The sequence below is a fragment of the Gymnodraco acuticeps genome, unplaced genomic scaffold (assembly GCF_902827175.1).
Source record: "Gymnodraco acuticeps unplaced genomic scaffold, fGymAcu1.1, whole genome shotgun sequence".
Classification (NCBI taxonomy): domain Eukaryota; kingdom Metazoa; phylum Chordata; class Actinopteri; order Perciformes; family Bathydraconidae; genus Gymnodraco; species Gymnodraco acuticeps.
The window spans coordinates 1,183,109-1,327,287 of record NW_022992187.1 but is presented as its reverse complement, the minus strand read 5'-3'; the positions used below and the strand labels follow the sequence as shown (position 1 = coordinate 1,327,287).

General features: G+C 42.7%; 1 protein-coding gene across 1 annotated transcript; it reads left to right on the top strand.

Annotated features, from left to right (window-relative positions):
- Nucleotides 1–27,563: 27,563 nt before the first annotated feature.
- Nucleotides 27,564–78,918, top strand: si:ch211-191i18.2 (uncharacterized protein LOC564095 homolog). The gene is made up of 5 exons (XM_034205133.1): nt 27,564–27,684; nt 64,325–64,405; nt 64,537–64,844; nt 72,849–72,904; nt 78,750–78,918. The coding sequence occupies exons 1-5, from the start codon at nt 27,621–27,623 to the stop codon at nt 78,751–78,753; spliced, it is 513 nt and encodes a 170-aa protein (XP_034061024.1). The 5' UTR covers nt 27,564–27,620; the 3' UTR covers nt 78,754–78,918.
- Nucleotides 78,919–144,179: the final 65,261 nt, after the last annotated feature.

Here is a 144,179-nt window from a genome sequence, read left to right as displayed (position 1 = left end):
ATTAATTTATTTGCCTAATAGTTGCTTAAAACGCCTAATAGTTGCTTAAAACGGATAGGTTATTAATTTATTTGCCTAATAGTTGCTTAAAACGCCTAATAGTTGCTTAAAACGGATAGGTTATTAATTTATTTGCCTAATAGTGGCTTAAAACGCCTAATAGTTGCTTAAAACGGATAGGTTATTAATTTAGTTGCTTAAAATGCTACAATAACATGCCATGTACGGTCTCCACCGTAGGCGGCGTAGTTGTCGTCAATTCGCTTTTCATCTGCCATGCCTCTCAGCCACCGTAGTGTCAGGTGGGCGTGTCGTGTACCGCCGTGTACTGGCCGCTGTCACTACCCGATCTGCAGCTCTGCCCGATCTGCTGTGCGCATGTGCGAGATGGTCCGCCATATTGGACAACGCCGGACGGCAACCCAAGTAGGACAAAATTGACATCTAGACCGTCTGAACCATTCGCAAGTTTTTACATGTGACAAAATATGCATTGCGCATTCGCGAGTTTTTACATGTGACAAACGGTGATTTGCAGAGTTTTTACATGTGACAAACGGTGATTTGCATTGCATCTGACAGAATGAAGACTTTTGCATCTGACAGAATGAAGACTTTTGTGTTTTATTACAGAATGAAGACTTTTGCATCTGACAGAATGAAGACTTTTGTGTTTTATTATTTGGGGTTAAGACAGAGCCTATCATACTGAATACATATTAGAGCAAATCTCTGTTCTCAGTCCTTTTCTTCAGACTATTATTGCTAAATTTGAAAGAGTCCTTACCAGCTTTGGAATTTTTTGCAATTCCATATATATAGATATATATATAGCACCTTCTGCCATATCGTCACCCTTTGCAGTGATTGACTTGAACACTGAGAATGTTTTTATGAACTTCAGACATTTTCATATACAAATGTGATCATACACCAACACACATTTTAGAGATATACATTTTTCACACACAACCATTTACTAAATTAAACCATATCCCCTCATAATACGAGCAAATAAGAAGGCACAGCAATACATATATTGTGTGTGTGTGTGTGTGTGTGTGTGTGTGTGGGTGGGGGGGGGGGGTGTTAAGATCCAGGTCCAATGGGGGCAGAGGGGAGAGGTGGGAGAGAGTTCAGCAACCTACAGGAAATGTCATTTGCATGTAATATTATTTATTCATATGGAATTATATAACTGGAGTTTGTTATCCTTTAATGTTGCTTGATTAATTAAAAAAACACAAACACAAACATAAAAAAGGGGTCATTCAGGAATACAATTATTATATTATAAATAATAATAAAATAATAAATTATATTATAATATTGAATTAAATATGTTTTTGTATAGTATTATTTCATTTAGAAAGGCAATACAAATACAATAGAATAAAAATACAATACAAAACTTGGGACAGAGCTAAGTAACTGATCAGTTAGTCACAACACAAAATAACAGGAGAATGAGAATTAATTACCTTTTACTGTAAAGTTCGATGACGCACGGCGCATTTGATCTCGCTCATTTTTAGAGAGGTCTGTGTGAAATTCACCTTCAGACATGTATTCTCTCAAATTGTTGTAAAACACTAAAGTCTTCATTCTGTCAGATACAATGCAAATCACCGTTTGTCACATGTAAAAACTCTGCAAATCACCGTTTGTCACATGTAAAAACTCTGCAAATCACCGTTTGTCACATGTAAAAACTCGCGAATGCGCAATGCATATTTTGTCACATGTAAAAACTTGCGAATGGTTCAGACGGTCTAGATGTCAATTTTGTCCTGCTTGGGTTGCCGTCCGGCGTTGTCCAATATGGCGGACCATCTCGCACATGCGCACAGCAGATCGGGCAGAGCTGCAGATCGGGTAGTGACGACACCGGTCTCTACCTGACCGGAGTCACGCTGTGTGTGTCCGTCGGGAAACAAGCTGTTAAAAAGTAGTTCCAGCAAACATCCACTGATAAACTACGATGGTAACAACCTCATGATGACCTCATATGTTTTTAACTTAGGATCATACCTGTGTTTACTCTAGAAAAAGGTAAAATTGTGCAGTTTTATTATAAAGTTGTGTATATTTACAGACCGTTGCAAAAACTAAGAAGCTTATAAACATCAGGTTTAAAACTAAAAGAGCTTTGAAACACAATGAAAGATGTTTGGAGTTTTATTTGAGTTATTAATTTAAACTTTTTGTCTAAGAGATGCTGATTTGAAACCGTTCCTGTTTCTGCCGGAGAGAGGGGAGGCCGTCCCAAAGCTTGCTGCTGTATTTACTCCCTCCATCTGACAGGAGGCAGGAGGGAGCCTCGTTGAGCTGCGAGTGTGGCTACAGACAGAGTTCACTCCGTCACGGAGGGGTAGGGTCGAGGGAGTGGTTTGGGATTGGGCCTTTGTGTGGATGGCAGAGCGACAGTGAGAGAACGTATGTATGTTTCTGGAAGTGAAACGAGGAAGCAGAAAAACAGAGGTCTGTGATGTATTTTGTGAAACAGAAGAACAGCTAAATAAATGCAACGGCCTCCCAAGAAGAGCTCGCCTCTCTCCAGTCATTGAAGCTAAAGTGGGTTATTGAACCTGAAGCTTGTTGCTTCTGCCCTCCTCGACTACGGTCTGGGAGCCGACAGGAAAGTTCAACACACAGATGGCCAGTCCGCCCCTTTGTAGCATATTATTTCGATGAGAGATGAGCAGATCGCCACTGGGCTTTCAACTAAAGACACAGCCACGCAAAAACTGCGGCATGTGTACAGCTCCTTATGGGTACTGCAATTAGTGAAATGCTTTCCTCTGTGGTGAAACGATCAGCACTGCACCACGGAGGAAAGCGGCAGAAAGTCGCCTGGAGTTAAAGAGAGCGGAGCTGAGTTGCGTGCATGGCTTCCTTCTGCAGGTAACGGGAAGACGTTGTTGTGTTGGGAGTCTCGTTCAGGATTCGAAAATAGAATTTAAATATTTTTGCACCCTTATTCCACTTATTCCTAGTGTGCCACTGGTTACGGTGCCGCGTGCCAATGCTGGCCAGGGGTTGCCGACCCCTGATCTAGATCCTCTGTCTCGAGCCAGTTAACTAGGGGGCCTTCTAGAGTACCCTGTAACCGAGGGAAACTCTGAAAGAACACGCCCATTGGCTACAATATGATTGGTTGATCAAACTGTCAGTCCAAACGTACACTCTCATTCAATACAACGGCCAGGGCATTCGATCAAGGATGTAGAATACCTTGGTTGAAGGATATTCTACCCAGAGACCCAGAACAAGATCTGATTGGTTGCTTTATTTTCTAACACAAAACCACTGAAATGCGTAGAGCATGGTCCGAGAAGGACAAACAAATCAACGTAACACTGTAATATTACAGTTCAACAACACAGATACCATTCTCATTTATTCATTTTATATACATTTTATTACATTTTATTTATATAATTAAATCGATTTTTTGTTTGTTTTATCTGACTGTTCCAGGGTATTCTCTGAATACCTTGAAGGCCCTGACGGTTCGCCACTGCAGCACGGTCACATGACTTCACGTCACCGCTGCTAAGCTAAAGCCGGCTAATGTTGAGCAATAAAGGAACTACAGCACGGTCACATGACTTCACGTCACCACCGCTAAGCTAAAGGCGGCTAATGTTGAGCAATAAAGGAACTACAGCACGGTCACATGACTTCACGTCACCACCGCTAAGCTAAAGGCGGCTAATGTTGGCCTATAAAGGAACTACAGCACGGTAACATGACTTCACGTCACCACCGCTAAGCTAAAGGCGGCTAAGGTTGGGCAATAAAGGAACTACAGCACGGTCACATGACTTCATGTCACCACCGCTAAGCTAAAGGCGGCTAATGTTGGGCTATAAAGGAACTACAGCACGGTCACATGACTTCACGTCACCACCGCTAAGCTAAAGGCGGCTAAGGTTGGGCAATAAAGGAACTACAGCACGGTCACATGACTTCATGTCACCACTGCTAAGCTAAAGGCGGCTAATGTTGGGCTATAAAGGAACTACAGAACGGTCACATGACTTCACGTCTCCACCGCTAAGCTAAAGGCGGCTAATGTTGGGCTATAAAGGAACTACAGTCTGTTCACAAGACTTCACGTCAACACCGCTAAGCTAAAGGCGGCTAATGTTGGGCTATAAAGGAACTACAGCACGGTCACATGACTTCACGTCACCACCGCTAAGCTAAAGGCGGCTTATGTTGGGCTATAAAGGAACTACAGCACGGTCACATGACTTCATGTCATCACCGCTAAGCTAAAGGCGGCTAATGTTGGGCTATAAAGCAGGGGTGGGGAACCTTTTTCCTCTCAAGGGCCATTTCAGTTTTTCCAACATCCTCCGAGGGCCGTACAAATGATTGACCTCTGCTTAAAAATACTAAAATCACAGCCCATTCATTTGGCCTTTCTTTCATGCTGTGCAAAGAAAAAGCAACCTCTTAATCCAGATATCTTACCATGACTCGCACATGCATGCACGTGCACGGTTGTGGCATGACCACCCAAACAGAAATATATGGACACAAGATGTGTGCAAATGTATTTAGTTTCCTATCCATGTGAACATGTTTTAAGTGGGGGGGACCTAACCTCCTCTAGGGGGTGTTCTCCCCCGGGAAGATTTTTTTTTAAATGTTGAAGTTAAAAGCATCAATCTGGTGCACTTTGAGAGCAACATTAAGAGATCTATGGATACATCTCTCAACACCCATATGAAACAGAACTGTAAGCAGATTTTCTTTTTCTTTATGGATATTTTACAAATCACTCCCCTTTCAAACTGTATTCTTGTTTATTAATAACAACTTTTTTTACTGTCATATAGTATTTTATACCTGTTTACTTTATTCTCTTGTTTTTTTATAATTATAATGATCATATAAAGATGTGCCTTTACCTCACTGGTTGTATACAAAGCTTCTTATATTCGTTAGCATAGCTAGCTGCTAGCTAGATGCTAATAACAACACAGTTATTGACTGTATGATCAGTATGACAGATGAACAGACCACTGGGCTTTCAACTAAAGACACAGCCACGCAAAAACTGCGGCATGTGTACGGCTCCTTATGGGTACTGCAATTTGTGGAAGTGGCGGAGCGACGTTCTGGTGCTCTCCGTCAGAACCATGGTCAGAACTGCACCCCTGTCAGACGAGACATATACCACGTGATGACACCTTAGGCTCGTGATGTGTTCAAGGACTATGGGCATAGATATGTCTCATAATTATTTGTGTGAACATAAAAATAATTTGTGTGTAAATATGTGATTTGTAAATGTAAAACAACATCTATAAATGCATTTAAAAGATTAGCAAACTCACAAATACATTTGCAAGTGTAAAACGGATCTGCAAATACGTTAAATATGTTCACAAATAAAAAAAAGATCTGTGAATATCTCTTTAACATTTACACCTTTCGATCAGGCATTTGTGAATCCATTTTGTATTTGTGGACCAAAAATACGCTTGCGGATCTCAAATCTCTGTTCACGGATCTCAAATCTCTGTTCACGGATCGTCTTTTTACACACACGGAATTTTGAGACATATTTTCCGCCGGTCTCGGCTAAAATCTACTCGTGTCACTCGGTTATTTTCGGAAACCACGTGATGGCCTGCTGATGACGACATTTCCGCATGATTTCAAAGTAAGAGCATGATGGTTTGTTTAATGCTCTGTTTTTGTATTATAATGAACAGCGGAACGTTAGATGTATTCTTCATCACCATAACCCTGACCTAAATACGGTGCTTTTCTACAGATTACTTTATTACTGCACTGGTAAGGTAAAATTAGGCCGATTAATAAGATGTGAAGTGCTTTGTAACTTCGACCCGCTTGACTGAATACACAACAACCAATGAAGAAAGAGTTTTATCTGGGCTGTTTCACTGCCAGCTGCTCCCCCGGGACCCGAAAGTGGCGTATAGCCTGCACTTCAACATCAACTAAAGTGCTCGATATATGCTATATTGAACCAATAACACAAACTAACTGTATCACTATAACATGATGATGATGGTGATGGTGATGAAGAATGCATCTAACGTTCCGCTGTTCATTATAATACAAAAACAGAGCATTAAACAAACCATCATGCTCTTACTTTGAAATCATGCTGAAATGTCGTCATCAGCAGGCCATCACGTGGTTTCCGAAAATAACCGAGTGACACGAGTAGATTTTAGCCGAGACCGGCGGAAAATATGTCTCAAAATTCCGTGTGTAAAAAGACGATCCGCGAACAGAGATTTGAGATCCGCGAACAGAGATTTGAGATCCGCAAGCGCATTTTTGGTCCACAAATACAAAATGGATTCACAAATGCCTGATCGAAAGGTGTAAATGTTAAAGAGATATTCAGAGATCTTTTTTTATTTGTGAACATATTTAGCGTATTTGCAGATCCGTTTTACACTTGCAAATGTATTTGTGAGTTTGCTAATCTTTTAAATGCATTTGTGGATGTTGTTTTACATTTACAAATCACATATTTACACACAAATTATTTTTATGTTCACACAAATAATTATGAGACATATCTATGCCCATAAAGGACCCTCACCTTGGCCAGGAAAAACAGGCACTCGCTTGTTTAATTTGTTTGCGGTCTAGATTTCTTTCCTTTTTTGCGTATGTTTATAAATTACCTCGAGGGCCGTAGAGAAAGGTCTCGCGGGCCGGAGGTTCCCCACCCCTGCTATAAAGGAACTACAGCACGGTCACATGACTTCACGTCACCACTGCTAAGCTAAAGGCGGCTAAGGTTGGGCAATAAAGGAACTACAGCACGGTCACATGACTTCTAAGCTAAAGGAGGCTAATTTTGGGCGTGATGACGTTTAGTCGTCTAATTTTACACCAAGCAACGTTTTTTTTATATATGATTTATTTTTGCGATTTTCAATACACAAAGAGAGCAGCAATACAATGCATTACCCCTGCGATTTCTAACAAAACAACCCCAAGACACAATACATCAGTTACAATTAGACATTAATGTAATAATAAAAATAAAAATAAAAATAATAATAATAATAATAAAAACAAATACAATATATATATATATATATATATATATAAATAAATAAATAAAAACCTGCGAGACATTTTGTGAGCATTCCTGTGAGCTGTTGCGGTACAGGGGGGCGACTCAGCCAATGGGGACAGACTCCAACAAGAGGGACTTAACATGTTCTAAGAAGGGTAGCCATATTTTTGTGAACTTTAAGTCTGAGCCCCTAATACAGTGTTTAATTTTTTCCAATTTCACAAAGTATAGGGCATCCTTTATCCCATGTGTATGAGAGGACCCTTCCAATGCATCAAAATAATGCGCCTAGCCAGCAATGTGAGGAAAGCTACAAGTTCAGCGAAATAGGATGGCAGTAAATGGTCAACGGGTAAGACACCAAACAGGCCAATTGAGGGTGAGGGATGGATGGTAACAGATGTGATAGCTGAGAGTGAGTCAAAGACAGACTTCCAAAACTGAGATAGGGTGGGGCAAGTCCAAAACATGTGGACGAGATTAGCTGGTCCTAGGTGACATTTATCACAGTTAGGAGCAGTACCAGGATAGATGCGAGCTAGTTTGTGTTCTTGATAGCTATGGACTGACTCAGCATGTGACGGAGCCCACGCACAATAAGGGGCACACTCTGGACTTAATTATCTCAAAGGGTCTGAATATCTCTAAGGTTGTGGTGACTGATGTTGCACTCTCTGACTATTCCTGTGTTTTCTTTGAGAGCTCTATTTCTGTTCACAAAAATGTTCAAAAAGAGGTAACCACAAAGCGATATTTAACTGAAAATACTAGGGAAATGTTTACTCAGAACTTTTCTTCCACACTTGCCCCTGCTAACATCTCAGTAAATGAGCTGGTAGATCATTTTAATTCAAAAATTAAAAATGTTATAGATGCCATTGCTCCAACTAAGGTAAAGGAAGTGTCTGGCATTAAAAATATCTCCATGGAGAAAGGCCATGAGCGTGAGAACAGAATAAAGAGTGTCGAAAAGCTGAACGCAGGTGGCGAAAAACAAATCTCCAGGTTCACTTTGAAATCTATAAAGAGAGACTTGGCCTTTATAATTTGGAATTGAAAAACGCACGACAATCGTTCTTCTCTGACATCATTACCAAAAACAAAAACAACGCACGTGCCTTGTTTGCTACCGTCAACAGACTAACTAACCCCCCAGTGTCAGTAGCCTCTGAATTTCTATCCACCAGGGCGTGCAATGATTTTGCCTCCTTCACTGACAAAATTCAGAAAATCAGACAAGCAGTCAGTGCCTCTGCATCAGGAACAGTAAATGTGTTGTCTCTGTGTCCACTTAATATCAATTCAAACACCATGACAGAATTCCATCAGATTAATGATAAAAACCTAGAGGACATTATATAACTTCTGAAGTCCTCCTCCTGCTGCCTTGATGTTATTCCAACAGGATTTTTCAAAGATGTTTTGCCTTGCATGGCCTCAGATCTACTTCATATAGTAAACAAATCTCTTCACTGAGGTATTTTTCCACAGGCCCTGAAAACTGCAGTCATTAAACCGCTCTTTAAAAAGAATAATCTAGATGCTTCAGTAATGAACAATTACAGGCCCATATCAAACCTCCCATTTCTTGGTAAAATCATTGAAAAAGTTGTTTTTCAACAGTTGAGTAATTTCTTGCATTTAAATAACTGTTTCGATGTGTTCCAGTCAGGCTTTCGTCCAAACCACAGCACTGAGACTGCTCTTGTAAAGGTCTTTAATGACATCCACTTAAACACAGACAGTGGCAGAACTTCAGTGTTAGTATTATTAGATCTCAGTGCTGCGTTTGACACTGTTGACCACAACATATTACTAGACCGACTGAAAAACTGGGTGGGACTTTTGGAAACAGTTCTAAATTGGTTTGAATCCTACTTAAAGGACAGAAACAACTTTGTTTCTATAGGTAAATACACATCTGAGTTGACAAATATGACATGTGGGGTACCTCAAGGCTCCATCTTGGGGCCTCTTCTCTTTAACATCTACATGCTACCACTGGCTCAGATAATGAAGAACAACAAAATAAGTTACCATAGCTATGCAGATGACACACAAATGTACGTAACAATTTCACTAGTAGACTATGCTCCAATTCAAACACTGAGTAAGTGCATTGAACAAATCAATGACTGGATGTGTCAGAACTTTCTCCAATTAAACAAAGATAAAACTGAGGTAATGGTTTTTGGAGCCAAGGCAAAACGTATAAAAGTTAGCGCTGAGCTTCAGTCTGCAATGTTCAAAACAACAGATAAAGCCAGCAATCTAGGTGTAGTCATGGACTCTGAACTGAGTTTCAACAGTCACATTAAAACAGTTACTAAATCAGCCTACTATCACCTAAAGAATATATCTAGGATTAAAAGACTAATGTCACAGCAGGATCTGGAAAAACTTGTCCATGCTTTTATCTTCAGTAGACTGGACTACTGCAATGGTGTCTTCACAGGTCTCACTAAAAAATCTATTAGAAAGCTGCAGCTAATTCAGAACGACGCTGCGCGAGTCCTCACTAACACTAAGAAAGTGGATCACATCACTCCTGTTCTGAAGTCTTTACACTGGCTTCCTGTGTGTCAAAGAATATATTTCAAAAATACTGCTGCTGGTTTATAAAGCACTGAATGGTTTAGGCCCAAAATACATTTCTGACCTCCTGCTAAATTATGAACCATCCAGATCTCTCAGGTCTTCAGGGACTGGTCAGCTTTCTGTCCCCAGAGTCAGAACTAAACATGGTAAAGCAGCGTTCAGTTATTATGCTCCAAATATCTGGAACAAACTCCCAGAAACCTGCAGGTCCGCTGCAATTCTGACTACTTTTAAATCCAGGCTGAAGTCTTTTCTTTTTGTCGCTGCCTTTAATTGAACTATTCACATCTTAGACTGCACTGTAACTTTTATCCATGTATTTTTTATTTTAATGTTTATTTTATTAGCTTTTCTTTTTAATTACTGATTTTAAATGCCATTTTCTTAATGTCTTTCATTTTTTGTAAAGCACTTTGAATTGCCTTGTGTTAAAAAGTGCTATATAAATAAATAAAATAAACTTGCCTTGCCTAGTTTACTTTTGGACCAGTGCACTCTATGGACCACTTTACATTGTAAAACCCTGTGCCGGGCACAAATGAATGATGTGTGGACACGTTTCAAAATAGACTGCCAAACCTCAGTCCCTATCTCTATATTGAGGTCCTCTGACCAATTAGTTTGAAAGTTATCAGAGGGCAGAGGGTGGCATGTGAAAAGAGTATTGTGTAGCTTTGAAATGGTACCCTTGAGGTTAGGGTTAATACTGCCTGAACCTGTCTGATTGCTAGCTTGACCCATATTTAGCTAGTTATATTTTTAGCTTACAAAACAGTGATTCTAATAATACTAGTTTGGATTCCTAGACATTTGACCTCAAGACAGTATCCAAAAAATACATCATATCATTTTTTTTAAATGTTTACCTCAGAAACACACTTTTGCTGATATCTTTCGCGAGAGATTTAAACGTGGCTCCTTTTTTTCACAGCGTCCTTTTGATCTAACTGAGCATGTGCAGAGTGAGTTTCATCACTCTAGCTTGTTTGTGATTGGAGGCGTTACAACTGTTCCGTGTTACAACTGTCCCTGGTCTCCTACTTAGTTACGTCTTCCCACCTCTCTGACCCTAAGCATTAAAAACGCTGTAATCTTTTTTTATTATTATTGTAATTTTGCTCAACTGTGACATACTGTACCGTCTGCTTACAAGAATGCAACATATTAGTTTAATGATCTGAATAACACTAATGCATTTTTTCTTTGCATTAACAAAGTATGTAACAAAGTATTTGGACATTGTAGTACAGGTAACTTTAATTAAGTACCCTTTCCGCCAGTGTAAGTATTAAAGAGGGCTCCGGTGTGTTTGGTACAGTGTTTGACTGTAACATCTTGCATAACTTGTTCAGTACATGGTGAGTCTGCTGCTCCACTGATAGGAAAGAACAGGGCTGGAACTCCTGACGTCTGTCTATGACGCAATCACATACAGATACATCCGTCAGACTAACGTCGCCATACCGCTTTACATGGAGCCTTTCAAAGTAAATGATTTGCAAACTGTTTCAGTAATAACATAGAAATACAAATAATCCACACATAATGTTAACGTACAGGCACAGCAGGGTATTTTAGTAAAACAATATTTAAATCGCGTATTTTTCAATAAATATAATATATTTAATTTGAAGTTTAAATATGAAGTTATTTTAAAACGGCTTTAATTATACCGTATAATAAAGGTGGGGTAGGTATATTTCAGAAACCGGCTCGAGTGCACTAAAATTTGAAAGTACACAGCCGAAAAGAATCCGCCCCTTCCTTCAGACTTCCTTACAGAGCACCTCCTCCAACACACATGAACGCGCACATGACGTCAGCAGACTGGTGAAAGTGGCCGCCTGTTGCTGGCGAGTCATTGAAGTACTCCTACAATGCATGCCCAATGACGGCACGCCCAATGAGGGCATGAGATACATTTGTGCGTGCACGAGATAGAAGGCTGACAGACAGGGCGGCAATTGGTTGTAGTTTTTACAGTATTACGGCTTCCACAGATGACATTTTTTTATGGATTTTTTGTCAAAGCACTTAAGATATTCATTGCTATCGGGATGTTAAGAGCATTCCATGGAATATAACAAAAAGTGTATCTCGAGCCGGTTTCTCAAACTTACCTACCCCACCTTTAAAGGCATGTTGTTGTTTGTGAGGTGTTTTACAATAATCATTAAGATAGTGTCAACCCAGGTAGAAGGAGGAATAGCAGGGGAACTGGGAAAACGATTACGAATAACATCTCGGACTTGTAAATATCTGAAGAAGTGAGACTTAGGTAGATTGAATTTACGGGCCAGCTGATCAAAAGATGCACATGTTCCATCAATGTAAAGTTGTTTTACAGACACAATCCCATTGATCTCCCATATTGAAAAGGCAGCATCAGTGATGGAGGGAGTGAACAGCGGATTGGAATGCACAGGGGACAGTAGAGGTATTCCCTGGAACCCAAAGTGCCGTTTAAGTTGAGTCCAGATCTTGAGACAGTTTTTAACTACAATATTTTTGGAGTATTTTGAGGATGGTAACGTCAGGGGGAGGCATAAGAGGGACATCAGAGAAGAAGAGCCATATGAGGCATCCTCAATCTGCAGCCACGGTGGAGGTTGTTTGTTAATACAACGCCAGGACAATAAAGTTTGAATGTTAGCGGCCCAATAGTAAAATAAAAAGTTAGGCAATGCTAAGCCACCCATTTCCCTGTTTTTTTTAAGAATGTTTTTTCGAATTCTGGGTGTTTTCTTGTTCCATATAAACTGAGAAATTGAGCGATCGAGTAAATGGAAGAAATGTCTCGGAATGAAAACTGGTATACACTGAAAAATATATAGAAATTTGGGGAGCACATTCATTTTAATGCAATGTATTCTGCCAGCCAGAGATAGAGGTAGGAGAGACCAACGTTGGAGGTCTTGAGTCAGTCGAATCAACAGAGTGGAGAAATTGCACCTAAACAAATCTGGGAAGCTCTTGGTCACGCAAACGCCCAGATAATTAAAAATTGCCAGAGATGTCTTAAACGGTAACTTTGAAAGGGGGTAGGCTGTAGCTGCAGCGTTAATGGAAAGCAGTTCACTTTTGTTAAAATGTAACTTATAACCCGAAATCTGCCCAAACTCCCTCAGCACAGCCGATACTGGAGGAATAGATTTGTCTGGGTCCGAGATGAATAGCAGAAGGTCGTCAGCATACAAGGAGAGTTTATGCTCAACTCCTCCCCTTGAGATGCCCTGCATCTGACTGGACCTGAGGGCCACCGCCAGCAGCTCAATGGCAATGGCAAACAAAAGAGGAGAAAGTGGACAACCCTGCCGAGTTCCACGTTTGAGGGGAAAATAATCAGAATAATCATTATTTGTGCGGACGCAAGCTAGGGGGGATGTATATAGAAGCCTAATCCATGAAATAAATGTGTCGCCAAACCCAAATCTTCTCAATGTGTGAAATAAATAAGGCCATTCTACCAAAGCCATCAGGGCCCGGACATTTCCCACTCTGCATCGACATTAGAGCAGCTTTGATTTAATTAACTGTGAAGGGTTCATCTAACCCAGACGATATTTCAGGATCAATGGAGGGGATGTTTAGGGACCTAAAGAAGTTGTCAAATTGTGTCTCATCGGATGAGCTCTCAGAAGTATATAATGAACTATAAAAGTCCTTGAATTGGTCATTAATGGTTTGAGGATTAATAGATTTTCCATCAGCAGTATTCATTTGAGTGATGTGCTGAGAGGAAGAGGATTGTCGAATTTGGTGGGCGAGTATTTTGCTCGGTTTATCTCCGAATTCATAGTAATTGTGGCGTGTTTTTAAATGTGATTTTGTTGCCTCTTCTGAGGCCAAAATGTCAAATTCAACCTTTTTTGTCAGTAATTCTTTGAGAATATCTGCACTGGGGGAGTCTACACATCTTGTCTGCAGATCCGATAAAGCCCTGGAAAGGCAGATACTCTTCTCAGTGTTGATTTTTCTTTGGTAAGCGCAATAGGATATTATTTCTCCTCTTAGATAGGCCTTGCACGCTTCCTAAACTGTTGCTGCAGATACAGCTGGGTTAACATTAGTGGAAATAAAAAGGTCAATGCGATTCCTAATAGTTTTGATAAAATCCAGGTCAGAAAGTAGTAGTGAATTGAAGCGCCAGGGAGAACGTGACAAGGACCTGCCGGGAAGAGAGATGTCAACAATGACAGTTGCGTCCGATATACATATAGGGCTGTATGAGCACGAGCTAACAGAGGGGAGCAATTTGTTATCAATAAGAAATAAATCAATTCGGGAGAAAGTACCATGAACAGGAGAAAAGAAGGAGAACGGCTTGGCACTAGGATTAAAAAAGCGCCAGACATCTGAGACTGCGTATTGCTCCATGAACAGTTGGATAACTTTGGAAGATTTAGATTGGGCAAAGGGCTTGTTAGATGAACGGTCAAGTGAAGGATCAATACAACAGTTAAAATCCCCTCCCAGAATGAGTTGGCTGGAATTTATGTCAGGAATGGATTAAAGAACATTTCTGAAAAAGTCCTTGTTGTCAAAATTCACGTTCGCCAAAGTCAGATTGTTGCCACATATTTTGCCAGTTGGGATAATAAAACGGCCACTTGGGTCTGATCAGCGCCATATAGACTGAGAGTTACGTCATCTCCGTTCACTCCAATGGACCACTTTTTTACAGCAATGGCGGATCGTGGAGCCTCTCAATCGTTCCCCGGAAGTTAGCGCCAAGGCTAGCAGAGCTGTAGAGTTGCAGCATAATAGACCGTTCGTGACGGACTTTTAAAGGTAAGAAGAAGTTTAAAGATTTATATTGCGGATATTATCAGTACATCTGATTCAAATTAACATGTGTATTAAAGGATGTCAGTGGATTATCCCTAAATTAGTAGATTTAGGGAACGTTTACAGATAACAGATTAGGCTACATGTAGGATACCGAAGCAAGTTAGCAACAGACGTTGAACAGCCTTTTAATTGTAAATTCCGTTCTCTTAATGTCATTTCGTCCAACGTTGTTGAATTAGAGAAGAGGGGCTTCTAAACGGGATTGTATGCGGGGGTGGAGGGAGTTAAATAATAGATAAATATAACTTTGGTGCGTGTAAGAGTGAGTGTTTTTAGCAGAGCCATATTGTGTCCTTGTGATTATGTTGATTATTACCTGTCTGTATAATGTTGCAGCTCAGCTGATTTTGGATTGATGGCAAAGGTAGAGGGACTTAAGTGAGAGTGAACACACAAGGTAAGTTTAATACTACTGTTTTATATAAGTAAGCATACTAAACATGTATTCTATCACTGTATTATATAAGTAATCTTGTTAGTAACCTACTGTATGGCAGGTGGAGGGGCAAAACTGCAAGACTGCAAACTCACAAGACAGATAAATCAAAGTTTGTTCTCCAGAGAAGAGGTTGATTTCACTTTCATTTTTTGTTTCATATTTTCTAAAGATGTGGAAATGGCAAAAAAAGAAACTTCCAAATGGCCATCTTTTAATTATTATTTTTTTCTGTCATTTCTGATTTGTTTGGCCTCAATTCTCAGCCTCAGCCGTATGAATCTTTTTACGAGTTTTTGTTGTACTCCACAGCATGACGGAAGCCTGCTGGAGAGGGCCTGAGCTTCTTTCTCCAAGACATCCATTGCGTAGGGGAGCTGCATGAGGGAGGAACCAGTCTTGGTTCTAAATAGTAGAAGACATGGCACTGTACATTTTCGAACATTTAAAATATTATACCACTTAAAAATAGGAAATATTACTTTTGTTACTAAGAGTTCATACTTATTATACCTGTGTCACCTTTCACACTATAGCTGTGATCAGAGCTATGGGCTTTGTAGATACAGGTCCCGGGGTGAATCGTGGTGCAGGGGCCCTTCTCTTTTTGACCACAGGGTGATGCACGAAGATGGTGGGTATATTCCAATCTTTATTCCAGACTCAAGGTCCATATCACACAAAAAGACAAAACACACATCAATAAATAAGATAAAAAGCTAAACACAAAACAGATAAAAACAAACAGATAAATACATAAAATCAGTCCAATCACAGCGAGCCACACATGCTCACCGTCTGTAGAGGCTATTGCGCCAATGTCTCCAAATCATGGAAGAGAACCGGGTAGAACTCTTCACAGGGTTAATTAAAATCGAAATAACATAATTGTCCGAGTCTACTAGGCGACACATGAATTTGTACATTCATTTTCTTAAAAGGGCTTGACAGGTAGGTACCCCCAAGTTAACAAACAGCTGGCTGGCACTGTGCCATCTTGGTACCCTCAGCAGTAACCGTAAAGCATCATTGTATGCAACTTTTAGTTTTTGCATGCTTCTAGCCTTGTAGTTACTCCACAGGTGAGCCGTGTACAATGGTGTACAGAAAGCTTTGAAAAGTGATACCTTGACATCTACAGAGCACTTGTGAAACTTACGCATTGATATGTTTGCCTGGGCATACAGTTTGCAGCGTTGTCTATGGATGTCTTTGTCATCTGTGAGATCATCAGAAATATAATGACCAAGGTACTTGATCTCACTGCACACAAGAAGAATGTTGCTACTGAGAATAAAATGAGGAAATACAGCCTTTTTATCCTCTTTACTTCGTAAAATTATGATGTTACTCTTCTTGGCGTTATACTTAATATTAAAATCAATGCCATACTGGGAACAAGTCCTCAGAAGCTGTTGTAAGCCAGCACTGCACGGGGAAAATATGATTAAATCATCTGCGTACATAAGGTGGTTGACAACAGTAGCTCCGATGACACAGCCAGTTTTACACAAGTTCAGTTTCCTCGACAGATCATCCATGTACAGATTAAACAACAAAGGAGATAAAATCCCACCTTGCTTGACCCCATTACCAACATAAAAATGTTCAGACACAGTATTGCCCCACTTCACCTGCATAGTCTGATGTGCATACCAAAAGGCTAAGATCCTTATTATGTACTTGGGTACCCCTCTCTGGCACATTTTATCAAATAATTTGTAATGATTCAGTCTATCAAATGCCTTGGAAGCATCAATAAAACACAGAAACATGGTGGAATTATGGCTTCTATATTTTGCTATAATGTCTTTTAAAGCAAAAATACACATATCTGTGCCATGTTTTCTTTTAAAACCGAACTGGTTGTCAGCTGTGGTAATATACCTTTCCAGCCTATCCAACAGAATGTTCTCCAGCACTTTGGAGAGAATGCTAGCTAAAGCAATGGGTCTGTAATTATCAATGCCATTAATCTTCCCAGCTTTATCCTTGATGACTGGCACAAGTAGCACAGATAACATGGAATCTGGTAAGACACCATGATTAAGGAAACCAGTAAGACACAGAGCAAGAAGAGGAGCAAGCCTAAGACTGGCATGTTTTAAGTGTTCAGCTGAGATGAGATCCGGGCCACAAGCTTTGTTATTTTCTAGATTCATTATAGTGTTGTAGACTTCCTCTGATCTAACTGTAACATTTTCAGTGGAGTCAACCTTTTCAACCACAAATGCATCACTCTTAACACAGTTGAACAACTCATAATAGTGTTGTCGCCACAGTTCTGCGATGCTGCCTGACCCACACACTCCTTCAATGGAAGACGGTAAGGGAGTCTTACAGCTGTTTATGACTTTGACCTCTTTCCAGAAATCAGAGCAACTATTGTTGCGCAGCTTTCTGGCAAGTGAGTCAGCCCTCATTGTGTCCTCTTTTTTTTTAATGAAGCGGACAGCATACTTATATTTGGCATTAGTGGACTGTTTATGTTCAAACAAAGACCCCTGTCTCGGCCTTCCTGATTCGGCCCAGAATTTAAAAGCATCTCTAGCAGCAGAGTGTAGCTCAGACACATGTTCATTCCATCCAGGTTTTATACTATGCTCCTTTTTCTTACTGTTGTAAAAACCCTTACTTGAGGCATTTAACACATCAATAATAAGATCATATGTAGAACATAGATCACTACAATGCTGCGCATTTTTACAGTTGGTGTCACTGCACAGCATTGCTTCTCTAGGAATTACAACCAAGTCTAATGATTTGTCAGTGAGTGAGGTATAGTGATTAATATCCTTCTCACTTAACTTTGACCAATCCAGCCTCCCTGTGTATGTGTTATTGTCATCAACAGATAGCACCGGAATATTTTCAACATTTAGGGTCAATACAAAAGGAATGTGATCTGTAGTGGCCAACTCATAACAAATGTCAATGTTGTCCAGAGAAGCATGTACATCAGCTGTGCATATACAGTGATCTAGCATACACAGTATGCCATGCTTCACTAATATATGTAAAGCTTTTCTCAGGTAAAAGAGATTTACTTGACAGTATGAGATTATTATCGTTACAAAAATGCAGTAAACATTTGCCAAACAGAGATTTATCATCCGAAATGTCAGCATTCAAGTCCCCCACTACATACACACAGGTTGTGGCATTATCCTTAATGTATGCGTTAACAAATGCCATTCTATTGCGATATTCATCTTCATTTTCACATGATTCATAGGGTGTGTAAATATTTACGATAATAAATGACCTATTTTCATACTTGATCTCTATACCAATGGCCCAGTCGACGTCCAATCTTACCACTGTAACCAAAGGATCATATTTACTGTTCCAGAGAATCACCACTCCACCAGGTATCCTGCCATGGGCAATTTTATCACAGAGATCAGTCGTTGATTCTCCAACTCCATGAAAATTAGCATGTAGTGTATTCAGCCTTTCCAAATCTTGCTTAGGTAACCATGTCTCTTGTAAGCACAGAATATCACATTCCTCCAACAGTTTATCAACAACCAGCCGCCTCGCTTTATCGCCAGCACTGTGCCCCACACGTAGGCCACGTGTGTTATATGACACCACCCGCATCCTATTGTTTATGTACTATCGTCATTTACATCAGCAGATGCAGAATTCCCGTGTTGTACAGTAGCGGTATAGCCTCTGCTCTCAGCCTAGTCTTGCCCTTTTTTGTCTTGACAAACTGGTCTGCATCAAAATGTGCCTGCGGAGTGACTTGAGGTTACTTCACACACAGAACAACTCAGTTTTGTCTGCCCACATACATATTCCATAGTGGTTGAATACACAGTATTAGGAAACACTTTATACTTACTGGACGTTATACTCATTACATACTGTATATAAAATATGACCAAGAATGTGAGACAACTTTATAGAAATTCATATCACATCTGTTACTGATGCCATTTGTCATACTTTGTTAAACTCACAAATAATAAAGTTCCATAACTTCAGTTGGGAACAAAGACCACACCTTATCTCCCCAAGGCAATTTCCCATCCAATAGGTGTGCTATATAGGTGTGTATAACCCTTTCTCCTGTCTGTTACTCCCTCTTTCAGCACAAGAACCAGAGGGGGATTCAATGGAGCCTGAATACCTGCACTGAGACCCTCACTCTGCACCTTGAGTCTCAACTCTGTGTTTTTCAAGCCTTTCCCTGTTTTTTTGTATTAAACAAAACATTAAGCTTTCCCAATGGTGTGGTTTTCGTTTTGTGAAAAATTGCAAATGCAGTGTTTGTATATAATTACCTCACATATTTTGTTGCTGTTGGTCGTAAAATTGCTCCTGCTGACTTGAGCCAGCCATTTTTTCCTCGGCTCTGTGTCAGTGGGGAAGCCGTACATTCATACTCCTTTCTCTGAGCGATTTGAGCATCCCCAGGCAGCACAGCAAACCATGGTGGCGACTAGGAGGCAGCACAGCAAACCAGGACAACACGGAGGAAAAGGCACAGACAAACTGCATGATATGCTATTCAATGTTTATTGAATTCCATGTATTTGCAATGGATGTTCCTAAAACAACACATTTAACATCATCATCATCATCATCATGCTGCTGCTGCTAGTCCTTTGATAGTCACCTGTCGGTCTCCTGTCCTTTCTGAAAGCCATAAAGATGACATTAGTCATTTAGATAACTTGTGTCCTAAATTACCATGGGATTACTGAAACTATCATGAATTTAAGAATATGGTAGACATTAATCTAATCTGAATTTTAAAGCATTACTTTAGATCCCCTCCCTCTAAATATATCAATAAACATTAGAAAGTGATGCTCCTGACTACCATACAAGTTTAAGAAGATAATATTGGTTTTAAAGAATTCAAAGCTATAAATAAACAGCAACAGGCTCTTTAACCAAGGCACTGTTAGCCTAACATGTAAACTAGTTGTTCACACTAATCCTAATATTATCACTTAATATTAGCAAATTCTATTTTATTTTTTAAAACATATTGATGTAAATACATACACATATCGATTTGTTGTATAAATATTGCAAATCAAAACCTTTATTCACTAATAATGACCAGAAATCGTAGTTCTATCTCCTGTTATCAATGCATTCACATTGCCCGCCATGAACTTCCGGGGAACAATCCTCGTCTACATGAACCACGTGACAATAACCGTTTTTGGACTTCCGTTGTCGTAACTCTTCTATCTATATGGCGCTGGGTCTGATATAACATTGGACACAGAGAATGGGACAGATTTATGAACAAGAATTGCAAAGCCTCGGGCCTTGCTCGAAAAGGAAGAATGGTAAAGCTGGCCCACCCACCCTCTGCGAAGTTTAAGATGGTCTGATGGTTGGAGGTGGGTTTCTTGCAAAAAGGCAATTTTTGTGTTTAAATGTTTTAGACTGTTAATCACATTATTATGTTTCACAGAAGAATTCAGGCCCCTGACATTCCAACTAGTAAATCTTAAAGCACCACTTGTTGCTGTTAAGGAGTTAGAGCTTACCATAAAATGATACTGGGCAGGTGGTGTACCTGCATGTCCCTGTCCCCATACCTGGCACCCCCCTCCTGCTAAGCTAGGAGGAATAAGGGCAAGGGGTTAGTTGATTACTGACTTTCTGGCTGAAATGATGCCGCAATATGACTGTGTCCTTATTGTTGGGGATTTTAATATTCATGTGTGTTGTCCTGAGAAACCTATGGCAAAGGATATTTTAAACCTTGTTGATTATTTTAGTCTTGCTCAGTATGTGTCTGGCCCCACGCAGGAACGCGGACACACACTTGATATTGTTTTATCATATGGTTTGCCTATTCTTAACTTGGAGATATGTGACGCTGTTTTCTCAGATCATATGCCTGTTTTATATGATGTTACACTTGCCTGTACTACTGTCAAACCGCGCGCTGCTGCCCGGCTATCTTGTATCATTAACACTTCCACTGCTGGTCAGTTTTCGGCCGTGTTTAATCATGAAAACGGTGTTATCCATGAGCCTATGTCTAACACTACGGAGGAGCTTAGCTTATGGTTTCACTCCACATGTAAAGCTGCTATGGACACTGTGGCTCCATTAAAAACAAGGCAACCCAAAACTAAATCCGAGCCTTGGCTAAATGCCACGACTCGGGCTGCCCGACGTGAATGCCGTAGAGCTGAAAGAAGATGGAATAAGGACAAAGTACAAGTCTCTTTTCAAATGCTGAGGCAGTGTTGGCGTCTCTATCAGAAAACTGTAAAAGAGGCAAAAAGAAAACATTTCTCTGACATCATTCAGTCACAAACCTCGTGTACTATTTCAGACAATAGATTCAGCTCTTAATGCCCCTCAGACTACCTGTGTGGAGACCTCCCCTGCAGTCTGTGAACACAGTGACCATTGCATGTATAACAAATATGTGTAATGTGTATTTGTAAAGCGCTTTGAGCATCTGGAAAAGCGCTATAATAAATGTAAGGAATTATTATTATTATTATTATTTTCTTAATTTTTTTCTTAATAAAGTCACTTCAACTAGGACTCAAATCACTGCTCCATCAAACGACACCTCTGTCTCTGCCCCCCGCTTTGCTGTTTTTGACCGTTTTGAGCCTATGACTCTGTCCTCTGTGCAGGAGATTGTCTCCAAAATAAAGCCCTCTGGTTCTCCAATCGACCCTGTCCCTCCTCGATTTTTTAAAGAGGTATTCCCCACTATAGAACCTTTTGTTCTTGACGTTTTTAACAGCAGTCTGCTCACCGGGGTTGTTCCGGAAAATTGGAAACATGCCGTTGTACAACCACTTATTAAGAAACCTAGTCTGGATCCCACAGTTCTTGCAAACTTTAGGCCCATTTCCAAATTGCCTTTTATGTCCAAAATCATAGAGAAGATTGTATACAGTCAACTTCTTGCTTTTCTGGAAGAGCACAAGGTACTCGAGGTCTTCCCATCTGGTTTTAAAACCTTGCACAGCACGAAATCAGCTCTTTTAAGAGTTTTTAATGATATCCTTTTAGCAACAGACTCAGGTGAATGCATTATCCTTTTACTCCTTGATCTAACGGCCGCTTTTGATACAGTGGACCATGAGATCCTGATAGCTCGTTTGGATCAGTGGGTGGGCATTAGGGGCAAAGCCCTCGAATGGTTTAGGTCGTATCTGACTGGTAGGACTTTCTGCGTCAGCCTTGGGGACTCTGAGTCCTCGTCTGCTCCTCTCCTTTGTGGGGTTCTACAGGGCTCAGTGTTAGGCCCCCTGTTGTTCTCCCTGTATTTGCTCCCTCTTGGGTCCATTCTTAGGAAGCACGGTATCGCTTTCCATTGCTATGCAGACGATTGCCAAATATATGTGCCACTTAAAAAGAACGACTCATGTTCAATTAAACCACTGTTAAACTGCCTTGAAGACATTCAATCCTGGATGTCATGAAACTTTTTTAAATTAAATGATGACAAAACCGAAGTGATGGTTTTTGGTGCCCCTCGGACCACTCCTATAGACCTAGGATCCCTGGGCCACTCCACCAGGCCTACCATCACAAATCTTGGGATAAAGATGGACCCTGAACTTAAGCTGGACAGCCAGATCAAGGCAGTTGTTAAAAACAGCTTCTTCCACCTCAGGCAGCTAGCCAAAATAAAGCCTTTTTTAAATAGTGACCTCTTTGAAATGGTAATCCATGCCTTCGTCACCTCCCGCTTGGATTATTGTAATGCACTATATATGGGGATAAGTGCATCCTCCCTTGCTCGCCTGCAGATGGTACAAAATGCAGCAGCACGGCTAGTAACTGGCACACGCAAACACGAGCACATTTCCCCCTTGAGGATTCATTTTAAAACTCTTTTATTTACTTTTAAAGCCCTCAATGGCCTGGCCCCCGCCCTACCTCTCTGAGCTGTTACACAGCTACACACCCACTCGCACTCTCAGATCAGCTGATCAGTTGCTCCTGAGGGTGCCAAAAACAAAGTCTAAGCGCAGAGGGGACCGTGCTTTCTCTGCTGCCGCCCCTAAACTGTGGAACAACCTGCCCTTGCTCATCAGACAGGCTCCCACACTGTCTGCTTTTAAATCCCGTCTTAAAACCCACCTCTTCTCCTTAGCATTCAGAAACAAGTAGATTGTTGCTTTTATTTGCTTTCAGTGGTCTATTGTTTTTATTATACGGTTGCAGTGGCGGCTGGTGGAAAATATTTTTGGTTTTAGGGGAGAAATTACCCCTTAAATTAGGACTTCTGGTGATGTAATGGCGCGTTACGCGATGCGAATATTCGCTTCGCTCTAAACGCTCCTATCGCATCGCTCTAGTCGCTCGAGTTTCACCGCGGCTGCCAGCTGTGTTTACTCGCATCATTCAAACAAGACGTGCTGGCTCGGGAGCTACAACTACAACAAAATGAACATATTTTACCGTGATTAAATTGTAATACACGTTTCTAAATGATGCCGACGTAACAACATACTGATACCGGTTAGTAAAAACCATGAATTAATGCTTTGACAAGTCTGCAGACAGACGGCAGGCGAAAACCCTTTTAGAATGCTTGTTTTCTGAATGGAGCTTGGCTAAGCTAACGTTATATATGCTCCGACCATCCACACTCACAACAACGGCCTATACAGACATAAATAAACCAGCGACTGTATTCTCCATGATACAGACAGTCTGTGGTTTGTACTTGTTTAACTTTTGTCTAGTTTCTGAACAGATCGTATCTGTCCCCGGCTGTTTGAAGAGCAAGCATGGGAAACAAAAGACAGCATTTACCTGTTTGCATCCAGCTAGCCATGCCTTTCTGGTGTACCAGCTACGTGAGAAGCCTCGTTGATACGTTTTGTCTTTTTCACGAGCTTGCTGCGATATATACAAATCGGGTTGGTCCGGTCCAAGGTCTTTAAACAACAGTTTATCTCCCAAACTTCTCCTTTCGAAAGGATTGGAGATTAGCTCTTGAACGGAATTGGGCGGGGACCGAGGTCCGGTGACTCCACCTGCACACGAAGCCATTCTCATCCAACTCATCCAACACCTTGGTCACTCACGAGTCTAAAAAACAACTCACGTCAACGCACGTAAGCAACGTGGGCGCCAACGTGAGCGCCCTCGTGACCAAAATATTTGACGGCGCTGATTGGCTGAAATTATGTTTCGGCGGCACATTTACTATTGAGAGTTTTGCAACGTGCTGGTTGCTGCTGTTTGGCTCGGGGGCTCCGCCCGGTAATGATAAACTAATGCCATGGGCAAGGCCAGGCAGGAAACATGTGACTTATCAGTAACTTTAGACATCGTAACACAATTTTAAACGATATTTTATTGTAGATTATACATTTTACTGATACCAATTGTATGATATTTACCTTGATCATTAAAAATAAAAATATAAAATATATATATTTTTTAAATATATTTTTTTTAAATATTTTTTTTTAAATCTAATATATATATTTATTTTTTTTGTATGTGGGAAGAGGTGGGGCGGAGCCCCTATGGGCCGGCCGCCACTGTATGGCTGGTATTTATTTTTTAATTATTAAGTTTATACTGGTTTGTTTTGTGTTTGTATCTTGTATTTTAAATGTATTTATATTATGTTGTGGGAGCTTATCTCTCTGTACAGCACTTTGGTCTGAAGGTTTTAAAGTGCTATATAAACAAAGTTGGATTGGATTAGGAGTTGAAGGCAAGAGTGAAAAGGTGAGTTTTGAGGGATTGTTTTAATGATGTGAGAGTGTTGGCGGATCTGACGTGGCTGAGGAGGGAGTTCCAGAGTGTGGGGGAGGCTGCTGCGAAGGCCCTGTCACCCCAGGTTTGGAGCTTTGTCCTGATGGGCTGCAGTAGGTTAGCTTCAGTAGACCTGAGGCGACGGGTGGGGGTGTGTCGTTGGATGAGGTCACAGAGGTAGGGGGGGGCAAGGTTGTTGAGGGCTTTGAAAGTGAAAAGTAATATTTTAAAGTCAATGTGGTGTTTGATGGGGAGCCAGTGGAGGTTGTGGAGGATGGGGGTGATGTGGTCGGAGTGTCGGGTGGAGGTGAGCAAGCGGGCCGCTGAGTTTTGGACATATTGAAGTTGTTTTAGTGTGAATGCAGGTGATCCAAAAAGTATGCTGTTGCAGTAATCCAGTCGGGATGTTATAAAGGCATGGATCAGAGTTTCAGCAGCGGTCGATGAGAGGGAGGGTCTGATGCGGGCGATGTTCTTTAAATGGAAGAATGCGTTTTTTGTGACCTTGTTGACGTGAGGGAGGAAAGTGAGGGTCGGGTCGAGAATGATGCCAAGGTTACGGATGTGAGTGGAGGGGTTGACAATGGAGCCATCGATGGTAAGAGAAAAATATTGGGTTGAGCGGGTAAGTGAGTTTGGGCCAATGATTATAAGTTCCGATTTGTCACAGTTAAGTTTTAGAAAATAGTTTTGGATCCAAATGTTAATGTCAGTGAGGCAGGTGCTGAGCTGGGAGTGTGTGGTTGGAGAAATTGATTTTGTTCAGCGGTAGAGCTGTGTGTCATCAGCATAACAGTGGAACTGGAGTTGGTGTTGACGGAGGATTTGTCCAATTGGAAGGATGTAGATGAAGTACAGAACCCTGAGGGACGCCATGATTGACGGGGGCTGTGGGGGATTTGGAGTTGTTAATTGAGATGAATTGATGTCTGTCAGAGAGATAGGATTTAAACCAGGAGAGGGCAGTACCGGTAATGCCAATGGAAGACTGGAGGCGGTTGATGAGGATGGAATGGTTGATCGTGTCAAATGCGGCTGTTAGGTCAAGGAGAATGAGAATTGAGAGGGAACCAGAGTCATTAGAGAGGAGAATGTCGTTGGTCACCTTGAGTAGGGCAGATTCTGTGCTGTGGCGAGTACGGAAACCAGATTGAAAAGGACATGAGCCATGTCCGGTCTCCGTTAGGCAGGGTGATGCGCAGCTTGGCTGCGAAGAGGAGAGCCGGCTTGTACCCGCACTTGTACAGCTCAGCCATGGGGCTTCTGTACACGGCGCACTGCTTTAACACGTCGGGGCTGTAGTCATCATACAAGTGGATCTTATGGCCTTTGTAGTTCAGCTCACCCTGCCTGCGGGCCTCACGGATCACTAGGTCCTTAATTTGGAAGTGGTGGAAGCGCAGGATTACAGGTCTCGGTCTCCCTCCTGGGGCAGGCTTGGGCGCGAGGCTCTGGTGAGCTCGGTCAAGCTCGGGGGGTGAAGCAAGAATCTCCGTGCCGAGGGTATCAACGAGGAGTTGAGAGAAGAAGGCAGACGGACGGGGACCTTCGATAGATTCAGGTAGGCCAATAATCCGAAGATTTTGGCGTCTGCTGCGTCCCTCCAAATCTGCTACCTTAGTTTTGAGTGTCTCGTTGTCCCCCTTCAGAGCGGAGCATGCGTTCTCAAGTTGCTGGAGACGTTGGTCGACTTCATTAGCAATAGCTTCCAGAGAATGTATACGCTGCCTGTGATAGTGGAGTGTATGTTGTCCAGGGTAGATGTCAGAGACTCGAATGAGGATTTGAAATCAGCCGTGAGAGCTGCTCTATGTCCATCCAGTAGCAAGCTAATGTCTACCAAAGTTCGCCAAGTTTTTTTTTGTTAGTGCCTTCCTCAAGGACACCTCCGCAGTGACCAGGACTTACTCTCGTTCCCAAGCCCAGTCTCTTCAGTCTGAGCTACTTCACTTTATGTTTTTTACAGTTCACTCTAGTTTTTTGATATTTGTATTGATAATTCTAGATGCTAGATGTCTCTTGGATTATTCTGCACTTCTGGTTTCAGTTTAAACAACGTTTCATTGTCTGAGTGTTTGTCCTCTTATCTAAGGGAAGCCAAAGCCATGAGTATCTGGAGACAGAGACCCGCTCCAAGGACGATGGTGCGTTCAGGTTCTCCTCTGATTGTCCCTTTTACAGAGTTGGGAAGTCATTTTTCTAACTTCAGTGTTTGAGTTTAATGGGGACAGTACAAAGTAGATGTGTCGAATTACAGAGCAGTCGGAAACATCTTTTTCATATTTTTCCAAAACCACATGAATGCAGCACAAGCTAACTTGCATGTGAATGAAATGTGAAATACTTTGTTTTTCTACCTTGTGATTCAGATCCGTTCATTTTCTTCCTCGGCCCAAATTCTTCTACTTATCTTCAATAACACAGTGCCCTGTCTGCCGAAAGTAACTCCTTGGTGGAGTTAATAAGATATAATCATCATCATTAAATAAAACAAAGAAAAGTCACTTTACTTTCAGACTCTGAAAGTCACTCTGCTGTATTTCTTTCTGTTATTGCTGATTGTATTTTGCACATTAAAGATGCAATTTATTACAAAACCTAAACAGAGTTTTTTGGGCTTATGCCCTTTCTTTAACTGATCCTAAATATGCAGCATATTCCAATACATACAATTAAGTAGGTTTTTTTCTTTCTCTTTTATTGTGTAACTTATTTTCTTTTCACTGTCTGTTCCTTTCCCTCTCTTTGTCTCTGCTCATGTTTGGCAAACAGGAACAAACTTGGCAGAGAACCAGAACCCTCCTCCTCCTCTCCCTCTGTCCTCCTCCCTCTGCCCTCCCCTTTTCTCCCCCTCTGTGTGTTCATTCAGGTCTCAGTCGATCAGCCATCAGTTCTCCCTCTCTTTGTCTCTCTCTATTGATCATGTCCAGTGTGAGTCTGCTGTCTGTTTATCTGAGCGGAGCCTCACTCATCCTGCTGACTGCTGGTGAGTCCTCTGACTGTGTGTGTGTGTGTGTGTGTGTGTGTGTGTGTATATATATATATATATGTGTGTGTGTGTGTGTGTGTGTGTGTGTGGCAGCTGTTCAACTTCCTGTTCACTCAGTGTGTGTGAGAGTTATGGTGAATGTATTTTACAGTTTAACTGTAACATGACATGTGTAGCCCCTCAGACTGGTGGCCATGTTGGAGCCCCCCCCCCCTTTCTCTCTTACTATCTCTCTCTATATACATATACTATATACTATTAAACATTTGAAGCTAATGTTTACTGTTGTAGATTGGATTAGTTAAAAATAACATTTAAAGAAAACATTGATCAATTAGAAGTTCTGCTAAAGTGATCTAGTTAGCTTAGCATATAGCATGGGATCAGAGGGAAACTGCGAGAATCAGGGCCGTTTCTTCCTATATGCGGACTATGTGGGGGCATAGGCCCCCCGCACTAGGGGGCCCCCAAGCTGAAAGTATTTATTATTATTATTTTTTTTTATTCATCCAAAAAACAAAAAAAGTTTAATTCATACACACAAAGATGAACACAATTAGTAGAAGTGGGAGGGCTGAAGCATAGCTTGTGGAAAGTAGCCCTCCCGTGCATCATCCTAATACAGCGACATTATTGCGTCAAAAATGTATAGAAATGAAGAAGTACAAAGAAATAAATAAAACAGGAGAAAAAATTAAATAAAAGTTAGGGCAGGAAAACAATAAATGCATATATATATATATATATATCTATACGAAAACTAGATATAGGGTCATTTTCTGCACATGTCAATAGCAGTTTCAACTATCTTTTTTTGGAAACACATGTGCTTGGCAAATTAATAATAATAATAATAATAATATATGCATAATTGCATATAAACATTGTGAACACTTATTTTCAAGTGACTTTTTTACATTCATATGTTCACGCTGTGGTTTGGAACTGCTTTTGATTGTTATTAGGCATTTTCTTATGGAAAATGTTGTGCATAATCAGTACCGTTTTAAGCTGTACTATCTCAACACATTTTAATAGATTGAGTTTTTTTAAATATGGGAGTTGTGTGTTCATATTTACCAACACCACAGACTATTCGTAATACTTTTTTTTGGGATGTTATTATTCTTTGTAGATTTGTTGAGTACGTGTTTCCCCATATTTCGGAGCAGTAGTAAAGGTAAGGGAGAAATAGACTGTTATAAAGAGTATATTTTCTTCAAGAATGTTCTTAGTATGATACAAAATACCTATTGTTTTTGACAGTTTAGTCTGTACATAATTTATATGGTGCTTCCAATTGAGTTTTTCGTCAACAAGCAGTCCTAAAAATGTACATGCACCAACTTTTTCTATCTCTGTATTGCAAATCCGTATAATGCAGTCATTTCTACTCTCAGACTTTGTATTGAATAACATGTAATTTGTTTTGGCCACATTAAGGGATAATGTATTAACTGCAAACCAGTTACATAGTATTTTTAATTCTGCATTCACAATTTTAACAAGATCGCCAAGATTATGATGGAAGCAGAGAATTCAAAGTTCAGGTTCAGCCTCAATATATTTGGGGAGAATTAAAATGAGCCATCTTTATTTGTAGACACCCAAGCCCCCTCCTGTGTTGTTCGGTGAAGCATTATATGCTTACAAATCCAATGTAGGATATAAACACGACTAAACTGCAATGGTAGCAAAGCTGTGGCTTGGGTTTTTGGGGTAATAAAGTCCAAATCATCGTTGGGCTGACAGCCAATGAGTGACGTCTGAGGAAGATGAAAAATGTAAATTAAAAATTGTTGAGAAAATGCTGCATCTCTTGCATTTATTGACATAGTTGTTGTTTACCTTTTTAATATCATTTTTTGTAATTTTCAAATGCTTGGTTTTCGTGAAATTAGCCTGTTTTCCTATTAAAGTGTAACAGATTGATGCATCTCCACAGATCATCTTAAAGGCTTCGGAATCCCCCCCATTGTAGTTAAAAAACTGTCAAAACTAGGGCCCCCAAACAGCATCTTGCATAGGGCCCCCAAAAAGCTAGAAACGGCCCTGGTTAGAATGTTGTATTTTTCATATGAAACCAAATAACTTCTCTAGGTTTATGCAATAACACGGTTTGGTTAGTTTAGAAGTGACACGTTTAGATTGTTGTTTGGGTTAAATGAGCTTCATTAGGGGTAAAGTCAAAATGAATCTATGCTGTTTGTTTTAAACGGGACGTGAACCTTGCTGTCCAAGAGGAAATGTTCTCACACATTTAATAAATGGTCAAATAAATGATCATCAATCTGTATTAAATATGATGAAAGCAGTTGAATCTGGTCAGCTGACTTTAATGAGCCTCCGATGGTGAGTTGTTTACTTTGTTATTTATTGAATGGGGATTTTTTTGTAGGGAACTATATCATAAATGTCACAGAAGAGGAGATTTTGCAGATTTGTCTTGCAGCACGGATACTAATATTGAAATGTAATTTAAAATCAACCAAGGCTCTGAAAGAACCTGGAAGTAGAGGAAAGGAGAGGAAGTGTTTCCTCCTCTCCTTCGTTCCTGTCCTCTGTAGGAAACGTCATTGTCTCTGTTTGGGCTCAGCTTTGATGCACAGCTGCTTTCTGTAAAGTGTTCCTGAGAGTCATGTGACTCTGCCAACAAACACCCCCACATGTTACTGCCCCCCCACGCTCTTATTTTCTTAACTTCCTTTTACTCTCCTCCACTTTGTTCCTTTCATTCTCCCTCATTTCTCTTCACCTGGACTCTCAGTGATTGACAGTCTGTTGGAGATAACACACTTCCTGTTTGGTAACAATTAACAGCCCGCCCCCTCAGTTCACATCAGCCCTCAGTGTGTTTGGGGGGGGGTTATCTGTTTGTGTTTTCAGAGCAGTATGGTGTTAAAGGGTCAGTTCACCCAAATCTCTTGAGACCAGAAAAAAAATGCAGATTATGTTACAGGACAAGAGCCTCATGCTAACATGTTAGCCGTCTGAGGTCAAAGGTCACAAACAAGGCGCTGACACATCAGAATTTACATGTGTGTGTGTGTGCGTGCGTGCGTGTGTGTGTGTGTGTGTGTGTGTGTGTGTGCGTGTGTGAAGGGAACAGAGAAGAAGAAGCAGGAAGTTGTTACCTGCAGATTTGAGTTTAAGTATAAAAGCAGATGAACGCCCAGCAGCTGTTTCACTGCAACATCCTGTATTTTTGTAAAAGTACTCTATTTAAGTGAAAGTACTGTATTTAAGAATAGTAAAAGTACTGTATTTAAGTGAAATTACTGTATTTAAGTAAAGTATCAGTACTGTAAACAATAAATAATAGTCTGTGTGAACCCGGACATGTTCAGTACACTAAAGTGTTATGTTAGAAATGTATAGTAGGGTCCCCAGCACATAGAAACTGCTGGATGCTAACTTGCATATGTTGGGCAATTTGCACAATTAGCATACATTGCGTTGTGGAGTGATTAGGCCTGAAACCAGATTGAACCGGAGATAAAATATTATAAGTATTGAGATAATGTGACAGTTGATTATAAATTATTTTCTCCAAAAATTTGGAAATAGAGCAGATTATAGATATTGGTCTATAATTATTTGTATCAAGTAAATCACCACCTTTATGCAGTGGAATGATGCGTGCACATTTCCAAATAGTCGGCAACTCACAGGTGGACAAAGACAGGTTGAACAAATCAGCAAGTGGGTACATGAGAATATGGGACCATATGTGTATACCCAATAGAAAACGGGTTGCAATTGCCCTCTGGAAGCTGGCCACCGGAGGTGAATACAGGACCATCAGCCATCTTTTCGGGGTAGGCCTAAGCACCGTTTGCCTCTGTGTTCAGGATTTCTGCAGGGCAACCATGGAAATGCTGCTTCCACTACATACGAGAAGTTGGTGGAAATGGCCACTTTTTTCAACAACCGTTGGAGAGCACCACAGTGTGTTGGTGCAATAGATGGAAGCCACATCCATATTTTAGCACCACAAAATTATCCCAAGGACTATTATAACAGAAAATGATTGCACATATTATGGAACTAATAAAGCTTAAATGATTGCCTATAAAAACAACATTACACATTAAATAATCAGTTGCATTCATTTCTTATGGCTCTATCTGCAGTCATTTCTTTCACAACATGGTCACCCCTAGCTGTGACGCTCCCAACCAGCAAGGTCTAAAAACTGTTTGCTTCAGTCAGCCACGCCAGTAGGCTGCAGCACCTCTCCTTTTATGCTGCAGCATCTCGACCTGCAGAGTAACGCACTCAAATTAAATAATAAATAATATACACCACAGAATCTCAGATTATGTACTCTAAAAAGATAAAATAATATAATCTAAGGAAATGGCTCCTACATAACCGGCCTCTAATTGTATTTTGGAGTACCACAATAACAATTATCAAATATACATTTTTAAAAAAGGAGCCTATACAGTCAGGATTTCTATTCATTTCATTAATCCAGTCATCTATCAATATGAGTTGTGTGGTGTTACTCATCCTGTCTACATGATATCATCGTGCCATTCCAACAGCAGACAGATCTTGGTAATTGGCCTCTCCAGCATACTGGTCTGTGTTTTAACTTTGACAGCTCGAACCAATCCTTTAGTGTCTGCCATAGCTTCTAGCACTCTTCCCAGGATCCAAGAGCTACGGGGAGCAGTAGGGTCAACTACCATTACTACATCTCCAGGTGTAAAGCTTCTCCTCTCCTTGCACTATTTATGTCTTTCTTGCATGAGGGGTAAGTATTCCCGGCACCAGCGTTTCCAGAATAAGTCTGCCATGTATTGCACCTGTTTCCATCGGCGTCTTACGTACAGGTCCTTCTTGTCAAAAACTCCAGGGGGCAGAATTGGCTTGGTTTTTAAAAGCAAGATGTGATTTGGGGTTAGAGGCTCCAGGTCTTGAGGGTCATTTGAGACTGTTGTGATTGGTCGACTGTTCAAAATTGCCTCTACCTCACATAAAAGGGTTTGTAGCCCTTTTTCATCCAAAGTCTGCTGCTTCAAAACAGAATAGAGAACATGCCTCACAGACTTTATCAGACGCTCCCATACTCCTCCATGGTGGGATGCTCCTGGGGGGTTGAAACTCCACTTTATGCCCTTTTGCAGCAGAGTTTCCTGAATTCTGTGCTGGTTCAGAATGGAGAGGGCTTCCTTTAACTCTCTCTGAGCTCCAACAAAATTGGTCCCATTGTCAGATCTTATATGTTTCACTAGACCTCTTCTGCATATGAATCTTCTCAAAGCGTCGATACATGAGTCTGTATCAAGTGAGCTGGCGACCTCAATATGCACAGCTCTGCTGATCATGCACGTGAACAGCACTCTGGATGTGGTTTCTTCCTCCATGTCCAGTTCTTTCATGCATGTGCCTTAATATGAGAGTTGACACATGACAGTTTTTTGGCAGTATGACAGGGAACTTAGTTTCAATCATGAGAGACGTGATGTATGAAATACATGTTTAATACCGGACACGTGGTATAGAAAATTATGATGACAGATTACAACAATGAATCAACTGATGTTTGGAGATTAGGCCCCGGTTTGTAGGATAATCATTCGGGAGGGGAAAACCGCTCCGATGAACCCCCCGGGGTCTAGACACTGGTGGTGGTGATAATGGTTCGGTCTGGTCTGGAGGAAGAAGGATTAGCTTGGCCCTGAATTAGGAGACAGGAGGCGAAGGGGTGGAGGCGGGTTGTGCGTTGACACCTGAAATGACAACTGACAGAGAGGGAAGAGCAGATTTAAAGGGTTTAGCAGGTGCAATGATTGCTAGCTGGGGAGTACCGCCCCTGATTACTTAATGGGAGAGGAGCTTGCAGTGACGTGTAACACCAGGGGTATGGTCTTCCTTCTTGAACTTGCGCTAAGCTTCATTTCAATCATGAGAGACGTGATGTATGAAATACATGTTTAATACCGGACACGTGGTATAGAAAATTATGATGACAGATTACAACAATGAATCAACTGATGTTTGGAGATTAGGCCCCGGTTTGTAGGATAATCATTCGGGAGGGGAAAACCGCTCCGATGAACCCCCAAAGAGAAGAGAAGTGAGAAGTGCTGAGATGTGAAGCATTTCTTACCTTGCTGGCTGATTGAGGAGATCTGTGGATGAAATGAGATAACACGGGGACATGATGAGAATGTCGGAATAACTGTAGGGTTAATGTGAACGCCAACCATGCTTAGCGCCTGCATGTTGGATTAGACGATGCTGACCCACTGGCCGCAACCTGCACGCGCAGGGTTAAACATGACGCTGACCCACCGGCCGCAACCTGCACGCGCAGGGTTAAACATGACGCTGACCCGCTGGCCGCAACCTGTACACACAGGGTTAAACAAAAGCTGACCCATAGGCCGCAACCTGTACGCACAGGGTTAAACAAAATGCTGACCCATAGGCCGCAACCTGTACACACAGGGTTAAACAAAATGCTGACCCATAGGCCGCAACCTGTACACCCAGGGTTAAACAAATGCTGACCCATAGGCCGCAACCTGCACACACAGGGTTAAACAAATGCTGACCCATAGGCCGCAACCTGTACACGCAGGGTTAAACAAATGCTGACCCATAGGCCGCAACCTGCACACACAGGGTTAAACAAATGCTGACCCATAGGCCGCAACCTGTACACACAGGGTTAAACAAATGCTGACCCATAGGCCGCAACCTGTACACGCAGGGTTAAACATGACACTGACCTACTCGCCCTGCACGTGCAGGGTTTAAACATAATGCGGACCCACTGGCCGCAACCTGCGCGGCAGGATTCAATACAAGCGAACCTGAAGGTCACGACGATATGAAGTGTTTAAACATGAACACGGTGACACGTAAATGTGCTGACTTGCTAAGACCACCACCAGTTGTATGTATAAATACCGTTTAGTGTTCGGACCTTGGATAGCCCGCACGCACGGATGTCCGGGCGAATGTGGGATATAAAGGCGGAGGAGGACCACCGTCCGAGTTGGCAGGGAGGAGGGAGATATGCCTTGAATGGCTGCACCTGTCTGAACGAAAGCCCTGATATGCTATTAGACGCCACCACCAGTTATATGCATATTTACCATAGGTAAACTGAAGAGATCTTGATTGGCGGCACGAGCCGATGTCCGGGTGAAGAGGGAGATATAGACGATATAATGCCCGAGAGCTGTTAGCTTGAGTACGGTAATGCATGAATATCGTAACCTGGCTTACCACGAGCCAAGTGAGCATGAACCCGAGAATATGAATGAAGTGCAGGATGCACGCAGAAAAGACGTACACTTAGTTAAATACTGAGACATGACCCATGATATAGTATATCTTAATTAGCGTTAAGTGTGCCGGGATGAGTCATAGATGCTGATGAGCTGATTGAGTGATTAAGACTGTCTTCTATCATCTGGAGTGAGGATGATGGAGGGACGCTAGTGTTAGATCCAGCAAGTGTGATAATAAATGTGTAGAAATAGTGGAAATCTGAGTGTGCCGCTATGCGAATGATCTCATGCAGATATCCCCCCCAAAACGGAGGATGTGCGGTGCACGTCCTTAAGTCGGGGAAAACACGGTCGTCGTGAGGCCGGCGGATGCCACGTCCAGGAAACGGGAGATGATGCGTGCCGAAGAATCCACATGCAAAGTACGGTTGCCCGATGAGGAAGAGCAACTGTCGTTGAAGACGTTTATGTGGATGCACGCAGTTGGTTAGAGGAACGATAATACCATGAGCTTGATGTGATGGCTAGGAACTCCGGTGTGAGACTGGGCCTGTAGTTCCTCATGATTAGGAACGCTGTGCTCCTGGAGGAGTCTCTTCTGTTTCTTCTTGTTTCTTCTTCTCTTTTCCCAGTTGAGCGGAGTTGTAGTTTAGTAATGTTGTATTTGAACGCTAGATGCGTGAAGGCAACGCATTAGGAGATCTCCCTGAGCAGTGGGTGATTTGAACTGGGGAGAGACGCTATTAATATTATTACCTGAATAGCCGGTGCACGCGTAGTTTCTCCTACTTGACTTAAGGCTGAAAGAGTTCCGCTGAACGATGATGGGAACATTAAAGCGCGTCGTAATATCTGCTTTGAAGAGCCAGCCTTGGCCTGCACGCTATTAGATTACATTATCTCCGTGCGTAGAAAGGGGGGAACATTGACCTTGTCATCGAGATTGCCCTGAGCATTTACCGAATCGTATTAAATAATCTGTCGACAGGCTATAAACAGAAAAGCTGAAATTTAAACTAATAAATACTCAGTTACCTCTAATCATTAACCCAGTTGTATAATGTAGTTACTCTGTGTGTTGCTGCTAGCATACATAACATCTGACGTGGGAACGTTACTCGTGAATGGAGCTACGGAGCTGCTAGAAAGACAGTGGAACCCGGTGCATTCCTCCGTCTGGATGTGGAGCACTTTTGCTAAATGTTTAGACAAAGTGCTCGTGTTACGCCCTTACATGATAAACTCTTATTGCACTTTGGCAACGAGCATTCTCCACATCGAAGAGGGTGAAGTTTAACCACGCCTCGGAGCGCGTTCTCTCCACCACCTCTGCAGTGTGCTCCGCTGCATGTAGCAGCTGTGTGTGTAAACTGCCCCGCCCCCTCGCGATGGGGGAGAGAGATCTCATCTGATCAAAAATACATCATAGGCGCATTTGTTTGTCCTTTGCATATTAGAACGAGTTGTGACACTAGACTGCGATATAATGTTTTTGTAGCAATAAACATGACATATATTTATAAATGTCTCCGGTACTGATAAAAAGACCAATAACGTTGGAGCTTATGCACGTAAACACACTGCTGACGTCACAATGAATCGACGACTGAATTAGTTGCAACTAATTTGGTAATCGATTTGATCGATTAGTCGATTAGTTGTTGCACCCTTAGTCGCTGCAACTCTGACTACTTTTAAATCCAGGCTGAAGACTTTTCTTTTGTTGCTGCTTTTAATTGAACTATTCATATCTTAGACTGCACTGTAACTTGATCCATGTACTTTTTATTTTTAATGTTTATTTTATTAGCTTCCTTTTAAGTGACTGATTTTAAATGCCATTTCTTAATGTCTTTCATTTTTTAAAGCAATTTGAATTGCCTTGTATTGAAAGTGCTATATAAATAAACTTGCCTTTCTGCCAAGGAGATGTTGTTGTCGCAGATCTAGCCGTTGGTGCACCAAGAAACGGATATTCTTAGTGGAGAAGAAAAAGAGAAAACCGATCATTTAGTCAATAATCATTAAATTAATATTGGGAGTGAATTCCTAATTTATTTAGTATCTGGTCGTGTCATAAACAGGATAATGTGCAGCGACTTGTTCATTGAGGAAAGAAGCCCTACGAAACGCCATTTATTTCAGGTAACACTGTGTTGAAGCTTGAAACTGCGTTAGTTACTGAGCATTGTAATGAGTAATTACCCGACTGCATTAGTAATGCAAGTAATACGTTACTGAAACTCCATACTGTAGCACGTTACCCCCAACACTGCCTGAAGCTCACCTTAACCCTGACTAGAGGTAGCAATGCATAGTGTTGAACTTCCTGTCGGCTCCCAGACCGTAGTCGAGGAAACGGGGGGGGGTGACTCTCTGTTGTCTCCCAGGGCAGAAGCAACACGCTTCTGGTTCAATAACTCATTTTATCGGAAAGACTGGAGAGAGGCGAGCTTTTCTTGGGAGGTTGTTGCATTATTTAGCTCTCCTGTTTCGCAAGATAGATTTCGCAAGATCACAGACCTTCCTTTTTTCTGCTGCCTCGTTTATTTCTAGAAAACATGTATCCCGCTCGCTCATACCATGCCCACGCACACATGCACACGCCACACCCCTCTCTTAAGGGTAGCGATCTCACTCTGCATGACCCAAATGTCGTAACAATATACGAAACATCTCGTGAATTTGTTGCAACTGCCTTTGCCAACGTTACCCTGACGCCTGTTGAAGTGAGCGCAAGAGGAATAGCTTCAATGGGATAGCTTAAGCCCTGCCTGCCTGCAGGAGGGGTTGTAGTTGAAGCCAGAATGGGTAAAACTCCGCATGTGATGAGGACCCGTTCCGCGTGAAGCCGGAAGCGCCGCATTAGGCGGCCCTGATGCCAGTGATGCCTTCTCAAGAGACTGAAGCATACGTCAGTTGTTTGCGTGATGTAGCCATTCCCATTAGGCCGGAGGAACTTCCATGGAGCCCGATTTCCTTGTCTTTTCCTCCCGCGTCCGGGCTTGCGGGACGGCCGGCTGACCCGCTACCCGACTGGGGAACGCCGCCTGTAGCTTAATCCGCGATACTGCGGAGCTGATGAATAAATGCCTGGAGCTGGAACGAAGCCCTCAGCTGGGACAAAGCCCTGCTGCTGCTTGGCTTAACCATGAACACCGTGACGCGTACACTTGTGCGTTGACACCTGAAATGACAACTGACAGAGAGGGAAGAGCAGATTTAAAGGGTTTAGCAGGTGCAATGATTGCTAGCTGGGGAGTACCGCCCCTGATTACTTAATGGGAGAGGAGCTTGCAGTGACGTGTAACACCAGGGGTATGGTCTTCCTTCTTGAACTTGCGCTAAGCTTAATTTCTTCTGGCATAGCTGCCCTCCTCAGGCATCCTCCCACTCTTAGCACTCCATCCTTTAACACTGGATCAAGCTTGTAGAGGCGGCTTGTCCTTTTGACATCACGTTTTGTTGTTTGCAGTGCTGTCATTTCCTCTGGAAAATACTGTCTTTGGGTTTGGCATATGATGGAGTTTTCTGCCTTCTCAAGATCTTCCAGAACAATGGTCTGTCCACCCAGTGTGGCCTTCATGTTTTCTATTTTCTGCTCAACATTGCTTTTGTTTTGAGCATCGGTGTTGTAGTCATTTAAAGTGGAAATAAGCTATTTTCTCCTTTGAACGAGCCGTTTCAAGACTTCTTTGAACTTCAGGATCCATGCTACTGCAATTTTCAGTTTTCTCCAGCTGGAGAAATGCATGAGTAGCTTGCCTGTAGGGTTTTCTGTGACCATAACTATGTTGACAATAGCATTTCTTTTGACCTCTAAATCATTGCAGGAGAGAGAGATGGATTCCAGGGGAAACAGCGGCCAGTCCTTTTCTGACTTCCAGAGCATTTCTGGGCCATGGATCCTTCTCCATAAATGTGTCGGCCTTTTGTCCTCTAGAGGCGACATCAGCAGGATTGATCTTTGTGTTCACATAGCGCCATTGGGTTATCTCTGTGGACTCCCTGATGATGGAGATCCTGTTTGCAACAAATGTGTGAAACCTTGTGTTTTGGTTGGCAATGTATTTGAGCACAGATTGGCTATCAGTCCAAAACATAGAGCTTTCCAACTGTAGTTGCAACTCTGTTCTGAGTAATGTGTCCACTCTTGTAGCCAGCACTGCAGCAGCAAGCTCCATCCTGGGGATTGTGATCTTCTTGAGAGGAGCTACTCTTGCCTTTCCCATCATGAATGCCACGTGAATGTTGTTATTGTGGTTCACCAGTCTCAAGTAGCTCACTGTGCCGTACCCCTGCTCACTTGCATCCGAGAAATGGTGTAGTTGTGCTTGGATCTGTTGGCCAAAGTCATTGGGCTTGATGCACCTTTTTACCTTGAAGTCAGTCATCTTCTGAAGATCTAGCTTCCATGTAACCCACTGCTTAGAACACTAACCAGGTATTTTCTCATCCCAACCGTAGCTAGTGCTACACAGCTCTTGTAATGGCAACTTGGCAGGCAGAGTGAAGGGTGCAAGGAACCCAAGAGGATCATAGATGGAGCTCACCATAGATAATCCAACTGTCTCCTGAGGATCTCCAGCAAATTTCCTGTTTTCTCTTGCAAATGTCAGCCTGCTGATGCAGTCAAATGCACATTTGAATTAAAACTGTTTAATGCACTTTTAACACTCACATACCCAGGATTCAAGCTGTTTTCATGGGTGCTAAATAAGATAATATTCCTCTCCTTGTGTGTGGTTGTGGCTTGATGCTGACATCGAATGTAAAATTGTCATCTTCCACACACCATTGCACTCCAAGTGCTCTCTCAGTTGGGAGTCGATCTCTGTCCAGGTTCAGCTCCTTCACTTCTTTAGCTCTGTCAGCTTCGGGAATTTAGGACAGCACCCTGCGACTGTTACTTATCCATTTAGAGAAGTGGAAACCTCCCCTCTGACATGCAGCTGTGAGCTCTTTGGCCAGCAGAATAGCTTCTTCCTCTGTAGCAACAGACTTTAGGCAGTCATCCACATAGATGTTTTTCAGTATTGTGTCTTCAGGTCTGAAGTACTCCCTATTATCCATTGCTGTTCTTTTTAATGTGTAGCTAGCGCAGCTGGGTGATGACACAGCGCCAAAGAGATGCACAGTCATGCGGTACTCACAAGGGGGAAGGCTTGTGTCCCCACCAGGCCACCACAAGAATCTTAAAAAGTCTGTTTTCTTTGACTTGGTGAAACATCGCTTGGATGTCCCCCATCATTCCTATTGGCTCCTGGCGGAATCTGGTTAGTACTCCTTCTTCTGCCCTCACCACGCGTGTAGATGCATGGCTATGCAGCGAGCTAAACACTCTCCCAAAAATGACCGAGACAGGAGCTGACGTTTGGTATTTTAATAGGAGCGGTGTGAAACTGAAATGATACAAACAAAGACATGTATAAGTATCTAACAACAACAAAATATAATGTACTTTTCCCCAAAAATAAACCAAATGCACTCCAACATCCAATAAGGGACAATTACTACTCATGCAGCAATTACATACATGGCTTAACTACATATGCTGAATTTAGATAAATGTTACATGAGATGCAAAAATATAAGTAGCACATTATACAAAAATGTTTCCCTAAACAAATGTACTCACAGATTATGCCTTCTCAAGGGTGAAAATAACCGGATGGAGACAGATAAAGTCAGGGACCTGTTCCCCATGCGGCTCTCAAACAAAATGGCAGAACAGAAGCCAAACACAGACGTTTTACTAGGAACGCACTTGCCTGTCCCTAGAGGCCACTAAAGATATAGCAGTCAAGGAGATAGATGTCAGTCATTAGAATGACAGAACACTCCCCGCCTGGCATCTGTAAGATGTCAACACTAACTAGAAACTGAGAAAGGAGTTTTAGGTCTGATGCACTGTAGTAGCTCACTTCACAGTGACTTATTAGTGTCCTTTTGTAAGAGAAGGACTGTCTCCGAGATAGGTCTAAGAAACAGCTTTGTTGTACCGTCCTTGACAATCTTCACCTCAACCTTCCTAACTTTCCCGTCGTCACTGGGAAAGGTCTTTGTAACTAGCCCGACCGGCCAGCTGTTCCTCTGAACTTGGTTGTCCCGTAGCAAGACGACATCCCCCTCTTGCATGTTAGGCCTTTTGTTCCTCCAAATGCGTCGACCTTGGAGATTGCTGATATATTCTCGTCTCCACCGTTCCCAGAAAGTGTTTGCCAAACTCTGAACCTGTCTCCACTGACGCCTATAAAGGTCACTTTCACCGAACTGGCCTGGAGGTGAAGGATGTGTGCCGATTTTCTGGGTAAGGAGAGTGGCTGGAATGAGAATGAGGGGGTTCTCTGGGTCCGTAGAGACCGAGGTTAGCGGCCTGGCGTTGACTATTGCTGTTACCTCTGCCATGAGTGTAATTAGCACTTCATGCGTCAGTTTTGCAGTGCCAAGTTTGAGCAGCATAGCATCTAGGACACGACATATGACCCCAATCATTCGTTCCCAGCTGCCACCCATGTGTGAGGAGTGTGGAGGGTTAAACTGCCATGTGCACCCCTGTTCTGTCAGATACTTCTCAATCCGATCGTTGTTGCATCCTTTGGAGTCAATTTGGAGTTCTTTGCAGGCTCCCACAAATTGGTTCCGCAGTCTGATCTGAACTGCTTCACAGTGCTCCTGATGGCAAGGAAGCGTCTTAAAGCATTAATGAAGCTGGAAGAATCCATCGATTCCAGCACCTCAATGTGTATTGCTCGTGAGCTCATGCACACAAAGACAACCGCCCACCGCTTGCTGTTGGCTTGACCTCCGCGTGTTCTTCGTGCACTGACAGACTAAGGTCCAAACACGTCGAGCCCTACATAAGTGAAGGGTGGGTCTGTGCTTAAGCGATCGGCTGGCAGATCAGCCATCTTCTGCACCTGCTGCCTCCCACGTAACTTGCGGCAGGTTACACAGTTGTAGATAGCGCTGCTGATGGATCGTTTTCCTCCAACGACCCAAAATCCGGCTGCCCTCACGGCTCCTTCTGTGAAGTGCCGACCTTGGTGATGAACTTGCTCGTGAAAGTGTCTAATTAATAGTGTGGCAACATGATGTCTACCAGGAACAAGTACTGGGTGAGATTCGTCAGAGGTTATTCTTGCCTTTTCCTGACGACCACCAACGCGTAGGAGACCATGTGAGTCCATGAAGGGGCAAAGTTTGCTGAGTGAACTCTGTCTTGGAATAGGCTTTCCATCCTTGATGCAACTGATCTCCTCTTCATACACTTCGCTTTGAACAGCGAGGATGATGGTAGCTTTGGCTTGGTCAAGTTGCTCCTTAGTTAGAGGCCTTTTGCAGGTGTGCCATCCATGGCAAGTACTGTCTTTGTAAACTTCAGTGAATGAGTGAGCAATGTGGGAAAGCAGAGAAATGGCTCTTGAGAGAGATCTCCAACTGGAGAACCGCTCAAAGCGTGCACGGCTGAGCTTGTTGTCTGAAAGACGAGTGGTGCAGACAGTGACTTCTGGTCGTACCTCAACATCTGTTCCAGCATTGATGAGGTCAAAGGCTTCTTTGTCTGGTTGATAAGGTTGTGGATTGGTCAGAAAGGTGGGTCCAACCAGCCATGAAGACAGAGCAAGCTGACTAGCTGGGATACCTCTTGAAGCCAGGTCAGCTGGGTTTAGCTCTGAAGGAACGTAGTTCCACTGGCTAGCTTGTGTAGACCGCCTGATGCGCTGTACTCAGTTGCGGACGTACACGTAGAATCGTCTTGATTCGTTTGAAATGTAGCCGAGCACCACCTTACTATCAGAGAAGAACTTGACGTCATCTAATTTAGTGTCCAACTCCTCAAGAATGACCTCTGCCACCTGAACCGCAAGTACAGCTGCACAAAGCTCAAGCCTAGGAATAGTTAGATCAGGTTTGGGGGCAAGTTTCGCCTTTCCCAAGATGAACCCCACTTCCCTCTGTCCTTCTGTATTTGTCACTTTGAGGTATGCAACGGCACCGATTGCCTTGGTGGAGGCGTCACAGAAGACACACACTTCCTTCTTATGAGCTCCAGAGAATGAAAGCGATGTGTACATCCGAGGAATTTTCAAACCCTGAAGATCTTCCAAGGAGGTCTTCCATCTTAGCCATTCCTCCAGTTTCTCTTTAGGGAGAGGTGCATCCCATTCAGAGCCATCAGTCATAAGCTCCCTCAGGATAATACGGCCTTGAATGCTGACGGGTGCTGCGAATCTCAGAGGGTCAAACAAGCTGTTAATGGTTGACAGTACACCACGACGTGTGAAGGGTTTATCACTGGCTGCCACGCGAAAGGCAAACGTGTCTGTAGACAGGTCCCATCCAAGCCCAAGACTATGTTGCATAGGAGGCGAGTCTTGACCGATGTCGAGGTCTTGCAGACCTTTGGCAAGGTCTTCTCCTGGAAAAGCTCTCATGACTTCCGCGTTGTTGGAAGCGATCTTGTGCAGTCTGAGATTTGACTGGGTCAACATTTCTTGAGCCTTTTTCAGGACATCAACGGCCTCCGTAATATTGGAGAATGATTTCAACCCGTCGTCCACGTAGAAGTGCCGTACCACAAACTGTCTTGCTGCAGTGCCAAACTCCTTTTCACCCTCCATGGCCGTCCTCTTCAGTCCGTAGATAGCCACAGCTGGTGAGGGACGATTGCAGAACACATGGACTTTCATTCGGAACTCCATAACCTCGTTGTCCAGCTGGTGGTCATGAAACCACAGGAACCGAAGGTAGTCACGATGATCTTCTCTGACTAAGAAGCTGTGGAACATTTGCTGGATGTCTGACATGACTGCAACTGGCTCAGTCCTGAAGCGGATGAGGACCCCAAGTAGATTGTTGTTGAGGTCTGGTCCTCGAAGAAGCACATTGTGAAGAGAAACGTTCTTGTACTGTGCACTTTAATCAAAAACAACCCTGATTTGTCCTGGTTTCTGGGGATGGTAGACACCAACATTTGGTAAGTACCAGCACTCTTGATGCTCGTCCAATGTGGGAGCAGGTTCTGCATGCCTGTTGCTGAAGATTTTCTTCATAAAGTCCACAAAGTGACCCTTCATCTCAGGTTTCTTTGTCAAAGTCCTGCGGAGTGACATGAGACGACTGAGAGCTTGTCCCCGATTGTTAGGAAGACGTTGTCTAGGAGTGCGAAAAGGGAGGGGGGCCACCCAACTGTTGCAATCATCCTTTGTGAAGTCTTTGTCCATTATGTGGAGGAAGGTCTCATCCTCAACTGAGGGTGCAAGTTTGTCGTCATCATCGGAAAGGCTGAACACAAGCCTGCCTCGCTTCTCAGGTGTAGGCCTTTGTTGTTGACCTGTGAAATTCTCTTTCACATAGATGTTACTCTCGCATGGACGGAAGAAGCTGGGGCGTCCATTTGCCAGGATGCTGGTCTTGAAAGTGTTCACAGTTGGCTTGTGAGTTTCCCCGAGACAGACGTCGCCCACAATGACCCACCCCAAGTCAAGGCATTGGGCAAAGGGAGCATTGTGTGGCCCATTGCACTGGCTGCGAACTTTGTGAGCACGAATAATGTCTCTACCAAGCAACAGTAGGATTTCAGCTGAAGGGTCGAGTGGTGGGATTTCGACAGCCACCTTCTTCAGATGAGGATGATTGCTTGCAGCCTCCGGAGTAGGAATTTCGTCCCTATTTCCAGGAATGAGGTTGCATTCAATAAGGGTAGGCAGTAGCAAAGGCACTCCTCCGTTAACAGACTCGACAACAAAGCCACTGGCTCTTCTCCCAGTGGTTTCTGTTGTGCCAGAGCATGTCTTGATTGTATAAGGAGAAGCGTTTTCATGAATGCCAAATTTGTCAAAGAAGTGAGATCTTGTTAGTGATAAGTTGCTCTGGTCATCTAACATCACATACATTTTCTTTTTTCTTTCCGGATATCCTTTAGGATAGACGTTGACCAAAGTTATTTTGGAGCAGGATTTACCTTGGAGGTCTTTCCCACAGACCTTGGTGCAATGAGAGGTGGCTACCTCTGTGGCCTGTTCAACTTGCTCCCCGCCATGCACTGCGGGAGATGTGCTGGGACCAGATGCTGCCCAGTTGGGTGGACCAGCATGAAGAGCTGAGATGTGACGATTACTGTCGCACTCTGAGCAGTGGATGTCAGCTTTACAGTCTTTAGCTTGGTGGGTCGTAGAAGCACAGCATTTAAAACATATGAAATGCTCTTTCAGAAAGCTCTTGCGTTGATCAAGCAGCATTCCCCTGAAGCTCTTACACTTTCTGAGGGGGTGTGGTTTTTTGTGGATGGGGCATAGCTCGTCTGGATCCTCGTGAGGCTTGTTTTTAGAGTCAGGGGAGGAGTAGTTCCCTACTTCAGTTTTATTGACTGAATTGCTGTTCTGAGTCCTCCACTGCTTCGCTGGGGGGTGCTCACTTTTGAGAGATTGAGCGCTGGAGTTTTGGAAAGCAAAGCTTGGATCATTTCTCATCTCTGCATGGCTTTGCACAAATTTAACAAAGAAGGGGAAAGGTGGGTAATGAACCTGATGTTCCTTTTTGTATGTTGAACCTCGAATTATCCATTGGTCCTGGAGGTTATATGGGAGTTTCTCCACAATGGGTGTTACACCTCTAGATGTGTCAAGGAAGCTGAGGCCTGGTAGGTAACCCTCGCATTTAGCAGCTTTAACTTCGAGGAGCAGATCTGCGAGTTCCTGCAGCTGCTGAAAGTCCTTGTTCAGGATTTTCGGAAAGTTTTCAAGCCTTGTGAAGAGAGACACTTCGATGGCCTCTGGAGAGCCGTAACTCTTATCCAACCGTTGCCACGCCATGTTAAGACCAGTCATAGGATAGTTGATATTGAGGGCACAAAGTCTTTTAACGAGCTGCAGTGACTCCCCGTTGAGCCACCTTGTGAGCAAGTCTAGCTCCTCACTAGGTTTCAAGTTCAAGCCCTCTATGGCATTGCAGAAGCCAGCTTTCCAGGACAGATAATTTTCTGGCTTGTTATCAAACATCTTTAGCCCTGATAAGACGATGTCCCGACGTGCCAAGTATGTGGCGAGGTCCGAAATCTCAGAAGGTCTGGGTGTTGTTACATGTGAGGGTGTACTGCCTCTAGGGTAGTTGTATGCAGCGTTAGTGTAATGTGATGGGGAGTGATTCAAAGCGTTGATGTGGGCTTGAGAGGCCAATGGGATCTGGGGCCTTTGTTGATATAAGCTCCGAGGAGCCTGGTGAGAAGGGCTCTGGATGATGTTGGGGGCCTCTGTATGTTGAGGGTATGCTTGCAGTGAAGAAAGAGCTGCTTGCTGTTCTTTGTGATTTGTCTGATGGCCCATTTCGTAGTTTTCCTGATTGTTGTAATGTGCATTGACGTACTCACTGGTGCGTTGCATGGATTGTTGCGCCAATGAGAAGTGGCTAGATTTATTTAGATGTTCTTTAAATTCAATGTCTTCAGCTGCTTCAAGCACGTTTGCTGCAGCTGATGCAGCTTCAGCCTCACCCTCTTCTTTAAGAGCATGAAGCGTAGCATCAATGCGTGCTTTCTCTACTTCCATGTCCACTTGACGTTTTGCATAAGCTGCCTTCGTACGCGCAGCTTCAGCCTTTGCACGTGCCTCTGCTGCCAGCATGTTAATACCCAACCGACTGGAGCATCGTGATGATGAAGAAGTGTTGCTTTGTGATCTAACCTCCATGTTGTGTTGCTCAGCGAGATCTGGGGCGTTCGACATTGTTGCTCTCAGCAGTAATGCAGGGTTTCTAGTCCACGGGATGATCTTGAGGTGAAGTTAATCTTTTCACTCTTCTGCCCTCACCACGCGTGTAGATGCATGGCTATGCAGCGAGCTAAACACTCTCCCAAAAATGACCGAGACAGGAGCTGACGTTTGGTATTTTAATAGGAGCGGTGTGAAACTGAAATGATACAAACAAAGACATGTATAAGTATCTAACAACAACAAAATATAATGTACTTTTCCCCAAAAATAAACCAAATGCACTCCAACATCCAATAAGGGACAATTACTACTCATGCAGCAATTACATACATGGCTTAACTACATATGCTGAATTTAGATAAATGTTACATGAGATGCAAAAATATAAGTAGCACATTATACAAAAATGTTTCCCTAAACAAATGTACTCACAGATTATGCCTTCTCAAGGGTGAAAATAACCGGATGGAGACAGATAGAGTCAGGGACCTGTTCCCCATGCGGCTCTCAAACAAAATGGCAGAACAGAAGCCTAACACAGACGTTTTACTAGGAACGCACTTGCCTGTCCCTAGAGGCCACTAAAGATATAGCAGTCAAGGAGATAGATGTCAGTCATTAGAATGACAGAACACTCCTAAAAGGCTGTTAGTGAGATCAAGACCCTGCAGCAGTTCTGAGTTTAAGGATGTGCCTTTGAATGATGCTCCACAGTCAAAGACCACTCTGAGTTTTATTTTCTTGGGGTGGTAGACCCCATGATGAGGTATATATTGTATTGTGTATTTGTAAAGCGCTTTGAGCATCTGGAAAAGCGCTATAATAAATGTAAGGAATTATTATTATTATTATATACCATACTTTACCCTCCTTTTACTTCAGCTGCCCCTGTGGCACTTCTTCAGCATAACCTTTGTCAATGACATCACTGAGAAATCTGGTATATTCCTCATGGAATGATGCATTCCTACGAAGCTTTCTTTGCAGACTGGAGAGACGTTGCTCAGCAACGTGGCGATTATATGGCATTGAAACATCATTCCTCCTGAAAGGTAATCTTAGACTGTAGTGTCCGTCCACAATGTTTGATGAGTCTTTTGCTATTTGCATGAATTGCTTGTCCTCTGCTGACATTTATTTTGTTTCCTGATAGGCCTTTTCACTGAAGTCTGTGTTGTATTGTGTGACCAGTAACTCCTGTAAATTGACCAAAGAAATTATGTTCACGGAGACGGTATTGCTGTCCTTTGCGATTCCTCCTCTCAACGGGCCATTGACCACCCATCTCAGTAAAGTCCTGCATGCGTATGGGCCTTCTCCTTGGCTAGTAATCATTTCTAGTGGTTCCATAACTTTGGCACCCAAAGGTACCAATCAACATGCCGATTTCTGCATCAATGGTAGGGACTTTGATTTGACTGAGGTATGGCCACTTTGATAGATCCTTTTGATTGGGAATGTTATGTCTGGTGACAGGCATGATTTTCTGGGTGTAGATTTCTGGGAGAGGGATGAACCTGTTGCCATGTAGCTCACTCACTTCCAGTCCTGTGATGATATGACTGCTCACAGTCTTTTCTTGGCCCATGGTGCGAAGAAGGATGTTTGTTTTATTTCCTGACATGTTGAGCTGTTTCATGAGCTTGCTTGTGCAGAATGTAGCTGTACTTCCAGGGTCAAGGAATGCATACGTTTGAATAATTTGATTTCCTTTGTTAGATTTGACTTGAACAGGCACAATAGATAACACACACTCCTCTTCCACTTCACCAGCCCCAATATACCCACATGCTTTTAGAATAGCCTTCTCTCTGGTCCTTGAGGTTTCAGACCTTTCACCTTTTTCCAATTGTATTTCCTTTTATTTTCCTATATGGAGCACAGTAGGGTGATATTGGTTGCACACTTTACATGTTAAGCGGTTATTGCAGTTTTTGCTCATGTGACCTGGTACAAGACAACCAAAACAGATTCCTCTTTCCTTTATGAAGCTTATCTCTTCGTTGTGCATTTTCTTTTCGAGTGGGAGACATGCATCCATTGTATGTCCACCTGAACAGTACAAACAGGAAGCTTGGGAGGTGCTGCTGTGAGGCTGGGGAGATGTGGACTGGCAGTCAATGTTTGTAATACTGGTGGTGGCAAAGCTGCTGCTAGTGGATTTTGGCCTCTTGTTAATACTTGCTTTGAAGCCCAGCGTTGCTGTGTTGACAGTTTGGTCCTGTATACAGCCAAAGACAGGGTCTGTTAATATCTTTACATGATGCTCAATGAACTTGACAAGGTCGCTGAATTTGACCTTGCTATGCCGCCTTTCCATTAGCCTGTAGACTTCTGATCGCCACCTCTCTCTGAGTTTGTATGGTAACTTTGTAATCAAAGATTTAAGATTTGAAGAAAGATCCAATTCCTCCATGTAGGTGATTTCCTCCATTGCATTACAGCATCCTCTTAAGTACAATGCAAAGGCCTGTAAAGCCTTGGGGTCCTCAGGTTTAATTTGAGACCACGATAGGGCTTTTTCAATGTATGCGTTAGCAATTTTAAACTCATTGCCATAATGTTCTTGAATAAGTTCTTTAGCCTTTTGGTATCCCCTTTCTGGATCCATGTATAGGCAGGTTCTGACCAGTTCACGACACTGCCCCCTGGTGTACTGTTCCAAATAGTACAGCCGGTCTTTACCAAAGGCAGTCTTAGCTTCAATGGCATGCTCAAAGGCCCTTAGAAAGGATCGGTACTCAACTGGATCTCCTTCAAAGACCTTGATGTCCTTTTGGGGTAACAAGGAATGGTGTTGTTGCAGAACTAGAGAGGCAGTCATGTCATTCTGTTTTTGTAATATGCTGTACAGAGTTGTCAATCAATCAATCAATGTTTATTTATATAGCCCAATATCACAAATGTTACATTTGTCTCAGTGGACTTTACAGTTTGTACAAAATATCAGTATGACAATACGACACCCTCTGTCCTTAGTCCCTCACATCGTACAAGGAACAACTTCCAGAGAAAACCCACAGTTTAAAGGGAAATATGGGAGAAACCTCAGGGAGAGCAACAGAGGAGGGATCCCTCTCCCAGGACGGACAGACGTGCAATAGATGCCGTGTGTAAATTATTAGTTATTATTAGTTGTGTCTCTTATGGAGTTTTCTTGAGTTGTTGGCTCACCTTTTCCATGTGATTGTGTTGGTTTCAAAGTGGGGTTTTGTGATGCATTTGACTTTCCTCGAGCAGGATCGTGCAGTGAGTATCCATACTGGAGTCCTTCCTTTGGTCGCACACCTTGTATATCCATTCCTTTGTGTACTCCTCTTCCTTTGCAGAGATTAAATCCTTTTGTTTTCTTTGTTCATTCCATCCATTGTTGGCTGTTTGTCTTGAGTTTCCAGAATGTTGAATACAGAGATTTTAGCATCAGTAGCTTCTAACTGGGATTGCAGCTCCAAAGTTTCCTTTATTTTCCTTAGTTGCTCCCTTCTTCTATCTAGCTCCTGCTCCTCCTCCTCCAAAGAATGCCTGGTCCTTAATGAAGTTAGTTTTGCCATTAGCGCAGCTTTCTCTGCTTCTGCACAGATGCGAGCAGATGAACTTGATGAACGTTCACTTCTTTGTTCACTTCTTTGAGATCTTTTGGAGACTCCAGATGCACTTTCCCAAAGAGAATCCTCCTTTCCACTCAGACAGCCATCTTGTCACAAAAATAATAAACTCTTCAATGCTAGTCACTCTCGATTGAAACCAAGCTTCTCCATCACGTTTTTCTTCTTCCTCATTTAAAAGTACGTGATATGACATATGTGAGTGTTTTAAACTTTACGTCAAAGCATTATATTAGAGCATATTCTCCTGCACTTCCTCTGCATTCATGCGGTCCTCCGTTAGCTCCTTAACCTGTTAAGCCCGAGCAACCCAGTCTCACGGCATTTTGTGTTAACCAACACGATTTTTAATCTATTGATTCGTGTTCACCAACACGATTTGCCCCTTTTTTTCGTGTTGCACAGCACGATTTTAAAAGCAATGTATTTCTACTGCCTGCAGCACGTCTTTTTCTCCGGTCGGGTCGAGGAAGACCGGAAGCTGTGTGGTTCATAAAAACATGTTCTTACTCAATATCAAGCCACAGTTATTGCTTTTATTTTAAATCGTATAATTTCGGACTTTTGTTGCCGTCTGTGAGGAAAATAAATGGGGCTCAGAGCCTCAGGATACTGAAATCTGTATTTTTTTAATCTTTTTTTCCTTCTAATTTGTTATTCTTTTCAAAATAACACACTGTTATTTACTCACCAATAACACACAATTATCCTTGCTTTTATTTATTGGTTTAATTCCATAATCTCGGGCTTTTTTGGTGTCCGTCAGGAACTGAATTTCAAAATAAAAATAACCGGAAACAGACGTAGGTATTTCGAGCGATTACCCAAGATCCTCAGCTATGGTTTTAAGCTCGCTTATTGGATGTTTTAGCCGCAATGCATGCTGGGATTTGGTGTTTATATGATATGAAATCCGGAAAACATTTTAAAAGAATAAAATAATACTTAATTCCGAGCGCTCTTGCTTTTTTCTTTGAAAGTCATCACATAACGGCATTGTAATACATGGTTCGGCTGCATTGTATATTACAGATCTGCCGTAGTTCTTTATTTATAGAGCCCTGATGAGAAGACCTTTGGAAAAACTGAGAAAATGCCGCCGAAACTGAATGCTTGACGTGGATCATAAATATATTCAACAATTAAACAACATCTTCAATTTCTCTTCACACAATACGTCTCCTTGCAGTATCAACACTAATTCGGCTGACTTTTACATTTGATCTAATTCACAGATAGGTTATATTTACACCATAACGGTGCACAGCTGATATAAAAGGACTGTAGTTTTTAAAGATATTACTGATTTTCTTTGAATGTAAGAATGTAAATACTGAGTCTGAAATAGTATAGCAATATGCTGTAAAATTATGTGAAAGCGTGCATAAAACTACACATTTTCAGATGTTGTACGAAAACAAAAGTGTCCTACACTAATAATACAAAGTTATTATGGCTGTGTGTACCTTGTGTGCACCGCCTAGTGGTTAAAGCACGTTATTGAATGATTGTGTTTTATTTGATTAAAAAAATATTAAGAGTACATACTTTCATAGGGGGAAAGTATAAATATAGAATATAAAAAATCAAGAAGATACTATAAGTGATCTCTACAATAAAACAGTTTAGTGCAGAATGTACAAAGATATTAATAGGAGGAGGTGCAAAACAGAAAAACGAATTAACCTTTATTTAAACATTAAATAACAGATTAAGGTCTTCTTTTAAATAAGAAAAAACTTTGGGGGTATCTATCTACAGATAAATATTAAGCCTGACAAAGTACTTAACGTCTAATATATTGCTTTCCTGCAATGTTAATTATGTTGAAGCACTTATTTTAACTGATATTATACATATGAATTATACTCTTATGTATGTAGACAGAATAAGAAATGTGCAGAATATGACAGTTTAATGGTGGAGGTACACACATATTGATAGATGTCTTGTAATGCACTGTTGATGAACCTGTGACCCAAGTGTTTCATTCATTGCATAACTACATCGTAGTTGTGTATATGATATGTCAATACACCTTTGAAAATCTTGAAAGGGATGTGCAAAATAGCCATAATATACAGTCTTTAATTAACTATTAGTAGAGAATAACGAGTAATGAATATACTTTATTACTCGTTTCCATTCATGTCAATTGCAGATACATGTTTAGTCTTCTCAAGCACCAACTATCAAATATCTCTCCTGATTGTTGGCACTTGACAATCACCTTCACTGAATTTTACTCAGGTGTAACTGAAGTCTGATTTAAGGGTTGTTTATATTTCACATAATTAATCAGAATCTGTAAAGTAACTCAAATAAATGCAATGGAGTAACAATACCAGGTTAACCTCTGAATTGTAGTGGAGTAGAATTACAAAGTAACAATGAGCTGTCATGTGGGTATTAATGCTGCGCATTTTGGACACAAGCGATGTTCACCCATTTATTCATTATATGTTTTACATTTGATAACACCAATGTGTTTAATATTGGCAACTTCTAATTGTGGGAAAAACGAAAACGTTCAGTAGAGACGTCCCATAGAACATTTTGCGAAACACAATAGCCAGCACGTGTAGTTCTGGGGGGGCGTTTGATTTCAGTTTTGGATAGTCTGCCGTGGTTTCGTTCCAATTTCACACAGCTGTTTGACGCTCTGCGTAACCTTACGGGGACTGTAGTCCTAAACGATAGCTGGGGATTATGGGTAGTGTAGTGTCTTCGGCCATCCTAAACTCAGAAATGTTGACAATCGCAATGATGCTCGAAATGTCCCTTATAGGCCTACGTCTGTTTCCGGTTATTTTTATTTTTAAATTCAGTTCCTGACGGACGCCAAAAAAGCCCGAGATTATGGAATTAAACCAATAAATAAAAGCAAGGATAATTGTGTGTTATTGGTGAGTAAATAACAGTGTGTTATTTTGAAAAGAATATCGAATTAGAAGGAACAAATATTTAAAAATACAGATTTCCGTATTCTGAGGCTCTGAGCCGCATTTATTTTCCTCACAGACGGCAACAAAAGTCCGAAATTATACGATTTAAAATAAAAGCAATAACTGTGGCTTGATATTGAGTAAGAACATGTTTTTATGAACCACACAGCTTCCGGTCTTCCTCGACCCGACCGGAGAAAAATACGTGCTGCAGGCAGTAGAAATACATTGCTTTTAAAATCGTGCTGTGCAACACGAAAAAAAGGGGCAAATCGTGTTGGTGAACACGAATCAATAGATTAAAAATCGTGTTGGTGAACACGAAATGCCGTGAGACTGGGTTGGCCCGAGAGACCCCGGTACCGGGGCACTGCCACAACATCTTGCAGGAAACAGTGTCTGAGGGCATGTTCATTTAACAAACTATGAATGTTTTATATCCATGTAACGGGAAGAAACTCATCCAACTGATCATTATTATTATTTGTTTTAAATAAAACCCACAATGCTAACGCTGAGCCTCTGAATTAGCAACGAGCGAAAAATGCTAACAGATGACTGCACCGAAATTCACTCACAAAACCTTATTATTTATCCATTCTGCACATCCAACCCATCGTTTCACATCGTGAGGTGACACAGAATCAAAGGGTGCCCTCATTATCACTCAATTATACTAAATCGCGACTTTATAAACAAAAACAGACATCAAAACATGTGGCGCTAGGTAGCTAAAAATGCTAACATGGCTCACCATTTGCTCACCTGTGTCTTTGTCTGGTCAAACGTGGTCTTCAATGGCATTAAAACGATAAAAACGCTGCTGAAGTTAATCCATAGGTTAATCCAATGTATCTGTGTCCCTTTGAATGATTTCTGATAATCCATGAGCAATAAACCTGCTTTTCCGTTTCCAGAGCTAGAGACAGCTTCACTCTCATGCAAAACTTGCACGAAGCTCACACCTTTTTGTTTTACCATATGTGTGAGTGAAGAGATTCCCCTTCGATTCTATTGGCTCTAACGGTCAGAAAGAGATGTCAATCACCAAAATCGACCAATGGGTTCCAGAGAAACGGTAAAACCCCCATTTCCACCCAAATCAGAGGTGGAGTATTTTTTGCTAAACCTCTCTAAAAAGGTCAAATATCACTTGTTTTGCATCAATCTTGATACAGGGTACTTATTATATGTTGTACTTTGGATTCCTAAAGCTTTTTAGTCTTTTAGTTTTTAGTCCAAGGGTAGTTTTCACTATAAGTAAAACATAATTTTTGGACGGACACTATAATTTACAGTTTTTTACTATGTTCAATCTGAATTTTCTTTAACATAAAAAAACATCTATATTGTTCTGACTCTTCTACATCCAACTCACAGGTTTATCATTACTTTGAGGAAAAAGATTATTAATTTAACCCTTTTAGAAGGGAAGATATGGTCATTTGTTCTGGGAATGTCATTTTCGAGCCTGAAACCTGAAAAACAGGCTCAGGGCTAAACTGGTTAATAATGTTTCTTCTGCGCATAAAATGTCCCAATCTGGCTTGTCTGGATAAACGCAGGCTTGAAACATCATCCCCTTCCATTTGGGTTTCATTTGGACTCAGATTTGCCACAGCTGCTCCATTCAGTTCATTTTCATTAATTTTGCTGATTATTTTTCACTTTTATCAGCATTTATGAATCGGCACACTTTAGAAAGTTATTTTCAAATAGTTCAATGATGTAGTGTGTCTTGCTTGCTCATTAATTATATTACAGCGGGCATCCAAATTAAATAATTCTGTTTCAATGTCCATCAAAGTCACTCCAATAGTGCTCCTTAATTAAGATATATGTCTTCCTTAACGGAATAATTCCAATCCATCCATTTTTTTCCACAATTTGTACACTTTTGAGACTTCTGAACTTTATTTACCCCTGTGGCGTTTCCTGGTTCGCGTAGTCGCCATTGTTCCTTCACAAACTTTTCCTCCGGTTCTTCATCCAAAAGCAAGTTTTTAGACTGATGTAGTGACCACGATATCCATTTATTTGTTGTCCTTTGTTTGTGATTCACTCGTGGGGCTGACCGAGGAATAGACGCTTGTAGTTTGAGAGAAAAAATATAGAAATGTCCAGATGCGATTGAAAAGTAAGATAGTTTATTCCAAAAAAGGCAAAAAACAAATGGATATCATGGTCACTACACTCTGAATTGTAGTGGAGTAGAATTACAAAGTATCAATGAGCTGTCATGTGGGTATATATTAATGCTGCCCGTTATGGACACAAGCAATTTTCACACATTTATTAATTATATGTTTTACATTTGATAACACCAATGTGTTTAATACTGACAACTTCTAATTGTGGGAAAAACGAAAACGTTCCCAGTAGAGACATTTTGCAAAACGCAATAGCCAGCATAGTCTGCAGTGGTGTCGTTCCATTTCAAAGTGCTATTTGACGCTCGGCGTAACCTTGGCGCACTGCCACTCCAACATCCAATCCCAGAGTTTGAGGATTAATCACGGGGTTTTCAAGTATGGGACTGTAGTCCCAAACGATAGCTGAGGATTATGGGTAGTGTAGTGTCTTCGGCTATCCTAATCAGTTCAGTGGGTGTGTATCGCAATGATGCTCGAAATGTCCCTGATAGGCCTACGTCTGTTTCCTGTTACTTTATTTTGAAATTGAATTCCTGACGGACGCCAAAAAAGCCAGAGATTAGAGAATAAAACAAGGATAATTGTGTTTTATTGTTGAGTAAATAACAGTGTGTTATTTAGAAAAGAATAACAAATCAGAAGGAAAAAAAGATTAAAAAAATACAGATTTCAGTATTCTGAGGCTCTGAGCCCCATTTATTTTCCTCACTGACGGCAAAAAAAGTCTGAAATTCCATCCATCCATCTTCTCCCGTTTATCCGTGGTCGTGTCGTGGGGGTAGCAGTTCCAGCAGAGAGCCCCAAACTTTATTTTCCCTGGCAACATCAACCAGCTCTGACTGGGGGATCCCAAGGCGCTCCCAGGCCAGCGAAGAGATATACTCCCTCCACCTGGTCCTAGGTCTACCCCTTGGTCTCTTCCCAGCTGGACGTGCCTGGAACACCTCCCTAGGGAGGCGCCCAGGTGGCATCCTAACTAGGTGCCCGAACCACCTCAACTGGCTCCTTTCGACGCGAAGGAGGAGCGGCTCAACTCCGAGTCCCTCCCTGATGACCGAACTTCTCACCTTATCCCTAAGGGAGACACCAGCCACCCTGCGGAGAAAACCCATCTCGGCCGCTTGTATCCGCGATCTCGTTCTTTTGGTCATGACCCATCCTTCATGACCATAGGTGACGGTAGGAACGAAAATTGCCCGGTAGACAGAGAGCTTTGCCTTCTGGCTCAGCTCCCTTTTCGTCACAACGGTGCGGTAAAGCGACTGCAGTACCGCTCCCGCTGCTCCGATTCTCCGGCCCATCTCACGCTCCATTGTTCCCTCACTCGAGAACAAGACCCCGAGATACTTGAACTCCTTCACTTGGGGTAAGGACTCATTCCCTACTTGGAGTGGACAGTCCATCGGTTTCCTGCTGAGAACCATGGCCTCAGATTTGGAGGTGCTGATCCTCATCCCAGCCGCTTCACACTCGGTTGCGAACCGATCCAGTGAGTGCTGAAGGTCGCAGACCGATGAAGCCATTAGAACCACATCATCTGCAAAAAGCAGTGGTGCAATCCTTAGTCCACCGAACTGCAGACCCACTCCCCCATGACTACGCCTCGAAATCCGATCCATGTATATTACAAACAGGATTGGTGACAAAGCGCAGCCCTGGCGGAGGCCAACCCTCACCGGAAATGGGTACGACTTACTGCCGAGGACCCGGACACAGCTCTCGCTTTGGGAGTACAGAGATTGGATGGCCCTGAGTAGAGACCCCCTCACCCCATACTCCCGCAGCACCTCCCATAGTAACTCCCTGGGAATTCGGTCAAACGCCTTCTCCAAGTCTACAAAACACATGTAGACCGGATAAGCGTACTCCCAGGCCCCCTCCAGGATCCTTGCGAGAGTAAAAAGCTGATCCGTCGTTCCACGACCAGGACGGAATCCGCATTGTTCCTCCTCAATCTGAGGTTCGACAATCGGCCTGACCCTCCTTTCGAGTACCTTAGAGTAAACTTTCCCGGGGAGGCTGAGTAGTGTGATGCCTCTGTAATTGGCACACACCCTCTGTTTTTTAAAAAGGGTAACCACCACCCCAGTCTGCCACTCCTTCGGTACTGTTTCCGACTTCCACGCAACGTTGATGAGACGTGTCAACCATGACAGTCCCTCAACACCCAGAGCCTTCAGCATTTCCGGGCGGATCTCATCCACCCCCGGGGCTTTGCCACTGTGGAGTTGTTTGACGACCTCAGTGACCTCCCCCCGGGAGATTGGTGTTTCTCCAGCTCTGCCTCTAACATAGAGGGCGGAGTTGTCGGGTTCAGGAGTTCCTCAAAGTGTTCCTTCCAACGCCCTAACACTCCATCAGTTGAGGTCAACAACGTCCCATCCTTACTGTACACAGCTTGGATGGTTCCCTGCTTCCCCCTCCTGAGGTGTCGGACAGTTTTCCAGAACAACTTTGGTGCCGCCCGAAAGTCCTTCTCCATGTCTTCTCCGAACTTCTCCCACACCCGCTGCTTTGCCTCAGCCACGGATGAGGCTGCTGCCCTTCGGGCCTGTCGGTACCTTGCAACTGCCTCGGGAGTCCCCCGGGATAACAAATCCCTGAAGGCCTCCTTCTTCAGTCGGACGGCTTCCCTGACCACCGGTGTCCACCAGGAGGTTCGAGGGTTACCGCCCCTTGAGGCACCTAGGACCTTGAGACCACAGCTCCCCGCCGCGGCTTCGGCAATAGAGGCTTTGAACACCGACCACTCAGGTTCAATGTCCCCAACCTCCACAGGAATGCCCGAAAAGCTCTGCCGGAGGTGTGAGTTGAAGGCCTCCTGAACTTGGGCCTCCTCCAGACGTTCCCAGTTCACCCGAACTACACGTTTGGGCTTACCAGGTCTATCCAGAGGCTTCCCCCGCCACTCGACCCAACTCACCACCAGATGGTGATCAGTTGACAACTCCGCCCCTATCTTTACCCGAGTGTCCAAAACATACGGCCTCAGGTCCGATGATACGATAACGAAATCGATCATGGACCTTCTGCCTAGGGTGCTCTGGTACCACGTACACTTATGAGCATCCTTATGTTCGAACATGGTGTTTGTTATGGCCAATCCATGACTAGCACAGAAGTCCAGTAACAAACCACAACTCCGGTTCAGATCAGGGGGGCCGTTCCTCCCAATCACGCCCCTCCAAGTGTCTCCATCATTGCCCACATGTGCGTTGAAGTCTCCCAGCAAGATTAAAGAGTCCCCTTCAGGAGCCCCATACAGGACTCTTTCCAGGGTCTCCAAGAAGGCCGTATACTCTGAACTGCTGTTGGGTGCATAAGCACACATAACAGTCTGAGTTTTCCCCCCCAATACCCGCAGGCGTAGGCCTCTTGTCCACTGGCGTAAACTCCAACAACGAAGCACCTAACCGGGGACTTGTGAGTATCCCCACACCCGCCCGGCGCCTCACACCTTGAGCAACTCCGGAGAAGAATAGAGTCCAACCCCTATCCAGAAGTAAGGTTCCAGAGCCGACGCTGTGCGTAGAGGTGAGCCCAACCAGATTCAACTGGTAACGCTCCACCTCCCGCACAAACTCCGGCTCCTTCCCCCCCAGAGAGGTGACGTTCCACGTCCCCAAAGCCAGCTTCTGTCGCCCGGGTCTGGTCCGTCGAGACCCTCCGAAGTCCGAAATTATACGATTTAAAAATAAAAACAATAATCGTGGCTTGATATTGAGTAAGAAAATGTTTTTATGAACCCCACAGCTTCCGGTCTTCCAAGACCCGACCGGACAAAAAGACGTGGTGCAGGCATGAAACACACTACCAATATAAATACATTGCTTTTAAAATCGTTCTGTATGACACGAAAAAAAGGGGGAAATCGTGTTGGTGAACACGAATCAATAGATTAAATGTCGTGACTATAACACGAAATGCCGTGAGACTGGGTTGGATCACAGAGACCGACGTGAAGCGGAGGGATCTTGATCGGATCGTTTTTTTTTACGTTTGAGATGTTCCCGCATCACTGTGGTGCTCCCGTGCCAATGCGTGCCATGCAAGTTCGATTTTACACAGTTTGCAGGTAACACACTTTTTACTGTTGTTTAAAGTGAAGTGCTCCCACGCTGTTGAAGATTTTAGTCGGACCGTGCTTCTCTACGGTTCCGCAATTTTTCTAATGTTTTTTTTCTTCGAGTGACGTAGCCAGCTTCGCAAACAGAGAGTAACAACATAGACCCAACAAATCAACGACTGAATTACTTGGCAACTAATTTGGTCGTCGATTAGTTGTTTCACCCCTAATGAGCAGGATGGATACTCGATGTTCCGATTTTCACCATACTGTCAAGAGTACACTTAGATGTAGGTACAGCAGGACTCAACCTCATATTAGGCAACAATAATAACTCTGAGCATTGTGAAAAGAAAACAGTCTGAGAACCTGAACACACCCCGACACACAACTTGTCTATTTAAGACAGATGGTTGAAGACGAAAGGCTGAACGCAGAGCGGAAACATGAAAAAGAAGACCATAGTGTGAGACACACCTTCAATGGAAGGTTTAATAAACCTCGCTGTCGGATGTTTCTGGTGTCAGTTTCATGTCTGTGTGTCAAGTGCCCCTTTTCTACCAAACCGGATCCGGTTCAAGAACGGTTCTTTTACTTTTCTGGTGGTGAGCCGGTTCTTCTCTGTAGCACCACTTGTGTTTCCACTGCTCAGAGCCCGACTGGTGCTGCCGCTGCTGCGTCATGACATCACTGTTTACGTCGGTTTACGTTTCTCCCAATCTCCGCACACAACAACAACAATGAAGGACTGCGTCGGGTCGATTATCGTGTTTCTTTTAATCATACGAAGCCAGATTAAATTAAATACCTACTTCTCAACCCTTATACTTTTCTCCAGAGTGCCGTGGTTTTTTGTTTATTAATGTGGTTCAGCGGCATTTACCGACCACTGCAGTGCTGCTCGTCCACCGGAGTTTAGTCTACCTTTAACCTACTGCAGCGTCCGCTGGAACGTATTCACTGTCTGACACAAGCAGCTGATAAATATCCCACCCCCCCTTAAGTGAATGTGTTTCAGTATGAATTGACGCTGTTTGGCATCACAACGCTGTTATGAAAGTTTCTCTGATATAAAATGGGTGATGTTAGCATAGCAACCAAAGCTAATCTGACTATGACTACTTGTTGCTATCCTATTGTGGCATAAGCCGTTTTCTACAGGCACATTTTACCGGCGTATTTTTCAAAACAACAGGAAAACGTCTGCCTGGCCTGCTCTCCACAATGATCAATAACAGCGAACGGAAGGTCAAAGTAAGGTACAAATAAACAGTATCACACGAAGCCTGGTTAGTGTTGCCTTCAGGACTGGCTCTAGACAAGTTGCAGCCCTAGGCCAGATTTTAGCTTGCGCCCCAGCCAGAGAATTGTACAGTAGAAAAGATAAAGATCAATAGAGTATCCAAGGAATACACAATATAATGGGGGATGGACGTCACATCCTGTAGGGGGGTCCGGGGGTATACCCCCCGGGTAGATTTTTTTAACATTTTAAAGTAAAATGCCTCAATCTGGTGCAGAGTTACTACTAGATCTAGGGGGTACAACTCTAAAACACCCATATGAAAAAGATCGGTTTACCTTTTAATAATCAAATAAGTATGTGAACATAGCCAATAACAAATAAATGTAACTTATTTTATTTTTGTTATATATCTTATTTTACCTAGATAACATTTATTTATTCATGCATATTTTTTTATCTCTCCAGTTTTAAACGATATTTTTGTGTTACTGTCCTATAGTATACATTGGAATGATTTCAAACCTGTCCATCCCAATAATTATAAAGGAGTGCCTTGGAAATATGTGTTTACATAAATTGTGATCAAAACGTTTGAGACCCACTGAGATAACTTAGACTAAAGTGAACTATCTAAACAATCAGTCCTTTACCTCACTAAGCTGTAGTTATCAGCCTTTCAGTCTGACTGGAGAGGACTCTCCCTCCACATCATTGTAGAAACAGCTTCTTTTATCCGTTAGAGCAGCTAGCACCAGATGCTAATAACTACAGCGCCGGTACCGGTGCACCCTCCCTCTCTTCCACGCTCAATCGCCCTTTGGCTGTGAGCTGCGGGCGCCTGATAAGCCAACATCCCCCATTTTCATCACTTACAGCGCCCATCGTACAGGGCAAATTAAACGTGTAACTGGGGTGAAAAGGGTGTTACATTTACTTAATTATGAATGTTGTTACATCAAAATCGGAAGCTATTGGTACCTGTTTCTGTGGATAATTATGTAAATGATGCTGTATGATGTCCTTTTGTTGTTCTATTTATGTTTGTATGTTTCATGTGGAACTACTTGAGCAGGTCTCCCTTGAAAAAGAGATCAATGATCTCAATGGGATTTATCTGTATAAATAAAGGTTTGAAATTAAATGAAAGGCCGAAAATTAGGATGAGCATCAACGGTCAAAAATGTTTTTCTACCAGTGCAGCGCATCCCCAGATCTGTCGCCCATAGGCGAACATCTATAACGCCAGTGCTACGGGCCGGCCCTGGTTGCCTGACTTTATAAAGTGTGTTTTTTTGTATTTGTGTGTGGTCGCGTTTATAGTCACTTTGCTCAGCGTTACTGCTTGTTACTTTCATTTGACGTCCTGCCATAAACTGTTATTTATCAGGTTAATCTCGCCCCCCTCCGACGTAAGCGTGAAGTATTGGTTCTTGGTTCTTGCCAGGCAGCCGAGTGGGGTCAGCTAAGAACCGGTTTTCGGTGCTTAGAGGCGGCTCCGCTGCGGTGGAAACAGGAAAAACCAAAGCTTAATCAGGCTCTAGCCCGGAACTGGCTCTGGCACCGGTTTGGTGGAAAAGGGGCAAAGGACAATCTTAGCTTAGCTTAGAATAAACACTCTCTTGCACTTTATTTAGCTCTTTTATCTTCTCTTGCACTTTATATGTCGTAGCTGCTACATTGTGCTGCCATGTGGTTAATGATTGTATATGCTGCTCATGCTCTTTCTGCATATCATGTATTTATTGTTGCTATGTATATCAATTAGGGCTGTCAAACGATTAAAATGTTACATCAGATTAATCACAGCTTAAAAATTAATTAATCATGATTAATCACCATTCGAACTATGTCCAAAATATGCCATTTATTTATGTATATTGTTGTGGGAATGGAAAGATAAATGAAAGAAGGCGGATATATCCATTTAACATACAGTATCTATGTTTATTATAACATTGTTCTGTGTGTCAAAATGAAAGACAGCCCACACACCTATCAATCATCAAACCGTGGGGTCTTATTTCATTACGTGTTGATTTATATCAACACGTAATGTTGTATCGATGTAGAGATGTACTATAGCAAAAGTATTCTCCGTCGGGACTTCCTGCAACAACATCACGCCGTTATCTTGATTCTGATTGGCCAGAAGACATTATCAAAGATGTTCTATTGAGAAGACGATCACTACGTGACAAAAGTTTTCAAAACAGTTTCTGGTCTTCGGTATTTCCAGACAAGTGGCTACTGAAATCAATCTTACTAACTGCTGTCTGTGCAATTTACTCCGCGAGTTGGCAGACTTTATTTTGCTTACTTTAACATCATTTTTCATGGTGGGGCTAAGCCATTTCTTGGTATGGCTGTAGCCTATACTCCAGCCATACCCTGGCGCTGCCACTGGTGGGATGTATGGGGTGGGCCATTCTGCGCGTTAAATATTTAAACTAGGGCTGTCAGTCGATTAAAATATTTAATCGCATGATTGTCCATAGTTAATCACAAATTAATCGCACATTTTTGATCTGTTCTAAATGTACCTTAGAGGAATATTTTTCAAGTTTTTAATACTCTTATCAACATATGAGTGGACAAATATGCTTTATGCTAATGTTTATTACCATTTGAACAATGACAAATATTCTCATGAATATTAAACACAACAACCTCTGAACATTACAAATATTCGCCTCAATTCAACCTGGAACCTCTCTCATACAATAATACAATACAAAGTGTGTGTGTCTGTGTGTGTGTGTCTGTGTGTGTCTGTGTGTGTGTGTGTGTGTGTGTGTGTGTGTGTGTGTGTGTGTGTGTGTGTGTGTGTGTGTGTGTGTGTGTGTGTGTGTGTGTGTGTGTCTGATGGATCGTTGGAGCTATGTGCAAGTCAAGGCATATGCTCGAACGGGAGCTGCCTGGACGCTGCAATCATGTTGCGCACTATCCGTGCTGAGTGTGCTGACTTTTCGTACAATGTCCCACTGTCTGGCTGCCTGCATAAAGTCAAGTGCTCGGCGCAGTTGTGGCGAAATGTCGCTCCTCTGTTTTCATTTAAACAGCTCCTTATATCCGTTAGCGCAGCTAGCTAGCACCAGATGCTAACAACAACAATGCACGTAAGGTCTCACTCTCGCTAGCTCGGGCCACACATACACACACCCTCCCGGTGCCTGCCGGTGAGCGTGGAAGTGTGGTCTGCCACAAGCGGGCGGCAAGAGCGGGGCTGTCAGCATCAGCTTGTAGATGGTATTTTAAACTCGATGCGCTCTGAAACTACGGGGCGGCCGAGGAAAAACAATACACATGCATTAATCGCGTTAAAATAATTAGTGGCGTTAATTTTTTTTGTTATTAACGCGTTAACTTGACAGCCCTAACTTTAACGCAATTAATTCAACAAATTAATTACCACCGTTAATGCGATAATTTTGACAGCATTAATATAAATGTCATGTTCTTAAATGTTGTATGTGAGGGACTACGGATGGAAAGTAGCTAAAAGCTCAAATCCGGCATATTTACATTTTGAAGCATTAATTGTTACAAATATTCATAAATGTGCATTGTCCCTCTTCAAATAAACGATTAAATGAAATGGAAGCACAGTTAAAGTCTAGGGGGAAACTGTTAGCCTAAAGACTGCTTGTGTTTTCAGTGTCTGAGGCGCAGTATTACGACTTAACCGCGGCTCCAGACTACGAGGACTACAACGGCACGTTCGAGTACAGCTTCTACAGTAAGTCACATCATTTCCACCATATAACATTTATCATGTGACACACAAATAGGGAAAGATTGTTTTAGATGTTTGCTAAAATATGATGCAGATAAAAGATTTTAAAGGAGGTGTTGCTGTGGTGCGTTCAGGTAACACCAGCATCGAGGACCTGGACAAGTTCAGTGAGCGGTTCATCGAAATGGAGGGCGAGGAAGGGGAGGACACGGGGGGACAGCAGCAGGAACAGGATGTGACTGTAACCATGGCAACTACCCGAGTCACCACGGAGCAGGGTTGGCAGGAACAGGATGTGACTGTAACCACGGCAACTACCAGAGTAACCACGGAGCAGGGTTGGCAGGAACAGGATGTGACTGTAACCACGGCAACTACCCGAGTAACCACTGAGCAGGGTTGGGTCAAAGGTCGTAACACCGCATCACTTCCTGTTTCTCTGGTGAGAACCAGCTGACCTCTTTATACTGGACTGCGTAACCTTAAACCAAAGTTAGACTCAGTCAAACCAGGTTCAGTTAAACCTAAGTTAAACTTCAGTTGAACCTAAGTTCAGCCAAGTTTCATTCAACCAATTGAGCCCCGAGCCTGTTTTTCAGGCCTCAGTCTTGAAAACGACATTCCCAGAACAAATGACCATATCTTCCCTTCTAAAAGGGGTAAATTAATAATCTTTGTTCTCAAAGCAATGATAAACCTGTGAGTTGGATGTAGAAAAGTCAGAGTCAATATAGAATAATAAAGTAAATTCAGATTGTGAACGGACAAAAAGACGTGCTGCAGGCACGAAACATAATACCAATAGAAATACATTGCTTTTAAAAATCTTTCTGTGTGACATGAAAAAAAGGGGGAAATTGTGTTGATGAACACGAATCAATAGATTAGATGTTGTGACTAGAACACGAAATGCTGTGAGACTGGGTTGAATCAGCAGTGCTCAGACTCTCTCCCGTGTCTGCAGCAGCTGGCTGATCCCCATGTGCTCTCTTCATATGCTGAACATTGATGCATATTTTGAGTAAGTTGTGATGATGTTTATTTGTGGCTTATCTTTATCCTGCAAAGCAATGTTTGATTGTTGTACCAGAGCATTTTAGCCCTTCCTGATTTATATTTGTGTTTTATGTGTAGCCCTAAAATCATCACCATCACCTTCACCATCTACAGAGATGGTCTACTGCAGGGATGGGCAACTTGGATGGTGGTGGGGGCCACATAATTTATGTACTGGCCACCAGGGGGCCGCAGATTCACTTGGAACACACACACACACACACACACACACACACACAAATTCCATGTATTGTATGTAATTATTAACAAACATACTAAGTCTGACATCTTCATTGACATTTTACAATCTTTCAGGGAACATCCTCTAATAAGCTCACTAAACAAATATCAGTTCACAGAAATGCTATTTAATTTTTACAAGTGGCATGTTTGTATTGAACAGGTTATTTAACAATGGAATACAACTATTTTAAACTATTGGAAAGCACGGACAATGTGTGTGCATTAAGATGAACCATTAAGATGACATAAGCATGAAGTCATGAACACTAACCCAGGCATTAGTTGTCTAAATTGAACCTAAGACACTTGTAGCCTGTCTCTGCTGTTCCTCAGTGCAGCCCCCCTCCCTCCCCCTGAAATTATGAATGAAAAACGTATAGTAATTGTGGAGGAAACTTCTGTGTAGCAATGCAGTGGGAGTCACCGACTCATGAAGAAGACACGGGATGAGCGGGAGCTTTGATGTCAAATGCTGATGGCTTATTTGGAGTTACGGCCGGAGAGTTGACGAGACAGGTGGTGTTTCACGAGTTGACACAGCGGTTGCCAAACCAATTCTGAAGAACTCTTCTGCAGCTCAAGGTTTTATCTAGTTCGGAGTGTAATAATCAACATTCCTCATCAGTGAGACTAAACAAATATGGACCCTGAATCTAACTAGAGCTCTCGTCCATAGAAAAGAATGCGCGCCAGGGAACCTTCGTCCCTGAACAGTAAATTACCTCATGGCGGCTTGTGCTCTGTCATAGACTGGCAACAACAATGCGCCCAAGCTGCCTTTCCTTAACCCTCCGGTATCACTGTGGACGTTTTTGTCCATATGGGTCATTTTTCACTTTTCATTTTGTAATAACTTTGGTTGTGTTGGTGCAAATGGCCTGATTTTTTGTAACAAGGCTATTTTCTTGATCTATTTTGGAATTCCAGTTTCAATTTTTGAAATCGGTCTTTAATTCACTGTGTAACAAATCGACTACGCAAATTAGTCATTCGAGACAAAAATGTCCACTGCAAAATGCTTTGATAAAAATATTATATTAAAAGGTTTTTTTCCCAACTTTTTTGGGTTCAATCTTTAAAGCAACTTCCGCCCTAATAGAAAATATCAAAAATGTAATCACTTTCAGGATTTTAACCCTTTAAATGCCATTTTGAATACATGAAACCGCTGTTTTTTTTCATGATGAAAACAGAGAAAATGTGTTATTTTCCAAAAAATACATATCTGGGGACTGGCTCTTTTTTTTATAACAGTCTTGGATATATCAAAGATTAGCAACAAAATGGATTTTTTTTGCATTATTAGTTTTTGCACAAAATCAGATTGAACAAAAAAGTTACAAATTAGTCATTCGGGACAAAAATGTCCACTTCCAAAAACTGCTCTTAAATGACAACAGATTAATATTTTAAAAAACTTTTTGGGGTTAAATCTTTCAATCAACTTCAGTCCTGATCAAAAATACCAAATGTTAACTTATGTTCAGGATTTTAACCCTTTAACTGCCAGTTTGAAAACATGAATTTGCGTTTTTTATGGAAAACATGCACAAAAAGGCAGTTATTTTCATTATAATAAATGTTGGGGGGGGGTCGGCTTTTTATTTTTTTTAACACAGTCTTGGATATGTCAAAGATTAGCAACAACATTTATTTTGGTTGATAATTAGTTTTTGCACAGAATCAGATTAAACAAAAAACTTACAAATTAAGTTGTGAAAAAAACCTTTTAATATAATATTTTTATCAAAGCATTTTGCAGTGGACATTTTTGTCTCGAATGACTAATTTGCGTAGTCCAATCGAATGATACCGGAGGGTTAAGAGAGATAGCAGCAATACCCAAGGCCGTAGACATATGCCATGGGAAAGGAGACAGCGAGAGGAGAAAATAATGAACTGTGTCGAAGGTTGAATACCTAGGCAAATTATTCCCTAACAGTAATCATAGATAACATGGCAGGGTCCGTCAAAGTTTGTTTTCATCTGATTTAAAATAAACAAAGTCTTGTTTTTAATATATATATATATATATATATATATATATGTTTGAATAATATTTTTTAATATTAAACTTGTTTTGCCAAATTCAGATGATAAATACAACTTTAAAGTTTGTAAAGGCATAATTACAAGCGGTAACTTAACGTCAGATATAACAACACAACACATGTTAACACATGTTGTCATAATAACAGCCGGTGTTTCTTGTGAGTGTTTCCCCGGGAAACAAACACAATACACACAAACGCGTATGCCCCTCCCCCCTCAGGGCTACTACAGGTCACGGGTTGAGGGACCCTCCTTCCCCCAACTTCAGCAAGGAAGACCCCCACGACTATGCAATGCTTAAGATGGCTCTCAGTGCTTCTCAAAGTGTGGTCCGCGGACCACTGGTGGTCCGTGAGAGCCCCTAGTGGTCTGTGAGTATATTGGTAACATTTCACATTTGAAATAAATAAATACATTTAAGTTTTCCGCACTCTCGCGCGAATATTTCCGCAATGGAGCGAGCTTAAGTGTGACTTTTCATTGCATCATATAGCCCAGCGCAACACCTTCATCATACATGTTGCCACTTCTTTGTACCAGTTTCAGGCGATTTGTAATCTGTTCTAGAAAAACTATGTGTTTTTGGATATTTGTGGAGTTAGGTGGTCCGCGAGTGTTTTTTTATTGGTTAAGTGGTCCTTGGTATGAAAAAGTTTGAGAAACACTGCTCTAACCAACCTCCTACCTGCTTGGGAAACCAAAGTCTACAAGTACCACATTATTTTGGACCATCTTAAGGTACCCTCGGCCAGATTGCATTTGCACATGACCCACAACCCTTTACTAAATCTTTAGCTGCTTTAGACCTTCAGTTTGGCCAACCACACCATTTAGTAATGAGAGAGATATCCACTGTAATATACCTGCCCAGAATCCAAGCTGGCAATTCTAAAGCCATTCACAGCTTTGCAGTTACGGCCCCTACACACGGCGGCGTGCGTTGCCGCTTGGCGGTGGGCGTGTCTTGAGCTTGGGGAGTCAACGCGAGCAACGCGACCAACAACCAATCACATGAATGTCCTGCCCCGGACAAACAAAGCAAAGCATTCATGCTACATCCATGCTGGCTAAATATACTGTCTATGCTTGCTAGCTGTCCATTCAAACGAAGTACACTGGATATAAACTCCCCAAACAAGCGAAAACCTACCAGTTTCACCCACTGTCTCTGCCACCTCCACCCATGCCTGGCTCCTCCGGTTTGTATCCCTGTATGTAAAGAGGGACTGGTCATAGAGTACCGGGTGATTCCCTACCGCCACGATAATTTTCTCCTCCATTTTTTGACATATGGGAAATAACTGCGGTCTGGCTCTCCCAACATACACGCGGTTTGATTGGCTAGTGCTTGTACTGTCAGATTTGCATACGCGGGATTTGATTGGCTGACACCTCCGTCGAGGCGGCAAAAGTAGAACATTGCTCTACTTTTGCAGGGAGCACCGCGAGAGAAGCTACGCTTTGCTCCCGCAATGCAGTTCGGCGAATCGTGACGTCACCCCATTCAAAGTGAATGGGCAGAAGCGTTGAAGCGGCAACGCACGCCGCCGTGTGTAGGGGCCGTTAGAGTCCAATCCCTAGTGGGTATGCTGCAAGCAATGGGACAGAGTGCAGGAGCAGCTGAGCTCTCATGTTCTTCTCATGTTCAACAACTCCTTAGTAAGCTGTTTGCTGACTCGGTTGCCAACTTTATACGCTATGCTTGTTCAGTCCTTCGAGTTACCCACTACACCTTGGTGGGTTTCGCTACATGGCTCCAGGGTGAAGCAGAGTGTCAGTCTGTGGCAGCTCAAGTCAAGGATTTGAATCCGGAACCCCAACCTAGAAGGTTAGCGCCAGGATATGCCCCTACAACCGCCACTATACTACACTATCCCCAACCACTATGTTACATCACATGCAGGAAACCCTCGGCAAAACCCCAGAGCCTGTCCATACTGTCACTCACATAACCATTCAATAATCAGATGCAAAGAGCTGAAAGAGCTGAGTACAGAGGATGTCAAATCCTGGATCAAACAGGAGAAGAGGTGCTGGAGGTGCGGGGGATCACACATGGCCCTACAATGTATAATAAGAAGCCCATGCCCACTTTGCAACGGGAAACACCTGGGCGTTCTACACCAGGCTAACCTGGCAGAGCCGCTCGCGGGGGGTTTAATCTGCGCGCGAGGGTCATTTTATGCGCGTGTAAAAGCACATTTTCCGCTCGTGAGTAGCTTGTTTTACACGCTAGAATATTGACCCAAATCTGACTCCATAGGTACTTCCTGGAGAATGCCCTGTAGCAGATAAGATGATATTTGCCCTCTGCTGCAATCAAGTCATTGACTCCTGCAAGCTTGCATCTCAATACTGTGTCTAGCTGAGCCAGCTGAAGAATATTTTCTGATGTGCGTAAGACTTGAATAGTGTGGAGGTTTTCCTGAGACTTATCCTCCTGACAAAAAATGCATTTTTCCCAAATGACTAGAGCAATTGAACTTCTAGTGGGACGAGGGCAGCTTGCAGGTTCCAGTGTGTCCTTAGTGTTTTCAAAGCGCTGCTTAAGACGATCAATGACAACGGCATGGGTAAAATCAGCATAGCATGTCTTGTGTCACTGGACCTCTTCGGCTTTTGTGTCCAGGAACTCCTGAATCCGATCTAGAGTATCAACATATTGTACATCTTTGTATTTTACTCATTCACTTGCTCGAAGTTTAATGCATTTCAGTCCATCCTCAGATGCTTTTCTTAGTAGTTTATCTTGCCTGTTTTTCCCATAGTCATGTTGACAAGTAAAGCATTTTTCCCAATTAATATCATTTGCTATTCTTCTTCTTTTACTCACTACAGCTCCCTCTGGCTTCATATTGGCTCATCTGAAAGGCAAATACATAGTATCACTACTCTAGTCTCTATTCTTGTGAGGAGAAATTAAAAAGTGGATCACTGCAACATCTTTAGCTATACATTATCTCAGGAGCTGGCTAGCTAACCAGCAGATTTAAACTTCTAGTGTTCTATATACATGTGTAATAGATGCTATAGCTATTTTACCGGTACACATTCTCACAAAAACTCATGTGCACACAGTACTCCTTAATTTGACTGTTGGTGAAGTGAAAAATTGAGATGGAAAATATGGAATGATCTGTGCTGCTAGCTAGCTAGCAGATGGGCTAGCTAGCTTGTAGATGGAAAAAGGTTTAGCATACCTGTTTTTTTGGCAACACTTGGTGGTCGAATCCGGAGGTAACTGTTATTTAGTCGACAATATCAGACTCAAACTATGTATTATCTAAAATACCACCCATTAGTTTGAACTGTATAACTATTTTGCTTCACTGACATTGCTGCTGTGTTTTGCTTTGTATTGTGGTAGGCTATGATATTGTTTTACCATTGGTTGATTTTTTTTAATCAATAGTTAAGATCATACTTTCACAGGAGATATAATGAGGGATAATATTACAAAATTGTTAGAAATTACAGAGCAAATTGTCACTAATTTGGCAGCATTGTGAAAAAAGGTCCGATTTTACCACTTACAATGATACAATGATTAAATGACCAAAACAATCATTTTCAAAGTTGTCAACATAGCTAGGCCATATGTCAAGGGGTTAAACATGAATACTGGATAGGTTTACAGCTTCTACCCAAAAGCGATTACTTAAGTTGCAATATCAGTGTTGGCCCCCTGACTAGTATAGTGGGTGGAGCCCTGATGTATACGCGCACTGTCGTCCAACAACACCATTCCACCCTCCTGCCCCTGACCGGCTTTTCTGGTCAGCAGCTGCTGCCCCACATTCTCCTTTAACCCGGTTGTGACCGAGGAGAAACCTGGGCTGCGGCTGACAGAGCACACCCTGCTGCACTTACCTCGCAGACAGTGTGCTCAAAAAACAGTGCCGGGGGACCCCCCCCCCCCCCCGCCTATAGACGGATGGGGAGAGCCCCCTCGGCCCTGTATGGGCTTACTACGCACCTGCCTCCCTGAATCCCTAAGGATAAAAGGGAGAGCGCCAGCGCCCATGCCTCACACTCAGGCACTGACCCCGTGCAGAGTGTCCCGTAATGGGCCAGCGCGCTCCTTGCCCATCCCGGGACCCTCAGAGGGCGAAGGCACATCACGTCCGGGGAGGGGGTCAGATGTCAACTGATCCACAACCCCCCCACCCCCCCCCCCTACAAATCCTGTGTTGCCCCAGCAAGCACAGACGAGGAGAAAGAGCCAGACATGTCCGAGAGATAAAACCTTATGAAGGGGCATGGCGTCAACCAAGACGCCGCCGTGCATATATCCTCCACACTCACACCGTTGAATAAGGCTGTTGACACAGCCACAGCCGGTGTGGAGTGCGCACGAACCCCCGTAGGGCAGGCTCCCTGCCTGTCCGTAGGCATGTGCAATGCACTCGCAGAGCCAGCCTGCCAAGCGTTTCTTGGACAGAGCTTTCCCGATCACACCGCCCCCGAAGCACACAAACAGCTGTTCAGTGCATCTAAGGGCAGCTGTACGCTCCACATAACAAGCTAGCGCACGCACTTTGGCCTGTAACAGGCTGTGGTGGATCCAGCTCTAGCTGCCTGGATAGACTGAATAACACTGTCAGATAATCCACCCTGTCTCAGCCTGTCCCTCTCAGGAGCCAGGCCTGGAGAAGTTGTCCGAGAGTGGGTAACGCCCCGATTGCACCTGCCTCTTGAGACATCGCCCCCCAGAACTGGGGAACCGCCCAGGGCTGGCCCACCTTCATCTGTGTCATTTCTGAGTACCACGGCGCCCCGACAGACGGCTACGTCTATAGAAGTCTCAGTGGGAGAATGCACGCAGGATAAGGTAGTACCCATAGAGTCCAATAGAGGGCGGAGCCTGTGAGAGATATAACACATCCTAACAGATGAAATCTGCATTTATGAATATTAGATCAACTTCATAACGAAATCAGTAGAATATACCAACCAATCTGTGTTGTATTAATGATACGAAGAGACACATATTAGGGAATGAATCTCGTTCTCCTCACAATAATTATAACACTTCAAGTTTCTATTTTCCTGTGAATATAAATATGATCTCTGATGATGTGTTTAATATCTGTAGGAAATCTGGAAGCTCGTCTGGACTCTGATGATTCTGATCAGCCTGCAACACACACTGTGAGGACACACACACACACACACACACACACACACACACACACACACACATCACCTGTCCGTCAAACTTTGTAGAGTCACTCTGTTGTTTCCCTAAAAAGAAAGAAGAAAACTAATGAATGGGGAAAGAAAAGTAAGAAAAGGAAAGGAGGAGTAAGGAGAATGTATAAACATAATACAATAAGCTAGAATACATACTGTACAGTATATATATATATATAGCTGCATCTCAATACATTTGTGGAAAAGTTAATTAATTCAATTACATTTTTCAAGGTGGAACTCATATTATATAGATTAATTTCACACAAAGTGAATTATTTCAAGGGTTTATTTGTTTTAATCTTGATGATTACGCCTTACAGCTAATGAAAACCCCAAATTCAGAATCCCCGGAAATTTGAATATTAAATTAGTCCATTACAAAAATGTACTTTAATACAGAAATACAGAAAGTATGTTCATGTTTCTGCTCTCAAATTCTGCTCTCAGTACTTGGTTGGGTCTCGTTTAGCATGAATTACCGCCTCCATGCCGTCAGCCTGTGGCTCTGCTCTCAACTTCCTCTTGACAAAACGGTGGGTTACGTATTGTAACCTTAGTTCTACAAGCACAGGCGGAGCCCTCTACTGGACTCTATGGGTACTACTCTCATCAATGATACGTGAGCGTTCACACACTGAAGTTGTATAAACGTAGCTGGCCAATCAGGGCGAGCCTACCTGAATGTGCGCGCAGGCCTATAGTATATAAGGTGGCTAAGCCTCCAGTCTGTCATCCTACACCCTCTTCAGCGAGCGGCATAGGAAAGACAGGGCCCCTAGGTAGAGGGGTCTGAGTGTCGCCCTGATACGGTCACCACGAACCAGAAGGCAACTCGGGTGCACCGATAGAGCGGTCAGCTCGCATACTCTCTTGGCAGAAGTTAAAGCAAGCAGCAAAGCTGTTTCTTTTTGCTTCTCTCTTTCTCAATGATAGCGCCTACAGGGAGGAGAGCTCCAGAGGCTCAACGGTTCTGTAACCGAAGCCTCGAGCACCAATGGCAGTTCCCATTGCGGGGTGGAGACCTGCACCACTGGGCGCTGTCTCCTGATCCCCTGCAAAAACGCTTCATAAGCGGTTGGCTAAAGACTGGTCTTCCGCCAAATCCCGCATGACAGGATGAGATGGCTGCTGCATACACCTTGACTGTGGCATGAGCAAGCCCCTGGTCCACCAGTAGCTGTAGCCAGTATAGAATAGAGCCCAATGTACCGGACAGAGGCTCTAGACTCCCTTCCTCGCACCATGTCTGTCTCTCCTCTGACAGAGTGGCACGTAGCCTGCCCTCCTTCTCGATGGGGCGTACACCTCGCTCTCGATGGGGTGTACCCCTTGCTCTCTATGGGGGCTGCATCTGGAGCAAAATCCCCAGATACCCCATCTGCTGGGACTCCTCTTCTTCCAATTGACTGCAAACCCCCAACTTGGTTAGGTGTAAGATCAATTGGGCTGTGTGGAACATCTGCCCATTCCCTGGACCTGGCCATGGTCTATGAGGTCGTTGAGATAAAATATAACCCTCATGCCATGGTCGCGAAGCGGCTGAAGCGCTGTGGTTACACATTTGCTGAACGTGTGTGGGGACAGGGAGTAGCTGAACGGTAGTCTGTTGTACTCGTATGCTATCCCCTGGAAGGCAAAACGCAAATATTTCCTGTGTTTTGACTCTCTAGCAATTTTGACATGAAATGATGCATCCCTCAGGTCGATGATTTGTGGACCAATAGCCCGGCTGTACCAGTTCGAGTGACTATAGGAATCCCAACCACTTCGTCCTGTAACAGGCTGTGTTGGATCCCGCCCTTGCTGCCTGGATAGTCTGTATAACTTTGTCAGACAGTCCACCCCTTCTCAGCCTGTCCCTCTCAGGAGCCAAGCCTGGAGAAGTTGGCCCAGAGTAGGTAACGCCCCTAAGGCACCCGCTTCCTGAGACAGCGCCCCCGGAACTGAGGAACTGCCCAGGGCTGGCCCACCATCATCTGTGTCACTTATGTGTACCACGGCGACGAGCGGCGACCTGGGGCTACCAGAATGACCAACAATTATTCTCGTCTCGTCAGCACGGAGCTGGAGCAGAGGCCTGTCGGGACTGCGCAGCCTGTCCCCACGGGTGCCGGTATTGAGCCGGGGGGCCCTAGGAGATCATCACGGTCCTTCCTGGAGAGAGCCGTGAGTCCCAGCCAGACGTGGCGTGCACTATAGCCAGGGACATTACACGGCCAGCTGCAGCGGCCACACCATGGATCAGGTTATTCATCTGCCGATGCTGCGGTACAAATAATCGCTCCGATCCTGAGATGGAGAGGCAGGGGCGTCCTGCTGAGGAGTAATCAGCGAAAACGCCCAACACACCCAGATTATTCGCCGCTGCAGCCATCTGTGTTCCGAGCCGGAATATTTTATCAAAATATTCCAGCGTCTCTCGGTCACGAGGCAGAGGCTTTTTACCCTCCGCCCATCCTGCTGCCTGTGGGAGCAGATGGGCTTCCAGGCTCTCATCAAGGGGGGGTGAGATACGCTGTGTCCGTGCGGCCCTGCACCCTGAGGATCCCCCCCATACCAGCCACTGGAGCCTTCATCTTCAGCAGAGCCACAGGCTGATCGCCTCCATGTCACGCCACATGGAGGCAGTAATTCATGCAAAAGGAGGCCCAACCAAGTACTGAGTGCTTACACATGAACATACTTTTCAGAAGGCCGACATTTCTGTATTAAAAATCAGTTTTGTATTGGTCTTGTGTAATATTCACATTTTCTGATATACTGAATGTTGGGTTTTCATTAGCTGTGAGCCGCAACCATCAAGATTAAAACAAATAAAGGCTTGAAATAATTCATTTTGTGTGAAATTAATCTATATAATATATGAGTTCCACCTTTTAAATTAAATTACTGAAATAAATGTACTTTTCCACGATTATCTAATTTATTGAGATGCACCGGTGTGTGGGGCAAAAAAGTGTTTAGTCAGACACCAATTTGCAAGTTCTCCCACTTTAAAAGATGAGAGAGGCCTGTAATTTTCATCCTAGGTACACTTAAACTATGAGAGACAGAATGGGGGGAAAGAATCCAGGAAATCACATTGTAGGATGTTTAATGAATTAATTGGTAAATTCCTCGGTAAAATAAGTATTTGGTCACCTACAAACAAACAAGATTTCTGGCTCTCACAGACCTGTAACTTCTTCTTTAAAGGAATGGTATGCTCATGACACTCATTTTTAAATAATTATCATCCGATAAAACAGACCAGTCTCTGCCAGTCTCTCTTTTTTTTTTATTATCCGATGACATTATCAGTGATTTTAAACTGATTAATTACCAAAATAACATCAACACTGTGGGCGGCGCCATTTTACCGGACGTGACGTAAACCATGCGTTTGGTTCGAGGACACGTTGATGTTCATGTTATTTACTGTAGTTACTCTCTTCAAATATGCCTCATTGTATCGCGAAACATTGCCACAATTCTGATAGGAACAATCCACGGAATGCTCGGTTCCATCTGTTGCCAAAAGGTAAGCGTAGGAAGTACGTTCGGAGGCAGTGGCTAGCGAAATGTGGCCGGCCCGAACCGAAAGATCCACAGGCGCATGTATGCAGCGAACATTTCAAGTTTTCGGACGACTACTCTGAGAGTATGATAAAACATAACATGGGATTTATTGAACAACCATTACTTAATGGAGATGCAGTACCATCGGTCTTTCTGGTGTCATCACCGACCAGGACACCAGTTCGGCCAGTTGAGAAATCGCCCTCTGCAAGTGTGAAGCGACGGAGGACCAGAAGTAGTGCTCGGAGTAAGAATAAGGTATGTTATAGCGCATTTCCATTGCAGCGGGTAGCCCCGTTTAAACGTCCTTTATCGTCCAGGCCAGGCCAGTTTTTGGTGGCCTTTCCATATAGCGTAGTACCGGCTAGCGGGTACTTTTCCCCAGTTTTTCCGGCCCCATAAAATCGTGGTTCTAGGTACACCATTCATGTACAGGTCTTCCTACTCGCCTCCCGAAATCAATTGCACGAGTAAAGGGATCGTCTCCAGCAAGATCACCGTGCTGTTCATCCTCATTGTCACTGTCCCTGGATTCCTGACGGTTCTGACTACTTGGCTCGAACCTGTATGGCTGAATTCTCCCATCCAATCTCTTCATATTGCTCAAAACTTCTTCCTCGGCTGACGAGTCCGAACTCAAATACTCCGCCATGTTTTCGTGTGTTTACAAAGTGAACGCATGGATGACGTCACGACCATCACGTGACTACTGAAAATGGCAAAAATGGCAGCGGCCTGACAGAATATACAGGTTTTGATAAAAAAGAGCTATAAAATCATTATGTACCGGGGAATATCGCTGATTTCTTCAGGGTATGTTTTAAACATAATGTTTCACTAAATACTGAAGTTTTGATTAATTATCTAATGAGTGGAGTATTCCTTTAAGAGCCTCCTCTGTCCTCCACTTGTTAACTGTATTAATGGCACCTGTTTGAACTCGTTATCAGTATAAAATACACCTGTCCACAACCTCAAACAGTCACACTCCAAACTCCACTATGGCCAAGACCAAAGAGCTGTCAAAGGACACCAGAAACAAAATTGTAGACCTGCACCAGGCTGGGAAGACTGAATCTGTAATAGGTAAGCAGCTTGGTGTGAAGAAATCAACTGTGGGAGCAATTATCAGAAAATGGAAGACATACAAGACCACTGATAATCTCCCTCGATCTGGGGCTCCACGCAAGATCTCACCCCGTGGGGTCAAAATGATCACAAGAACGGTGAGCAAACATCCCAGAACCACACGGGGGGACCTAGTCAATGACCTGCAGAGAGCTGGGACCAAAGTAACAAAGGCTACCATCAGTAACACACTACGCCGCCAGGGACTCAAATCCTGCAGTGCCAGACGTGTCCCCCTGCTTAAGCCAGTACATGTCCAGGCCCGTCTGAAGTTTGCTAGAGAGCATTTAGATGATCCAGAAGAGGATTGGGAGAAAGTCATATGGTCAGATGAAACCAAAATAGAACTTTTTGGTAAAAACTCAACTAGACGTGTTTGGAGGAGAAAGAATGCTGAGTTGCATCCAAAGAACACCATACCTACTGTGAAACATGGGGGTGGAAACATCATGCTTTGGGGCTGTTTTTCTGCAAAGGGACCAGGACGACTGATCCGTGTAAAGGAAAGAATGAATGGGGCCACGTATCGTGAGATTTTGAGTGACAACCTCCTTCCATCAGAAAGGGCATTGAAGATGAAACGTGGCTGGGTCTTTCAGCATGACAATGATCCCAAACACACCGCCCGGGCAACGAAGGAGTGGCTTCGTAAGAAGCATTTCAAGGTCCTTGAGTGGCCTAGCCAGTTTCCAGATCTCAACCCCATAGAAAATCTTTGGAGGGAGTTGAAAGTCTGTGTTGCCCAGCGACAGCCCCAAAACATCACTGTTCTAGAGGAGATCTGCATGGAGGAATGGGCCAAAATACCAGCAACAGTGTGTGAAAACCTTGTGAAGACTTACAGAAAACGTTTGACCTCTGTCATTGCCAACAAAGGGTATATAACAAAGTATTGAGATGAACTTTTGTTATTGACCAAATACTTATTTTCCACCATCATTTGCAAATAAATTCTTTAAAAATCAGACATGTGACTTTCTATATATATATATAATTATAATTAATTATTATTATTCCAGTCAGTGACATCATCAAGGTAATTATTATCATACTTTTTAACCCTTATTGATGTTTAGAAAAAACTAATCAGAGTTTTCTGTTTGTCTGTTTGCAGCTGATGTCAGTGGTCCTGGAGGGGGTCACTGTCCCCCGATTACCTTTGACCTCTGCAGAGGACCCATGCTCCCTTCAGCCAATCACAGTTCACAGACTCTTTGTATTCTTAGAAAACTTTTTCACTTTCATAATAAATAAAAAAATAAACGTGGATTTGCGTAAAAAAATAGTTTTTCGGGATTCGAGTGTTTTGTTTGATTTGAAATAAACAAAGTCTTGGCTTTCAGAATATGAAACTTTTATTTCCAAAATCACACGATAAATACATGTTTGAAGCTTGTAAAGGGAAGATGACAGCTCTTCCTCACCACTCTGCTCTTCCGCAGCGCCGCCCCCTTATTATGAATGTAAGCGTATAGTAATCATAGATAACACCGCAGGGTCCGTTACAGTTTGTTTTCATCTGATTTCAATTAAACAAAGTCTTGGCTTTCAGAATATTCAACTTGTTTCGGAAAATTCAGATGATAAATACAACTTTGAAGCTTGTAACGGCATAATTACAAGCGGAGAACGGAGTAACTTAACGTCACAGCAGGCATAACAACAGCCGGTGTTTCTCGTGAGGGTTTTCCCCGGGAAACAAACACAATACTCACAAACGCAAAAATACACACACACACACGTATACACACACACATACTCGCGAGCTTCCCCCAGACCAGTAATCCAAACGAAAATATCTTCCCTCCCTACTACTTTGATCATTTGCTCCGCTAATAATCAATCAGATCGATGGATTCCAGAGAAGAGGAAACTTTGAAGGCTTTTTTCTCAAAATGATGACTCGGTGACAGTCATTATATAATGTGACATATTTTGCTTAATATTTGGAGTACAAAAACAATCCTGATATCATTAGAAAGCTATGAATATCCTCTTTCCAGCAGTGTATACAACTCAAAATGTGTCTTCGGGTCAATGCGACTGATTTCGATGGAGCAGGTCACATATGTGAGATGATTTTTCCATGCACTTAAAATAACTCAAACATATTGTGTGTTAGCAACAAACTCCTGACAACAACAACAACAACTCTCCGCCCACACGTGTCAGTTCACTGCTGACCCTGCTTGAAGATTTTCTGACGTGCTCTTCAGTTAAACACAGGAGAAACACGTTTAGATCAGACGAAGAAAATCCCAGGATTGTTGAGACTTTAATGAAGCTGGACACAAAAACGTATTTAAAGAATATGAAATAAACTTTAATGTAGTGTGGAGTCTATTTGTATATAACATTACCAGAGGGATTCTTATTATTACATTATATGCATTATTGTGCTCATGAGATATTGTTATGACTATAACGGGTTTGATGCGAAACGAAGGGGACAGTCATGACAGTGTTTAGCTTGCAATACTAATATAGCAAAGCCAGGTGCAGACACTGTAAGAGGACAATGAGTTACTGAGGCTCTGGCCTTGGCCGTGTGGGTGAGTTTCACTCCCACGCATAGCTGGGAATCAGTATAACCAGGATTCCACTTTTTCTGTATAAACTTTAGCAAAAACAAATTACTAGGATAGTGACAGAGTAGGGAGGAACCTTCACAGGCCGGCCGAATGCTGATTGGAAGATCGTGTTGCCAAGAGACTTTTGTCTAAGTCTGCGCACCAACCAGGGAAGCCAAAGTCTAGACCATGGTCCTCCCCAACTAGTCTCAACCAATCATAAATGTACGGGCAAAGCCCTGTGTAATAAAATGTATTGACGCACAAGGTTCGAGGCTTTTTTATGGAAATAGTGGTTACAGATTACAGCTTTGCTGCCTGTGATTTCTGTGACCTGACGGAGTCCTTGGCCAAGTAATATATATTTTGCTCTCTTTTAATAAATAGTTGAACTTAGAAGTTGTTTGTCTTTCCTTGAATTTTGAACACAACAAAATGGCGACCCACGACGTGATTCCGAAGAGACGATTTGTGACTCACGGCTTCGAGTCCGAGGGACTGAAGGACGGCGGCGACCTCCACCAGATCCCACCAATACTCACAGGGCCAAGATCAAAGGTGAGCAGAAGCCTGTTGTATACTGCCAACATTCTGCATAGGTAGAAATAGGACTGATAAAAACTGTGAGTGAGGGGGGAGGTAATGTACAATATAGATAACTGAAATGTGTAAGGAGCAAAGGATATATTTCTTGTAAATGTGCATGTGATAACAGTGTCAGGGACACTTAAACGTCAGGGAAGTTGGCAAGTGTCGGGGACACTAAAATGTCAGGTACACTAAAACGTCAGGGACGTTGGGAAGTGTCAGAGACACTAAAGCATCAGGGGTGCTGTGAAAAGCTCCACCGCCGTGTGGAGGCTGTGTTTTGAGAAAAATTAAGAATAGGGCCAGTGATTAGATTTAAAGTAAGATAGGTATAGTAAGTGAAGACTTTCTGGGAGAGCCCATCGGCATAGGTTCAAAAGGGTCCCATTATCACCTACGTCATCAACAGCTCCCTCAAGGCTGGTCATGTTCCATCTGCTCTTAAAACTGCCGTCATCAGACCCCTTCTCAAAAAACCCACCCAAGACCCAGATGTCCTCACCAACTACAGGCCCATCTCCAACCTCCCATTTCTAATCAGGGTGCTGGAAAAAGTAGTTGCCGCCCAGCTTCAGGACCATCTACAACTAAACGGCCTCTTTGATAAATTCCAGTCCGGTTTCCGTTCCGCCCACAGCACTGAAACAGCTCTGGTCAAGGTCACAAACGACCTGCTGATGGCGGCTGAACCTGGTTCCCTATCTCTCCTCATCCTCCTGGATCTGACTGCAGCATTCAACACTGTCGACCATAACCACCTCCTTCAGCGCCTCCAATACACCAACGGACTCTCTGACTCCACCCTGAGCTGGTTCCAGTCCTCCCTGTCTGGAAGAACAGAGTATGTCTCCTTGGGAGGTGCGAGGTCCCAGACACACCCTGTCACCTGTGGTGTCCCTCAAGGGTCGGTCCTTGGGCCTACTCTGTTCACCCTGTACACTCTTCCCTTTGGCCGTGTCATCAGCAAGCATGGAATATAATTATATTGCTACGCTGATGACACGCAGCTATATATAAAGACAGAACCTATCCCACATGCTTCCTCACTGTCACCATCATCATCACCGTTCCCATCAACATTCTTTAACACCTGCATTGAGGAGATAACGGCTTGGATGCAACAAAACTTCCAGCAGCTAAATAGCTCCAAAACAGAAGCTATTTTAGTTGGCACCCCAAACCAGGTCCAGTCCTCCCCCATAACCCACATAACCTTTTCTGGACAAAACATACCCCTCTCCGCATCAGTTTCCAACCTGGGTGTAAGATTTGACAGACATCTGACCTTTGACACCCACATCAAACACCTGTGCAAAACCTCCTTCTACCACCTCAGGAACATTGCAAAACTCCGTCCCACACTCACACTGTCAGATGCTGAATAACTGGTCCATGCCTTCATCTCCTCAAGGCTCGATTACTGCAACGCTCTCCTCATCGGGACTCCTAGCGGGAGCCTTCAGAAGCTCCAATACGTACAGAACAGTGCCGCTAGGATCCTGATGAGGGTGAGAAAGTACAACTACATCACACCCGTCCTTCATTCCCTCCACTGGCTTCCTGTCTCATTCAGGATCGAATACAAGATCGCACTACTGACCCATCAATGCATCCACGGGAACGCTCCTCCATACCTGAAGGAACTTCTCACATCTCAAACCTCCACACGCAACCTCCGCTCCACAACCAACCATCTGCTTCGTCCCCCCAGGACCAAACTCTGCACAATGGGGGATCGGGCTTTCTGTGCAGCTGCTCCTCACCTATGGATTTCCCTCCCAGACCACCTGAGGACTCCACAGACCACCTGAGGACTCCACAGACCACTGACGCCTTCAAGAAAGGCCTAAAAACCTTTATTTAAAAAAAAGCTTTTGATTAAACTTTTGTTTATTTTTATTATGCCTCCTGTAGCACCTTGGGATTGCTGTTAGCAATGAAAGGTGCTTTACAAATCGAATGTATTATTATTATTAAAAAGGGTGATTATGTTAATTCAGTGACGGCTCCTTAATTGTCTCATTCCTTCCTATTAACTATACTATAATCAGTGGCGTTTTAATATGTACAAAAGTGGTGGGGCACAAACAAATTAGATGTCTATAAGCTTCTGCAGTGAGGTTCATGGCTGGTGAGGCACTGGCACTGACTGTTCAGGTTTACAAATATTATATTTTGACCTAAATCAAAATATAATATTATTTTCAAAAGCTTTTTTTGTCTGATGCTTCGATTAATTTTAAACAGACAGTTCAACAAAAGGATACCCAAAAAATGTAATGTTATCATTTAAATATTGAATTGTTCTCTCTTAAGGCCCTGTCACACTGTCCCGAAATTGACACCCGATGGACACACGATAAAGGAAATGTTCAAATTCGGCTGTGATCGTAGCAACATCGGGCCATTCGTGAGGGCATCTTAAGCCATCGTATGACCGCCGGTGGAGTTTCTCAGGCTCCGGCAGCAACTTCGTGAGCGGCAACTTCGTAAGGCACTCGTGAGGGCATCTTGTCAAATCGTGTCATCTTCGTGTTATCATCGGTGCATTCACCCTCACGCTGATCGGGGTGAATGCCCGATGGCACCGATGATAACAAGATGCCCTCACGATGGCCTTACGAAGGGCAAAATTGACACACGAATTCAACACGAAAATGAACCTTCGCAAGGTCCTTCGGCAATTTTTTGGCATGCCAAAGATTTTGCCACCGCTCACGAAGTTGCTGCCGGAGCCTGAGAAACTCCACCGGCGGTCATACGATGGCTTAAGATGCCCTCACGAATGGCCCGATGTTGCTACGATCACAGCCGAATTTGAACATTTCCTTTATCGTGTGTCCATCGGGTTGTTTTATTGCACAACAAAATCATGTAAATATATTATGTAAATAACCCAATTTGTGTTCTCTGAAACTAAAAAGGATATAATATATTATTTTGAAGGACAGTTGACAGGAAGTTGTTGTTGTTATGGAAACAACATTACGGAGGAAACGTAATATTTTCTACATATAACGATGGATAAAGTAAAGAACAAAGTCTGAAGATATCAGTACAGTATCATAGTACTGTAACATAATTGTTTTTGGTACTTTCGTTGCAGTTGTATGTCTTAAATGTAATGTAAATGTTGCCTTTGTGTGTGGTTCGGGGCCATCTTCGTGCGAAATTCACAATTCCATATTCGTGTGTCCATCGGGTGTCAATTTCGGGACAGTGTGACAGGGCCTTTAGTAAGATCCCATTTTCAATAAAATTGCAGTCTTACCTTGACTTGAAGATTAAGTCCATTTGCCTATCCCTCTGGACAAAAATCTCTATTACTTTTTTGTAAAAGTCCTCCTTATCTTCTTGTAGTTTCAAAAGTCATAAATCTAATCGATAGATTTATGATTCGAAAATTATAAAAGTAGGGTAGACATGTGGATATTATCCGGCTGAACAAAACGTGCATTTATCTAACAGGTTTGTTTCCCACAGATCTTATTTTGAGCTATTTTCTAAAATCCTATGGAGAAATCTCATTGCTTTTTTGTCGAGGGAAGCTTACTTCCTGGTTTTAGGACGCGTCTCTCTCTTCACCTGCTCTTCACACACCACACTTTTCGCGGCACACGTACTTACAGCCAATCAGCTCTGAATGATGTGAGATGACGTATGGTGGGGATGGCAGCACTATGCCCCTTTGGTCATTATTTTTTGCCACACACATTAAATAGGAAAATACTCTGAGCATGCACAGTGTAGTTTTTACAGTCACCGTTCACTTAGACAGTGAGAGGGTGGGGCAGGATCGGGTTTTGTCCCACATGGCTCTAAACAGCTCAATAGGCACACACTGTAGACACTAATTAGAAGAACACATACTAAAACAGCAATGCACAGACGAATCAGATGATTAAACATGATCTTAAAATATATTTTATATTTTATTTAATTTTTAGCATTTTTTTGTAATCATTATTTTTAATACTTTCTGCTGACACTAGGTGGGGCTGTGCCCTAATGACCAGTCGCCACTGACTATAGGCGCGTTCACACTGCGGTACTTTTCCCACAAAGGTTCATGTGAACTTAGTTCATGTGAACTCTTTCATCGCGTTCACACCAAAAAGAGCCGGTACTAAAATTAGTTCATGTGAACCTTTTTACCCCCACGAAAGTCCCTGCTAGAGAGCAGGGACTTTCGTGCGGCTCTCTTGTGAGAGAAGAGATATATTTCTGATTGGCTGGGCGGATTGCAAACCACGCCCCGTAAAACTCCCAAAAAGTTTTGTGAAGCCGCCATTTTATTATCCTCGTATTAGCATTATTAGCATTAGCATTAGCCCAGAGCAGAAACGCAGAGAGACTAACTTATGGCAACACAAAATAAAACATGGGAGCGGTGGAGATGAGGAGGTGTCTTCGTTCTGGCGATTTACTCGGAAGGCTTCAGTAGAAGCTGCTGGGACTCCCAGCAGCTTCTACTGAAGCCAGTCCCCAACTCCGGGGACTTCCGGCCGGGGACTTTGGGCGGCAGTATACGCCGTGAAGTGGTTTGCGGCCTGCCAGTAAACCCAAAGCAGAAGAAGAACAAGTGACGTCAGCGGCTTCATTTGCCTAATCCACCCCCAGGGACTTTTTCCAGTGTGTACGCGATCTGTACTTAGTTCATGCGAACTAAAGAGTTCACATGAACCTTTGTGGGAAAAGTACCGCAGTGTGAATGCGCCTTATAATATCCTAAAAGTGGCAGCGACAATGTAGGGCTGTTAAACAGCAAATTTAGCATTTTGTTTCTAAATGACCAAGATCTTTTACGCTGTTTGATTAAAAGAACAGAAAAAATAGATAAGAAAGTGTGAAATAAGAAGAAGTTTTGTAAAATGGAGAAGTCAGAGTGAAAAGGACAAATAACGTATACAACAGGGTGTGGTACATAAGGGAGACCAGGGATAATTTAAGGTTTGGCTCTATCTGGTGGACATATTGTATATTATTATATACACTAGTGTTCAATTTTAGAACTATTACATTTAGCACGTATATTTAAAGCATTACACATAAATAATTGTTATCAGAAGTACAAAAGGGATTAGTTATTCATCCATAATAATTTAAAGAATCTTTAGAGTGTAAACAGATAGGGAAAAACACATTTTTACACTCAAACAATTTGCATGTCTGGATTATGGACAGGGCATTTAGTTAATACGAATAAGTGTTCACTAAAAGTGTTAATATTAATAATCATAATAACATAAAAACATAGGCCTACTCTTGAGTCAATTTACATTTATCTGATCTGTTAGTATGCTCTGCTGGTTTTTGCTGTTGTTCTAAGTAACAGTGGGATTTAAACGGGGAACATATGGAGATGTTCTTTTTGTAGTGTGAAAAATATGGTGTTGGTACAGTAACACAACAACAAATAATAGGAGTTCTGAGACGTTAATTTTGTTGTTAAGATGGCAGATAGATAACCAAGACAGATAGTAACTTGTTCATTCAGGGATTGAAAGAAACCTGCCGCCCCAAATCGGATGTTCAATCTGACCGTTGAATGATAGTTTTAGAATTAACCTGCTCCATGTCTGGGGATAAGATACTGTTTGGTGAATGTTACATTACATTGCATTTTTATTTATTTATTATTATTATTATTATTTTTATGTTGACATGTTTCTAAATATTGATTGAATTATTACAGGTAAAGCACATGCAGAAGCAGTGGCCAAGGGGCTACTGTGGGAGATGTAAGTCCAGAATGGGAATACCAAAGAAGCTGACCTGTGATAATGAAACCATTTTGTAATGTGGATATTTTAACAGATATTAGAGTAAGTGGGGTTTGAAAAGTAGAACGAACATATTACAGTTAAATTAAGCTAAAACATAGTAATGTAATGAGAAGGAATTTTATTTAGACAACATCCTGTCTCTAGCCTGGTAAATAATTAGAAGTAAAAGCCATAGATATGATTTTTTATCCTGAGTATCTTCCAAATTGCTCTATTGTGTTGTGTAGATGCGGTACAGAATTTTCTGGGTCTGTTAAGTAAAGAATTATATCGTCAGCATACAAAGACATGTTGTGTTCACCATTAATCTTCACTCCTTTAATACTTGTGTTGTCTCGCACACATGACGCTAGTGGTTCAATCACCATAGCAAAAAGCAGAGGTGACAGTGGACATCCCTGTCTTGTTCCCCTTGTTAATGAAAATAAATCAGAGGAACTGCAGTTAGTGATGACTGCTGCTTTAGGATTTTTATAAATTGATTTGACCCACTCCATGAACCGAGAGCCCATATTTAATCTGTTCAAAATAGCACAAAGAAGATTCCTTTCTTTTATTTATAGGCATAGATTTAATTGCAGCCAAAACGTCTACTTCTGTAAATGATGAGTTTAGATACTCTTGATCTGATTCAGATAATGTAGGTACATGTTATGGAGATAATTGTCCAGTTAATCTTGTGAGTGATCACATTGAGATTTGTATAATTTGTTATAAAATTCATAAAAAGGCTGGTTAATCTGTTTGGGTGGTTTGTAGCCTTTATTTAACCAGGTGAAAGCCCCTTGAGATCAAAAGATCTCTTTTTCAAGGGTGACCTGCAGCACATTAGTTACACATGTAACATAAAAACAACAGAACAACAATAAGGATGACATACAACATAATGTACAGGGTACAGTTTACAAACTCTATTTACAGAGACAGGTACCATGAGTATCAAACAGCATGTCATCCAGCTGAGTTTTAAAATGATGCAGGGGAACCAAAGTGCTCAGTTTTAAACATGTTTGCAGACTGTTCCAATTTAGTGGAGCTGCACAACTAAAAGCTTTCTTCCCTAAGACAGTCCTAGCACTTGGCACATTTAATAAAACCACATCATGAGATCTCAGGCAATATGTACTTTCAATTTGTCGAGAGATCAGAGAGCAGATATAAAAAGGTAGTTTACCCAGCATGGCTTTATAAATGAACATGTACCAATGACTGAGCCTCCGTACAGTTAGTGAAGGCAGACCTGCCTTGGCATACAGGGTACAGTGATGAGTAAGTGCTTTACAGTTAGTAACAAATCTCAGGGCACTGTGATAGGCGGCATCTAACTTTTCCAGGCAATGGGCAGGTGCATTCATATAGATCAAATCACCATAGTCCAGCACAGGTAAAAAGGTCACAGTGACTAGCCTTTTCCTGGCTTCAAAAGAGAAACAGGACTTGTTTCTGAAAAAGAAACCTAGTCTAACCCTCAGCTTTTTAAGCAGATTAATGACCTGAAGTTTAAAAGTAAGACAATCATCAAGCCAGATACCTAGGTATTTATAACTGGTAACCACTTCAAGTACGTGTCCTTGCATAGTAACAATATCCAAAGCAGTGTCTGTAGTCTTGTTAGCTTTAGAAAAGAGCATTACCTTGGTTTTATCAACATTTAAAAGAAGCTTAAGTTCAGCGAGCTGAGTCTGAATAATGTTAAAAACAGCCTGTAATTTAACACCAGCCTCCTTAATGGAGGGACCTGCACAGTACATCACGGTATCATCCGCATAAAAATGTAAAGTAGCTTCATTCACATTTTCACCTAAACTGTTGATATACACTGAACAACAATATAAACGCAACACTTTTGTTTTTGCTCCCATTTTTCATGAGATGAACTCAAAGATCTAAAACATTTTCTAAATACACAAAATAACCATTTATCTCAAATATTGTTCACAAATCTGAAAACATCTGTGATAGTGAGCACTTCTCCTTTGCCGAGATAATCCATCCCACCTCACAGGTGTGGCATATCAAGATGCTGATTAGACAGCATGATTATTGCACAGGTGTGCCTTAGGCTGGCCACAATAAAAGGCCACTCTGAAACGTGCAGTTTTGCTTTATTGGGGGGGGTCTGGGGGGGGTCCGAAAACTAGTCAGTATCTGGTGTGAGGGTTAGGGTGAGGGTAATGTTGTGAATCGAGTGGCCCATGGTGGTGGTGGGGTTATGGTATGGGCAGGCGTATGTTATGGACGACGAACACAGGCCACTCGATTCACAACATTACCCTAACCCTAATCCTCATTCTCCTTCTATCCTCCTGAAGAAGCCTCAGCGGCGAAACGTCGAGGAAACCCCCTCCTCTCCCTCTACTCTTTTAAATACCTTTTGGTTATTTAAAACAAATTTTTGGTATGATCGTTTTTAACGGCTCTGCTCACATGGACTATTTTTAACAACTACATGCAGCAAACAAACGTTTAAGGTACAAGAGATTAAAGGAGCCCACGGACAACAACTGCTTCAAACGGTGAGTGACGGACATAAGAAAGAGTGTGCACACTGAAGACTCCGTAATACCTCACCAGGAGGCCGGGCCCCTCCAGACTCATCCCGAGCTGGTTTTAATCTTCTCCTATACTGTATGTTAGCACGGAAAGGATTTTTACCCCCGTGTGGGTGACGATCCCCCTCGGGGGCTCCTAACCTGTGAGTTTTTTTAGACCGTTTTTAAACCATCATTTAAATCTTTAACCACTGTCTTCCTACATTCTCCTTTTTAACTCGCTATGTGTCCCTTCCCAATTGCTGTAATTGTTTATCATTTTACTGTGTTTTTATCTCCTTGTTACTTCCTCCAGTCTTCTATTACCCATTTTTATTAATTATTTGCCAGTGCAACTTAATTGGTTTTATTTAAATACTCTCTCTCTGGTTGCCTCTTCCCATCACCTCCATGGATGCCACAATTACATTCCTCTGTGGATGAGTTGATCGGCTGTGATTTCTTTATAGACCCCCCCCTTTCTTTTTTCCCTCTCCTCTGGCTCCACAGCGGTATGAACATACCCCTCTCCAACCGCTTTGCATTGCTGGCCCCTTCCCCTGCTGGCGGGGGGAGGGGGAGACGCAAAACTAGCTATCCCCCCACCTGTCCGGCAGGGCCCAGCACGCAGCCAGCTACATCACATCACTTCCCACCAGAACTCCATTTACTCACTAAACAATATTTTAGACTCCTCCAAGCCATCCACCACTCACAAATAATCAACTACACCTTCACCAACAATACTTTTCCACAGGGGATGATGAAAAAGGTACACGGCTTAACAGCATTCATCAAACCCGCTTCACCCAACAGTATAATATTTGACAAAGTACAACAGAACACCAACACCTGGATGCACAATAACATGACAATACTCAGACACCATTATGACCAGGTTATTGCTGTGGAGCTAGCTCACCTCCCTCCCTTTAACCAGGCTGCCTTTGACAGGTCTGCCCAGTGGGGTCGGGCGAGGTATGCCCGCAGACTCAGGCCCTCTTCCCTATCCACCTTGAGGGACCTCCTAACCAGGGGGCCTCCAACTGAGGAGGGCCCCGCGGCAACCTTGTTTGCCCCCTCTGACTTTCCTCCTCTTCTTCCTCCTCTTCATCCACCAGCAGCCAATCTGCCCCTCCACACTCATCACTCTGCTCACCCCCCTCCCCATCCTCATCCCTCTTCTCCCTGCTCTCCTCCTCCCCCTTCTGCTCCAGTTCCTATTCCCTCAACTCACCTTTATAACCCCTACCCTGCCCCTAATCCTAAACCTAAGGTCTCCCTTCCCTCGCCTAATCCTAATCTCGCCCCAGGCCCTAAACCTAACCTCACCCCAAGCCCTAAACCCAACCTCCCTCCTGCCTCATCTCCCTCTGACCCTCACCCTCACCTCCCCCTTCCTCCTCCCCCCATTTCCTCACTCCCCACCTGGCCCAAATACAAACCTCCCACTAACCCCCCTTCTAAACTGACTCCTCACCCCTCTTCCTTCCCTACCTCTCTTTCTACTTCCTCAGGCCTCTGTGCGTCGGGGGGGGAGGGCTGTGGTGGGGGGCCTGGGGGCGCTTCCTCGGCCCCTGCCTCAGCGCACTCTTGGAGGCCGGGTGCGGGTTGAGGTCCATCCGCTCCCTCGGACCGTGCTCGACCGTCTGGGGGCCGATGGGACTGGGTTCTTGACCTGGCCCCCCGTCTCTCCTTCCTCCCCTCCCTCCGTGCCACCCTCCCCACAGAGAGTAGATACCCCCATAATACAGACACCTACCTCACCCTCCCATCTCATTTCCATTTCTTCACCTCCCTCTCCACCCTCCATACAGATACACAGTAATGTCGCTCTCCCCTGCAGTAACACTATCTCCTCTTTTTCACCTCCAGTTCTACACAACAACCAGCAGAGGGAGCCAGAGCTGTTTGCTGTGGAGCCCCTGGAAAGCATACCGAGCCCTGAGGTGGATGAAAACATAACATCAGTGATGATGAAAGGCCCACTGAGAGTCAGTCTGACTTCAAGCCTAACATCTGAGACATCCACCTCCCATTCCACAGGGGTCTCTGCAGCGGCACCTGGCTCCCCCACACGCCCGGAACCGTACACACATCCCAGAACTTTTAAGAAGCTACAGGTATGGTCGTTGGAGTCGCTGAAGAGGACCCTTATTGTCGGGGACTCCAATCTCTCCCGCATCCCCCCCTTTACAGACCCCCACCTTCAGATAGATAGCTTTCCGGGTGCTAAATTCCATCACATAACTTCGATTCTCAATAAACTTCCCCCATGTCACAACACCTCACAAGTTATAATATCAGTAGGACTCAATAATGGACTCCCAGACACTGCACTCTCATCTTCGATTAAACAACTGCACGCCATGTGGAAACAGAGTACTCTCTGCTTTCCAAACGCCACCATTTACATCCCCATCATAAACTTTTCCAACAGTCTGACCATCCACCAGCAGACTGCAATCACCACACTCAACAACACCAGAGCTTCCAAATACAACTTCATACCGGAAATAAACCCACTACTCTTCCATGTCACTTCACGTGACAACATACACTGGACCCTGCAGACGGCCGAGATGTTACTCAGGTACTGGAAGCAGCATTTAAACTACTGAACGGGGATCATAATTGCATTACAACTCCCCACCGCTCAAATATAACCAACCTCTCCGTTTTCTCCCCCACGGCCGCACAGCTGGGGCTACTGGAAAAAGGTTTATCATTCATTCCAACACCCAAACTCCCCACCCGACCGGAGATCAGGGCGGACCTCCACGCCTTCCACAGGCGGATTAAGATCATGGAACACTTCTTGGGGAGCCGGGGGCTGGAGCCTGTTCTGTTCACCGGACCGTCTACCTGGGAACCACACACGGCAACATCTACACCTGAAATAACACAACTAATTAATAAAAATCTACTAGCACTCACACATTGGTGCCCCCTTCCACATAGCACACACAACATTAGCCAGGAACAATTACAAATGATTAAAACATTAGGTAACAGCCAACACATAGTCATCAAACCTGCAGATAAGGGGGGCCAAATAGTCATACAAGATAGGAACAATTATATATTGGAAGCACATAGGCAGTTAAATGACAACACATACTACAGATTACTGACGCACCCACTTCAATTGGAAACACAAACACTAGTTAGGGACATTACAGCAACACTCTACACTAACAAGATCATAAACAAAAAACAAAAACAATATCTGGATGGTCTGGAGGAGCCCAGGCCCCGCCTCTTCTACTTGCTCCCCAAGATCCACAAGCCTGTGGAGACGTGGACGGTCCCCTCTGTGGTTCCGGTCGGCCGCCCCATCATCAGCGACTGCGGTTCAGAATCCTACAACATAACAGAATACATCGATCATTTTATTAATCCCCTATCAAAACTCCACCCCAGTTATCTCAGAGACACTTATGATTTTGTTAACAAAATAAAAAACCTCACAGTACCCAGCCACACTCTCATTTTCTCCATAGACATAGTCTCACTTTATACCAACATTGAAACCCCACTTGGCCTCACCTCAATTCAGCACTCCTTCAATAAAAACCCAGACCCTTCCAGACCCGACAGCCAAATCATTCAGTTGCTCCACCTCACACTCACCCGCAATGACTTCATGTTCAACAATAACCACTACCTCCAGCTGTGTGGTTGTGCGATGGGCCGGAAATATGCGCCAGCCTACGCGGATATTTACCTGGCCCATTGGGAGGAAACGGCCTTCACTAAACTCCCCCTCAAACCCCTTCTGTACTTCCGGTACTTGGATGACATCTTTGGCCTATGGCATCACACAGAACAGGACTTCCTCAGCTTCTCAGACATCCTCAACACACATCACCCTAAAATAAAACTCAAACATCAGTTAAATACACACACTGTGGAGTTCCTCGACACTGGGGTCTTTTTCCGCAGCTCCAGCGACCACAGCAAGACACTCACCACCAGGGTTTTCTTTAAGGACACAGATCGCCACGCACTCCTCCATAAAACCAGCTATCACCCTGGGCACACGTACAGAGGTCTGATTAAGTCCCAGCTGATCCGCTTCCACAGGATATGCACCCTCGCGGAGGATGTGGAGGAGGCTACCAGAATCCTCTTTAGAGCGCTGAGACCTATAGGGGCTATTCGAGGCGCTTCCTTAGAAGCATTAAGGCGGAGGTCAGCCGCACCTTCATCGAGAAATATAAAGACATCTCCGCATCTCGGCCCTACCCTGGTCCCCCTCATCACAACCTACTCAGGTAGCCTGACCAGCCTTTTAGGCAAACTAAAGGCCAATTTTGAGGGGGCCAGGGGTGCCGGCTGATCTCTGCCTACCGGCGTAATAAAAATCTCCAGGACCTCCTGGTCCATACCAAACTAAATAAAAGCACTAAAGCTAGGGAGGCGCCTCGAGTCTCTGAGGTTGGTTTTGTTCGCCTCCCCCACGTTTTCAATCCCTTCTCTCGAGAGGGGAGCAATGTACAGCAGGCCTTGACACCTAACACAAAAAACGCTATTTATGCAATTAGGTGCAAGGCCTCCCAGAGACTTTATGTGGGGGAAACGCGCAATGAGATCAGCCTCAGAATTAAACAACACCAATATAGAATTAGAGACGGGGACGGCACGAACGTTTTATATAACCATTTTAAACTCCATGGCCTCCAGAACGTGCAGTCCATGGGCCTGGAGAGCAGCAGTGGCTGCTACCCTTTTAAATAAAAAAACACCTACCCTTTGGAATCTTTTAGACTTACCCGACCTTGATTTTAGTGGTTTTTGTTTTTCAGTGACATCCAGTTCATTTTATACGATTTTACTAACCCGGTGTGCCTTTATTTTATTATTATTATTAGTTAATTTTAACACTCCCTTTACTTTTTAAATTAATATTACTGGGGAGATTGTTTTAATTATTTGTATTTTTATCATTGCACTTGTGTTTTAACTGCACTTACACTTCTATGCATGGCTTACTAATAGAACTGGAATCACTTTTAAATTGACCATTTTAGATCCCCCTATCATTTAGGGTATTTTATAGATTCCATTGGGACAAGCTCCGCACACGCGCACACACACACGCGCACACACACACACACACACACACACACACACACACACACACACACACACACACACACACACACACCCTCCAGATCCTGGGACGGGGAGATCTGCTTTTTAACATACTCTGCCGCCGTTCCGTGGTCCGGCTCCGCTCTGCACTTTTTAACCATTCTTTTGTAACGGTCTTGTCCTTACGAAGCTTTTATGATGCTTTTAAAAGGGTTTTTATAAGGTTTATGTTTACGGAGGTTTTTAATGTTTTTTTAAACACCTATCTACCGAGAGCCAGTGCACCACGCGGAGCCCTGCGCTCTTCCCCAACCTAACCCTACCCCTACCCCTCACACCAGATACTGACTGGTTTTCGGACCCCCCAGACCCCCCCAATAAAGCAAAACTGCACGTTTTAGAGTGGCCTTTTATTGTGGCCATTCTAAGGCACACCTGTGCAATAATCATGCTGTCTAATCAGCATCTTGATATGCCACACCTGTGAGGTGGGATGGATTATCTCGGCAAAGGAGAAGTGCTCACTATCACAGATTTTTTCAGATTTGTGAACAATATTTGAGAGAAATGGTTATTTTGTGCATATAGAAAATGTTTTAGATCTTTGAGTTCATCTCATGAAAAATGGTAGCAAAAACAAAAGTGTTGCGTTTATATTTTTGTTCAGTGTATATAGAGAATAAAAGTGGACCTAAAACAGAACCTTGAGGAACACGATTAGCAATGTTTAACCACTCAGAAGACTGCCCATCAAAGTGAACACAATGGGACCTTTCAGAGAGGTGGTTCACAAACCACCCCACTGCATGGCTGGATATGCCAATACTGAGTAGCCTCTGCTTTAAGATGCGATGATCAACGGTGTCAATAAATAGAGCTGCACAACTCTGCTTATTATCTAAAATACTCGTAATGTCATTCACCACTTTCATTGTGGCAGTGATGGTGCTATGTTGCGTTCTGAAGCCTGACTGATGTTTAGACAGGATATCATTTTTACATAAAAACTCCTTTACTTGTTCACTCACTAGGCGTTCGAGCACCTTCGCCAGAACTGATAATTTTGAGATTGGCCTATAGTTATTTAAAATAGTTGCCTCCCCTCCTTTTAGCAAAGGCAAGACATAAGCTGACTTCCATGAGGGAGAGGTTAAAAAGAGTAGTGAGAGGAAGAGCAATACAATCTGTAGCTATCTTTAAAAAGAAAGGTTCTACGTTGTCCGGGCCAGCCGGTTTCTTAGGATCTAACTTAGATAATGCTTCATGAATAGGGTTGGGTACCGAGAACCAACATTTCGATTCCAACAGCATCATTTAGAAATGTGAATTTCGGTTCCGCTTTTCGATGCCTGAGGAAATGTTTCTCGCCGCTCTCCGTAGCCTACTGTATGACTGCGGTGCATGGATGTATAATAAGAACTGGATACAGCGTGGGAGGCGGGGCCTCATTCATTCCTATGAGAGTTGCTCAATGGCGCATGATGACAAAATGGCCCAACTTTTGAGAGAGCGAAACGTCACAGATTACCCAGCATGCCTGAGAAGTACCCGTATGTGCACTCATAGAGCATGCGCAACTTTAACCAAGGCTCGTTCACATTAAGCACGTGAATTTGCGTACACGTAACAGCACCGCGCGTTCATGACAGCATGGTACTGGATTTATATTAACGAGGCGGCAGTTAGCAGCTAGCGGCTAGCTAGTAAATTATGCTAAGTTACACATCAATCGTTATGTACTTTTATATTACGCTGACATCAGGATCTAGTGATATCCAAGAAACAGAGCTTCATTTAGCATGATACTTGTGTGGGTTGTACATGAAACCACTTGGTAATATATAAAAATGTATATGTTGAAGCCTGTTATGATCAATTGTGAGTTAAAACTTTATCTAAAAAGTAAAGCTGATGATGGATTACTGTGGTGGAGTTAAAATAACAATAGCCTATTTCTTTTTTAAATGTGATGGAGTAAAAGGATAGTAACTGTGATTATTCATGTTAAGTAGCAATAAGAAGCTACAGGAACGTTAATCTACGTCGGTAATATTAACTTTATTTAATACAACATTTACGGTACAAGATTTACATCATACAGCCCATGTAGTATAATATTTTACAAATGATGAATTACAGCAAACATGTGCAATATATCCATTATTACAGCTCCGTGGGCTGGCAGTAAGGTGATATGGTCCGTTGTTATTGTGCATCCATGGGTAAAGAGAAACTCATTAGTGATGTGTCGGTCGCGAACGAGCCGGCTCAAAGAGCCGGCTCTTTTAAGTGAACGACGGGAGCCGGCTCTCGCCCGCGAACGAGCCGTTTTTTCTTTTCTTTTTTGCGGAGGGATCTAGATCGGCATGAAGGCACATTATGCAATGTGCAATGTGCACATTATCCCGCTTATTACCAGTGCTTGAATTGGAATGAAAAAGGTGCCAGTACTCTAAAATCAGCAACTTTTTCAAGTCAATTTTATATATACAGCCCACAAACAAGAATTTGGCTACTATAATGCTGGTGGGTTTGTCTCTTTACTACTGTATATTTTAGAAAGGTTCACTGTACTTAACATTTTTTATGATAGGCAGCGGATATGGCTAAAGCTCAGTAAGGTCAATATTAACTGAAAATATAGCAATCAAAGTCTAGATCTTCTGCTGAAGACACATGAAGCAGAGACCTTTCAGGTGAGAGCCCCTCTGGTGGTGTTCAACATTAATGACAAGGAAACAAAGCTCTGGTCAGAAGCATTTTTTATAAAAAGCTTTAACAAAATTAAGTATTTCTGTACATTTTGAATGCAATCTAACTTTCCAACTCAGAAAACGAAAAACGAAAAAGTGCCAAAAGTCTTCTCACATGGCTGAGCTGCTTTGCAATATACTTCACCACTGAAGAATACAAATATGTATAAAGTAAACTATGATGCAATCTAACTTTCCAACTCAGAAAAATGATAAAGAGCGTGAACAAAGAACATGTAAAAACAAATGCAAAATTTGCACAATCTAAAATGAGAAACTGTAACTGCAAGTAACAAAGTCTGAGCCATGGTAAAGAGTTACATTGAACACCAAGCTGATCAGATAACTCCCTGGTTGGTCTGAAGTCCTTCTATCTCCAGGATCTGTACAAATCGGCACATTATGCCAAAAGTCTTCTCACTGGGTGAGCTGCTTTGCAATATACTTCACATTGTTAGAAAAGGCTCCAGAAGGCCTTGGGGACATCAGTATCAGGGGCTGGAGCTGGACAGGCTCTTTCATCAGCACTTCTCCTTCCCTTTGCCAGCCAGGACCTCACATACTGTTCCGGATTGAACTGTCCTAGTGATGGTCCATTACATTTAATGAAAACCAGGCTGGACAGTCGGCTGACAGAGAGAGCATTCCTTTTTGCAGTAAGGATATCGTTCATGCAGCTGAATGCCCGCTCACACTCACTAGTGGAGACAGCGATGGTTCGGACTGCTTTCAGTAGAGGCTCCATGGCAGCAGGTGTACGGGATGCCCTGGTTTCCTTGTATTCGCGAAAGCCCTGAACAGTCTCTCTTCTGTCCACTTTCAGCACTTCGCACAAACGTAGCACCTCTACGTCCCCATACTGTACGTCTAACTCCTCTTCAGGCCAACTTCCAGGATGGATAACTTTCATGTCCTGGATTAGCTGATTGTCCCGGGCCTCCCGGCCATGTAATGGGATTTCTCTTGTGCTGACATGAGAGGAGGTTGTGGAAGTCATTCTGTGTCTCAGATTCTCTACCATACTGCGGAAAAACTGACCTGCATGAATCTGTACAAGCCTGCCATTCTCACGCAGGGCAACACCCTTGAAGGACTTCTCAGCTAGAGCTGTATGAACTGTAGTCATGTGTGGGCCAGGCATGGTGACCATGGATTCAAAAACTCGTATTTCTCGAGTTAAGAGCCTATCTGCTGTAGGCAGTGTCATCTCTCTTTTTTGGAGTTGCCGAGAGAGGTCGCTGAGCTCTGTGAGCGCATCGTACATCAGTCCCAGATTGCTGACAAACGTTGCAGATGTGAGCACATCATCCAGGCCCTTGTACTTTGCTCTGTCTCTGGAATCCCTGCTCGTGTCGTTTGCAGCATTTGTGAAGTGATCATGAAGCACTCGGTAGTTTTCCCAGACTGCTCTGACGCTCCTTTCACTTGAAGCCACCCAGCGGATGGACAAAACACGCCCTATCACCAGGAGACGCTGTCCGACTGCTTGCGCACACTGCGCTAACTGCCTCTGATTTTTGGGGGAGGCATGGAACAAGGAATAGAGTTTGTCAAAAAAGATCTGGAAATGATTGAGCCCTGAGACCTCCTTGACCACATCCCCAACTGCCAGCTCTAGACGATGATTGGAGCAGTGCCACACAAACAGGCTTGGGAATTTACTACACAACTGGGTAGCAACGCCTGTTCTCTTCCCTAGCATGACTGAAGCCCCATCACATGCAAAAGAAACGAAACACTGACCTAAAAAGTCCTCGTTAAAATCTCTTCCAAGACACTCCATTAACGCCTTTGTGATGTCATCAGCCGTTGTTCCATCCAACTCGATCAGCTCCCAAAAAAACGTTTCGGGCTCAGCATCAGCTAATGCTGAGCGTAGACACACAACAAGCACCGTTTTACCACTAATAGTGGTAGATTCATCGACCAAAACACAGAGTTTTCTTTGGTTTTCTGTAATGTCTTTTGCCATTTTTTTCTTCAGCTCATGAGCTATGTGGTCGATGATTTCGCCACAGGTTTTATTGGAGTGCAAAACCCTGCCCACCTTCAGCCCATTCAGTTTCTGTACATTCAAATCAATTGGCATGTCTGTGAATGGCCGGCTATGTTTGCCAATTTTATATGCCGTTCGAAAAACTCTGATAGTGGTGTCTAATTCAGATTTATGCATAGACTGCACTTGATGTTGAATAGTTTCACGTGAAGCAGATGTAAGGATGTCAGCAGCTTTTACATGGGCTTGTGATTCTTTATGTTCTTTGATTTTTTTTCTCAGGCTAGCTTGTTGTTTGCCCTTGTCAACACCGAAATGAGACACTGCACACTCACCCCATTCAGTTGACAGTTTCAGTCCTTGTCCAGTGTGTATTCCCAAAGATTTGACATCTCTGCATATCCGACATCCTAGCTTCTTATCTTTAAGAAGGAGCCATGCATTGGTCTTGCAAAAATATTGCACCTGGTCCGTTGTCCAGGAGTCAGGTGCATCGCTTTGCCCGGTGTTGGTGGTGGCAGTTGCGCCAGCAGCAGCTAACGTTAGAGGCTCTGGAGGAGGCGGCGGAGCTAGTGCTAATGCTAATGCACTAGAACTTGGAGCAGGAGGATCAACCAAAGAAAGCTCCCCATCAGACACAATTTCCAACACAGGCACAGCATTCTCTGTATTTGAAGTTTCTTCCGGCGACAACCGCTGTCTTTTTGCACTTTTATTAATCCACACTAACATTTTAGAAATGCTAATTTGCTTTCCTTCTCTCGGGGGCGTACCTGCTCTGTTCTATCACTCTACATAGCCACCCACTGGGTGGGAGTTGCACTGCATAAACACAACACACGTGCATCTAGGTATGTAAATTGTAAAGCATTAAAACATGGTTTTACTAACAGTTTTCAGTATGTTGTTACTTCGGCATTATTATTATTATTATTATTTTGAAACGTGTATTACTATTAAATCACGGTCAAATAGGTTAATTTTGACATAGTCGTTTCCACCACAGTATTTACATGGAGAAGATAAGCCCCGCCCCCTCTCCAGCACGTTCTGTTTGAATGACAGGAGTAAACAGCTGACAGCCGCTGTGAAACTCCAGCGGTTAGAGCGATGAGAATGTCCGTTCGGCACCTCATGACGCATCTACTGAGTACCGGGCGGCTGTATATATATATATGGATGTATAATAAGAACGGCGGGAGAGTGTTGAGTACTGGCACGGTGCATGAGTACCGGAGTACCGCCAGCATGCCGGTACCGAGCAAGAAGTGCCGGTACTCCATGGGTCAGAACCAGAAGTGCCGGTACTGCGTACCGGTGAGTACCGGCCCAATTCCAGCACTGCTTATTACACATGGCCACATTCTCAACAAAGTAACGACATGACTCCCAATATTAATTTAAATGTTTTTATGGATTTAGAAAACGATTTTATTGATTTAAAAAATAGTTTTATGTATTGATTTCAATTGACATGCATCCGCTAAGAAAAGTAGTCCGTTGTTACTGTTTTAACTAACGTAGCAACGGCAGGAACTGCTTCAATAGTGTTTTTGAGGAGCTTTTTGATTACAGATTTGAAAACATCGTTGCTTGCTTTAAAAGTAGCACAATTCATTATGTCAAACCTTGGAAAGTATCTAGATATCCCTACCCTAATGCCAAAGTAACTGCACACTGAATATGTGTCGCCGTTTGATGTCTATGTCTGGACCGCTGCGTAAAAAGGAGGGATTCTGCCCCATTACTTCTCTTCTTACTTCTATAAGAATAAAACACGGAGGACAGAGATCTCTTTTTCTCCCCCTCTTCTGACAGCCTAGCAGCTGATCTCAAAGCACGCTACCCTCTCCTGCAGGGGGGCGTGGTCAGCTGCAGCTCACAGAATCAGCCCTCTGCAAAAACAGCGCTGGAAAGAGCACATAGAGCGAAATGAGGCATGGCTAAAATGCAGGATCTTTTTGGTATTTTGAAAAAAAAACTATATTTATATACTTTATATAGGTCGATACAGTAGCCCCTTTTTTAAAATAGTTTTTATAGGTGTTGCTATCTGTTTTGTGTAGCGTGGTTCTACAAGCAAGTCAATTAATTCATTGGGAGTATCAGAGTATCACGGGTCTGTAAATGCAATGAAAACAATTTGCCACAGCAAATCATTTATATTAAACTTGTAATTTTTTACTTTTTAATACTTCAGTACAAAGGATGTATGGAATAATTTAAGTGATATATGTGTACACATATAAATCATTAGTCAAAACAGAGCTACATTTGATTTAATTAAAAGGTATAATATGTGGTAAACTGAAGAGCCGTTTGGGAGCCGAAAGAGCCGACCCTTCTTGGTGAGCCGAGCCAAATGATCCGGCTCACCAAGAAGAGCCGGAATTCCCATCACTAAAACTCATGTAGTACTGAACACGTAACATGAACATGCCGGGCAGCGCGGTCCCGTGGGTTAGATGCACGTTCATAATGCCGAGGGAAATAACTCTCAGAATAACGTTATTAGCACATTTTTACAACTTGAGGACCGAATGTTTTTAATAAGGGCTATACAAACGTTCATACTGGGTAGTTTATTTAGTTTTAAAAAAATTATCCAACGAGTTACAGACCACTCTTTCCCCATGTAAGTCAATGGGAAAATGTGTTTCCGGGCCCAGCAACCTAAAGGAAGTGTAGTACCGCCGTTTGACCAGCACGAATATTCTCATCAGACTCCGGCACACTTCCTGGGGGCTTGCTACGGTGGGGCGGGAAATGTAGCGTTGTACCTACACTTCCTACAGCGTAACCATGTTTGCCTAGGGCGCCAGATCTGTGGAGGCGCTGCCCTGACAGCTCTGGGCGGGAAAAAAAAGTTTTGACCGTTGGGGCTCATCCTAATTTTCGGCCTTGATGTAACAACATTCATAATTAAGTAAATGTAACACCCTTTTCATCCCGGTTACACTTTTCATTTGCCCTGTACGATGGCCGCTGTAAGTGATGACAATGGGGGATGTTGGCTTATCTGGCGCCCGCAGCTCACAGCCAAAGTGCGAGTGAGCGTGGGAGCGAGCGAGGGAGAGAGGGAGGTACCAGCGCTGTTGTTATTAGCATCTGGTGCTAGCTGCTCTAACGGAAGAAGAAGATGTTTCTACAATGATGTGGAGGGAGAGTCCTCTCCAGTCAGACTGAGGATGATAACTACAGCTCAGTGAGGTAAAGGACTGAGTGTTTAGATAGTTCACTTTAGTCTAAGTTATCTCAGTGGGTCTCAAACGTTTTGATCACAATTTATGTAAACACATATTTCCAAGGCACTCCTTTATAATTATTGGGGTAAAACAGGTTTGAAATCATTCCAATGTATACTATAGGACAGTAAACCAGACATATCGTTTTAAACTGGAGAGATACAAAAATATGCATTAATAAAATAGTAAAATAACATATGAATGAACAACAAAACTAAAATACGTTACATGTATTTGTTATTGGCTATGGTAGGTTATTGGTTATGTTCACATACTTATTTAATTATTAAAATGTAAACCGATCTTTTTCATATGGGTGTTTAGAGTTGTACCCCCTAGATCTAGTCTCTAGTAATTCTGCTTAAAGTGCACCAGATTGAAGCATTTTACTTTAAAATGTTCAAACATTTCTTCCCAGTATGCCTGAGAAGGCAGATATGCTTGTTTTTCTCAACAAGAACTGTTTTTAAATGGGGGGGGGGGGGGATGGGGGGGGTTTCCTTTAAAAGTTGGACTGTTGCACTGTTGTAGCTTCAGTGGTTCTCAGGTTACAGTTACATAGCAGTGAATATAAACAGACTGATTAATGTGAATATTACTGTAAACTAACCTGTGTAAAAGTTTCTCGAGTAAATGTAATTTTTTTGGTGGAAGAAGCATGTATCATTTTTTTACCCTGCCCCTCAAAGAATCGGAATTGAGAACCGTTAAGAACCGGAATCGAAAAGTAGAATCGGAATCGGAATCAGAATGGTGGAAATTCAAACGATACCCAACCCTATTCACGAACAACATCAACAGTAAAAGGAGTAAAACTGAAAGGGTTTTCCAGACCACATTGTTCAGAGTCACGGATTGGGGTGTTCACAGCAGCAGAGTTAGTCACAGAATCAAACATAGAACCGCAGGACACAAAATGCTCATTAAAGCAATTTAACATGGTGGTCTTGTCCGATATAGTGCCAGATGCTGTGGTAAGGCACGGAGGTAGCTCATTACGGATCCCACCGGTGGATATCGATGTTATGGTCTTTCCAAAATTTCCTAGGATTATTTAGGTTTTCTGTGGTAGATTATCTTGTTGTGTTTCAGACAAATTGCTTGTATAGCCCTTTCTGCTTGCTCCTTCTTTAATTGATAGGCAAGTAGTTTACTTCCAAATTCATAATTATGTTGTCTGATTAGATTCATTTGTGTTATGATTTCATTTGTTAAGTCAATATTTAATTTAGCTCTGGCTGTGTTTAATTGTTTCCACTCTGTTGATGCGGATTTATGAAGTACTTCACATCTGTTTACTTCTCTTTCAAGTTTTCTAAATGATGTGTATGAGAAAATAAGTCCTCTAAAGTAGGTTTTGCAGCCTCCCAGATAATATTGGGATCTATAGAAGGTTCATTGTTTTCTTTTATATAGTTCCTTATCCACACTCGCATTTTACATTTGAATTTTTCGTCTCTAAGTAAAGAGTTATCGAATTTCCAGTGCCTAGATACAAATTCCCCACTCTCCCAGTGAATAGTTAAATGAACTCTTGCATGATCTGAAATAGTAATGGAATCAATTTCAAGATTGTGGCTCTTGGACTGGTTAGATTTATCTAATGTAGGGTTAAGAGTGCAGTTAAAATCGCCGCCCATCAGTCCTAATCCTTTTCAATTTTCATTGAAAAGCAGCACCATGTCAGACATGAATATTGGTTCATCTATGTTGGGAGCATAGATATTTAAAAAGGCGATTGGGGTTCCAAGAATAGTACCGACAACCAAAACAAACCGACCATTTGGGTCTGTGACTAATTTTTCAAATTCTAATGGGCAAGTTTTGTTTATCACAATAGCTGTCCCTATACTATGGGTTTTATATGATGAAAAATACACCTGACCTATCCAATCTCTTTTCATTTTCAAATGTTCAGTATCTGAGAGAAAGGTTTCTTGTAAGAAGACCACATCAGCTTTGTCTTTTTTTAAGAAGAGATAGTACTTTATTCCTTTTTATGGGGTTTCCCAAGCCTTTAATATTCCAAGAATAGATTTTCATGTTTTGCATGGTGACTGCTGCATATCTGTGGGATTGTATTTAATAGAATACGTTGTATATTTTGGCTCCATACACGAAAGGGATTGTCACTGTTTTTATTATTTACCATTAAAATAAATATAACAAAAACGCAAAACACGAAAAAAGAAAAATAATAATACAACATCCCAACCAAACCAGGGTCTTCCAACCCTGGCAATTCATCTATCCAATTTGTTGTAGCCCAGAGTACGGAGCCCAGGAGGGTTCATGGAGAGAAAAATAAATAAAACGTGGCCACGCTTTATTAACTTGTGCGCACGAGATGTAAAGCGTGGCCACGCTTTAAATACAACGAGGCCACGCTTTATTAACTCGTTAAAAGCGTACATTACAGAATTCTGGCAGTGCACGTCATTCATTCGAGCCACCACACACTTGTCAATGGTTGTAGCTATGGATAGAGACGCTTTAATTAAGCTTTACTTTGGACTTGGGATGAGTTATCAAGACATCCTGACAACACTTGCTTCGCAAGGGATAATTGTTAGTAAAAGTACATTAAGGAGAATATTGAGAGCGTGTGGATTAAACCGTCGGAAATATGCTGATTTGGAAGTTGCTATCGACTATATAGTTGGTCAATTGGGAGGCCCTGGACAACTTCATGGATATCGCTGGATGTATGCAAAGCTTTTGGAGCGAGGTATCCGCATCCGGAAAGAAGACGTGAGGATCCTTCTTTCTCTGCTTGATCCAGTCAACTCTCAAGCTCGCCTGAGAAGACGTCTCAGCCAGAGAAAGTATTTTTCACAAGGGCCTAATTTCATATGGCACGTAGATGGCTACGACAAATTCAAGCCCTATGGATATGCATTAATGGATGCATAGACAGATATTCCCGTCGGATTATCTGGCTAAAAGCAGCTTTCACCCACAGCGACCCAAAAGTAATTGGAAGCTACTTTGTCGAAGCAATAGAGGATGTCGGAGGTTACCCAAGGCTTTTACGCACTGACATGGGCACAGAGAATGTTCTGCTACGAGACATCCAACAGTTTTTACGGCGAAACGATGAAGATGACAGAGCAGGAGAAAGGAGTTATATAACAGGAGCTAGCAAAGCTAATCAGAGAATAGAGAGCTGGTGGGGAGTGATGAGAAAGGAAGGGGTTCAATACTGGATCCAGCAACTGGGAGAACTCAAGGATGAAGGGCTCTTCAGTCTTCACTGGTGATTTTCTGGACAAAGCACTTGTCCAGTTGTGCTTCATGGCAAGCATTCAGGTAAAACAATATGACGTTGATCTGACAATTGTTAGCTGCAGTTAAACAGAGGCCATAAATTAATAACCGTAAATTATACAAATATCGGGAAATAGTAAAAGTAGGGCACAGACTTAAAAACCACAGGATATATTATGAGAGTCAATCATGTTGTATGCATCCATCCACATACTTTTACGCACTGATAGGCAGCAATGATCTGCCAAATACACCCACTGTAGAACAACCTTTAAAATCAACCTGACATAAATTCATCATCAAGATGAACCTACGTTGAACACACAGGCTATAAACACAGTCTGCCCAACATTCGTAACGAGTCACACAACAGTTTTACGAAAAACCGCACTACGTTTTCTGACAACTTGCCAGACAATCATAGCCTGCCAATGTCCAATGCCTTGACATGATTAACTTATATATAAATAGGCTATATAGACATTGGCAAACATTTTTGATAACGTATATTTACAGCTGGCATATAGGCCTTTTTTATTTAGGGGATAGCTAACGGTGTTTAGCTAACTTTAATTAAGACGTAGGCCTACTATAGTTGCATGCATGTGTACCTATTCATTTAACATAGGATTTATTATGACGAAGGAATTGACTCAAAGTTATGTTATGTATAGTTTAGTTGTGCTTAATTGTCAGTGTACACTTGATAGCTGCATGCATAATGAATGCGTTAGAATATGTGTCTGCGCTAAAAAATACCTCACACAATTAGACCTGTGATTTTGAAGAATGTACCGTGATGTAACCCATAACGCTAATTATCTGTTAATACGGCTCTATTATAGCGATCAATTTATGTTTGATATCTACATCTTTTATTTATCAGATCGCGTACAGCATGCCGTGAGGTTCAAATCTAATAATCTCTTGCCAACGCGCAACAAAAAGCCCTGTCCATTGTTCTGAAATGACAGCGCTATGTCGGAGCTATGCTTGAATGATGTGTGTGCAGTGGGCAACGAGAGTAGATCAGATAACTTTGTTTTTTGCTATTATTCCATATGGTACATACAATGTATCACCCTTTCCATTTCTTTTTGCAGGAGGACTTGAATGAGATAAGACACGTTTGGAACGCACATCACATCAGGCCCTCTACAAACGCCAATGTCCCCGCAGCCATATACATAATATCATGTATACGGCACCTCATTTGTGGGGTGCCGATGACCTTCTTGTTCCATTCAGTGAAGACTTACCCACTTGCAAAGAGAGCTGCAAGTTCCTAACTTAAGTTCCATGTGACGAGGACATGTTTGATTTGTGCACAATCGTAATGGAAGAATCAGGCATGGGGTTCCCAATGAGTAGGTCACAAGCACTTGACTAATATCTATCATTGAGGGATATCATTCGCCCACAAGTATTTGAGGAGGCAACTGCATGAATGTTGCAGTTTTCTTTCTGCTGTTGGTGGAAGAAGTATCAGATCCATTACTGAAGTATAAACCCTACCAAACTGTGGAAATACTCCACTAAATCCTACATTTAAAACCTTACATAATTAAATGTATTTAAGTATTATCAGCAAAATGTAAATAACAGTATGCAAAGTAAAAGTAGTCACCGTGCAGTAAAATGTTCCCTGTCAGTGTTTTATTATTATATATGATGTTTCTGGATTAATATTACTGCTTAATTAATGTTGCATTTTACTGCTGTTTAAGGCTGTGCTAATTTTGACTCCTTTATATACTTTTGGATAGTTTAGGATATACACATTTATATGTATGTATATGGTAAATGTAATGTGTGACATGTATTGTAAACATTAATTCACCTTTGATATGTAATGTAAAGTCATATACAGTGAACAGAAAATGTATAATGATACATCTTTATTCCATGTGCTTCACATAATAATTGTCTTTTATTGTGTGGAACAAACAAACAAAGAAATGGATCATTCACCTTGCACTGAAGGAGTATTTGATAACAATGTAACAATGTTACATGATTGAAAAATAAAAATAAGAAAACCAACACAAATACAAAAGGGAGTGCTTTTTTATGCATCTTATTTTAACATTAATCCCTACTTAGGCAAACTTAAATGTCACCAATAAACAGGCACTGACATAAGAACTTGAGTAAACGTTGAGGTTTTAAACTTTCACCATAAACTCTTATTAAATGTTTACCCTGGTCAAAATACATTCATGCTAAACAGAAAGACCAGATTAGTCAAATGAATAGACTTAAAATAGGACCTGTGTACAACAGGAACAGGAACAACAATTAACACATTGGAGTAAAATATTCTATACAAATAAAACATCCTTCAATAGTTATTCTGCCCTTTGTAATCACTCTATTCCAAATCAACATGTTGATAGTACAGATTTGAACAACAATCATGTCATGCAGTACAAGGATTTTCAAATGAAGGCAAAACATAATCTGCAAATCCCTAACAATCAACCATAAATGCATATTGTAAGAGAATATTTTAATCCGATCTTGATTGTATAGAGTTTCTCAGCTTTTCTTAGAATCTGTGTTATTGCAAACATGCTTTTCGTTAGTCATATGATCCTCTCTGTAAGTTGAGGTCACAGGTCAAAAAGCTTCTCTGCTTTTCCTGTGGGGGAGGGTTTCCTGTCCCCATGCATTTGCGGGACAAACAGACCTTTGTCCCGACATCTGGCATTGATTAGGTAAAGCGCGAGTTTCTGTGGTTCCGCCTCTTCTCATGTTGGTGCGCGGTGTCTCGCCTTTGTGTTCAGAGATGGCTTGGTGGCTGCACGGGATGTGTGAAACCATGTAATCTCTCCGGCTGTATTAATTGTACTCTTTAATAAACTCTCAGTGTTTTGGCTAACGACGACCCAGACTCCATCATTTCACCTCAACATTGCTACACAGAAGTTTTCCTCACAGATTGCGTCACTGAACAAGATACCAAAAGATCTTCAGAACTGGTAAGTGTAATTTCAAATCTATATTTGGACATTGCCTTACCAGACTCTGTGATTGACGGTATCATAAATTACCTGTGAAACTGAGCAGATGCAATTTTTTTGGGTCTTTCTATTTACATCTGTGGAATTTTTTTATGATAACCTGGGGAATCGGTGTCAAATGGGGATTCTGTCCTGGCCGATTTTCCCTGTGATTGCTACTGGGGCAAGAGCCTACAAGAGCAAGCACAGCTCATGTAAAGAACAATAAGAATATTTGGGGCTAATAAATAACCTCGGAATATCGACTTTTACCGATTTCCTCTGTGTGTGTTTCCTGGAATTAAATTACCAGACAATTACACACGGCAAATATTCGGAGAGACCTTAAGGACAGCATCAGTAAGGTGGAACCTCTGTTCAAAAGCAATGTAAAGATTTGTAATTGAAACGAATCGCCGAATTCTGGAGATTTCAGCAGTCAAACTGGTTAAATCAACTCGCCTCGAATTCTGCCTGTTGCTGCGGGGGATTGTGTGTAGATTTCCCTCCTCCCCCCTGCGGAGAGCGGCAGGCGAGGAGAAATAAAGCACAGTGTCATATTCTCTTACTCACACCATTATGGTTTTGGAACTAAACAGAACGGTTATTAATGGGAAGGGTGGTGAAGGAGTGTGACATTGAGCTGTGTTTCATAACTGATGAGTTGTTAAATTTGGCTGTTGTTGGAAGACAGGGTAAATAAAAAAGCCTCCGCTCTCCAGATACGGAGGGAGCAGAGCACTACTAAATTGGCATGGTGGTTGTTTGATTGAGAATAAATTAGTTATTGCTCTTCAACAGATTCCGTTCTTAGCACTTGTACAAGTATATGAGTAAAGGACTGGCTTTTCTAAAGCCAGTTGAGTAGCACTTGAAATGTTTTTGCTCTATGAAACCTGATGTACTTATATGATTCTGTTTTCTTCAAGTTGTATTTTGTTGGACGAACGCACTTATTGTAAGTCGCTTTGGATAAAAGCGTCAGCTAAATGCAATGTAATGTAATGTAATGTAATGTAATGAGTAAGAAGGCGCTCATATTAAACAGATATTTCCCTACCCCCGCTGAGGTCTCCCTAATTCGGATTAAATTAAATTGGATGCACTTTGGCTATCGCGCTGATTTTTGTTGCGAGTACATTAGGGCTGAACGATATACCGTGTCATGGCGATAACCGCGGTATGCGCATGCGCGGTATTCACACCGCAGGGACGTGCAGTTTTATTTTTTATTTTTTTTAAATGCTAACGCACTTTAGCACAGAATTCAAAATAAAGATACCCTTATTACTTATCGAAACTGCACATATAATATATCCGATTAAAGCTGAGACTCCACAGATTATTTAAATATAGTATCTAAGCGATCCGATCTCGCAACAGGGGAAGCAAACACAGACATCACAACACGTACCTTTTACGGAGCTTTTACGGGAGATTGTCTCACCGTAGCTGTCAATCTGATCAAAAGACGTGTTCAATGGCATTAAAACGAGAAAGAAAAAACGCAGCTGAATCGGTTGATCCATAGGTTGATAATGTATCTGTGGCTTTGAAGCAATTGTTTATAATCCATAATTCCATTTGTATGTAAAAATCGGATCACAAAAGTTAGCTGCTAATGGTAGCCACCTTGGTGGTATGCAGCTTCCGGTTTTGGCTACGCGTCGTCAATCTCACTCCTTATTTGTTCATGTGTTGGTGTGTGTAGAACTTCCCCTGATATTTGACCTTTTTAGACAGATTTAGCACCAACAAAACCCTCTTTTGGGGCCATTTGGGTGGATTTTCCATATCTCTGGCCCACCTTGCTGGATTTTGACATGTGACATCTCTTTCTGACCGTCTGAGCCAATGGAATCGAGGGGAAATCACACAGTCCTTATTTGGTAATGTGTGTGTGAGAGACTTCCGCATCGCCAAGACCGGAAGCAGCAGCCACTATGGTGGCTACCATTAGCAGCTAACTTTTGCTTTGCGATATTTACATAAAAATGGAATTATGGATTATAAATTAAATCATTTTTTTATACAGAGACGTTAAAAACCTATGGATTAACCGATTCAGCCGCGTTTTTTCTTTCTCGTTTTAATGCCATTGAACACATATTTTGATCAGATTGACAGCTACGGTGAGACATCTCCCCTCGAAGCTACGTAAAGGTACGTGTTGTGATGTCTGTGTTTGCTTCCCCTGTCCGAGTTCAGATCACTCAGTGATGATACTATATACCTAAATAATCTGTGGAACCTCAGCTTTAATCGGATATCTTGTAAGTGCAGCTACGATAAGTAATAATAAGGGTACTTTTATCTTGAGTTCTGTGCCAAAGTCCGTTAGCATTTTTCGCTCAGGGGTCATTTAGATGCTTCTTATGAGACTTGTGTTTTGTTTTGGTATAAAATGGTTTGTATCATCAGTTAGCTGAGATTATTTCTGTTAATCTGGTATAACACATTAATAGGTTCTTAAATATTACGATCCCCTGAGACACTGTCGTGAAAAAAAAAATGAAAGTACCCGCCGGGACTTTGGGGTTTAACAGGTTAAAAAAAACGCAATATATACCACAGGGGGGGGGGGGGGGGGGGGGAAACCGCGATATCAGTTTTGTTCAATACCGTGCAGCCCTAGAGTACATGTTTGTTTGTCTAATTGCAGTGTTTGTTTTATTGTACTAACCGTTAAACATGGGTAATACTGCCTCCACAAACGATTCAGTCAACCTGATCTCACCAGAATGCGTGACTCCACCACGCAACCTTAACACCGCATTGCGTGGTGGAGTCACGCATTCTGCTACATTTACGTGTCGGCACCACGCAAAAAACCCCAATGTAAAGTGAATGAGGCTCTTTTGTCGTGGTGCACACACGCATTTCTACAACGTCCCGCAGTGAGCTTTTATTCTATAAAAATGTAAATCTACTTTATAGCTTGTAGTAACTCACAGGAGGCTTCTTTTATTTTATTTGTATTCATAATAATTTTTATTTGTCGTCAGAATGTATTATGGTGCATTAGTCACACATTTTTGTTCTCAAAAAACAGTGCATTGTGTGTAATACAACTGTGATTTTTATTAAATTAGTTAGTTTTTAAGGAAGGCCAGAGCTTCAGCTGTGTCAATAGATTGTTCCCTTTAGTTAACGTTATTTAAAAGATAATGATCATGTCCCCTTTATTGTATTACGAGCATCCATTCCCATTGGATAACGGAGAATTTTACACCCGGAAGTAAGTATTCTCCTTACTGTCGATTGATTTTACAGTGATATCTGAACTACTCATCAACTCAAAAACACCAGATTATCCTTGTTAATTACACAACATTGATTGGTTTAAATTGTGTACAATGCTTTTGTATTTTTCCCCTTCGATTCGGAGAAACGAATATTTGTTCGGAGTTTTTGGATGGCAGAAGACACTACACTACCCAGAATCCTCAGCTATCGTTTGGGACTACACCATGTGCTCTGTTTGACAAACCCCGTGATCAGTCCTCAAGCTCTGTGATTGGTTGACCTCCAACTGCATTCCATATGAAAAAAAACGTTTCGTAAAAGATAAATCATACTTTATTCAGCAGTGCTTGCTTTACTCTTTGAAAGTCATCACATTAATGCATTGTAATAAATGGTTTGGCTGCATTAAATATTACACATCTATCGTAGTTCTTTATTTATCTACAGAGATCGGGCATCAGAATAGACCGGAAACTATTCTTTTACCGTTCTGTTTTAATTTCACAATAAAGTTAGTAGTAATAATCTGTTTTGATATTATTGTTTTTTATTAACTACTAGACCGCTGGGTCATGTTAAGACCATCTTTTCTGTGTTACTGTGGGTTTTTTCCATCGCTTTTGTTACAAATATCAAAACAATAACAACATATATCCGTCGTAAACTAAACCAGAAACAGCAATATATTTTATTTTGTTAACACTTTAAACTTGACAGTTTTTTAACCCAAACCTCCTACTGGTTAAAGCACGTTATTACACGTTTGGAGTAATTGCAATGCAGGAAGATTATGTTGCTTTTTAATGACTGTTTAAAATGCATTTTTCTTAATGTCTTTCATTTTTGTAAAGCACTTTTGAATGTGTTATATTTGATGAAAACATTTAAATATTAAGAGTACATACAAAATAGTGGGAAAGTAGAAGGTCAATGATATAAATATAGAATAGAAAATATCAAGAAGATACTGTAAATAATATCTACAACAAAACAGTTTAGTGCCTGATAGGAGGATGTGCAAAACAGACAAACTAATAAGGCTTTATTTAAACATTAAAGAATACTTTAGGCTAAGGTCTTCTTTTAAATAAGAAAAAAGCTTTGGGGGTATCTATCTACAGATACATATTAAGCCTGACAAAGTGCTTAACGTCTAATATATTGCATGGTTTGTTTTGGAACTTGACAATCAACTTTCCTGCAATGTTAACTATGTTGAAGCATTTATTTTAACTGATATTATACACATTAATTATACTCTTATGTAGATAGTATAAGAAATGTGCAGAATATGACAGTTTAATAGTGGAGGTACACACATATTGATAGATGTCTTGTATACTGTTGAGGAACCTGTGACCCAAGTTTTTCATTCATTGCATAACTACACCGTAGTTGTGTATATGATATGTCAATAAACCTTTGAAAATCTTGAAATCTTGAAAGGGATGTGCAAAATATCAATTATATGCAGTCTTTAATGAACGATTAGAGAATAACGAGTAATGAATATGCTTTATACGGATCTGCAGATAAATGTTTAGTCTTCTCGAGCACCAACTATCAAATATCTCTCCTGATTGTTGGCACTTGACAATCACCTTCACTGAATTTTACTCAGGTGTAACTAAAGTCTGATTTAAGGGTTGTTTATATTTCACATCATTAATCCAAATCTGTAAAGTAACTAAAATAAATGTAGTGGAGTAAAAACACCACGTTAACCTTAAAGAAAGCCCTCAGGATTATAAAAGACCCCCATCACCCCAGCCACAAACTGTTCTGTCTGCTGCCGTCTGGCAGGCGGTACCGCAGCATCCGGACTAAAACCACCAGACTCAGGGACAGCTTCATCCCACAGGCCATAAGATTATTAAACACCTGATATTTGAAACAACATCCATAACATTCATCTGGCTGCTACTTAGAAATTATTTATCTAATATATCATATTCACAATGTAGTGACTGCTTTTTTGTCTTTTGTTTTCTTAGTTATGTTCTCTTTTATATGTGTGTGTTATGTGTTATGTGTAACGTTGCTAACTTCTTGGCCAGGTCAGCATTGAAAATGAGATTGTATCTCAATGCTTTTATCTGGTTAAATAAAGGTTAAATACAAATTAAAAAAGATTCCAATCAATCTTGTATATAGACTCTTATTGCACTATTTCACTATTTTTTCTGTGTATCTGTTTTATTGTGTTGCACTGTTGGAGGAGCCTGCAACCTAAGGGGGGTGGGGGGATAGGACACGTTCGATTCCTGTTTTGAATAGTGTGCCGTCGATGGGTTTCATTCCATTTCAAGGTGCTTTTTGACGCTCCGTGTAAACTTCGCGCACTGCCACTCCAACATCCAATCACAGAGCTTGGGGACTGATCACGGGGTTTGTCAAGCTAAGCACATGGTGTAGTCCCAAACGATAGCTGAGGATTCTGGGTAGTGTAGTGTCTTCTGCCATCCAAAAACTCCGAACAAATATTCGTTTCTCCGAATCGAAGGGGAAAAATACAAAAGCATTGTACACAATTTAAACCAATCAATGTTGTGTAATTAACAAGGATAATTTGGTGTTTTTGAGTTGATGAGTAGTTCAGATATCACTGTAAAATCAATCGACAGTAAAGAGAATACTCACTTCCGGGTGTAAAATTCTCCGTTATCCAATGGGAATGGACGCTCGTAATACAATAAAGGGGACATGATCATTATCTTTTAAATAACGTTAACTAAAGGGAACAATCTATTGACACAGCTGAAGCTCTGGCCTTCCTTAAAAACTAACTAATTTAATCAAAATCACAGTTGTATTACACACAATGCACTGTTTTTTGAGAACAAAAATTCGTAACTAATGCACCATAATACATTCTGACGACAAATACAAATGATTATGAATACAAATAAAATAAAAGAAGCCTCCCGTGAGTTACTACAAGCTATAAAGTAGATTTTTTTATAGAATAAAAGCTCACTGCGGGACGTTGTAGAAATGCGTGTGTGCACCAAGACAAAAGAGCCTCATTCACTTTACATTGGGGTTTTTTGCGTGGTGCCGACACGCAAATGTAGCAGAATGCGTGACTCCACCACGCAATGTGGTGTTAAGGTTGCGTGGTGGAGTCACGCATTCTGATGAGATCAGGTTGGATTCAGTTGGTAAGAGGAAAACGAATTCTAAAGATAATAATGCGTATTGAACTGGTTTCATTAATTAGTGAGTTTATTTAAGGTAATTAGTTAGAAGCCCTATGTTATCAGTATGTCTGCACAGCAGTTACAATGGTCAAACTACATGACTGAAGCAGAGAGAGAGAAATCTGAAGGAGGCAGCTAAAAGGACTGCAACTTTGCAGAGCTGGATAAAAGGTGCCAGCAGGGCATCTGCAGGTGAAGCACTGTGATTATGTCAAGCAAAGCAACTACATACATTGGTTCTGAAATTGGTCCTTGACTTCCTCAATAACTCCCCAAACCACTCCAAGATTGTCCAAATCAGGCAAAACTGTGTTCTTAACTATTGTTACATATGTTATAATGTTAATTCATGCTGATTCAGGGTATATGCAGGAATCCTGAAGTCAAATGTAATACCTTTTAAGACCTTTGTTAAGACCCTTTCCATACATTTTAAGACCTCATCGCCACTTTGAGTTCTAACCAGTTACATAGGCGATATATACTTTACTATATACAGTATTGATTGTCCCTCCTCCTTATTTTCCAACCATTTGGACGCTAACTTGCAAATAACATGAAATAAATCAAAGTAAAGCATCTAAAAAACATATTTAAAAAAGTAATGTTAGTCAAGTTATCAAGACTGCATTGTTTCATCGAAACAGTGTTAAAATCACAAACTTTCCTTTTAGAGAAACAGTCTTTAAGAAAAAATCTAATCAGACAATGTACTTCATTTTCTAGTTTTAAGGTTTTGCATACCATGGCAGGAAGGGGGGGGAGGAGGGGGCAGGGCCAGGCTCACACAGTCACACAGTCACACACACACACACACACACACACACACACACACACACACACACACACACCACACACACACACACACACACACACACACACACACACACACACACACACACACACACACACACACACACACACACACACACACACACACACACAGCAAAAGGCATGACAGCCATAGGAAGAGGTAAGTGTGACAGGAAGGGAGTGTATGCAGACTAACTTAATCAACACTTTTGGCTAGGAAGGCAAAAGGTGCTTTCTTTGAATCTGAATCCGCATACTTTTGTCTGAATACATCGAGAGTTTTTAATCTAACTGTGTTCCATTGGGAGTCAGAGCTTTCTGAACTTATTTCTTAGCAGCACTGGGCATTTTGTTTTGTATTGTGTACAGTCAGGCAGGGGCGGTAACATTTATCTCCTCAGGCTCTCTAATACAGAGTCACTCTCAACCCCCCTGTCTGCTTTTCTATACTTTTACAGCATCAGGCCGACTGCATGACAATGGGCGCTTAAGAGCCTGATAGGAACCTGTAGCTCCATGTGAGGACAACAGTGAAGGTCCACACACACACACACACACACACACACACACACACACACACACACACACACACACACACACCACACACACACACACACACACACACACACACACACACCACACACACACACACACACACCACACACACACACACACACACACACACACACACACACACACACACACACACACACACCACACACACACACACACACACACACACACACACACACACACACACAATTGGGGGCGGGCCCCCCTGTCACTTTTTATGCATACTAATGTGATTGAAGCAGCATTTGTATTTTTTTTTATTGGGCACCATAAGGCAGTGGGGGCATTTCACACCTGTGAATATACATCACCCCCTCCTATCTCATACCTACTTGGGATATCACACCTACTTGGGATATCACACCTCGACCAAATGGGGGGCGGGACTTAGCTCATTAGCATAAGTAGGAGAGGTGTGACCTCTCACTTTTGTATGCATACTAATGAGATGGATGCGGCATGAATATTACTACTGATGCCAAGAAAAAATCTACGAAACAACCAAGGCAATGGGGGCCTACCGGAACTGGAGGCTGAGTCTCAAGGGGTTGATAGAAATCCTTCGTTTGCTGAGATAATGTCCGAGTTAAAATCTCAACGTTCTGAGATACTTAATCGTCTCGATGGCATTGATAACCAGATACAGGGACGTTTCTTCCTATAGGCGGACTATGCTGGGGCACTAGGGGTGCCCCCAAGCTGAAAGTATTTTTATTTTTATTTATTTTTTATTCATCCAAAAAACAAAACAAGTTTCATTCATACACACAAAGATGAACAAAATGAGTAGAAGACTGTTATAAAGAGTATCTTTTATTCAAGAATGTTCTTAGTATGATACAAAATACCTATTGTTTTTGACAGTTTAGTCTGTACATAATTTATATGGTGCTTCCAATTGGGTTTTTCATCAACAAGTAGTCCTAAAAATGTACATGCACCAACTTTTTCTATCTCTGTATTGCAAATCCGTATAATGCAGTAATTTCTACTCTCAGACTTTGTATTGAATAACGTGTAATTTGTTTTGGCCACATTAAGGGATAATTTATTAACTGCAAACCAGTTACATAGTATTTTTTATTCTGCATTCACAATTTTAACAAGATCGCCAAGATTATGATGGGAGCAGAGAAATTAAAAGTTCAGGTTCAGCCTTAATATATTTGGGGAGAATTAAAATGAGCCGTCTTCATTTGTAGACAGCCAAGCCCCCTCCTGTGTTTGCAGTGGCGTTTTTATATGTACAAAAGTGGTGGGGCACAAAAAACGTAGATGTGTATATATAAGCTTCTGCAGTGAGGTTCATGGCTGGTGAGGCACTGGCACTGACTCTTCAGGTTTACAAATATTATATTTTGACCTAAATCAAAATATAATATTATTTTCAAAAGCTTTTTTTGTCTGATGCTTCGATTAATTTTAAACAGACAGTTCAACAAAAGGATACCCAAAAAATTAAATGTTATCATTTACATATTGAATTGTTCTCTCTTAGTAAGATCCCATTTTCAATAACATTGCGGTCTTACCTTGACTTGAAGATGAAGTCCATTTGCCTATCCTTCTGGACAAAAATCTCTATTACTTTTTTGTAAAAGTCCTCCTTATCTTCTTGTAGTTTCAAAAGTCTATCATAAATCTAAATGATGGATTTATGATTAGAAAATGATAAAAGTAGGGTAGACATGTGGATATTATCCGGCTGAACAAAACGTGCATTTATCTAACAGGTACGTTTCCAACAGATCTTATTTTGAGCTATTTTCTAAAATCCCATGGAGAAATATCATTACTTTTTTGTGGAGGGAAGCCATGCGCAGCTTACTTCCTGGTTTTAGGACGCGTCTCTCTCCTTCTCTTCACACACTACACTTTTCGCGGCATACGTACTTACAGCCAATCAGCTCTGTATTATGTGAGATGACATATGGTGGGGATGGCAGCTCTATGCCCCTATGGTTATTAATTTTTTGCCACACACATTAAATAGGACAATACTATGAGCATGCGCAGTGTAGTTTTTACAGTCACCGTTCACTTAGACAATGAGAGGGAGGGGCAGGATCGGGTTTTGTCCCACATGGCTCTAAACAGCTCAATAGGCACACACTGTAGACACTAATTAGAAGAACACAGACTAAAACAGCAATGTACAGACGAATAAGATGATTAAACATGATCTTAAAATATATTTTATATATTTTGTTATTTATTTTTTGCATGTTTTGGAATCATTATTTGTAATACTTTCTGCTGACACTAGGTGGGGCTGTACCAGTCACCACTGTGTGTTCGGTGAAGCATTATATGCTTACAAATCCAATGTAGGATATAAACACGACAAAACTGCAATGATAGCAAAGCTGTGGCTTGGGTTTTTGGGGTAATAAAGTCCAAATCTGACAGCCCAACGATCTGAATCTGAGGAAGATGAAAAATGTAAATTAAACATGGTTGTGAAAATGCTGCATCTCTTGCATTTATTGACATAGAGGAGCCTTATTGTTTACCTTTTTAATATTATTTTTTGTAATTTTCAATTGCTTGGTTTTCGTGAAATTAGCCTGTTTTCCTAAAAGGTAGCCTCTCTGCGCATGCTAGCTTGCCTTAGAGGGGAGAAATATCATTACTCTGATATCAATCAACGGAAAAGCAGTTTTATTGCTTATAGATTATCAGAACATTTCAAAGGGGACACAGTCACATTGGATTAACCTATGGATTAACTACACCATCGTTTTTATTGTTTTAATGCCATTGAAGACCAGTTTAGACCAGACAAAGACGAAGGTAAGCCATGTTAGCGTTGTGGGCTACCTAGCGCCACTTGTTTTGATGTACGTTTTTGTTTTTGCGAGTTTGTATCTTTCAGTGTTGAGGTGGGCACCGTTAGATTATGTGTCTCCTTGCGATCATAAACGATGTGTTGGATGTGCACCTAGGATAAGTAATAAGGGAGCTAGGAGTGATTATCGGTGCAGTAATAGGTTAGCATTTTTCGCTCGGGTCATTTAGATGCTTCTTATGAGACTTGTGTTTTGTTTTGGTCAAAATGGTTTGTATCGTCAGTTAGCTGAGATTATTCCCGTTAATCTGGTATAACACATTAATAGGTTCTTAAATATTAAGATCCCCTGAGACACAGTGTCGTGAAAAAAAAAACTAAAGTACCCGCCGGCGGGGACCTTCGGGCTTAACAGGTTAAGGGGTAACGTTTAAACGTTTTGGAGTGGCCTAGTCAAAGCCCAGACCTTAATCCAATCGAAAATCTGTGGTACGACCTAAAGATGGCTGCATACGAGCGGAACCCATCTAACCTAAAGGAGCTGGAGCAGTTTTGGCAAGAAGAATGGAAGCAAATCTCAATGGAAAGATGTGCCAAGGTCATAGACACAGACCCCAAGAGACTTGCAGCTGTTATTGCTGCAAAAGGTGGCTTTACAAAGTATTGACTTTAGGGGGGTGAATAGTTATGCACGCTCATGTTTTGTTTTTTTCATTATTATTTCTTGTTTGTTTCACAATAAAAAATCTGTTTTGCATCTTCAAAGTTGTATGCATGTTGTGTACATCAAATAATACAAATTACATGTTTTAAAGCAATGAAACAAGAAAAATGCCACGGGGGGTAAATACTTTTGCAAGGCATTGTATATGGTTATATTGTTTATTTTACAGAGTATGAACAGTGTCGTCGTCCCCCCCCCCCCCCAGGGCTCACAGTTATTCCTGGGTTTGCATGCAGGGCCTTTTGATGGTGATGGGAGATGTCGGGTATCGAACACGGGACCGTCAGTGGCTCACAGCGTGGGGACGCCTCGGGCTGCACGTTTATTTCAGGAGTATGCAGACAGGAAACATTCTCACCGCTGTAAAGTGTTATCCTCTGGAAGGAAAGAGCGTGTGGAGTAACCAGAGAACATCTGGATACATCTGTCTGGTGAACAACATTCAAAATGTTGGAAGAAGAAGACAAGATAACGTTCCATAGCTCGACCTGAACAGAATAAAAGGAGCTGAGATGAAAACTGCCGACTGAGAGTCAAAGAAGCCGTAACCTCCCAAGTGCTTTGCGACTCATCACAAATACATTTCTCAAGTCAATTCATTTAACTTAAAGAGCCTGTGACACGAGTTTCCCCCATCATCCAAACCCATCAATTTGAGTAAATATTGTCCCCTTGAAAACCGTTACTGAACTGATTTTGGATATTTGTACTTTGATAACCATTAATCTGCCCTTCAATGTTGACCATTTTCTGGATCTTCTCGGGGATTCTTCAAGTCCCGCCAAATGATGTGTGACGTCATTGCGGGCACAGCGCTCCAGCTGCACCGTTCAGGATCCCAGCATCTGCATGTAAACGCACGATGGCGCACACAGCAGCAAGCGATGACAGTTTAATTTTGAACGTGTCTGAGAGCTCATATGAGGCTGAAGGATCGGTTTATGTTGTATCTGTTAGAAGTTTAGGAATTAGGTGCGTCAATATGGGCGATCATACGGTCATGTAGCCAGTGGTGGACTGGGACTAAAAATCATCCCGGGACTCTCGACCGGCCCACTTCGGTACCGCTAGTAAATTGTCAACGGGGGAGTGGGGGATGTCAGGTGCGGCGGGTGCTGTAGGCTAGGGAAGGCTAAGCCTTCCCAAATATTTGTGTCACTGCATCCTGGTAAAATACAAATGTAATAATGTCTGTACGCGTGTCTTTGACATTAGCGCTGCTAGCCACCTGTGCCCTGTACTACGAAGCCAGATCAACATACCCTGGATATGTTTGAGTAACAAACAAACTAACAACAACAAACTAACAAACGAGATCTCGCTAAGCGGTCCTACGACGTTGGTTATCAACTCGGTAAATCAAGCCAGGGTTTCTCTCACCAGCTGAGAGCGCGTTCACGGGGGCGGGGTTAGCTACATTTGACCAATCACAAACAGGGACAAGTGTACTGACAGCGCAGCGTCATACTTCATTAATGAAAAGTAAACTAATATTAGACAAATATGAACTTTAAACATCCATGACTTAAACATATAATCCAGGATACAAGCCACAGAGTTGCACCTAGGTGAATACAGAACAACTGGTTAAAAAATAGCTAGGCCTACCGAGTGTTTGAAAGCGTATAGTTTTATGATATCACTGCCCCATCTAAGACACGAGTGGATCTGACTTTAATTACATTTGACTCGAGTGTTTCGTCAACATAATGTGTTGCTTAAAATAATACTTCTGCATACAGTATGTGACACTGTAAGTGTTGCACGGCCAGATACGGCTGGAGAAGCTGACTCAGATAAGGAAATATATGATATATTATGATATTATATGATCGATGATCTGATTGATGATGTAATATGAATGATAAGTGCGACACGTCGGCGTCTCTGCATACGGCAGTTTAAACTGTATTTCCTTTATCCTGTAATATGACTTGAGAGATTTAAACTCCGCACACTGAGTTGATCTCTTTTCTATAGACGCCGGAGGCGGGCAGCGTCAGGTAAAAAAAGTTATTTAGCCTTCCCAAACCTGAGCCTCACGCGCCGCCTATGGGGGATGTGCTAGTGACTTATCCGACCGGCCCACTTCGGTACCGGCCCACTTCGGTACCGGCCCATCGGGATTCGTCCCGATGGCCAGTCCGCCACTGCACCCAGCCCACGTAAACTGTAAACGGGGGGAGCCCCACTGCGGGGAAACGGTGGACCTAGTGTCTCGATCGGAGTGGGAATAATAATAATAATAATAATCCGTGCATTTTATCCATTAATTTCCCCAACATTGTGGTAAAAAAAACACATGTTTAATCCATGTAGGTGTACTACAACTATAAAAAGCATCGGTTTGTTTTCTCATCAGGAAATGCAGACCTAACCCTAACCCGGCTCAAACAAACAATATGTAGTCATCACCCTCACGATCATTTAAGGCGAGACACGGCAGGCAAAAACATCGTTTTTCAAGTACTGGTCAATTTTGAGATTTTGTGCTATTTTGATTCCATAACATGTTTTCTTTCTGGCTTTTGGAAGGAAAATGTACAAAATACACATTTAAGTGTTTATTTTACTATAGTTTGTCTATTTGCGTCTGTAGATTTCTCCTAAATTCACCAAAAGTTAGCATTCTAACGTAGCATAAAGTACCGCAACCGCTGTGTGCACCATGTCAACAGAGGTATCGCTGGAAAGCTGTGTCTCTCCTGCACAATCTCATCAGATCCAAATATGGTCATTTCCTTTGTATCAGCAACCAATCGTGAAAGCACAAAGGGGTCTTAAACCAAGAAACGAAATCTCATTGGCTGGTGTCAATTTCTGACAACGTGATTCGTTCAGATGCGTCACGTGGTGTGCTAAAACACTTCCTGGTTAGCTTTCCGCTAGAAATTGAAATCTCAAAATGGCAAAAGAACGGCGAAAAAAACGTTCACAGAGAAGACTACAACAAGTCACTTGCACGAAGCAAGATTATACAAAAAACAAATGACCCCGAACATGAAATACCTTCACGGAGTGCGTCGATGCGCAAGCTATCATCCAAAGAACAGGAGGGTTTAGCTAGCGCCTCACTGCAATCTTTAAAGGTCGTTTTCTCAAAATGAGTTTTTTCTCCTACTCTGAGTTCGAAATTTCAACTTCAGTAGTACGTACATACACCAAACCTTCCAGTTATATTCCTATCAATATTATGAAGGCTTTTACAGAAGGGTTTGTTCATATATCATTCATAGCCTGAATTATACAACATTGTATACCTAAAAACATGGCGAAAATTGATATTTTAGGGCTGTTGACAGTATTTTCTGATTTATGGAGTGATAAAAAGAGATATCCAATATCCATTCTGTAAAAGCCTTAGATACTAATATGACTACAAAATGAAACAATAATTTTGAACCTGGCTTTATCCAAAGTTCAGATAATTAGCATATTTAAACATGCTATTTCAGAAAACTTGTAATATAAAAAAAATGTTTCCTTACTGTAAGTAATTAACTGGAGACATTTCTAGCTGATACCTTTAAGTTAAAATAATTACCCTATTCACCTGGGGTGTCTCGCCTTAATGTATCATATGTTCGCCAAATTGACATGAAAGCACTAATAAATGTAGTTTCATCCACTTGAGTTTACAACTACAAAAATAATCGATTTGTTTTTATATCACATCCCACGGGAGGAAATTCAGCAGCTCTCACTACCGATTTGTAATCCTAATTTAATCATCATCTTCACCACGATCATTTATGTTTATGTTCGCCGAATTGACATGAAAGCACTGACAAATATGAATATACTGTAGTCAACTTCATTACAACGTTATTAACGTGCCTAAACTCAGTAATTCACAATTTCTCCGCATGACAACACACTTTGTCCGTGTTTTGCTCTCTCGCCGCACAGTGAAGCGTTCCCGCATTGACGTCACTTCCGGCTTCCCCCAAAACTTCAAAATGAGTCGAAGGAATTTCCCCGCGATGTTCGAAATTATTGATATTTATTGGAACGGTATTGCAACTTATTTTTTAAACTGACGGTTCGAGATGACTAGTAGCCCAATATTTCATTGCACAACAGTTGTCGGGATGATGTCACAGGCTCTTTAAGTAAATACATGTTTCCACACTGAGCAGATAATAGATCCAGGAACTATAATGTGGAGCTCATTCTTCTAATGACAGAACAGTTTTAACTTTGGTGTAAAAACTCCTCACCTGCTGCAGTGAGAGACTCAGAACGACCGAGACATGCACTTTTACATTTTCACTATTTTAATGTTGGATATTCTGTCCTGTGTCTCCTACCGGATCATTCTGAAGGCTGTTGCTGTTTTTTTCTCTGGTTCCTCTGAATAAAGTGAATAATAAATAATTGTGCGTGCGTGTGTGTGTGTGTGCGTGTGTGTGTGTGTGTGCAGCTGGATGGTCTGCTGTTATTGTGGCAAGGGCCAGCCCTGACTAATTTGCTGCCCTAGGCAAGATGTTAGCTGGCACTCATGGATCGATGCGCTCTTAGCATTCACCTATACTGCCTATGCCAAGGGCCGGCCCTGATTGTGGGACCCCTGGGATGTGTGACCACATTAAGTTGATATGTAGCCTATATTGAGAGGTATAATATGCATTTATGTGTGTACATTTGTTTAATTTCATATCACTAACGGGGTTGATAAATACAGTTAGAAGTGAGGCGGAACGTTTGTGATTGCTTCAATGGTTCCGGGGTACCGGTTAGAGGGACAGACACTTCCGGTGTTTCCTCAGAAGCGATCTGGAAGGAAACATAACACACCGTGAACGTTTCCCATTTATCTAATTTCCCCTCATTGACTCCTCTCCTCGTGTCTTAGTCCCGCCCACAGGAGATGCGAGCGGAGGAGCCGAGGAGGGGAACCGAGGAGAGAGGAGGGGAAGCAGCAGGTGGTTAGAGAAATGAGAACTCCTCTCCTCTGAGCGGTCATTTTAAAGAGACGTCCATTAATGATGACAGGAGGCACAGCAGCCCTCTGTCTGATGGACAGATGTGTTCATGACGACTTATATATTTACTTTGATTAATTCATTGTGCGGTATAATGAGACAATAACAGGCTACAGATGCGGACATATACACACACACACACACACACACACACACTTATATATATATTAGGGCTGTCAAGTTAACGCGTTAATAACGCGTCAACGCAAAAAAAAATGAACGCCACTAATTATTTTAACGCGATTAACGCATGTGTATTTTTTTTCCTTGGCCGCCCCGTAGTTTCAGAGCGCATCGAGTTTAAAATACTATCTACAAGCTGATGCTGACAGCCCCGCTCCTGCCGCCCGCTTGTGGCAGACCACACTTCCACGCTCACCGGCAGGCACCGACTGGCTATTGGGAGGACCGGGAAGGTGTGTGCATGTGTGGCCCGAGCGAGCGAGAGAGAGACCTTACGTGCATTGTTGTTGTTAGCATCTGGTGCTAGCTAGCTGCGCTAACGGATATAGGGAGCTGTTTAAATGAAAACAGAGGAGCGACATTTCGCCGAGCACTTGACTTTATGCAGGAAGCCAGACAGTGGGACATTGGACGAAAAGTCAGCACACTCAGCACGGATAGTGATTGTGATAGTGATAGTGACCATGATTGCAGCGTCCAGGCAGCTCCCGTTCGAGCATATGCCTTCAGTTGCACATAGCTCCAACGATCCATCACACACACACACACACACACACACACACACACACACACACACACACACACACACACACACAACACACACACACACACACACACACCCACACACACACACACACACACACACACACACACACACACACACACACACACACACACACCACACACACACACACACACACACACACACACACACACACACAACACCAACACATACACACACACACCACACACACAACACACACACACACACACACACACACACACACACAACACACACAACACACCACACGCTGTATTGTATTATTGTATGAGAGAGGTTCCAGGTTTGAATTGAGGCGAATATTTGTAATGTTCAGAGGTTGTTGTGTTTAATATCATGATAATATTTGTCATTGTTCAAATGATAATAAAACATTATCCATAAAGCATATTTGTTCCACTCATATGTTGATAAGAGTATTAAAAACTTGAAAAATATTCCTCTAAGGTACATTTAGAACAGATTAAAAATGTGCGATTAATTTGCGATTAATCGCGATTAACTATGGACAATCATGCGATTAATCGCGATTAAATATTTTAATCGACTGACAGCCCTAATATATATATATATATTTATATAAATATATATATACAATTTCAGAGCACTCTCATAACATAACACTATCAGAGACTGGATAGTGTTATGGAGTTACTGGAGCTCAAAGGCTTTCTCCAGGCCCACTTAAGATTTGTGCTAGACAAGATGATAATGAAACACCACAACAGTTTCTCTACCGGGTGATAGGGTTAAAGCAACGTGTCCTATTCACATCCAAATTGTCAGACGCAGGCATTAAATACAGTCCAGCTACTGTTCAAGATGTGTTTTTTTTACATATTGTCTTGCAAGGACTTGGATATAAAGACAGAAGGAGATCTAGAAGCTGTACTGGCCCTGAAAGCGAAAACACCGAAGACCGTAGGTGACCTGTGAAGGGTCCTTGGCTTTCTCAGTTACTACAGGTCGTACATACAAGACTTCTCGAAGATAGCAAAGCCATTATATGAGTTGCTCCAAGTGAAAGCCTCAACACAAGCTCAGTCTCTGCCGATCAAAGCTAAAGGCCCCCAGCTGTCATCCAGGGCGCCTATAGAGAGGACTGCTGTGCATCAGACTACATTTGAGGAACTGGTTGATATGTTAACTCATCCTCCAGTTCTCGGATACCCAGACTTTGACATGCCATTTGTCTTGTATACTGATGCATCGGAGCAAGGGAGCAGAACACCACAACAGTTTCTCTACCGGGTAATAGGGTTAAAGCAACGTGTCCTATTCACATCCAAATTGTCAGACGCAGGTATTAAATACAGTCCAGCTACTGTTCAAGATATGTTTTTGAATATTGTATTGCAAGGACTTGGATATAAACACAGTGATGTGCGCAGAGAATTAAAGCCTCTTCTCTCAAGTGGTGAAGTGAGTGATGAAACAATATTGCGCCATGTAATGAGAATCACAAGTGAGGAGAGTGAGAGACAGAAGAGGATAGGTCTCTTTGTGTCGACAACAACAAGCGCTCATAGTGCACAACTAGAGCTTAACACAGTCCAAGAGTATAGCAACAGACAAGAGAGCTCAGCTAACAAAACAAAGACAGACCCAATAAAAGAGGTAGATGAGCTAACAAGCATGGTTGAGGCTATGAGACAACAAAAGCAGCCACGCCCAGCAGACATGATTAACCAATATTCTCAAAACAGAGTCAGGCCCAAGAGAGAGAAACCTTATGGTTTTTCAAAATATGTCGAACAAAACCGGCCAGATTGTAACCACTGTTTCTATTGTGGGGATCAAGGACACAGGGCTGTGGGCTGTTTAAAGAGATAAGAGAGTCAGGGAAACTCAAACCGGTCACTGCAGCAGGGTTGCCAGTGATCGGATCTGCAATACGACCCCAAACTGAACATTCTGGTGAGATAAAAGCGCAAACCAGTTTTGAGGGCAAAACAGCTGACCTTTCCTCATCCATTATGGCTGAAGTAGCTGGTGCACAGAATAGTTACAAACAAGCTGAATCCTCGACTCAGTTTTCGTTTGGTGAACCAGGTGTGAAACGTAGAGCTGTTGGAAGCTGATAGGAAATAAGTCACTAATACAATGTAATCTAAACGGATTGGCAGTGACCGCATTGCTTGACTCCGATGCTCAAGTCAGTATAATAAGCCGTGCCTGGAAAGAACAATATCTGCCTAACCTTGACATTCGACCAATGTCGGAGATTATCGAGGATCTGGACGAGCTAAAGGTGAATGCAGTTGATGGTGAGCTTATTCCGTTTGATGGCTGGGTAGCCATCAGGACCAATCTGCAAGGAAATTAGGAACCCAGTCTTTCCATCAGTGTTTTTTTTCAAAATCGGAGAAGCCGCTTGATCATGGAGGGCGAGGGTTGGTGGTGCATATGCCGCCACCCCAGTTGGCGGCTTTGTTTTGAAAGAAAAGTTGTGGCTCATCAGATATTTATGAGAGAAAGTCCCTAATGTCCGAGTGCAAGTGAATGCAGCACAAGACGCGAGCCTTGTAACTCCATCCCCCGGTCCTGGCACGAGCTTGGAAATGTGATTGTCATTTGAACGGGACAGCGCAAAACGAGAAGCATTCAGTCTACAATGAAAGAGAAGAGACTGTCAAGTTTGGCTGTACTCAGCATTGATTCAAAACGCACTAAAGCTTTGGATCTTAATAAACTTGTGAGCAGTGGCGGACTGGCCATCTGTAGAACCTTGCCTTCCCTGTGGATCTCCTGTTCGGCCTGTCAGAGGAGACAGATCCAGTGACACACAAAGGATATGCTGAGAAATGGCGCGAAAGGATGACATAAGCATATCGTATTGCTACTGATAACAGTCTGTCGTCTAGTGCAAAGGGCAAGTCCTATTATGATCAGAAGGCGAGGGGAGTGGTTCTGAAGCAAGGGGATAGAGTGTTAGTCCATCCATTCATCTTCTCCCACTTATCCGTGGTCGGGTCGCGGGGGTAGCAGTTCCAGCAGAGAGCCCCAAACTTTCTTTTCCCTGGCGACATCAACCAGCTCTAACTGGGGGATCCCAAGGCGCTCCCAGGCCAGCGAAGAGATATAATCCCTCCACCTGGTCCTAGGTCTACCCCTTGGTCTCTTCCCAGCTGGACGTGCCTGGAACACCTCCCTAGGGATGCGCCCAGGTGGCATCCTTACTAGGTGACCGAATCACCTCAACTGGCTCCTTTCGACGCGAAGGAGGAGCGGTTCAACTCTGAGTCCCTCCCGGATGTCTGAACTTGAGAAGAGGATATATGTGGTAAAGGAACAGGTTTCAGATAACCCAGTATATGTCGTCCATCCAGAAAGTGATGCAAAAAGGAATACCAGAACCTTGCACAGAAACCTGCTTCTGCTTGTCAATGACTTGCCAGTGGAATTCCCACCACAGTTAGTCAAACCAACCCCAAAGCCACCACAGAATCAAGGAAGCCATCCAAGGAGACAAAGGGATGTGAGAGACCAAAATGCTGAGACATCTAATTCAGAGGATGAGTCAGCAGGAGGTTACTGGTTTAGGATACCAGCAAATCGGGATAGGCCTATCATAACAGTTACGCCAAACAGACCAATTATGTTAAGAAGAGAGCAGACACCAGTGTTGGAACCACAGTCTTCTGAGGAGATGTGTGGATAGACTCCCAGGAACTCTGGTGCGGAGAGACAGCTGGAGGTCCAAACCTTACCTGACACGGACATTGCTGGAGAACAGGCTAGAGGTCTTCGTGAAGGAGAGTACTCGTCAGACAGGGGTGGACTTCAACTTGAGGATGAACCGGAAATCCCTCATCAAACTGACTCAGAGGAGGACAATGAGAAGACAGCCCCTAATGTATTTCAGACCGAGGATGAGCAAGAGTTGCCTCACGTGCATGTCTTGAGGAACGGGTACAAGACCCTGACCTGATTCACCTGTCCCACTGAGACGGTCTACTCGGGAGAGACAACCAGGCCAAGTTCTCACCTACTCATCTCTTGGCCACCCAACATGCCAGTCGTGTCCCACACTAAATGCTATTGATACATACCTCATGCCCGACACTCACATTTGGTTTTCATAAACGTGCCCACCATCATTCCACTTCACACGCCTAATCCCATATCCACATCCACCATTTAGATGTCCCATATAAGGTCATTGAAAGGTCACACACAGTATTAGTCCTAAGGGTCATACATTTTGAGGTGTGAGTTTGTGTTTTATGAGGATGTTAAAGTTATCCTGAATAGGAACTTGTGATTTCAAATAAGTGTCGGGAGAAACTTTTGTTGTCGGGGAGCGTGTGGCACCCATGAGATGTGTGACCACATTAAGGTGATATGTATTATTATTGAGAGCTGCTGCGAAAGCCCTGTCACCCCAGGTCCGGAGCTTTGTTCTGATGGGCTGCAGTAGGTGAGCGTCAGCGGACCTGAGGCGAGGGTGGGGGTGTGTGGTTGGATGAACGACACATCCAGTATAATGACACATTTAACAATTAACCATAGGGAGCATTTCAAGCATTAATACAGTTACACAATAAGAAGAACACATGGGGGTAGTTACTTTACTGCACTGCAATAATACTAAAATACATATGTTTACAAACATGTTGTTTTGTAGCACATTAAGCTTTAAATGATCTATGATTATTTGTTCATTCATTTATCTTTTCTCTTTAATGGAGCAACTGTTCTGAAATAAATCTTGTACCCTGTACTTGTACTCCCTGAGTATCGATGGCTGTGTGTTTGTACTAGGGCTGCCCTCGACTAAAGATTGATTTAGTCGACCAATAGTCGTCAATTAAGGCGATTAGTCGACTAATCGTTGCACGTTTATTATTATAAATATATATTATTTTTTTTTTTTTTTTCCCAAAATGGTTTCAGTCTCGAAGGCTGATAAAGAGTGATATTATAACAGCATGGTACGTTGTGCTTCACATAAAATATAAAATAAACCTTTGAAATATACAATTAAATTTAGCGCATGAGAGTCACAGCGCACGGACGCAGCGGTCCGCCCGTCAGTGGTGTAAACAGCAGAAGCTCCGGTTAGGATTCTTATTGTGTGTTTGAACAAGCAGCGAGGACACATATGGAACATTTAGTTTTAGTTTCTATTATTCATATCTGACAAAGTAACAGACGTTGTCGTCGGGATAATTAAGCTCCGTGTTTTGTTATGAAGCCGGCATTCAGGAAACTGCACTATGATGGTGTGGATATGGAAGAGACTTTTTGCCGTCGTAGTTTGCTCGTCCTTTTTTCTCGCTCAGAAAGATCCACACTTTAGATTTTCCACCCGACCAAATTAACTTAATGACCAGGCTCTGCTCTGAATGAAGTTTGAGGGGGTTTCCAGCTGCAGCGCACGGATGGAGCTTCTTTTTTTTTGTATACATTTTTTTTTTATATATATATTTTTTTTTTTACACTTGTGATGTACTTGTACTCCCTGATTATCGATGGCTGTGTGTTTGTACACTTGTGATGTACTTGTACTCCCTGAGTATCGATGGCTGTATGTTTGTACACTTGTGATGTACTTGTACTCCCTGAGTATCGATGGCTGTGTGTTTGTACACTTGTGATGTACTTGTACTCCCCGATTATCGATGGCTGTGTGCAGCAAAGGTTTCCTGACATTTCTGCGTTAATGAAACACGGAGCCTGGAGATGATAATCAGACGAGGAAAAGGGCACGAGCAGCTTTCTCCTGCGTCATCCTTAAATCACCTTCCTGATCTCAGGTCAGTCCAACAAACAGCGTCTAAAAGAAGGAGAGACAGAGGCCTGACCTCTGATAGGAAGTGAACCTACAGGTGAAGAGATGTTCACTCCTTAGTCCTCCTGAGGAGCTGCTATAGAGACACAGACTCATCATTACCAGAAACTCCTGTCCATGATCCGACGGCCCCCGAGGTTAATTTAGCCTCCTGCTGTGAGTCACAGTCTGACCCTTGACCTCTGTACAACAACACACAGAACGCCATCGACATGTTAATATTAACCTCACAGACGCGTCATCGATCACAGCCAAACACGTCGGCAAGTTTATCTGATGTCTGAACACATGAATAATATCTGACAGCAGCAGGAGCTATATGGGGGGGCAGAGCCAGCATCAGAGAGGAGGCTAAGAAGAGGAACACACATTTTAATCAACGAAGAAATAGTCCTAGGAGCTGAACATAGCCACCACAGAAGAAAAAATACTTGTGATCTTCTGGAGGACCTTCGTCATCTCTGTGAGTGACTTCACATTTTCCTGTTCCGTAGTTAGAGCTTTGAGAAGTTCAGGGGTAGAAAACCATGCTCTGTGTTTTGCTCAGTTTCTGGAGATGGAGAGTGTTCGTGCGGCCGTCTACCTGTCCGTCTGTCTGTCCCTGCTGACCTCCCTGTGTCAGGGTCAAAGGTCACCAGAGACCAGGGGCGGCGGGTGCTGTAGGCTAGGGAAGGCTAAGCCTTCCCAAATATTTGTGTAACTGCATCCTGGTAAAATAAAAATATAATGTCTTTTACATTAGCGCTGCTATGCAGCCACCTGTGCCCTGTACCACGAAGCCAGTTCAACATACCCTGGATATGCTTGAGTTATCTTAACTAACCCTAACAAACGCGATCTCGCTAAACGGTCCTACGGCGCTGGTTTTCAACTCGGTAAATCAAGCCAGGTTGCTCTCTCCAGCTGAGAACGCGTTCACGTGAAAGGGGCGGGGTTAGCTACATTTGACCAATCACAAACAGGAACAAGTGTACTGACAGCGCAACATCATACTTCATTAATGAAAAGTAAACTAATATTAGACAAATATGAACTTTAAACATCCATGATGACTTAAACATATAATCCAGGATACAAGCCACATAGTTGCACCTGCAAGGAGAATACAGAACAACTCGTTAAAAAATAAACTACCGAGTGTTTGAAAGCGTACAACAGTTTTATGATACTGCCCCATCTAAAACACGAGGGGATCTGACTTTATTACACTTGAGTTGAGTGTTTCGTCAACTTAATGTGTTGCTTAAAATAATATGTCTGCATACAGTATATGTGACAATGTAACTAAGTGTTGCACGGCCAGATACGGCTCGAGAAGCTGACTCAGATAAGGAAATATTGTGATATCGATGTGAGATCGATGATCTGATTGATGATGTGATGTCAGTGTGATATGAATGATAAGTGTGACACGTTGGCGTCTTCTCTGCATACGGCAGTTTAAACTGCATTTCCTTTTTCCTGTAATATGACTTGATAGATTTAAACTCTGCACACTGAGCTCTGATCGGTCAGCAGGCGGTGCTTTCACTGAGTTGATCTCTTTTCTATAGACGCCGGAGGCGGGCAGCGTAAAATGAAAAAAAAAGTTATTTAGCCTTCCCAAACCTGAGCCTCACGCGCCGCCTATGCCGGAGACGCTCTTCGGACTCACAGACAAAGAGCTGGTGAGGCATCTGTCTGCGTACAGGATCTCTGCAGCGTATTTACAAGCTTCTATTCTGAAAGAAACTGGCCATGTTGCTTTTTAAATGTTTAAATTATTAAAGAGAATGACTGTTAAGGTGGTAAAATGGTGATTTGAAGAACCTGCTCAAATATAATGTAATGAAAGATAAATATTAATACATGAACCTGGTTAAAGATTATTAGTCAAATATGTGTTGAACTTATTTGTCACGATCTGTCTTTATGTTGTCTTGTCTTGTTTCATGTTTTATGTTGAAAGGTATTCACTTCCTGTCTTGCCTGTTTCTGTCTGCGTTGTGTCTTGTTTAAATCTGTCTGTGGTTCCCGGTCGTTAGTTTCCCTGGTGTGTCTAATTTACCCGATTGTGTTCACCTGGTGTACCTGTGTTTTCTCCTCCCTCCTCACCTGTGTCTTGTTTCTGTGATTAGTCTTGTGTGTATTTAAGTTCTGGTTTTTCTGTCTGTCTTTGTCGGTTCGTCTTTTGTCATGACTAGTTCGTCAGTGAGTGTTCTGTTTTGTCTTTGTTTAGCACCTAGCCTTGAAATAAAGGAATTCTCACTTTAATCTGCATTTGGGTCCTACCTGCTTCACACACCGTAACAGAACGAACCGACCACAAAATGGACCCAGCAGATGATCCATGGGAGGTTGAATTACAGCATTTAACCTTCTATCTGGCTTGCTGCTTCGATTGGTGGAAGGGAGCGTCCAGTGTTCGGCAGAAGAGGGCCGCTCTGGTAGAGGCGCACCGGTTGGCAGCAGAGAAACTATGTTTTGTGGAGTTCTTACCTGACTGGATTTTGGACTTCCTTGAAACATGTGATTCCCGGCCTGCTAGCCCCAGGCATGCTAACTCTCCATGTTCCCCAATTCCCAACCTGGCACCATACGCCTTGGTGGGTTCCGCCTGAAGTCAACCCGTGCTTCTGCCCCAGTTCCTGCTCCTGTCCAGGAGTTGTATTCCAGAACTCGTCTGGCTTATGGAGGTCCACGGAGTATTCAGGAGGCTGCTAAGAGGAGTTGTCGCAAGGCCAGGCTAGCAGCCCGAGCCCCAGCAGCCATGGTTCCGGCTCCAGTACAGGCCCCAACAGCCATGGTTCCGGCTCCAGTACCGGCCCACGCAGCTTTGCGTTCATACTGGATTACCTGGTTTACACAGCCAGGGTCCAGGCTTCCGCGCCGGACTCAGCAGCCATGATTCTGGCTTCAATTCCGGCTCCAGAGCCGGCCCATTCAGCCATGTTTCCGGCTCCAGAACCGGACCTTACAGCCATGTTTCCAGCTCCAGAACCGGACCTTACAGCCATGTTTCCGGCTCCAGAACCGGGAACTTACAGCCATGATTCTGGCTTCAATTCCGGCCCCCGCAGCCATGGTTCCGGCCCCAGCAGCCATGGTTCCGGCTTCAGTACCGGCCCCGGAAGCCATGGGCTCGACTCCAGTTTCGGCTACAGGGCTGGCTCCCCAGCCGACGCCAGCTCCCCGAGTCTTGTCGGCGTACAGGCCGACTCCAGCACCTCGTCTTCTGCTGGCTCCCCAGCCGACGCCAGCTCCCCGAGTCTTGTCGGCGTACCGGCCGACTCCAGCACCTCGTCTCCTGCTGGCTCCCCAGACGACGCCAGCTCCCCGTGTCCTGTCGGCGTACCGACCGACACAAGTTCCCTCTCAAGTCCCCTCTCCAGTTCCTACCCGAGTCCCCTCTCCAGTTCCTACCCGAGTCCCCTCTCCAGTTCCTACCCGAGTCCCCTCTCCAGTTCCTACCCGAGTCCCCTCTCCAGTTCCTACCCGAGTCCCCTCTCCAGTTCCCTCTCGGGTCCCCTCTCGAGTCCCCTCTCGGGTCCCCTCTCCAGTCTCCTCTCAAATCCCTTCTCGAGTCTCCTCTCCAGTCTCCTCTCCAGTCCCCTCTCGAGTCCCCTCTCGAGTCCCCTCTCGAGTCCCTCCTTTAGTCCCTCCTCGAGTCCCCTCTCCAGTTCCTCCTCTAGTCCCTGCTCTAGTCCCCTCTCTAGTCCATCCTCTAGTTCCCCTCGTGAGTCCCCTCTCGAGTTCCCTTCTCTAATTCCTCCTCTAGTCCCTCCTCTAGTTCCTCCTCTAGTCCCCTCTCTAGTTCCCCTCTCGAGTCCCCTCTCGAGTTCCCCCTTGGTTCCCCTCTCGAGTCTCCTCTCGAGTTCCCCCTTGGTTCCCCTCTCGAGTCCCCTCTCGGTTCCCCTCTCGAGTCACGTCTCGAGTCCCTACCCAATGTCCTGGTCCGTTGGAGGTTCCGCTGGGGGTCCTGCCAACTCCATGTCCTGTCCCGTTGGAGGCCCCGTCGACTACTCCTCTGCCGGGGGTCCTACCAATCGTATGTCTGTCCCGTTGGAGGTCCCGCCGTCTACTCTCCTGCCGGGGGTCCTGCCAACCCTTAGTCCTGTCCCCTTGGAGGTCCCGCCGTCTACTCTCCTGCCGGGGGTCCTGCCAGCTCCTTGTCATGTCTCGTTGGAGGTCCCACCGACTACTCTCCTGCCGGGGGTCCTGCCAACCCTTTGTCCTGTGCCGTTGGAGGCCCCGCCGACTACTCTCCTGCCGGGGGTCCTGCCAATCCCGTGTCCTGGTCCTCTTCCGTGGGGGATCCTGCCGAGGCCTGTCCCACCAGCTCCGACACCGGGTCCTGCCCGGCCTCCGGCGCTGTCCCGTCAGCGCCTTCCTGCCCGGCCCTCTGAGAGCCTCGGTCTTCGCCCTCGAGCCCGGCCCTCTGAGAGCCACGGTCTTCGCCCTCGAGCTCAGCCCTCTGAGAGCCACGGTCCTCGCCCTCGGGCCCGGCCCTCTGAGAGCCGCGGTCCTCGCCCTCGGGCCCGGTCCCCTGACTCTTCCTGCCGTTGTCCTCGCCCTCGGTCCCCTGACTCTTCCTGCTGCTGCCTTCGCCCCGCCATGGTCCCCACCTTGGACTCTGTCTTGCCCCCGGGCCGTCCGCCCGAGTCCCCCTTTTTGGACTCTGCCTTGCCCCCGGGCCGTCCGCCCGAATCCCCCTTTTTGAACTCTGCCCGTCATCTAAGTTATAAAGTACAGAATAAGTGAAAATGGACATCTGTACACATAGTGACATATCTATCTACCTTTTTGGTCTACTACTAATAATATGTTAGCATGGGTTGTGGAAACAGTGTATAGTTATGTCCAGTGATAAACTAATGAAGATAAACAATAATGAAGCTAAACATATATATATTTAAATACTTACTGTATACATGATCTTAAATTAAGACAGATCAAACTACTGTAGAGTTTTAAAATCAGTAAATAATGTTAATGTTGGTTAAAATATGGTATAATTTGAAATAATAAACAAGGTAAATGTTGGAAAATTGCAGATAAATACATTTGCAAGATCATCATATTAAAATGATGTGTTTTATCTTCATCTGCTTATCATACTTAATAATATAAGTGAAATCTTATTCTAGTCATAGTTTAATCTATCTGAATAATGCACCTTTGAAAGAGCAGAACAAATACTGCCGTTTCTCAGAATATATTCTGCATACTTTATACACAACATGAGTTAATGTTAACAAATATAGAGTAAAAATAAATTATATTGTTTTAGTAAGACTCAATAATTTGTGTGTGTGTGTGTGTGTAGGCTGCTCTCCTGGATCAGGCTGACAGCAGTGTGTCTCTCTCCGTGGAGAAGAAGGCCAGCGTCATCCCCCGGGTAACACCAGAGGCCTGTACTACGAAGCTGGTTCAACCTAACCTGGATATGTTTGAGTTAGCCGGTTGGCCTAATCCAAAACATACGCGCTCTCGCTAAACTGTACTACGACGCGGGTTATTAAGTGGATCGCTCAAGCCAGCCGTGCCCTATCTAGTTAGGTGCGCGTTCACATGAAAGGGGTGGTATTTGGAGCATTCGATCAATCACAAACATGGACAAGCGTGCTGACAGCACAGCGTCATACTTCCTGAATGAAAAGTCAACTATAATATTAGACATATCCATCCATCCATCTTCTCCCGCTTATCCGTGGTCGGGTCGCGGGGGTAGCAGTTCCAGCAGAGAGCCCCAAACTTTCTTTTCCCTGGCGACATCAACCAGCTCTGACTGGGGGATCCCAAGGCGCTCCCAGGCCAGCGAAGAGATATAATCCCTCCACCTGGTCCTAGGTCTACCCCTTGGTCTCTTCCCAGCTGGACGTGCCTGGAACACCTCCCTAGGGAGGCGCCCAGGTGGCATCCTAACTAGGTGCCCGAACCACCTCAACTGGCTCCTTTCGACGCGAAGGAGGAGCGGCTCAACTCCGAGTCCCTCCCTGATGACCGAACTTCTCACCTTATCCCTAAGGGAGACACCAGCCACCCTGCGGAGAAAACCCATCTCGGCCGCTTGTATCCGCTATTAGACATATGAATAAGTTAAACTTTAAACATCCATGACTTAAACACTTTATCCAGGATCAAAGCCACAGAGCTGCACCTGCAAGGTGAATACAGCTGGTAAAAGAAAAAGTGTTTGAATGCGTACATTAACAGGTTTATGATATCACTGCCCACGATCTGACTTTAAATACATTTGACTCAAGTGTTTCGTCAACTTAATGTGTTGCTTAAAATAATACTTCTGCATACAGTATGTGACACTGTGAGTGTTGCACGGCCAGATACGGCTCAGCTGACTCAGATAAGGAGATATATGATACATTATGAAATGATATGCCGCGGACTGTACTTAATGTTACTCTGATCCGGTTACTTATATTGTGGCAGATATTTAATTAAGCTTTCTTAACGCTAATGTTATAATAGTCAGATTGCTCTGAAGATGGAGGTGATATTCTATTCATGTTCACGTTCACACAGTCGGTAATTTTTGCCGGCCGTCTTTCCTGCAACGGCAGTTTTTCTGTATTTCCTTTCTCCTGTAATATGACTTGATCGCTTTAAACTCCGCACACTGAGCTCTGATTGGTCAGCAGGCAGTGCTTTCACTGAGTTGATCTCTTAGCCTGCAACCTAACCTGCTCTGGGGGCAGGTTAGCCGCTCAACATAAGTTACCATGGAGATCTAGCCCGCTAAGAAGAGAACCAGCGTCGCAGGACCGGAAACTTATGGGTGGAGATAAAACAAATACACGTGTGATGTTGTACTTTAGAAATCCATACAAACTTGTGAGGATTCAGAGGGTTTTAAACTTCATTATATCATGATTTCTGAGTTACTGGCCTGAAGTCCTGGCAGGAGTCTGTCTCTTAGCTAAAGAACAAAGCTCTGATCGCCCTCTGTGATCGACCTCTGATCGCCCTCTGATCGCCCTCTGATCGCCCTCTGATCGCCCTCTGTGATCGCCCTCTGTGATCGCTTTCGTGCCCCCCTGTGGGGTGCCACAGGTCAGTGTCCCTCTTCCTGAGAGGGGGCTTTACGGCAGCATCCCCCTTGCACCCCGGCTTGGGACCTGCCCCTACTGCCGGATGCCCTATCATCGAGCCCCTGGCCCAGGTAGGGCTTAAGTGGCTGTCCACGAAGGCACCATTTCTGCTTGCCATTTCAGCGAGTTGGGGAGTTGCATGTCCTCTCCATAAACGATACTTACCCGAGGTGGGACTCTCAGGTGTTGCCCTTTGGGCAAATGTGGCATTCCTGCCCAAGGTGCTTCCACAAACCCACTTCAATTAGCCTGTCCAGCTGGCACGCTTTGACGGAGAACGGCACGTCGGAGTTTCTGTGCCCTGTGGGTGCCCTAAGGGCGTATATTGAGGCTACTGCCTGTACCAAGCAGCAGCTCTCGGGTCTTCATAGGCCTGTGCCCACTCCCAGCAGGCCCAGGGGCCCCTCTAGCAGCCACACTCAGCCACCAGCTTACAGTGGTGGTCTGCGCAGGTCCCAGCGGCCCACTCATCGGCCTCCCGGGAGCTTTCGTGCCCCCTGTCGCCAGCCTTCTAGGCGGCCTCGTGCCTCAGAGCCTTACCGGCGCCCTCCAAGGAGCAGCTCTTCGTTTGCCATGGCGGCACTAAAAGAGGTTGGGCCCTCTAAATAGCGGCTGCCCCACTGGCTCGTCAATACCATCTCACTTGCCTATGGGCCCAGTGGCTTGGATTCTTCATGACATGGTTGGTATAAGTCATCCAGTGCTAAAGCACCGCCTCTGGCGGTCAGTAGGGACGAAATAGAATGATAGTTACGTCTGTAACTACGGTTCTATGAGTCCCGGATGACCGCCAGAGTATCCTGTCACTCAGAATTCTTGTGTGCTCGCGAGAAGATTCTGGGAGCCGATCCTCTGACGACACCGGCATATATAGCCGGTGTCACGTGGGTCACAGGTGACTTTGCTGTTAATTGTACTCGAGCTGCGCATGTGCGCGATGGACATAACCAGTGCTAAAGCACCGCCTCTGGCGGTCATCCGGGACTCGTAGAACCGTAGTTACAGACGTAACTATCATTCTTCCCAACCTAGTCTCATAAAAAAACATGTAATAACTACGTTGGTCCACAACGTAGGACGTAGTATTTCTACAAAAACGCCTCTGAAATTGTAAGATCCCTACGTTTTTTTTCACCATTCATTCCAATGGAGAACGTGATCTTCACATTTCTCCCTGCAGAAAAAAAAAACATGGCCGAACTTCGTTTTATTCTCGGTGTAAAATGCTTATTTTAAAGTTAGTTTGGCCATTAAAATGTGTTTTGATGTAATTTTATGCGAGAAATATGATTTGTTATTTCAAATTATGTGTGCAGTGGATGTACATGATCTTTAGTTTGCTAGTTATTACGAAGATTACTTCAGGAAATTGTGTCGATACTACATTTTCATTGTTACCAAGGTGGTTGCTAGGAACGCTGCTATCGATATTATTTCTGTTATGTTGTGTAACTGTTTAATGGTGTTATATGTATTGCTACCCCCTTCTCCGTCAATGTATAGTGTTGGTCCACAGCGCAAACGTATTAGTTTAACAAAATCCGCATCTAAAATTGTGGCATAGATACGTTATTTTCCCCTGTGCAATTCCAGTCTCACATCTCACAGCACATCGTCATAAACAAATACCGGAAACAGACCGAAAACCCTTTATTCCGAGTGTGCTTGCTTTTCTCTTTGAAAGTCATCACATAACGGCATTGTAATACACGGTTCGGCTGCATTAAATATTACATATCTGCCGTAGTTCTCTATTTATAGAGCCCTGATGAGAAGACTTCTAGACAAACATGAGGAACTGAAAACACTGAAAACGTGACATGGATCATAAATATATCAGCAATTAAACAACATCTTACATTTATTTTCACACAATACGTCTCCTTGCAGTATCAACACTAATTCGGCTGACTTTTATATTTGATCCAATTGGTAGATAGGCTGTATTTACACCATAAACGAGCACAGCTGATATAAAGGGACACCTAGTGGTTAAAGCATATTATTGAATTACATTATTTTTATTATTAGATATTAATAGGATCCCAATAAAGTATATTCATTACTCGTTATTCTCTACTAATAAATAATTAAAGACTGTATATAATGACTATTTTGCACATCCCTTTCAAGATTTCAAGATTTTCTAAGGTTTATTGACATATCATAGACACAACTACGGTGTAGTTATGCAATGAATGAAAAACTTTGTGTATACCTCCAGCAATGTTAACTATGTTGAAGCACTTATTTTGACTGATATTATACATATGTATTATACTCTTATATAAGATATATGTAGATAGTATAAGAAATGTGCAGAATACAACAGTTTAATGGTGGAGGTACACACATATTGATAGATGTCTTGTAATGCACTGTTGAGGAACCTGCGACCAAAGTTTTTCATCTCCGACCTTGTCAGGTATTGAACAATCAATAAATAAAGAACAAAGAATTATTAAATATAAAACACAGAATTTGTGTGATTATACTAAATGATTTACAAATAAACACCACTGCATATTTACAACTGTTACACATGCTGATGTAACGCAAATGTTTCCAACTTGGGATCAATAAAGTATATCTTATCTTACGATGATCGATGGCTACTGCCATATTTGCAAAATGTGCCTCTGAACCTTGACAAGTGCATGTTTCAGGCTCATCAATTAACAACAGGAGGGATCACAGACATAAGACCAGCTGTTAAATAAAGCTCTTCTGACCTTAGCTGGCATGTGGGTATATATTAATGCTGCCCATTATGGGCACAAGCAATTTTCACCCATTTATTAATTATATGTTTTAAATTTGAGTGTTTCCTATCCCCTAAACCTCCAGGGATGTACACAGTTTAATACTGGCAACTTCTTATTATGGGAAATACGAAAACGTATTTTAAAACTACAACTCCCAGTAGAGACATGCCATAGAACATGTTGCGAAACACAATAGCCAGCATGTGTAGTTCTGGGGACAGGGAGGGGGGACGGGGTGGACCCGTTCAAATCCAGTTTTGGACAGTCTGCCGTGGTTCCATCCCATTTCAAAGTGCTGTTCGACGCTCGGCGTAACCCTCGGAGCACACTCTCCAATCACAGAGCTTGAGGTTTGTCAAGCGAAGCGGAGAGAATACTTACTTCCGGGTGTAATATTCTGTAAAGCAAATGAGCTGCTCCGACCCTCGGTCCTGACGGACTCCCACTTGTGTTTATTAATCAAACAAATAATAAAAACACAAGGATAATTATGTGTTATTGTTGAGTAAATGGAGAATTGCACAGGGGAAAATAATGTATCTATGCCACAATTGTAGATGTGGATTTTGTTAAACTAATACGTTTGCGCTGTAGACCAACACTATACATTGACGGGGAAGGTGGTAGCAATAAAGATAACACCATTAAACAGTTACACAACATAACAGAAATAATATCGATAGCAGCGTCCCTAGCAACCACCTTGGTAACAATGAAAACGTTGTGAAGACACAATTTCCTGAAGTAATCTTCATAATAACTAGCAAACTAAAGATCATGTACATCCACTGCACACATAATCTGAAATAACAACTCATATTTCTCGCATCAAATGACATCAAAAGGCATTTTAAGGCGAGACACGGCAGGCAAAAACATCGTTTTTCAAGTACTGGTCAATTTTGAGATTTTGTGCTATATAACTAGGGTTGGGTATCGTTTGAATTTCCACGATTCTGATTCTACTTTTCGATTCCGGTTCTTAACGGTTCTCAATTCCGATTCTTTGAGGGGCAGGGTACAACAATTATAAATTGCTTCTTCCACCAAAAAAATTACATTTATTCGAGAAACTTTTACACAGGTTAGTTTACAGTAATATTCACATTAATCAGTCTGTTTATATTCACTGCTATGTAACTGTAACCTGAGCCACTGAAGCTACAACAGTGCAACAATCCAACTTTTAAAGGAAACAGTTCTTGTTGAGAAAAACAAGCATATCTGCCTTCTCAGGCATACCGGGAAGAAATGTTTGAACATTTTAAAGTAAAATGCTTCAATCTGGTGCACTTTATGCAGAATGACTAGAGACTAGATCTAGGGGGTACAACTCTAAACACCCATATGAAAAAGATCGGTTTACATTTTAATAATCAAATAAGTATGTGAACATAACCAGTAACCTACCATAGCCAATAACAAATGCATGTAACTTATTTTATTTTTGTTGGAGTGCCTTGGAAATATGTGTTTACATAAATTGTGATCAAAACGTTTGAGACCCACTGAAAGTGGCGACTGGTCATTAGGCACAGCCCCACCTAGTGTCAGCAGAAAGTATTAAAATAATGATTACAACAAAATGCAAAAAATAAATAAAAAAATATATTAAATATATTTTAAGATCATGTTTAATCATCTGATTCGTCTGTACATTGTTGTTTTAGTATGTGTTCTTCTAATTAGTGTCTACAGTGTGTGCCTATTGAGCTGTTGAGAGCCATGTGGGACAAAACCCGATCCTGCCCCTCCCTCTCACTGTCTAAGTGAACGGTGACTGTAAAAACTACACTGCGCATGCTCAGAGTATTTTCCTATTTAATGTGTGTGGCAAAAAATAATGACCATAGGGGCATAGAGCTGCCATCCCCACCATACGTCATCTCACATAATTCAGAGCTGATTGGCTGTAAGTACGTGTGCCGCGAAAGTGTGGTGTGTGAAGAGGAGGAGAGAGACGCGTCCTAAAACCAGGAAGTAAGCTGCGCATGGCTTCCCTCCACAAAAAAGCAATGAGATTTCTCCATAGGATTTTAGAAAATAGCTCAAAATAAGATCTGTGGGAAACGTAGCTGTTAGATAAATGCACGTTTTGTTCAGCCGGATAATATCCACATGTCTACCCTACTTTTATCATTTTCGAATCATAAATCTATTGATTAGATTAGATTTATGATAGACTTTTGAAACTACAAGAAGATAAGGAGGACTTTTACAAAAAAGTAATAGAGATTTTTGTCCAGAAGGATAGGCAAATGGACTTCATCTTCAAGTCAAGGTAAGACCACCATTTTATTGAAAATGGGATCTTACTAAGAGAGAACAATTCAATATTTAAATGATAAAATTACATTTTTTGGGTATCCTTCTGTTGAACTGTCTGTTTAAAATTAATTGAAGCATCAGACTAAAGAGGCTTTTGAAAATAATATTATATTTTGATTTAGGTCAAAATATAATATTTGTAAACCTGAAGAGTCAGTGCCAGTGCCTCACCAGCAATGAACCTCACTGCAGAAGCTTATATATAGACATCTGAGTTTTGTGTGCCCCCCACTTTTGTACATATAGAAACGCCACTGCTCACTGAGATAACTTATGGCGCGTTTCCACTGCAGCGGGTAGCCCCGTTTAAGCGTCCTTAACCGTCCTCAAGCGGCCAGGCCGGTTTTTGGTGGCGTTTCCATATAGCCTAGTACCGGCCAGCGGGTACTTTTTCCCTCTTTTTCCGGCCTCATAAAATCGTGGTTCCCTCAGACCAGGGCCAGGGCTGAACTAGTGACGTCAACACTCTCGACTGTTGATTGGTCAGAGAGAATCGTCACAAGATTGCGCGCGAGTTCATCCCTAGCGTCGCATATATATCTAGAAGCAAGCCTGCAGCATTTTTATAAACAGCATTTTGTAAACGGATGAGCTACAAAAATGGCTACGTCTAATAAGAAAAGCACACCGTGGTCGACCGAGGAGGTGACGACGTTCCTA

What these genes read in the sequence shown, in the direction of transcription:
- si:ch211-191i18.2 (XM_034205133.1), top strand. Translation starts at nt 27,621, where the DNA reads ATGTCCAGTGTGAGTCTGCTGTCTGTTTATCTGAGCGGAGCCTCACTC. An exon ending in ACTCATCCTGCTGACTGCTG is followed by an intron (nt 27,685 to 64,324) that starts GTGAGTCCTCTG and finishes TTGTGTTTTCAG; the next exon opens with TGTCTGAGGCGCAGTATTAC. An exon ending in CATCACTTCCTGTTTCTCTG is followed by an intron (nt 64,845 to 72,848) that starts GTGAGAACCAGC and finishes TAATATCTGTAG; the next exon opens with GAAATCTGGAAGCTCGTCTG.